Source organism: Ruditapes philippinarum, unplaced genomic scaffold (assembly GCF_026571515.1).
Source record: "Ruditapes philippinarum isolate M1 unplaced genomic scaffold, ASM2657151v2 ctg1745_1_1_1_1, whole genome shotgun sequence".
Taxonomy (NCBI): domain Eukaryota; kingdom Metazoa; phylum Mollusca; class Bivalvia; order Venerida; family Veneridae; genus Ruditapes; species Ruditapes philippinarum.
The window spans coordinates 1-107,500 of record NW_026863729.1 but is presented as its reverse complement, the minus strand read 5'-3'; the positions used below and the strand labels follow the sequence as shown (position 1 = coordinate 107,500).

At 32.6% G+C, this 107,500-nt stretch overlaps 5 protein-coding genes and 3 long non-coding RNA genes across 8 annotated transcripts in view; 2 read left to right on the top strand and 6 right to left on the bottom strand.

Moving 5' to 3' along the window:
- The window catches only part of LOC132723157 (galactosylceramide sulfotransferase-like), a 7,008-nt gene extending 3,744 nt beyond the window's left edge, over positions 1-3,264 (top strand). Inside the window, exon 2 of the mRNA XM_060707829.1 lies at positions 1-3,264. This exon is cut by the window's left edge and continues 338 nt beyond it. Within this exon, the coding sequence (XP_060563812.1) occupies positions 1-959 (959 nt within the window). The 3' untranslated portion in view covers positions 960-3,264.
- A 1,797-nt stretch (positions 3,265-5,061) lies between these two features.
- LOC132723156 (uncharacterized) lies at positions 5,062-10,368 on the bottom strand. The gene is made up of 3 exons (XR_009624708.1): positions 10,313-10,368; positions 6,657-6,751; positions 5,062-5,396 (listed from the first exon to the last, which is right to left on the bottom strand). It is a non-coding gene; the product is annotated as an uncharacterized LOC132723156 (long non-coding RNA).
- Positions 10,369-26,547: 16,179 nt separating this feature from the next.
- On the bottom strand, positions 26,548-28,557 carry LOC132723155 (uncharacterized). Its single transcript, XM_060707828.1, has 2 exons — positions 28,258-28,557; positions 26,548-26,955 (listed from the first exon to the last, which is right to left on the bottom strand). Exons 1-2 carry the CDS (start codon positions 28,362-28,364, stop codon positions 26,610-26,612), a joined length of 453 nt encoding a protein of 150 aa, XP_060563811.1. The 5' UTR covers positions 28,365-28,557; the 3' UTR covers positions 26,548-26,609.
- Positions 28,558-32,608: 4,051 nt separating this feature from the next.
- LOC132723153 (cytochrome P450 1B1-like) lies at positions 32,609-65,496 on the bottom strand. Its single transcript, XM_060707827.1, has 9 exons — positions 65,195-65,496; positions 59,013-59,204; positions 57,325-57,490; positions 45,336-45,744; positions 44,316-44,370; positions 42,019-42,174; positions 40,815-40,980; positions 38,166-38,265; positions 32,609-33,898 (listed from the first exon to the last, which is right to left on the bottom strand). The coding sequence occupies exons 2-9, from the start codon at positions 59,193-59,195 to the stop codon at positions 33,592-33,594; spliced, it is 1,542 nt and encodes a 513-aa protein (XP_060563810.1). The 5' UTR covers positions 59,196-59,204; positions 65,195-65,496; the 3' UTR covers positions 32,609-33,591.
- On the bottom strand, positions 61,621-63,356 carry LOC132723149 (uncharacterized). The gene is made up of 2 exons (XM_060707825.1): positions 62,713-63,356; positions 61,621-62,383 (listed from the first exon to the last, which is right to left on the bottom strand). The coding sequence occupies exon 2, from the start codon at positions 62,378-62,380 to the stop codon at positions 61,736-61,738; it is 645 nt and encodes a 214-aa protein (XP_060563808.1). The 5' UTR covers positions 62,381-62,383; positions 62,713-63,356; the 3' UTR covers positions 61,621-61,735.
- Positions 65,497-70,502: 5,006 nt separating the features above from the next.
- LOC132723152 (DBH-like monooxygenase protein 2) lies at positions 70,503-85,047 on the bottom strand. Its single transcript, XM_060707826.1, has 11 exons — positions 84,891-85,047; positions 82,909-83,104; positions 81,548-81,680; positions 80,752-80,856; positions 76,839-77,033; positions 76,160-76,326; positions 75,082-75,325; positions 74,025-74,121; positions 73,073-73,239; positions 72,556-72,625; positions 70,503-71,729 (listed from the first exon to the last, which is right to left on the bottom strand). Exons 1-11 carry the CDS (start codon positions 84,902-84,904, stop codon positions 71,384-71,386), a joined length of 1,734 nt encoding a protein of 577 aa, XP_060563809.1. The 5' UTR covers positions 84,905-85,047; the 3' UTR covers positions 70,503-71,383.
- Positions 85,048-87,020: 1,973 nt separating this feature from the next.
- Positions 87,021-92,489, bottom strand: LOC132723151 (uncharacterized). The gene is made up of 2 exons (XR_009624707.1): positions 92,295-92,489; positions 87,021-87,422 (listed from the first exon to the last, which is right to left on the bottom strand). It is a non-coding gene; the product is annotated as an uncharacterized LOC132723151 (long non-coding RNA).
- Positions 89,462-91,805, top strand: LOC132723148 (uncharacterized). Its single transcript, XR_009624705.1, has 3 exons — positions 89,462-90,009; positions 90,439-90,513; positions 91,076-91,805. It is a non-coding gene; the product is annotated as an uncharacterized LOC132723148 (long non-coding RNA).
- Positions 92,490-107,500: the final 15,011 nt, after the last annotated feature.

Sequence of the window (107,500 nt, the reverse complement as noted above, 5' to 3'; positions counted from 1 at the left end):
TTGGGTTCCTAAAGGTTCACAAGGCAGCGAGTTCAACCATGCAAAACATTTTCTTCCGATTTGGACTGAAGCGGAACTTGACGTTTGTTTTTACTTCACATCCTAATTACTTTTCCAGAATACCTGAGCGACACTTACCGCTTGTGAAACCAAGACATAGGAAAAGTTATGATATTATATGTACTCATGGTGTTTTTAACTATAATGTTTACTCTTCCCTCCTACCTACTGATACTGTATATATAGCTACTGTTCGGGACCCATTAGCAGTGTTTATTTCTGCTGTAAATTACTATACACAGCCTACTCAGCAAATCCAGTACATAGCGAAAATCCGCGGGCATAGGTTACAGAAACTTATTCAAAATCCGGAACTATATGATAGGCAATTCTTCTCGTACACGAAAAACGTAATGGCGCGAGATTTTGGATTTCCGAAAACAAACGACGAGGGACGAGTAAACGCGAAGTTAAAAGAATTAGGTCAAACTTTCAAACTGGTATTGCTTGTGGAATACATTGAGGAGTCACTTATACTTATGAAGCGGTATTTGAGTTGGAACTTAAAGGATATTTTATTTCTATCTAATAACGTGTATGGCAAAGGGCAAACAATTGAAGACCTTACAACAAACGACATTGCAAAATTCAAAACACGAAATAAGCTTGATTACAAAGTATATGATTATTTTTACGAAAAATTCTGGGATCAGTTTAACAAAGAAAGTAATGAAATTAAGTCCGAAGTTTCTCATTTTAAAAACGTTTTGATTGATTTGAATAAATATTGCATTGATCCGACACAGAAAGGCAGTACCGATAATGTCTTACAAGTTGAGCAATCGAAATGGAACGATCAGTTCAGTATAAGCTTTGAGGATTGTACATATATGAAAAAAGATGAATTAGAATTTATTACTCAGTTACGGCAGAAGCAAGGGAGTGAACTCCGTGGTTAATTTCTTATGTTGGAGGTAATCGAAGGAAGGTTTGTTTTGGTTGTAGGTTTATGTGCAAGAGATAAACCGAAATCGGCCAGATAAAGGAGTTCTCATTTAACTCAATAGTTATTTCATAAGGAATGGGAGTAAACTATGGTGTTAATGATAATTGATTAGGCAAGGGAGAGAACTTATAAATATATTAATGCAAGGGAGTACACTCTAAAATAATAACATATAAGACAAGAGAGAGAAATATAAAAAAAATAGTTGTTACACCATGGAGTTAAATATTTTATATATCTGTGGTTACACAAGGCAGTAAATTACGAAAGAATTGCTTACTTAGCAAGAGAGTGAACTCTGAAAGAAAGAAGTACTTATTTCCAAGGGAGTGAACACCAATGTTAATGATTTTCTGAGGAAGGATGTGAACTGCGATGTAAATGAATGATATTATCTATAAGGCAAGGTATTAAACTCTGAAGGATATAATTACTTTATTAGACAAGGGAGTGAACTCCAAGGTAAATGATTATATAATCGGAAAGAGAATGAACTCCGGCGTTAATGCAAATAAGTAGAATACGAAGGTAATGATTATTTATAAGGCAAGAATGTGAATTCCAATTTATAACAATTACTTATATGATATACTAGTACACAACGATATCTTGAACTACTCATGAGCATAGCTTTCATATGTCAAACATATTGAAATGCAAAGCTTGTATCATTCCCTCTCCACACTTGTTTTGGTTTTATAATGGTTTCATAAGATTTATAGAATGTCGGTGAAAAGTCAAATCAATTTGTACAGCAACAATCTACCAATTAGCTTAAATCGAATCTTTATTCCATCCCGGCAGGTCCGGCAAACTTCTTAAATTTCCGTAAAATGTCTTCAGGTAACATTGATGAATGTAATTTTTTGTAAATTTTTTAATTTATGACGTCGCTTGAACAAAGGACGGAAAGTCCCGAAATATGTCGATTTTGTCGGCATGTTCCAAATAAAGGGCAGCATGTTAAGAATTTTAATGTCTAGCGCAGCGCAGAATTGTGTCAAATTTAATAGGATATATGCTGACTTAATAAACGTGATTGTATGATATGATGATATATTCATTGACAGGTTTGTGCAACTTTAAATGTGCAAAGTTTTTATTTTTTAGATGTAGTGTTTCGGGGTTAATGTTTACTGCATTGTTTTTGTTAAAGAAATGTAAATGAATAATATTCATATGTATATTTGTAGTAGGAATACATATATTATTATTAAGTTATGTGAATATTAGACTAGCGTAGAAATTATATTTAGAAGTTTATATCTGTTAAAATATGTGCCAAATGTTTTTAGCAACGAATATATTCTTCCTGATTCAGGAACAATTATAAAATATTCGTATTATGTAAAATGGTAAGCATTTTTGTAAAGTGTACAATGACATTTAGTTTATCACCAATTATTATGTATTATTAACTGTGTTGTTGTGTTAAGCAATTTTTGTCCTAGTTGAGTTAGACATGATGTTATTTGTAGTTGTCTAAACTTACTTGTTACGATGCTAACACCGTTTATGTACAGCCATAACACAATGAGTTGAACATGCACGAATGGAAATATTTTGCAAACAATAACTACATGTTATATAAGTTTTCAAGGTCAAAATCCTAGACATGTACTCGTATAGTTGCACACATTAGATATGAATTTCTAATTTATATAAACACGTTGTTGAATTTCATTTAATAATGAATATTAAAGATTTTTTTGTGATAAACATTTTAATGCTAACTTTAATGTTAATGTGAAATTCATAATGACCATTGTTGCGACCTACGATATTTTAACTAACAAATTTTGAATTCTCACATTATTTTTTCAGATTTTAACGAATATTTACCTAGGATATTTTCGTAAAGATATTTAATAGATTACAATGACCGGAAACAAATGCTTTCTTTGTGAATTAAGTCAAACCAATCTTCATAGTTAAGTTTTGTGATCGTCATGTTGCATTGTAACATTTTTATGTACACGGCTGCTATAGCATAAATATGCTTTTACAAGAGTGCAATAAGTAGTTAATATATGTGTTGTATTGTTCAAACTATTTTACATGCATTAAATTAAAGCCAGTATTATATTTAACCATATGTATTATATCATTTAACAATGTTTATGTTAAAAGATATTTTAAAATTTTGTTTCAAAATTATACAACGCATTTATAAAACAGTATTCACTCTACCATGTTCTCTATTGGATTCTATGATGTGTTTTTCTTTAATAAAGTATTCATTTTTATCTGTATGCAAATTATCTGTTTTTACCCATCATTGAGATTTGCTGATTAAGCTATAATAAGCGAGGTACTTCCGTGCAGTTTTAGATCACGGAAATCGCCGATGTTAAACGGAATAATACTAAATGTTATTAAACGTGTTATAAATTGAAAAAAAAACAAATGTGTTTCTAAAGACACTTGACTTAAATTGACTGATGGTTTACATCACATTACGTGATCCTATGAATTGTTTATTGTTGCACTTTCTTTGACATTTAGATGACATTTAATAGAGCTGTGAAAATTTCTCTAAACATTTTGTGACATTACCACGAAAAAAGCTGCTTGCTTACACTTTACAAAATTCATTTGAAACGGGTTTTTCTCATATAAAACAACGGAGTTTTCTCATGTCCTTAACATATTCTATGAACGTAGATTCAAACAATTTGAAGTTTTCATTATCTATATTCAAAGTCTTCAAAAAACCAAACACACATTTTTGACATTGATAGACTGTTGGTTTCGTGTCGTTCTATCAATAATATTCCTAACCATTTGCTATGCATACATATATAGTAAGTATACAGTATGCGCTGAACTTTCGAAATATGTAAATTTTAGTACATTTGTAACTATATTAATGATTGCATTTTCACCAGCGGAACCACAATGTTAGCATTGAACCAGAAAATTGTGGAATTTTATTCATCAAAACTTATATGCGACTAATTATACGTTTTCTTTTAGTTGTAAAATTTTTGTCAAAATTTTATCAGATTACTTTTCCACAAAGCTGGAAAAACTTTGCTTTTAGATCTAATAAAGAAAGGAGTTTTGATAATTTAAATTTTTTGGATATTCAAACAATTATAAGTTATATTACCCAGTTTAAAATTATCTGATAGATAACTCGAGTCGTTGTACTTCTCCTCCAAATCCTTCTCGAGGCGTGCACGTCGCGAAAAACTACACGACAGGTCAAGGTCAAGTCATCCTATGTACCAGGGATGATTGGTTGACGTGTCAAGATCGGAGGCATGAAATAGACGTACCCAACATGGCTTTTAGAGCGGACCGGTTTGGACGGTCATGTATCCCGGAAATATGGTTAATTCTGGCGCCGAGCATAAATAAAACAAAAGCAACAAAGAGGTTACACTGCAATAAACCATTTAATCATCATAGTTTTCAATATAAAATGTATGATTTTGCACATTTTTTTCAAATAAAATTGATCGATAAAAATTGCAGCAGAAAAAAAGTAACTTACAATAGAAGCAACATTTCGAAGCGAAAAAATCTTTAATTGCGGCTCGCTTTTCTAATTATAATATTTCTTTTTGTTTTTCCAATCAGATTTATTTATTGTTTCTTTGGCGACCTCTACGATAACGATGTGAAACGTATTGTAAGGGGAAGTAACGCCTGACATGTTTTAATAGATTTTTCCTCTTTTTGTTATTATGATGTCAATCTTGCAGTTTTTATCATTTTATGCTATATGTTATCAGTAATTGAAATAAATTATACATGCAATGTTGCTGATTGAATAATGAGTAAGTTGAAGTATCTAAGATCTACGTAAGTCGATGTTTAACATGCATAAAGTGATATGGAGAAGAAGAAGCGATCATTTTAGATACATTGAATATTTTCCATGCAAGGCCTCAATCTGACCCCTTCTCACCTCCTTAACTTAATTGTTTAAACAATGAATTCAAATTTAATTCATAAACCAACAAAACAATCTGGAAATACCTATAAGGGCAAACTTGTTATGAGGCGAACTAATTTTAATTTATTTAATAAAAATAATTATTTCGATAAACCTTTTTTATTTTATTTGTCTTCCCATATCGAAGGTGTTCGTTGAGAAAAATAATTAATGTGTTTTTCTTTTAGGTGTAAAGTCTTTCAAGAAAATATTTCCGATTATATTGTTTTGATGATAGTTTTCGCAGAGATTTGCGTCACTTTTACAGGGTTGTTTCTATGCTGTATCATTTAAACATTTTTAAATAGAAAGATTTAACATTCTAGAGTGCTATGTTCATTGTATATTGTCAAATTATTAAAGCTGATTTTTGTTCCTGTCTTCTTATTCCTACCATCTATTTACTTCATCGTATATATCAAAGTGATAAAACCCCATCACAACGGCCTGAAAAACAGACGAATATCAAAGTTATTCTAACAGTAAAATATAGTGTCATATTAATTGATTGCTTAAGTGGTTGTTTTAACACATATAGAATTACTTATTTTGTATAGTTACTATGTCATAAATGTCCAATTGATAATCAGAAAGAAATTGATAAAATAAAATAAAAAACCCATTGACAGCCCTCGGTACTGGTGACATATACATTTTTGCACGCTTTACAGTGTTTAACTGTAAGATATCCAATGATTCTATTGTGATAAACCTCTAGTGAAATTTATAAAATATATTTTCACTGTAGCCGGACTACATCTGAATGCGTATGAAAAAAGAAATCATATTAATGTAAATTAATGGAATAACAGGCAAAATGAAATGTCGTAATAACTAAATTTTTCTTCTTTAGAAAAAGAAAGTCGATGTCATCATACATCTTCTTAAATTGTAACAAAATCAGAGAAATTTTACGGAACTATATTTTAAAATTGATGATGTGACGTCATGATGCTTTGACGTCATAAAGGATAATGCGCGACGTTATACGGCAAAATCAGTAAAACATACAAAAATCACTTAAAAAGTAATCTTGTAAGTTATTTTCACAGAATTAATAAAGACTAATTAATATTATTTAATATCTTTTCTTTGTTTTAAGTGGCAGCCATCTTGAATTATTATATTTCTTGTTAGTTTAACTTTAAAACAGGGCTTGCTACTATTTAGGTTTATAAGTTAAACAGCACAGAATCATTAAGGTTATTTTTTATACTTTCAGTTATAACAATTTAAGAACTTTCAAGTGTAAATAAAAACTTAGTTCATCACAAATTTGGCTGATTTAAATGTATTCAACATTTGTGCTTTTTTCCCCTTTGCATTCAAAGGGTAGTGTCATCCTGACAATTAGATTTATCACATTAAAAAGTACTCCTGAGCAAACTTAAAACATCAAAAAGTACATTTTTAGTAATAAGTAATTAAATTCTATTTATAGAAAACAAAAAGCTTTTAATATTTAACACCACAACAATTGTGCCAAGTGGGATAGAGGCCTACTTCTATTTTTACAAACACCTATAAATGTATATTTTTCACCACTACAACATACATATATGCAAAACAAACAAATATCCCCCATATAATAACGAAAATACGTGTCTCGAATGTGCATTGGTTGCAATCACTTTACATGATTCGATTTAAATCCCTATCCGGCTTTTGAGTATTCAAGTAAAGAAAGAAACGACATATAAAACTTACAAAGGCTATCTCCAATACTGCATATATGCCGCTAAACATAGGTATACCTTTTGTCCTCGAGATCAGTCTAGGGGTTGAAATAATCTTCAACACGGCTATAAGATTAAAGATCCACTATTACACAATATGTTTTATTAATGGAGAACTGAACATTTAAACATAGAATATGAAAAGTTGAAAGCAATTTACAATGGTATTCGAATTTATTGATATCTAGAAATGTGTCCATAGGACACGTGTGCCCCCACACTCCACTGGTTTGTCAATCATATGACTCTAGGTCAAATATATTTTAGGCTACATGTGCCACAAGTTGAACACTAAAGTATCTTTTACTAAGTAAAGGGCAAGAACTTTACAAATACTGAATAAATCCACAAGCGAACACCAAAGTGCATAAGTACACATGCTGACCAACATTCTTGTAAAATTTCAGGCCTGCATGTCAAATACTTTGAGCTATGCATGAACTAGTTGAAAATTGCAAATTTATACTAAGTCAATGGCAATAACTCTAACAAAACTGAAAAGATTCACATGCAAAATCCCAGGTGCATAGTTTTACAGTGATGTTGATCATTATTCCTGCAAAGTTGATTGATTCTAACTCAAGTTCTCTAGGAACAAATAACACAACATAATGAAACGGATTTACTAAGTCAAGGGCAATAACTCTACAAATACTTGATAAATCCACAAGCGAAATCCGAGGTGCACAACTACATTTGCTGACCAACATTTCTATTAAGTTTCATGACTCAAGGTTAAATACATTTTGAGGTATGCACAACACAAATTGAAAATTGTAAATTTTCACTTAGTCAAGGGCAATAACGATGACAAAACATATTAATTCACAAGAGAAACAGCAGATGCCAAACTTTACATGCTGATCAACATTCCTGTAAAGTTTCAGGACCCTATGTCAAATAAGATTTGTGCTACATGCGACATAATTAGAAAATTGCAAATTTTTACCCTGTCAAGGACAAAAACTCTTAATACTAAATAAATCTTAACAAAATTACCCAGGTGAACAAACTAGAACTGCCACTGTCATAGCGTGAATACCCCCGCATACCACTTTGTCAGAATCAGCAGTGGCAATTTAGAGCTCAAGGACAACCACCCTGCCAAATCTGAGGTTACTAAGCCAGTGCATTGCTAAGATATGTATTATCCATGCTTCAGATGTGAAAATTTTAAAATCAAGATTTAGTCAAGGCCTCTGTGACCTTGACCTTTGACCCAGTGACCTCAAAATCAATAGGGGTCATTAAGTAATCATGACTAACCTCCATGCCAAATATGAAGACTGCTGTCAAAGGAATCTCAAGTTATTTGGCGGATAAGCTTTTATTAGTCAAGGCCCCTGTGACCTTGACTTTTGACCCAGTGACCTCAAAATCAATAGGAGTCATCTACTAGTCATGACTAACCTACATGCCAAATTTGAAGACTGTGGGTCAAAGGAATCTCAAGTTTTTGGGCGGACAAGGTTTTTTAGTCAAGGCCTCTGTGACCTTGACCTTTAATCCAGTGACCTCAAAATCAATAGGGGTCATCTACTTATCATGACTAACCTCCATGCTAAATATGAAGACTGTGAGCCAAAGGAATCTCAAGTTATTGGACGGACAAACTTTTTAAAGTCAAGGTCCCTGTGACCTTGACCTTTGACCCAGTAACCCCAAAATCAATAGGTGTCATCTACTAATCATGACTAACCTCCATGCCAAATATGAAGACTGTGGGCCAAAGGAATCTCAAGTTATTGGGCGGACAAGGAAAAACCGACGGACAGCCGGACGGACGGACGTCCGGACGGACAAGCTGATTCCAGTATACCCCCCTTACAACTTCGTTGTGCGGGGGTATAAAAACATTCCTGTAAAGTTTCATGACCCTATGTAAAATACTTTTTGAGCTACGTGCGACACAAGTTGAAAATTGCATTTTTTTATTAAGTAAAGGACAATAACTCTGACAAAACACACTTTATCCACGAGCGAAACCAGGTGCACAACTCCACATGCTGATCAACATTTCTGTAATGATTTATGACTCTAGGGCAAATACCTGTTGAGTTACGTGCGACACAAGTTGAAATTTGTAAAATTTTACTAAGTCGAGAGCAATAACTCTAAAAATACTTAATATATCCACACCTTAATACCCAGGTGCACAACTTCAGATGCTGAGCAACAATCCTGTAAGGTTTCATGACACTAAGTCAAATACTTTTTTGAGTTACGTGCGACAAAAAAAAGAACGGACGGACAAGGGTAAATCTAAATGCCCCACCCCCTTAAGTGGGGGCACAAAAAGTAAGGACAAGATAGCCACACTAGTATAGTTACATTATTTCATATGGCGACTTTCTAACTGGCGGTGGATGAGCAATTTGTATTGCGAAGTAGACTGTTTGCATTAACAATCACATATTTACTAGACGTGCCAATTTCACTCACAGTTTTATCTGTTTTTTATTAACCAGGTTTTCCGAAGGAAAAAAACTGGTTATTAGATTGAGGTATGTCGGCGGGCGGATGGGCGGACGGGCGGACGGGCGTAAACAATTTCTTCTGTGCGCAACTCCTCCTACATTTTTCAACGGATTTTGACCAAACTTTCACAGAAGCTTTGTCATCAAGTGACCTGGCGCATATTGTCGGGGTTTTGTGATTGGATAATATTTGACCTAATTATGGCCCTTTGTTTTTTTTCCTTATATAGAATATATAGTGAATAATTTCTTCTGTGCCCAACTGTTCCTTCATTTCTCAATGGATTTTGACCAAACTATCACAGAGGCTTTGTACTCAAGTGCCCTGGCGCATATTGTTGGGGTTTTGTGATTGGATAATATTTGACCTAATTATGGCCCTTTGTTTTTTTTTTCCCAATATAGGATATATAGTGAACAATTTTCTGTGCGCAACTCCTCCTACATTTCTCAAAGGAATTTGACCAAACTTTCACAGAGGCTTTGTCATCAAGTGCCTTGGGGCATATTGTCAGGGTTTTGTGATTGTATAATATTTGACCTAATTATGGCCCTTTGTTTTTTTTCCTTATACAGATTATATAGTGAACAATTTTTACCATGCGCAACTTCCCCTACATTTCTCAACAGATTTTGACCAAACTTTCACAGAAGCTTTGCTATCAAGTGCCCTGGCGCACATTATCGGGGTTTTGTGATTGGGTAATATTTGACCTAATTATGGCCCTTTGTTTTTTTCCTTATACAGAATATATAGTGAAAAAATCTTCTGTGCTGAACTCCTACATTTCTCAACGGATTTTGTTCAAACTTTCACAGTAGCTTTGTCATCCAATGCCCTGGCGCATATTGTCGGGGTTTTGTGATTGAAATTTTTTTTTATTTATTTATGGCCCTTTGTTTTTTTTCCTTATACAGAATATAATTATAGTGAACACTTCCTCTGTGGCAATTCTTCCTACATTATTCATGTTTTACATTGCACATAGTTACATTGTGTGTTGCTTGTATTTGTATTTCCAATACAATATATTTATCTACAATGGTGATAATTTGAAAACCTGGTTTCATGGCATTGCCATGTTTCTTGTATTGATTTAATCGAGGGTAGTTAATAATTGATAAAATGAATAAAAATTAACTGGCTTACCTCCAAAGAAGTTTAATCCTATTGCGACAGAGGTGTTTTGATCCCTTTGATGCCTGATCCCTTTGATGCCTGGTTTCAGAGTCTAGCAGGTTTATTACGAGGGCAGCTCCAAAATCACTTAATAATATGCTGAATACAGTAAATACCATATGCTCAATACGTTCATCTGGGTTCAAATCTGATCAATATAGAAATGTAGGTAGTTATATGACTATGTTCAAGGTATCAAAGTAAGTCGCCCATCTCCCCGATAGAACTCAGAACAAAAATCTAGTTATTTGTAATACCCAATGAGACTTTTTATTATTATTTTTACAAGTTGTATCATCATACAATGCAAAAAAAAAAACCACACAAAAAAAGAAATAAAAAACAAAACAAAACAAAACGTAATTATTTTCAGCGTATCTTCAGTAATATCTTCATCGTTTGAACTCGGGTGTACTCTGGCTTTCCATACTGTCGATTTAAAACAAATGAGATTTAGCGAGAGTCGCTATAACAGCAATATAATAGCGTCGTCTTCTTTTTAAAAGACGAAGATATTACTGAAGAGACACTCAAAATAATTACGTCGTTGTTGATAGTATCGTCGCTGTTTTCTTGTACATGCGAAGTTATTATATATAGTTTCGTCAACATTATATGAAAACGTCGTCGATCGGTGTTAATAAAATCGACGAAGATATTTTCTTTTGTATTGATATAGGGAAAATAATAACACCTGCGGGGTGTACTCTGGCTTTCCATAATAATAGTAATAGAAAATATAGTTTTGTCGTTTTAACGCCAATTTTAAGACAGAAGTTGTTAACAATGGTGTCGGATGTTAAAAATAAAAGCGTCGCTGAACTTAAATGGCAAGATCGTCAGTGAGAAAATGACCGAAGTTAATAATGAAAGCGGCCCCTAACTTTACAAATAAGATGGTTGTTTTTTTACGGAATTTGTTAAATATTTAAATCGAAGACTTATAACAACGTCGTCTAATTTCCAGACAACAAAGTTATTTCTGAATAGACGCTGAAAATAGTTACCCCGTAATTTGTTGATAATATTGTCGCTGTTTTCCTGCACATGCAAAGTTGTTTTTAATAGCGTCTTCAACGTAAAATATAAAATCGTCGGCGATGTTAATAAAATCGAAGTTCATATTTTTCTATGTATTTATATAAGGAAAATAATAACGCCGACAGGGTTGTAACGTTACCCTGGCTTTCCATAGTGCATGTATTGGTATACGATTTAATTAACTCTGATACGTTGTCAATACAAAAGTCTCCAAACTATGGTACAATGAATAATATTTGATTTCATGGAGTTAAGTAAGTGCTTACAGGTTTTTATTACTAAAACTAGACTGGAATGTTCCTGGCGTTAAGCTATTTAACACATTTGTTTAAAGAATTCAATGCCATGCATAACTCTTGCAGACTTTGCACTGACAGGAACATCTTTAAAAATGTTCTTCTCTGAAGTTTCTACAAATTAATTTCCAGTAAAAAATGTAAAACCGTCCTTAAAACCACAAAGGCTAAAGCTCTGGTATTTAGGAAGACACATTGTCTTGTAAGCCTCTACAAATTTTGTTATAGCCACGGAATTTCAATTAGCCCCGCCCCAGGGATCATGAATTTTCATTAAAATGTATATAGTAAAAACTAAAAAATTCTTGCTTCAACACATAAAGGTTAATCCTAAGATGTTTGGCATGAAACATTTTAAAATAAAATTCTACCAAGTTTGTTTGTCTGAATTGGTCCAACCTGATTTTCCTTATATGTGCATAAATTAAACAATATCACAATTTCTTAAACCAAAGATAATACTTAGGCACAAAACATTGTCTAATACACTGTTTGAGCGTTAAACATCATATAATTGCTCATTCTCTTTTTCGTATGTCATTAATATAAACATTTGTTCATTATTTTTCGTGTCACTAGATAAATTTAAATAGAGAATTTTAAAAGAGTTATGATCGCTATTGTATTAACGTTAAGTTTGTAATTTTTTTTTATTATAGATAGTGTAAAATGCACAAATCTTAATAAAGTATCGGTTCTGTTCTTTTTCTTAGATTGTTCAAATAAAAGCCCTAGGGGTCTATAAATTGACCCCGATGCAGGGTTCATGGATTTTCATTTTTACGTATAATAATTCCTTATATTAAACATATATTAAGTAAAAACTTAAAATTCGACTCCTTGGAAACCATAAGGGTTAAAATTAAGACATTGTGGAATAATATCAAGTTTTTTTTTAAATAATAGTCCTGGCAGTCTATATATACTGACCCTATCCCCGGGGGCATGGATTTTCCGTAAAACAAAACGACTAAAGCTTAGATATTTGGTTTGAAACATAAGCTAATGGCATTGAACCAAGTTTGTACCAATTATAACCATTTGGTTTAAATTGGCTTCATTCCGTGGGTTCAGGGATTTTCCTTTTTATATTTAAATATGCAGCAAAAACTTTTAAAAATCATTATCTCGAAAACATAAAAGCTAATTCAGACATTGTGCCTGAAACATTGTGAAATGGCCATCTACATTTTGTTTTCATTTATACCTTTAGGGTATAAAGATAGTTGGTTTGCTCTCTAGAGTTAGTAAAAATTATCTTATCTGAACCATGCACATTAACAAGGAACTGGTTTTTCACTACACGGTTTTTTTTCCAAATTAAAACCATTTGGTTAAAAGTTTAACTCCTGTGAAACCAAATGTCTAGACCAAAGATATTAAACATTAAACATTATGAAGTAAACCTCAACCAAGTTGATTAAACTAAAGCTCTTAGGTAATTAACGGCGCATGAATTAACTATTTACTTTCAGTTCCAATGACCGACTTCCATTGCAACAACTGACGTTCAATAGCAACTAGTGACTTCTAAAGTAATTATTGAATTTCCATAGAAACTAGTGACTTTACTCGGCTACAATTGACTTTTTTCATAGTAACAAGTGATTTCCAAGGCAGGCATTGACTTTAATAGCAACCATTGACTTCCAACGCAATTATTGACTTTCCGTAGCAAGCAATATAACTCCCATAACCAGCATTGTCTTAGCTTAGGGAAATTGACTTTCTATAACAACCGGTGACCCAAAAGCAAGAATTGACTTATGATAGATAGCAATCATATACTTTCCGTAGCATCCACTGACTTTTCAGTCATTCAATGACTTCCATGGCGACCATTGAGATAAGTCAGAAACCAGCGATTGTCAAAGAAACCAGTGACCTCTAAAGCAATCATTGATATTGTATTGTAGCCACAACCACTAACTTTTATAGCAATAAGTGACTTAAATATCAATCTTTGACTTCCTTAGCAACTACTGAATATAACAGCACAAGGTGACTTCCTAAGAAATCAGTGAATTCTATTCGAAGCAACCTTTGCATCTCCTAAGCAACAACTGACTTCCATAGAAACCCTTGATTTTCCTTTCAAGGCATTTACTTCCATAGCAAACATTAACTTTCCTAAGTAACCAGTATGTTGATTTTAAGAGCAACCATTGACTTTATTTAATAATCAGTATTTTGTTTTGAAAGGTTTATGACTTGACTTTCAAAAGCATGAATTGACTTCTATAGCAAACATTGACTTTATTAAATAACAACTGACTTCAATAACAACCCTGACTTTCAAAAGGCAACAGTGGCTGCCATATAATCACTGTTTTCAATTGTAACTATTGGCTTTCAATAGCATCCAGTGACTTCTATAACATCTATCGACTTTCGAAAGCACCAATTAATATCATAGCAACCATTGACTTTCCATAACAGAAAGTCATTTCCATAGCAAACATTAACTTTACATAGCAAGTATTGACTTTCCATAGCAACCAGTGACTTTTACAGCAAACATTGACTTTTAATTGTAATCAGTGATTTTCATACCAACAGAAGAATCTGTGATATAAATATATTGTCAAGCAGTTTCCTGACTGTACACAGACAGCATAAATTGTCACATTTATTAATTCTGTTTTATGTTTAAATGTATAAATATTTATTTCTATATCTCTAAGACTTACCTAATTCTTCATCTAAAACCTCCAGTATGCAAATAAGTTTGCAAAATATCCCACAGCCACACTTTAGCATTATGATAATTTCTCTTATTCTGTGGTCCATATCTGACCAAAGTTACTCTTAAACTATTTACAAGTGTCTTTAAATAAAAGTCTTATTTCGAAACTACCCAAGTGCCGTTAATTTATTGGTTAACGCTAATGGTGCACCGAAATAAAAAGGAAAATCAGATCTTCATATGTATATGTCATGGTTTAACAAATGATTATTGATTATAAACGATTAAAATAGATCATTGACATAAAACTGGAAACCAGGTTTGGGCTTCAATATAGAATATTTAAAATGTACCCGTATGTTTATTAACAACTCCGCACATTTTATAACAGTGTATTAAGTATAACATTGATGTTAAATTTCCCTCTTTTAGCTTAAATTTCCCTCAGAACAAGGATGGTCATTAAGGAATGAAAATATCATTTTTACAAGAGACAAACTGAAAGAAAGTGTTCCATTTAAACAATTGACACTTACACTATATATATTATAATCTTATTTCTAAAGAAAAAAATTTACTCATGTATTAAACCTTAATTATTCGTGTTCATTCTTGAATACAAAATACTACAAACATATAACTGGAATAAATAAAAAAATTGTATTGAAATCATCATAATATTATCAAAAAGTAACTAATAAAAAACAATAACAAATAACAATGTAAGTTGTTTATCTATTTATCATTGTTTGTGGAATGTACGATTAACACATATTTTGTATTATTAATTTCTAAGATATATTTTAATATATATAAATATACATGTATATCAACTGCAGTAACTCGACTCGTGTTCATTGCAAAATTCATTATTCAATGGTAAAACCAATACGACTTAAAGAAAATCATCTGTCTGATAAACTTACAAATACAATATATAAGTTTAAAAACTTCAAATCAATAATGTATGTATACATGTTTTATCGGAATGTAAAATGTGTTATCTTAAACGAAACTTGGGTAAATTACATTTCTTCCTTGGTTTTATTTTTAAAAATACGAACATGATTGTGTTGAATAGAACTTTAATTTTTCAAAAATGACACAATTATCAACATTTTTCATCAACATTTATCGACATTTTAAGGTATTTCATCCATTCATAGATAGAACTATTTTTAGCTTGGACATAAACTTCGGGTATTCCCCTTTAAAGCTACACGCACGCAGATGAGCTAAAATATTTCAAGAAATTCATTTTTTTAGAAAAATGTATTAAGATTTTAAGAAAATTTAAAAGATTCAATATGTAGTTAGTTATTTACATGTTATGCGAGATTAATGACTGATTTTGCAGTACCAATCACTTTAATTGTGCTGCGTTACTAACGCAGTAATAGGTATTGAGAATATTTTGACCTCTTTTTGGTAATTTACGTGAATTGTAATTAAGTGCCGTTTGAAATGTGTAAAGTACTTTCTTTGCTCACTTCACAGTATTTTACTTTTAAATGCGCTCTCAACATGTTTCATGGAACTTAGCATGAATCTTGAGGCATGCTGCTTTAAAAGGCGTATCAGATACAAGATTTCAAAAATGCTAATTTGGATGTTTTATCGGCACTACGATTAATTATGCAATTTGTTATCACAACTATGCACATGTATATATTACAGTTTTGACTTTATTTGTATCTGAACATGAACGATTCTGCAACATAGCTTTAGGTATGAAAACTATGAAATATTTATATACAAAAACGGGTGGATTATAATAAATGGTGATGAAAATGAAATTTAAAAAAAACAAAAACAATAACGTATAGTGTGCATTAAAAGCATGATATTCATAAATATGAAATATAAATTAAGCTCATTACAATAATTTAAAATTAAACATTGATTTTATATACAAAATATAAATCAAACAAATAAATAATACAGAATTTAAAAATCACGCTGACATTCTTTGTATATTTCACGTCACACCTGTATTGTTCTATCATGATCTTTTATAAATCGGACAGACTGCTAAAAAATCCTTCAAATGAAAAAAGTGAGCTGTTTTCCGGCCAGGTGCAGAAATATGACCCATCATGACTTGATCCAAAACCATCTGGATAGAGATGCCAAACCCCTCCTGGTGCCCCTCGCACCTTTACTGATTTGCCTCCATTTTTTGTACTCATTTTCCTTGGATTTATACCGGATGACACATATACGGGAATTTCTCCACATTTACCTAGTCTGTAAAGTTGTTGAAACACCCATAACCGTCTGTTATCCGTGGTGAACCACTCGGAATTATGTTGTGCTACGCTAATCTTCGGAAAGCTTGACAGTTGACACCTGAAAAATAAGACGTTTCTTTGAAGACATTATATGATGCAGTAAGTTTTTATTCCTGAAGTACGTTTTGGTATGATTTAGAATGAAAAAAATATATATAACATAATAATAATAATAATAATAAAAATAGAATCGTAACATATGCAATGTATAAGGTTGATTACATGCAGCATGGTAACAGCTTCTGGCATAGGGGAGCCACGTGGACTCTTCAGTGCAATAGTTTAATTGCAGGTCACAGTAAAAAAATTTCTTAACCCTCCCGGAATGTAAGTGTGGTAAAGTCAGTAACCTTTACCACTAGTATTGATGCACACGAGCCCTCGTCTGACATGATTATATACTTTTGGCTGTATTAACTTAATTTTCATCTTTATATCCCTAAATTTGATACCGGACAATTCCATGACCTGAATCTGAACGAGTCTTTTTAAGAAATTTAGCTGGGAAAGAGTGGAAGAAAAAACTTAATTTATCTTAAATCACGGACTTTAATTAATTGGGCTTAAATTCACAAATATATCATGCCAGTACGTATTTTCGTCACGAGTGACAGAACTATTTTTCGTGTGTATGCTTATTGTCCTGATTGTAAAGAGGCACTTGGCAGAGGACATTGCTTTTCTTATAATCATGAATTATAAGTGTCAAGGGCAGACAATCCAGACTTTGAACATTTTTCGGTTTAACTTACAGATTTTCACTTACGTCAAAGACATCGAATTACAATCTATTTTGAAAATATGATTTTACTTTGTAGTTAATTTACCTTCCCGTGCATAAGTCGTCAAGGGTATCACCTATATTACGTCCGTTTGAAAACCTATTTCTTATCGAATCCTGTGAGAAATTTATTTCTGACGGTTTTAAAAGCATTGTTATATTATTATTCAAAACATACACAGTAAACTTAAAGTTCCATTATACGTTTTAAATCCCTTGTTAGTTTAGATTTATTAAAAAAATTAAAACGGAAAATTTACATGTATAACACTGGACTTTGAGCTCAGCTGGTATAATTTGATTATGTCATTTTCGGAAAATATATACATCATTTACATATTTAGAAATACATATATAAAGGTAAATAAATAGAATTCTGTAGTTTCCAGTTACGCACGCGTATGTAAACCTGTACGTGTACCATATCTTTATAGTTACAATATCAATATACAAAATGAAGAGAGAATTAGGAATATAAAAAAATAAAAATGCAATGAGGAAAAAATATATAGAAATGTGTAACCCATTTAGCATTATTATTTATTAACCGCGAATTTCTGTACAGATATATCTTATCCAGTTTATCTTTTGCACCAGTCAATTGTACCCAGACCCATCACCCGTCCCCCATCCTCCCCCCTCCCCACGTACTGGGTCATTACGGTGGTTTGTCTTAGCGCCAAAATAACTGGGGATATGTCCAAATAAAAGGGCGGCGGAGTTATTTGACAGATACTATCTAACAACAACATATGTTGTATCACAGTTTGGGGACCTTTCTGTTGAAAAAGTGTCAGAGTTGAATCGTATACATATACATGCACAGTGCGGTAACTGGAGTGCAGGTATCAGTTACCCGCACTCCAGATCATGCCCGTTGATTGGCTCATTTTTGCTGGGGTTTACATATTGTGACGGCAGAGAAAGGGAAAGCGACAGAAATATCATATTCAGATGCTCGTTCATTGGTAACTTTTTCCCGGGGTTTAAAATCGTGACAACAGGGAACGTGTTTTTATGTTTGACTATGATACAAAAGAGAAAGAACACCAAAACACTCGGCAATCTGATTTATACTCGGGGGCTACGCCCCCTCGAACAAATCAGATAGCCTTGTGTTTCGGTGCTCTTTCTATTACTTATTATATATTATTTCAATTCATGTTCATGATATATTTTTCAATATTTAAGGGCGAATTTTGTTTCTGCGCGTTCATTAAATAAAATTTCATTCGACTAACAACGGGACATTAGAAAGGGATATAAATTTTCCTTTGAGACAAGGCTTGAACTTGTTGATCCCGTAGTTGTTATCAAAATATACTAATATTCAAAAGATACTGTCATATGGACAATTCTGATAAAAAAAAAGAATTTCGGGCATCGTGCCTTATTGTGATAATGGTACAATAGTGAAATCTTTTAAGGGAGGTTACTCGTACCAAATCAGAAATGTACATGTAAGAGTACTCTCCCGCTTTTTTTTGTATGTCTCTTGTAAGCGTATTTTTACGAAATGGAACTCAAAACTGCAGCTTGATGCTTTTTGCAAAATGTGCCAATAAATTCAACATTTAATCCAAATATGAAGATAAAGTTCAACAAAAAAGGGCGCATTTAATGAACGCATCCCCCAACAAAACCCAAAGTTTTATGAACAATCTTAATGAGGATAATCAGATGAAGAGAAATGATTTGAAAATGTGAGCACCAGTTTTTATCCTTACATTGAAACAACAAAAGTAATGATCATGAATTTAACATTCTTTTTCAATGTTCTTAAAAAGCATTTAACTAATAATGGAAATATAGCGCTAAAGAAACATAAAAAAATCGACATCCTAGTGCCATCCTGACCCTAAACCGATGCAGCAGCCGCAAGGGTTCTACAAATTGTGCGAATGCGGATAACATCTGACCCAATCTGATGAGAACCCTTTTATGGCTGCAGTAAATATGTGTTGCACAGATACTAAACAAGAGGGCCATGATGGCCCTAGATCGCTCACCTGACCCATCAAACTCATCCAAACAATTACCTAGACAAGCATTCTGACCAAGTCTCATGACAGGTTAGTCAAAAATGTGACCTCTACAGTGTTAACAAGGATTATCCATATTTGAGCAGTGTGACCTAGTTTTTTTACCCAGGTGACCCATATTCAAACTTGACCTAGAAATCATCAAAACAAACTATCAGACCAATTTCCAGGATACTTGGATCAAAACAGTAGCAACTAGAGTGTTAAGAGGATTTTTCTATTTTTAGCTCCGGTGACCTAGTTTCTCATGCGATTTCGAACTCATCCGAGCAATTACCTAGACAAGCATCCTGACCAAGTTTGATGATAATTGAGTCGAAAATGTGACCACTATCTAGAATGTTAACAAGGTTTTTCCATATTTGGGCGGTGTGACCTAGTTTTTCATCCAAGATGACCCATGTTCGAACTTGACTTAGAAATCATCAAAACAAACTTTCAGACCAACTTACAGGATATTTGGATCACAACAGTAGCCACTAGAGTGTTAACAATATTTTTCTATTTTTAGCTCCTGTGACCTAGTTTTTCATCCGAGATGACCCGTGTTCGACTTAATCCCAGCAATGAACTAGACAAGTTTCCTGACCAAGTTTGATGACAATTAAGTCAAAATTGTGACCACTAGAGTGTTAACAAGGTTTTTCTATTTTTAGCTCCTATGACCTAGTTTTTCATTCAAGATGACCCATGTTCGAACTCATCCGAGCAAGTACCTAGACAAGCATCCTGATCAAGTTTGATGACACTTGTCTCAAAAATGTGACCGCTAGAGTGTTACCAAGATTTTTCTATTTTTAGCTCTTGTGACCTAGTTTTTCATCCGAGATGACCCATGTTCGAACTCATCTTAGCTATCACCTAGACAAGCATCCTGATCAAGTTTGATGATGATTGAGGCAAAAATGTGACCGCTGGAGTGTTAACAAGGTTTTTCTATTTTTAGCTCCGGTGACCTAGTTTTTCAGCAAGGATGACCCATGTTCGAACTCATCCGAGCTATGACCTAGACAAGTATCTTGACCAAGTTTGATGATGATTGAAGCAAAAATGTGACCGCTAGAGTGTTAACAAGGTTTTTCTATTTTTAGCTCCGGTGACCTACTTTTTCATCCGAGATGACCCATGTTCGAACTCATCCGAGCTATGACCTAACCAAGTTTGATGATGATTGAGACAAAAATGTGACCGCTAGAGTGTTAACATGGTTTTTCTATTTTAAGCTCTTGTGACCTAGTTTTTTCCTTCCAGATGACCCATACTCAAACTCATCCAAGCTATCAACTAGATAAGCATCCTGACTAAGTTTGATGACAATTTAGGCAAAAGTGTGACCGCTGGAGTGTTAACAAGGTTTTTCAATTTTTAGCTCCGGTGACCTAGTTTTTCATCCGAGATGACCCATGTTCGAACTCATCCGAGCTATCAACTAGATAAGCATCCTGACCAAGTTTGATGATGATTGAGGCAAAAATGTGACCGCTGGAGTGTTAACAACTAAATGTGAAAGGACGACGGACGAAGGACAATCATCAATCCCAAAAGCTCACCCTGAGCATGCTCAGGTGAGCTAAAAAGTCATGCTTGAACATGTGATCTTTATCTTGTATGGCTGCAACAAAATTTATATGCACATTATCTCAATGTAGTTAACATATTGTCTGCGTAAACTTTAAAGTAAAATGCTGTAAGCGAGATTGACGATATATGGAGCACAGATAAAAAAATATACTAAGACTAATTAAGCAATAACAAGTTGCCACGTGGCTTCAACTGTTTTGAAGGCATCGGACACTGAATAATAAAAATGTTAAAAAAAAATAGTCAACCGCCCAGAAGAGGTCGTCACATCCAAGTGGAGTCCACGGTCGACTTGTTCTCATTTCTAAAGTCAAAAACATTGGAGAAAGAATATTATAGTAAAGAATGCTACATTGCTCTAAAGAAAATGTCGCAAACGTTGCGAATTTTTGCAAGTTAAACATGTTCGATTCATTAGATATTTTGTAATTTCATAACCTTTTATAGCAAAAGTTAAATTGAACTACTTCTCATTTGAGTATGCTCCTGACCTTGTTTAAGTAATAAGAAAACTCCTTAAAATGTATAATTTCATTGTAAACTCCTATCTATTTTTCCCGCCGCACGCTGTATATGCTTTTCTTGATTATTTTCCCGTCTTTTATTAGTATATAAGCTTAGATGATTTACATACAGGCAGAAATTATTTAGGTTCTAAGTGTGTCTTCTTGAATTAAAATTTAAGTGATATATTTTGGATATTTAAAATTATTTAGTTTCTGTGGTTATATTTAAAGATAAAAAAGAGTTCTATATAAGTATAGTTTAAATTGATGTTTGTTAATAAATCATAAAAGTTAGGTATCATATTAAACTGTAAAACGTTGCTTGTCTTTAGTTTTATTATGCTCCCCGAAAAATTTCGGGGGAGCATATAGTCGGCGCCTTGTCCGTCAGTCCGTCCGTCCGTCCGTGCGTTGGTCCGGACATCTGTCCGTCCGTTGTCTTGTCCGGAGCATAACTTGTAAACCCTTGGAAATAATTTGTTTAAACTTCCTGGTAGAGGGCATTGAGGGGGGGGGGGGTGTATTGTCAAAGAACCATAACTCTATTTTGCCCGGTTTTTGAATTATCTCCCCTTATAGAAAAATCTTGTCCGGGACATAACTCTAAAACTATAAGAGATATCAACATGAAACTTTGTAGGTGAATAGATATCGATGGGTAGATGTGCAGTGCATGAGAACAATAACTCTTTTTGTCCTAATTTTGGAGTTATTGCCCTTTGTTAATTTTAACACTTTGAACTTTGTCCGGAACATAACTCTAAAACTATTAGAGATATCAAGATGAAACATTGTAGGTAGATAAATCTCATTGAGTAGAAGTGCAGTGCAAAAGAACCATTACTCTGTTAAGCCTCATTTTTTAATTATCTCCCCTTTTAGAAAAATCTTGTCCAGGACATAGCTGTAAAACTATAAGAGATATCAACATGAAACTTTGTAGGTAGATATATCTCAATGGATAGATGTGCAGTGCACAAAAATCATAACTCTGCCGTGCCTAATTCTGGAGTTATTGCCCTTTGTTTATTTTTTACTTTTTGAAGTTGTCCGGGACATAACTCGGAAACCATAAGAGATATCAACAAGAAACTTTGTATGTCGATAGATCACATTGATTAGAAGTGCAGTGTAAAGAACAGTAATTCTGCCTTGCCAAATTTTGGAATTATTGCACTTTGAACTTTTTCCATGGACATAACTCTAAAACTACAAGAGGTGTACTTTCCTGTGTCCAAAACCTATTCGGGGAGCATCACCCGGCTCAAACTGGGCTCTTGTTTTCTTATATTACTAAGTAATTATTATGACAAATAGTTATAACAAATAGTTAGTAGTAAAAAGCTTAATACAAAAGGTGAAATAAATCCAAACACTGTTTCAGTGTGGTATCAAAATTCAGTCTAGGAAACAGAAGTTAAGAGAAAAAGAAATTCTACCACATTGCATTTGGCGCCGAACCCGGGAGGGTTGTTGTGTAATGATGTGAACTGTTAATTAATAAACAGTTTTAAAACGTAGATTGCTGGTTGCTAGCTATGCAAAGTTAAATAAAGTAGCTCTCGCGTATTTGTGAAGTGTTATGATTTTTTCCCGCATTTATATGTTAAAAGTGATGTGTTTTAATGCAATGTAAAGTGTCAGGAGCAAAGTGTAAAAAATGTGTTAAAAACGGGAATTGTGTTGTGCTTTCATGGATTATATAAAACATTAAAAGAAAAAGAAAGTCTACCACAGAAACATCATTTTTTTTTAACAAAACATAATTTGAATTTCATATCTGACCATGACTGTCAAGGACATTTACATTCATTTATCAAGGTCATACTTCAATTTTTAGAAATGTCGGTGTTGTAATCAGTGTTATTTTGTCCCAGTATGAATCAATGTTTACCATTATTATAACTAATAATTAATAACAAAGTTATGACAATTTAAGCTAAATTCAAGCTAAATTCAATATTAAAACCTGGTGGCCAAGGTCATTCAAATGTCAAGGTCATTTACGACATAAAAAATATGTCGGTTTTGTCCGAAGTATTCGTTTGTCAGAGAATGAATCAAATCCATTTTAGTTTGTTTTAACTGTATTGTGTAGGGGGAAAACGCGCCATTCTCTTGTTGTAAATACACAATGTTCAGTACCATATACTCACACATTGAAGGGGGAATTACTATAACAAGTGTAATAATTTACGATTACATTTTATGAGAATTTACCTCCCTTTACATCAGCTTGAGAGAACAAGGAAGTTCGTCACGTGATTTTAAACTACTATAATAATGATAACATCTTTATAAATTTCTTTTACAAGAAACAAAACAAAACAAAAACAAAAAACTTAAAGAAAAGTTGTGTTTTGTAAAGTTTTTTTTTTAGACCGAGACTTGTCATCATATTGTTTAAACATGAATAAATTTTCTAAACTGTTATCATTTGCCATTATATATCTAATCTTATAAACGATATAGATGAATAAATACATGTCAGTGGTTTTGTAAGAGAATACACACACAAAAGTAGAGATGTTGGTAAACAAAATTACAAAAATATTCGGTATACATCCGGTTAAAAAAAAAGAAAATGGATCGTGTATGAAATTGTAGGCATGTCATTATTTTATGTATCTCTGAGTGTTATGTAATGGATTTGCCGATCTTGGATTCTAGATTAGTCCTTTTGACAATTAAGGGATTTCAAAATCAAAATACAAAAATTGGATTACCAACAGTATAAAGCCTGGTCAGACAGCACGGTCGTGCAAGCTAACCTGGCTCTGTACTGGTGACAAGGGCTGAACACTTCCGGTTTCAGAAGGTTAAGGATTAGTAATAAATGGGATTTGTATTTAAACCAAGACACAATAAAGAGCAAAGATTCCAAAAAGATTAAAATCTTATGGCCTTGACTTTCTAAGCAATCGCAATTTTCCGGTCCTTTCCGTGAATCTTCGGATAAGTAATAAAATATATGAATAATAGCTGAGGACGTTTAAATTGCTTTCTAAGTTTCAGTTGTAAACCGAATCCGGATTTTAAAAAATACATATACATTCAAACATTTCTTACAATAGATAAGGTTTCAGAGATATTCTGCAGGTTTAAATATATCATATATAACCAGTACCGTTGGCCTAGTGGTTAAGGCATCCACCTTCAGGGAGCGTCAATTGAAGATTGTGTTCGTGGCCAAGTTTCAAACCCTTCTGTTTTAAGTGCCTCAGCTGATAAATGTAAGAAATTCAAAGTTTATATTACAAGGCTTTTGCACCTCAATGGAGTTCCTTTTAATATTCTGTAAAATTGTTGTCTATATTAAACTTATAATTAAACTAATCCCGTCTGACTGATATGTGTAATCTAAAATATTTTCTAATCGGAGACTAAAGTCTATCTGTTTTTCCGTACGCGTATTAGGAACGGATGTACTGTCCTTTATGTTGATCTTTACATAGATAACTCATTGTGAATCTACTGTACATTCAGTAATGAACACGCCGAGCCTGACCTCAATATAACATTCAACATGCCTATCGATGAGCCAACTGTTTGTTGTTGTTGTTTTTTAAAATTTGACTTAATGGGATAAATCTATATCTTATGAAATAATTTCATAAAATCTATCAACACTAAAATTATATTTGTTTCATTATCAAGTGGTTGATTCCCGAAAAATTTGTAACAGAATGTCTCTGTTATTTAAGACACATGCATATTGTACGCAAACAGAATAAAATGTTCCGGAAAAATATCATTTGTTATTTCAAGTAGGTTTTTTTTCCGTTTAGTAATGATTTTGTACATGCGTCATTCGCTTTTATGGCAATTATTTAGAATGTTTACTTCATGCAAGCATTTTGGTTTAAAACTCAAACAATATTTTTGCAGCAGATATATATTATTAGTTATAAAGATTGTTGACAGGTTATATAGACCTATATAAACGGCTATTTGTAAATATAACCCGAGCCGCTAGGCGAGGGTTATATTGCAAAAAGCCGTTTATATACGGCCATATAACCTGTCAACAATCTTTATAACGAATTTATAATACAGCAAGTATCATTCTTAGAGAAAAAAGTAACATTTCTTCATGAATCGACAACAGCCGTCTATATATAACTATATAAATGTCAAATTATCCAATGAAAAGCGACGTTACAAACGTGCAGTATTATAAATAGCTTTATACACTTTAAGAAAAATACACGAGGAGAGAAATTTACAAATACAAAATGTATATACAAAATTCATGCAATTTGCATACAAATACTTGAATTTGTATTTTAATGACGATATATTATAATGCCTCCTACAGATTATTTTTTGGATATTTCAGATTATTCATGAGGATTGTAAATGTCTTCCACTAGCTTAATTACTTTATTTGCTAGTTTGACAATGCCTTTTCTAATTAAAGCACGTCTGATACTAAATTGTCATAAAAGTAAGCATGGATCTGGAGATGTAATGCTTAAAAGCTGGATAATAAATTTTAAAGTTTTTTTCCATAAAATACGTATCAGATAAAACGTCTTTTTATTCCAAAAAACACCTCATTTGGATGTTTCAAAGATATTACAATAGATTATTTGTTGGGCATTTATGCACTATATGATGATGATATGAATGTCAAATTTTAGAGAAAACTAATTTTAAAATATATATCTATCTTTTAGAAAATCAGAAGTTTTGACGTCAATATTGTTTGTTCATTAACATTTTTTTTATCATAGCTTTACGTCTGAAATGAAATATTTGTTGTTGTTTTTTAAAACGTATGGAATTTGTCTCTGTTAAAAATGGTTATAAAAAAGAAATGTAAAAGATGTATTTTGCATTGAAAAGCGTTGCATGAAATATAAATTCCGTAAATTAAAAGACAGTAAAATAAAAAAAAATCAAACAGATTTTATGTACAAAATATAAACCTAACAAGTAATAATACAGTGAATATGTTTGTTCTTAATTTTTTTGCCAAAGTCACGTCGACATTCTTTGTTTTAAAAAAATCAGGTGTTTCAACTTTGATTTTTTTTCATTTTATTTACTCTTCATCATTCTGATGAGGTTCAAAATTTTCTCTAACTCAGGAGATGTGTAGTCTTCCGGCCAGGTGCAGAAATATGATCCATCGCGACTTGCACCAAAGCCGTCAGGGTAAAGATGCCAAATCCCTCCTGGATCACCTCGTACAGTAATTGAGCTTCCTCCATTTGTTGTCGTCATTTTCGCCGGATCAATATCAGATACAACTTCAACGGGAATTTTTCCACATTTTCCGAGTCTGTACAAATGGCGAAACACCCACAAACGCCTGTTATCCATGGTGAACCACTCGAAATTATAATCTGCTACGTAAATTTTCGGAAAGCTCGAAAGAAGGCACCTGGAAAAATGCAACACTTTATTGTTTCACATTAATTCGATAATACTTCTCAACATAAATTCAGATAGACAATGAAAACTTGAAATAGTAAGAGTCTGATTGAGTTAAATAAACGCTGCTATTTTAGAGACAACTGAAGTGTTATATTTTTAAAAAAATACCAAAAAATGACCAATATAATGTTTACGTATTTTCACAAGATGCGTGCACAGTAATTTACTTAAAAAGTAGTCTATGCTAGCTCTATCAGTAACAAGCGATCTATCAGTGCTTCCAGCGCAGTGCTTCCAGCGCTTTGATTTTATTTATAGGCTAAATAATTATGTACTCGTATTATCGGTCAATAGTAACGTACTAAAAACGTCGTAGACAAATGGAATAACAGGAGCTTTAAAGTTCTAGTAAAGGCTCGTCAGCCATTTTGGTTCCTGTAATTGCAAGTTGCCAAGAATTACACGAATTTCATATATGGTTCAATACTACTCAGAGCATCCGGTAAGTTTTTAGGGGGTCGTTGGTTCAATCCTGATGCCATGTGTTATTTCTCCGTGACAAATGATCTAGAACATTGTATCTAATGTACATAATATGAGCCGCGTCGCGACAAAACCAACATAATGGGTTTGCGACCAGCATGGATCCAGACCAGCCTGCGCGTCCGCGCAGTCTGATCAGGATCCATGCTGTTCGCTATCAGTTTCTCTACTTGCTATAGGGTTTGTAAGCGAATAGCATGGATCCTGATCAGACTTCGCGGATGCGCAGGCTGGTCTGGATCTATGCTGGTCGCAAACCCATTATGTTGGTTTTGTCATGACGCGGCTCATGTCTCTCATCGCTGATTCATCAATGAATTATTAGCCGGACACTTGCAGAGAATTCGAAATTGCTAATTATTGGTCAGTTATCAGGCGTAAATAATCTACCATCAAATCAATAATACAATCAATACGGGACTTTGGTTCCGAAAGACTTTTTATTCATTTTATCTGAAGTAGCAGGGCTTCGAACTCCTTGCCTTGCAGTTAGTGCAGACTAGCACTTGGCACTTGCCAGCACAACTGTTAGTCTGGTCCCCTGCCTCGACACTTAATGACGTACTCTTAAGAGCAGGTAATTCCGACTGACACGACATACAGAATTAAAGGTAGGCGCTAAAATGTTTTAAATGTGGGATATACATAAATTATATACACGCACTTGGCTGTAACGAGAAGTAATTCACATAATTCTAGATCATATGATTTGTTATGAGATTATATATTTATTATATAATTATGAAATTATTTTTAGCTTATATACCTTCCCGTGCATAAGTCGTCGAGAGTTTCCCCTATTAAATCTCCTTTGTAAAATGTATTTCGTATCGAATCCTGTGAAAAATTGATTTGTGAAGGTATTAAAAGCATCGCTAATCGCTATTTTTATATGTATATCAAACGCCGTTAACTTATAATTCCGTGTGACGATTTCTCGTTTTATTCCAAGTTCTATTATAGACTTAAAATAGCAGATTTGTAAGTAACGTAGTCTTAACTGTTCCTCGAAGTTGTATGATAGGTTTTAATTTTACAATTTTCAGAAAATATGTACGTCATATATATATTTAGTAAAACATATATAAACGGAAATAAATTGAAAGCTGTAGTTTCCAATTACGCACGCGCATGTAAACATTATGTATAGTTATAATGTATAGTTATAATATAAATATACAAATGAAAGTAGCAATCTAAAAATGAATATGCAAGAATTGTTTTGATTTGTAGAAAAAAATATAATATAATCTAAGCACGAACTTTAATTTCGATATAGCTCACCCAGTTTATTTTCTGCACCAATCCATTATAGCCTTTTCCATTGATCCCCTCCACACCCCACCAAAAAAATCCCCACCGGGTCAATGCGGTGGTTTGTCTTAGCGCAAAATAAATAAATATTAAGTTATTCCATGAGATTGAATTTTCTTCGACTAACAGGAAAATCGGACGAGTGTTTCATCCGTGTGTTTAAAACTTTTCGTTAGGACTAGGCTTACTTGCTGATTTCAGCATATAACGTATTGATATTCAAAAGAAATTCTGCCAAAATAACATTTCAGTAAAAAAAAAATTAAATATTCTAAGGGAGGTAACGCGTACTAAATTTAAACAAAAAATATACATGTACAAGTAAGAATATTCTCCCTTTTTGGTCTTTTACTGAGAACATACAAGAAACATTTATATATGTTCCTAATATAACTAATCACTTAAAATCATTAAACCAGAGACTTTCAATACAGTTTTTTATTTGTTTGGGTCGTCAGACCAAACAAGTAATGGTAGCGAAATTTCAGAGTCTAATGTTGTTAATTGCAAATGCCGAAAGTAGTCCACTTTTTTGAAGCGGTTACTTCCCTTTTGTATGTACACTAAAGCCGAAAAATTCAGGGGAGATCACTGCGTAAAGATGGTCAAAGACAGGCGCATCAATTTTCAAGCAAAGTAATTCCCGAATGGTCGAAGATTTCTAATATTGTTTTATTGTATTTTCTGATCGAAAATAACTAAATACAAAGCGGACATTCAATCTCTGACACAGAAGTTTACGACAAACCTAACAACAAGTAGTTCTCAAAACAGCTTAAAACTAGCGATTTAAAAGAAAGAAATATTCTATTTTGTTACAAGTATCCAACAAATTACAACGCATTTAAAGTTAAGCAATAGCGTTGGCTTATAGAATGTCAATAAATGCACAATCACAAATTACGCGGATGAATATGATTTTATCAATGAAAATACTATTTTTAGCCATGTCGATTACCGAATACTACACAAACCGAGTAGTGGAATATATAGATTCTACATGCCGGACTGTTTGGGCGAGAGGATTTTCGCTAAAATATTTACTTCAATTTTAAACAACAGGTTTACCCTGAACAAAATACCTCGAAATTAATAAGGATTACAAACCCGAACTGCAATGGAAGTTCTAAATTTAGAATGACTTGATATTATTCAGACATTCTGTGTATAACTTCTCCGTGGTACAGTGGTAACGCGTTCGCTTCGTGAGTGAGAGGTCATGAGTTCGAATCCCAGTCGAGGAAACTTTTTTTTGTTGTTGTTAAATTCTTTTTTTTTAATTGTTTTTGTGAAGGAAGTAGCCATGATATACAAGGATAAAGTGTGGCTGTCGTAAAAAAGAACATAAATGATTTTTTGATGCAACTCTAGTTATGCAGAATTCCGTATGTATCAAACTCTGGTGCCTTACAAAAGGAATTATAATACATAAAAATAAACTTATACAGGAAAATGCATACAGATATACAGAACGATTTAGATTGCAAAGATCAGAAAATACCACAGAACTTGCAGCCCTTTGATTCTTTATAAATATACATGCTTATAGTAAGCTCCAGGATTATTTACATCTGTGTTAAACAACAGTTAAAGTCGTTACAAGCCCTAATTTCGAATAAAATGGTTTTCTTCAGGCCGTTGACATATAAATTCACCGTGGCTGAAGAGTTTTCGGGCTCGCTTAGGAAGGGAGAGGTCTGGAGTTCAAATCCCAGTAAAGATAACTAATTTTTTAAATTGTTAAAGTCAAATAAACATTGGATTGAATATTAGTGTTGCAATTAGTCTTATAGCCAATTTACTACAATTAAAACGCTGGAAAGCATTGGTGGCACTAAACATATAATCTCACAACCTGCACCTTTCTTACATTCTGAGACCCAAACAAATTCAGCGCCTTCTGTGCTTTGATTTTTACCTGGGACTTAAAGGCCCATTATGCCTAAAAATGCTACACATGCTTAACATTTCTAAAGAATTAAAATATTGATTTCTGAAGCATTATGTGCCTTTAACGTATTTTCTTCTTAAATCTGTTTATTTGACTTCAGTCCCTCAATTACAAACCTAAAAAGAGAGAGAAGGTTCGGTTGTTTGACCATCAAGTATTTCAAAATTTCGTCTTCTTGTGTGAAATTTCAATGACGATTATCTTAGCTCTTTGCATTGAAAATATTACTATGTTAATCTATATAAACTAAGTGACCCCTAGGGGGTTAGGGTAAATCTTTATCCAAAGGGCATGGTTTTGTATAACTTTTGTAGAGGATCACAACGTGATGTGTCATGCAAAATATCTTAAGTCTGGGCAGTGTACATGTACGTTCATATTTTTAAGACATTTTTTACTAAACAAGCCTATGTATAGTTAGCGACTCCAACGGAGGGGGGGGGGGTGGGGGTTAGGCAAGACAAGAAAACCTAGAAGTCCACTAGGCAATGTGACATGCCAAATATATTAGTTCTAGGCATTGTAGTTTCACAAAACAAGAGGGCAATGATGGCCTTGGATTGCTCACCTGAGGTACACTGTTAGAAAATCACAATTTCTGTAAAAGAGTCGCATTGGGTTCATCTTTTTTTACCCAAATCATTTTTTTTAATTTGTCTACTACTCAATGCTTCATGACAAATATGTAAGCTCTAGGCATAGCAGATTCTGAGAAGATTTTTAAAGACATTTTAACTATGGAAGTCTATTATATAAACAAAATGACCCCCATGGTGGGACCAATTTTAATCTAAGTGTCAAGATTTATGAAACTTTTAACAATATTTTATGTCAAATATCTATACACTGAGCATTGCAGTTTCATGAAGGAGTTCATTGTTTTTCCCCTATATTAGCCTATGTAAACTAAGTGACCCCTAGGGTGCGGCTCTTTTCTTACCCCTGGGGCATGATTTATATAACTTTTGTTAAGAAAAGGTGATGCTACATGCCAAATATCTAAGCTAGTTTCTGAGAAGAGGTTTTAAAATTACATTTTTAAGGTCATTTGAAGCTCCTGTGCCTATGAAAACAGACTGGAACCATTTTTGTAACTTGAGTAGGGGGTCATCTTTAATCATTCTTGTGAAGTTTGGTCAAAATCTATCAAGTGGTTTTGATGGTACAGATTAACAAATAGACTAAGATCAAAATGCTATCAGTGTAATTGACAATGATTGTGGTGTACAGAGTAACAAATAGACTAAGACCAAAATGCTATCAGTGTAATTGACAATGATTGTGGCGTACAGAGTAACAAATATACTAAGACCAAAATGCTATCAGTGTAATTGACAATGATTGTGGTGTACAGAGTAACAAATAGACTAAGACCAAAATGCTATCAGTGTAATTGGCAATGATTGTGGTGTTCAGTTGAACAACTGCTGTGTGGCTGTTACAGTACTGAAGTTGCCAGGAACTCATTAAGTACAACAACAACAAAATAAAAACAAAGAATCCAGTAAAATGTTTTCAACTAATTTTTATATAAACAAACAACATTCAATAAAATATAAAACATCGTTCAATAAAGTGTAGAAAACAACAACAACAACAATAAGAGATCAGTGTAGTTAGTGCATTTCAAACCTTTTTTTCACAGTGAATCTTTTTAAAAAGTTCAAGCAATTTGAAACTTATTTTTTGTTATTTATGTTACTTAAACAAAACAATCGATAAAAACCTATATAACTTCAGTATATCATATATTGCATTATCAGTTACATAATAACTATTTTGATAAAAGCTGAAACAACCACAAAATGGCATTTGTGAAAAAATACTATGCCACAACATTATACAACACTACAAAGTAGGAACAGACATTTATATTTTTTTTTATAGAATTGCACATTGCCATAATACAGTAGTGTCTAGTAAATTTGGGTGTCAATGTCATATTATAGCATGTCTAATGAAAGACAATATGCAGGTGGGTCTAATGTTCAGATACAAAGGCCATAATAAATAGACTGATTCAGAAGACTTCACATTTCCAAGAAAGTAGTAAATTTAGCCAAAATGTAGAATATGTACATTTATTTAATTAATATTACCCATGAAATATGGTGATATATCAGCCAAATAAATATCATATTTGTGAAAAGCAAAAATGACAAATAAATATGAAAGTGGGCAGAGCCAAAACTACCAAGACCTAGCAGACTGATATATATTTGTAAAACTGTGCAGTGAAAACAAGAAACTATAACAGAGCCTTGTTTACTGCAAATATGTTAATACAACAGTGCACAAAAGGGAGATAATTCAGTATTAAATGATGCTTACAATATGCATTGGCTAATTAATTCATAGTCCCTGGGATCTTTGGTTGTTTCTGTAAAATGCCATACATGCATTTATCCAATCTCATAAAGTCAAACCCTTTGACTTAAATCTTCAATTTGTGATCCATGTACTTGTGAAATTTAAGCCCTTGCAAAAATTTCTGATTTAACTGTGATTTTCATAATTTGGTGTAATTAAAATGTTGAGTCACAATGAGTGAGACAAAAAACAGGATTGGAGCACCACAATAAATACGGTATTCGGGTATATACCGGACAAGGCGCTTGAATGGTAAAATACTAAAATCTTGCCTTTTTACCCAACGGAATGAACTTGAAAAGATCTAATTCATCTTTACACAACAATTTAGGTATGATAATGAATGAAAAATGTAAAAATCGGCGAAAAAAACCCTGATATTTGTCTATTTTGTGATCATGATTTCTGCAAGCATCTAGAGGTACTGCTCCAATCCTATATTGAGTTAAATCCAGTCACAATTGCTTATATTTCTTCCCCATTTATAAAACAAACCACTGTTTCTGCTTGTGTCTCTATATCTTCCGTATCCATGGTAATGGGATCTCTCGGTTCCATAATCACTCGGAAAGACTTCGGTTTTAGCACAAACCCGTTAAACTCTCCATCAAGGTCTGCTGTATTCGTATGTTTGAAGCTGAGTTGATGAAGAAGATGGGTGGCAAAGATAAATAACATGATGTCAACTAAACTTTCACCCGGACATGAACGGAGTCCATCACCAAACGGTAAATAGTGGTCAGGAATATGTAAGGCACCGTCCTTCAGAAACCTTAAAACATCAAAGAAAGAATTATGTGTTCTTATATGCTTTAGAAACCTTCATAAATCAAAAAAAGAATTATATGTACTTATATGCTTTAGAAACCTTCATAAATCAAAGAAAGAATTATATGTACTTATATGCTTTAGAAACCTTCATAAATCAAAGAAAGAATTATGTGTACTTATATGCTTTAGAAACCTTCATAAATCAAAAAAAGAATTATGTGTACTTATATGCTTTAGAAACCTTCATAAATCAAAGAAAGAATTATGTGTACTTATATGCTTTAGAAACCTTCATAAATCAAAGAAAGAATTATGTGTACTTAAATGCTTTAGAAACCTTCATAAATCAAAGAAAGAATTATGTGTACTTATATGCTTTAGAAACCTTCGTATATCAAAGAAAAAATTATGTGTACTTATATGCTTTAGAAACCTTCATATATCAAAGAAAGAATTATGTGTACTTATATGCTTTAGAAACCTTCATAAATCAAAGAAAGAATTATGTGTACTTATATGCTTTAGAAACCTTCATAAATCAAAGAAAGAATTATGTGTACTTAAATGCTTTAGAAACCTTCATAAATCAAAGAAAGAATTATGTGTACTTATATGCTTTAGAAACCTTCGTATATCAAAGAAAAAATTATGTGTACTTATATGCTTTAGAAACCTTCATATATCAAAGAAAGAATTATGTGTACTTATAATTATGTACTGAGTTACAAATGAATGGGTTTTCAGGGCTCTCAATTCATAAATATTTTGGTACCAAAACCCTCCCTTCAAAAAGTATATATTTTCCCGGGTTTGCCTAAAATACGAAAGTGAGATTTTTGACGAAAGTGAGCAAAAGTGACTTTTAGAATTTGAATTGTACCGTTTTAATAGAATTTTACAGTAAAATTGCTATTTGCAGACGTATATTATTAGCAACTGATTATATATATTATAATAGATAACCATAATCATGATTTAATCGCCATTTATTTGCCTAATTGCTATATACAGGTAAATCAGCGATCTTCATTTCGCTTGCATAGAAAAATACGAAAGTGACTTGTAAAGTATTGGATATAGAGTTTAAATTGAAAATGTACTAAATTTGCAGTTTATAGACAAGTATTATAAGAAATTAATATTATCAGAATTTAATAATTTGATATTCAACACTATATTTCAATTTAACACTATATTTGCTATTTTAGAAGTCACTTTCGTATTTTCTATGTGAGCAAACGGAAGATTGCTGAACTTAGAATATAGAAATTATGTAAAAAAAAAAAAAGGTATAAATCATCATAATGATTATTTTGAGAATAAATAATATTAATTTCTGATAATATACGCCTGAGAAATGCAATATTAGTATAACTAACTTTCAATTCAACGCTTTATTTCATATTTCACAAGTCACTTTCGTATTTTCAATGTGAGCGAAAGGAAGATCTCAGAAACTTGTGTATAGAAATTATGCAAAAAAATGTGATTAATCGTCATAAAATGATTATTTTTGAAAATAAATATTATATATTTCTGATGATATACGTCTACAAACTGCAATTTAAGGTATTAATTTCAATTTAAACTCTAAAATTTAATATTTTACAAGTCACTTTCGTATTTTTCAAAGTGAGCAAAAGGAAGATCTTAGAACTTGTGTATATAGAAATTATGCAAATGAATGGCGACTAAATCGTCATAGTGATTATTTTTTAAAAGAAATATTATTAGTTGCTAATAATTTACGTCTACAAACAGAAAAATCACTGTTTACAAAATTCTATTAAAATGGTCCAATTCAAATTTTAAAAGTCACTTTCGCTCACTTTCGTCAAAAATCTCACTTTCGTATTTTAGGCATACCGTATTTTCCCTGCACCTATCATATTGAGATGACTTTTTGCAGACTAAAATATATAATAAAACATTAAATAATGTCAATCTTGCATGTACAAACAGCAAAAATTGCCTGCAATTCCCCCTTTCAGAAAACAATGTGAAAATTCCCTGTCTTACAGGTACTGCTTCCCCTTTGACAGAGATAAATAGTCCAGTATTCTATAAATAGAAATTTTGGTGTCATAAAAATGCCTCTTAAATTACTACAACAAAAGGGTCATGAAGGCCTTGACATCGCTCAACTGTATAAAGCCCTGGGCCAAGGCCAATTTTAAACCAGGGCTTTTATTTGAACAAACTTCTTGGTAGACACCCATTAGAAGATGTTTCATGATAAATATCTAAGCTCTAGCTCTTTGGGGTTGTTATAAGAAGATTTCTTTCTTAAGTTTTTACTTTATACATATATGGAAAAACAATAGCCCCCACCCCTCAGAGGGGCCAACAAACTTGGTAGACACTTGCTAGAAGATATTTCATGCTAAGTATCTAAACTCTAGCTCTTTGGGTTTTTTATCAGAATTTTTAAAAGTTTTTACTATAAACAATAAGGAAAATAAGTGACTCCCAGGGTGGGGCCAAAATTTAACCCAAAGGCCCTTATTTGAACAAACTTGGTAAAAAAAAAAAAAAAAAAAAATATTATTATTATGAGAATTTTTGTATCATATGTGCAGATCCATATTATATGTGTAATTTATTGTATATTGCTGTATTTATATTTTTATGAAAGATTCTGTATTTATTTGACAAAGTTTTTATTCCCGCGTAAACATCTGTTCTGTTTAGCGTATACTTAAACGGACGTTGCGTCATTTGTCATTTGTTATGTTATAAACGTCAATTTTTTCTGAAGAAGACTAAACGTCGAAAGCTTAAGGAAAGCGTTTGTTTGTATTGAACTGATTATATAAACAAACTTGGTAGACACCCATGAGAAGATGTTTCATGCTAAATATCATAGCTCTAGCTCTAGGGTTTTTAAAAGAAGAATTTTAAAGTTTTTACTATATACATAAAGGGAAAAGCAATGACCCCCTTGGGGCTGTGCCAATTATTACCCCAGAGTTTTTATTTGAACAAACTTGGTAGACACCCTCTAGAAGATGTTTCATGCTTAATATCTAAGCTCTAACTATCTTGTTTTTTTAAAAAGAAGATTTTTAAGTTTTTACTTTATACAAATAAGGAAAATCAATGACCCCCTGTGGAGGAGCCAATTTTTACCCCAGGGCTTTTATTTGAACAAACTTGATAGAGACCCACTAGAGGATGTTTCATGCTTAATATCTAAGCTCTAGCTATTTGGGTTTTTTTAAAAGAAGATTTTTTTTCAGTTTTTAATATATACAAATAAGGAAAATCATTGACCCCCGGGGCAGGGCCACTGACTAGACGATATTTTATGCCAAATATTTAAGCTCAAGCTCTTTCGGTTTTCTAAAAAAAGATATTTTACATTTTTTATTTCGGTTACCATGGCAACCAGAGTTCTGCCCGGAATTAAATTCTTTGAACAATTTTTAAAGTTGACTACCATTTTAAGGAACATTCCTGTGAAGTTTCGATGAAATTGGCTTTGCGATTTATGAGGAGATGGCGTTTAAAGTAAAAGTTTAAGGCCGGACGAAAAGCGATCACAAAAGCTCACCATGTCACTTTGTGACAGGTGAGCTAAAAAATAGATATTGGAAAATCATTTATTTTTTGCCAAGAATTAAGCAATCAGACAGAAATTGAAAAAGACAAATGTAATTCTTAATAGCCAAAAATAGTATTAAGACAATTTGATTGAAAGTTAATTTTAGCCATCATTTTTAAAATTGAAAAGCAATAATCATCTATAATAGAATTAACAAAATTGGGAAAAAAGTTATTTATAGCTAGAACTGTCATTGATTCAGTGCAAAGCATATTGACGATACATCAATATCAGATGACAAATATTGGCGATACACCTATATATTGATAAATACCCCTAATTTTTTTGCATATAATTAACTGTCATACCTGTTTAAATGATTTTAGTTAAATACATGTTCTGTTTGTACAATTACATGACATTGTATGTTGTGTCTTGTTTATAAATGTCCTTTACATGATTTTTTTTTTCTTACTATTTTTTGTCATCACTGCTGAGAAATGTAACAACAGCTTTAGTTAGTGTTAGACATGGCCTGGTTCTTTTGTATATATTCTGAGTGAATTTTCATAATTCATATACTTAAATAAGTAATCAAAATTATTGATTTTTTCATATGTGTATCGATTATTGATCTACAGAAAAATATCCACGATATATCAATATCGTCTCTATTGTTGACAGCTCTATTTATAGTTTTATTATACACAAGAAAAAAGTTTACCTGTCTGGATCAAATTTCATCGGATGTTTCCAGTGTTTGGGATCATGATGAAGGCTCCAAAGATTAAACAGCATGATAGTGTCCTTGGGAATCTGATATCCTAGTTGTGAAATAAAAATCAATATACACTTTATCACATTAGCAAATTGAAGTGCCACTAATAGGTGATTTATTAGTTTAGTTTAAACATATTTATTCAAGCTTGTTTTAGAAACAAGATCTTGCAACTTATATTAAATATTAATATTATTAATAATTCAGGTCCTTTTCATGGAACCAACCATTACTGGTGTCATATGAAATAACATGGTCGTGAATCTTAGTAGGGCTCAATGAACCCATGATTCCTGGGTTGAGAGCCAGACACCTTAACCACTAGGCCATTGCTTCTTTTTATTGTATGATTGTATGATTTATTGTACATAGGAGGGTTAAGAGCTAAAAATTTTGGCAAAAAAAGTGGTCCAATGCCACAAGTGTAGGTTAATAATGAAGTGAACAAGAGCCATGTCAACATGGCCATTCCCCGCCGAATGGGTATGCTCATTGGAAGAATGTATATGTAGTAGAGCAGAATAATTCAATTTTAAGAGGTCTTTTGGTAATGAAAACTAATGGCTGAAGTGATTACAGATTTGAAACCTACGTGAATACTGATGGCTGAAAATAACAAAGGGCAATAACTGAAAAATAATGCAGGGTAGGTTATCATTCTTGTGTGCTGCACCCCTCCTCAGTAAAATCTATCCACCTATGACATTTCATGTTGACATCTCAAACACTTTTGAGTTATGCTCCACTCAGGTGAAAAATTAGGTATGAAAAATAACAAAGGGCAAAAACTCAAAAATTATTAAAGGTAGAGTTATCATTCTTGTGCACTGCACACCTCCTGAGTGCGATCAATGCACCTATGAAATTTCATGTTGATATCTCAAAGGCCTTTTGAGTTATGCTCTGGACAAAAATTAATTTTGAAAAAATAACAAAGGGCAATAACTTAAAAATTATGCAGGGAAGAGTTATCATTCTTGTGCACTGCACTCCCTCTTAATGAGATCCATCTACATATAAAGTTTCAAGTTGATATCTCAGATATTTTTTTTAGATAAGCTCCGGACAAAATGGTATGAAGAAAAAAACAAAGGGCAATAACTCAAAAATTGTATAGGGAAGAGTTTTCATTCTTGTGCACAGCATTCCTCCTCAATAAGATCTATCAACCTATGACATTTCATGATGACATCTCAAACACTTTCGAGTTATGCTCAACTCAGGTAAAAAATTAGGTATGAAAAATAATAATGGGCAATAACTCAAAAATTATGAAAGGTAGAGTTATCATTCTTGTGCACTGCACACCTCCTGAGTGCGATCTATGCACCTATGAAGTTTCATGTTGATATCTCAAAGGCCTTTTGAGTTATGCTCTGGACAAAATTAATTTTCAAAAATAACAAAGGGCAATAACTCAAAAAGTATGCAGGGTAGAGTTATCATTCTTGTGCACTGCACTCCTCCTCAATAAGATTCATCCACCTATGAAGTTTCAAGTTGATACCTCAAATATTTTTTTAGATAAGCTCCGGACAAAATAGTATGAAAGAGAACAAAGGGCAATAACTCAAAGATTATATAGCGAAGAGTTATCATTCTTTCATTCTTTGGCACAGCATTCCTCCTCAATAAGATCTATTCACCTATGATATTTCATGTTGATATCTCAAACACTTTCTGAGTTATGCTCCACTCAGGTAAAAAATTAAGTATGAAAAATAACAAAGGGCAATAACTCAAAAATTATGAAAGGTAGAGTTATCATTCTTGTGCTCTGCACACCTCCTGAGTGAGATCTATGCACCTATGAAGTTTCATGTTGATATCTCAAAGGCCTTTTGAGTTATGCTCTGGACAAAAATTAATTTTGAAAAATAACGAAGGACAATAACTCAAAAATTATGCAGGGAAAAGTTATCATTCTTGTGCACTGCACTCCTCCTCAATGAGGTCTATCCACCTATGAAGTTTCAAGTTGATATCTCAAATACTTTTTGAGATATGCTCTGGACAAAAATGTCGGACGGAAGGACGGACGGATGGACGGACGGAGACTATTTCTATATCCCCCGCCGCCTTTTCGGCGGGGGATAATAACACAATTGCGTGATTTCGATTCTATTGATTGCACTGAAGCAACAGTTGGAAAATCCCAGTATATGACAGTGATGCTGACCAGTGTAGCACAGCATGATCTAATGGAATTTTACCATAAGATCCTATAGAAGAGTTCATTCAGAAATACGATATGGTTACAAAAGGTTTTACCTTTTTCTTTTCCTTTTTAAAGGGGAAATGTGAGGAGGGTTAATCTGGTCATGTTAATGCCATGTGATACTGGTTAAGGAATAACTAAGCCGCTATGCAGTGAATTATGTCAGAAGCACAGGTGGGCTGAGGGGGTTCAAACCACCAATCTTCCATAAACTATAAGGATAGATATGTTGCATAACAGAATCAAAAGGCCCTTAAAATATACGCACATGGTGAGGGGCAAGTGATTTCTAGGTAATGACCGAATTTTGAAAAAGAAATCAATGGTTGCTACACTTATAAAAATAATGATAAACAATTATGCAAAATTAAACAAACCCATGAATGAAGTATTTTCTGTGGTGGAATGCGGATACATAAATGGCATCACAGTGGCAAGCCTCTGTGTTTCCATGATCACAGCACATGTATAGGGTAGGTACGGTTGATCTAACAGATACGGCAGCCGATTTTTACCAACTACCGACATCAACTCATCATATACCTGTTAAAATATATAACATCAGAACAGAACAGAAACGTTATTACTTGGTTTAAGCATAAAAAGCTCATCACCATATTAAATATACAAATACAACATAGAATACATAAATGACACATGACATGAATATATATAATTACAAAATAATGGTTTAAAATAATCCTTTACCAGTTAAAAATGAATCCGGGTCAGCTCGGCCCTAAAATGTACTCGGCCCCCGAGTCAGCTTGGCCCTATACCAACTAGGCACGGGTCAACTCGGCCCACTTTTCAATTATTAATATTAAGGTTTGTGTTATCACTATTTATTGTATTATTGTAATTATTTATAAATATAAATATAATACACGGATTGACAGTAACGAATTTTTTTTATGATAATCTTAATTTTAAGTTTTTGACAATTACAAACAAATTAAATAAACGTCAATTTTTCTGAAGAAGACTAAACGTCGAAAGCTTAAGAAAAGCGTTTGTTTTTATTGAACTGATTATATATTAAAACAAATTAAATGAAATTGGTAAAAGACGTTAAAGGACTCCTATTGTCACAGGCTTTTATTATCAATCAATTATCAATTAGGTGATAATTATGATTGAATCATTCATTCAAATTTGATTAGTGGCCACCTGCATTTAATTAGCCGCTTATGATATTACATACCTAGGAAAAAATTTATTTTTAGCCTACTTGACCTTGACCTTAATCAAATTGACCTCCAAATTTCCATCCATGGAACTGGTACCAACACAACAAATATTTAAGATTTCAGTCAATAAGGGACCTCTGTTGCCAATGATTATTTGTATTGTTGGGTATTAAGTAAAGCCAACACTGAATAAACAATATAGAAACTTCCCAGCATAACAGATGGAGGAACACTTCAAGTGCCCCTCCATGTATCATTTCGATCACCTAACCAAACTTTAATGAATCTCTGACATAAATAAATATAATGATATATATAAAACTCATATCAGGTATTAGATACAGTTTCATTACAATGCAAAAATATAACATATAAAGAAAAAAAATCTGACTTTTCCTTGAACGTCTGGTATCTCTGATATATATAAGACCAACCACTGTAGTGTAGCCGCTACTTGTCTGTATCCAGACCCACACAGTTCAACAAATAACGCATCCAGTTCATCTTGATCCAGCTGACCCATATCATCATATCTCTCCAACATTACCTACAAAAAAACAACAGGTCTGTCATTTCAGGAAAAATTTAAAATTTATTGATATATCTAGAGCCAAAAAGTGATGATATATTGATACTAACTGGTTACTTACATCATGTCTATATACATGTACTTATAAATGAAATATTGATAATTAAATATCATTGAAATAAAATGCGTATTTTCATTTTCCGTAATTTCACATTTTTATTTCCAATTTATTTTACAATTTGTATATGAAAATTTTGGAGAGATTTTTATTAGGAATTTTTATTTAAGTCTTTTTCTATCAATACAAAATTTATCTTAATCAAGTGGTATGAAAATTAATATTTCATGAGTGGCAGTAGCCACAATTGATATATGATAATTTTCATATCAAAAGGTGGGAAAAAAATCCTGTATTTATAGAAAAAACCTGATTTTTCTGTTTAAATTATATACATTTTTCTCTTTTTTTTATATTACAATTTGGAAGTCCTCCCCTTAAATGTTAAGTATTTCATTAGTTTAGTAATCATTCACACTAGCTCCAGGCTATATTATTTACCCAATTTTCATGATATTGGGAGGTCTAACACATTTTACACAAATGTATGTACAATTATTTCTATTTTACTGTTACCATGGAAATATGACATTGTCTCAATGTCTCTATTTACAAGGCCTGAGATAATTGGACTTAATTTAGCAGTAATTTCTATCACATGTGTATGTCAAAATAACCTCCCTGATGAATAATTGATGACTTACATCATGCCCATTATTTACTTGACATTATAGAATACTATATGTGACATAATGCCTAACTAAAGTTATTACTAAATAGTAAACATTATTTTACATACAGTTCAACAGTTGTCAACCTTAGCTTTACTTTTTTTTTTACTTTTTTATTTATTAATCTATGAATTTCATTTTTTTAAATTAAGAAAATGTATACATACATACAATTTTTGGTTTAGGAAATTATACTTTAATCATGATTGGACAGATTTCTAAGAGATATCACTTTAAAGCATATATCATAAAAGATTATCCAATATTATTTTAAGCACATTATGCCTTAGAAATCCACATTTTTAAATTTCTTTAGAAATGCCAAAACATGATTCTTATAATGTTTAAATCATGGATTTTAGGGCATGTTAGATGTTTTGCAACTGAACATGTTGTTATGTGTCGTAAAGGTAGCAAAAATGTTAACGAAGTAGTATTTGGACTTCAACACAAAATACTAATTCACTATACATGTAATTATACCACAGATTTATTGTAATATAAATCTGTGATTATTCTAATTGGCAACAGAGCTAAAATACTAAAGATAGTTGTTCAGGTATATAGCAAATGAGTATATTTTTAGAAACTGTAACAAGATACCCAAAATAAACAGTTTTTGAGAAGTGAAAATGATATAATTTTTTTCAGGCATAATGGGCTTTTAATTAAAAGCTTAACCATAAAGTAAAGTTTGAAGTTTATTTATTGTTCACAATTGTCAGCTTCCTGCAACTGATCAGAACTGGTGTCAAGTCTGGACCTGTAGTCATGACACAATTAGAGCTCAAACCCACAACCTCTGGGTTGAGAGGCACACACCTTGATTGTCTTCAAGGTTACTGTTACCCTTATAAACCCATACTAAATGCATTTTTTTTCAAGGGCCATAAATGAGCCAAATAAAAGATAAAACTTAACTGGAAAACCCAATGTTATGCACAAGTACTTGAGGTACAATGCATTGATCAATCTTGTAAAGTTTCACTCAAATTGCATTAGTTGAAGAAGAGAAGTAGTTTGCACAAGACTTTAAAAACAAAAATCATTAAAGGGCCATAACTCTGAGAAAAATGTGATTGGGAGAACTAGACTCAGTGCTGATCATTCCTGTAAAATTTAGATGAAATTGCACCAGTAGTTTTTAAGTAGTCCAGACAGACACACCACATAGAAGTACTGAGTGTAATCTCTACTCTGTATTAGACGACACCAAAAATTAAGCTCCAAACAGTATACAGCCAGTGATCAGACAGCATGGTTGTGTAGACTTTCCTGGCTCTATCCTGGTGGCAAACTTTAGGTTCCAGCAGGTTAAGGTTAAATGCTTAAAGTTTTTTATAAGATTTAATAAGATTTAATATACATACCAGGCCATGATCTATGACATCACTGACTATCTCTGGGTTGAAGCAATCTTTATGTCTATAAATAGAAATGATGAAATAATCTTTGGCCATATAGATTCTGAATAATTATTTTTAAACAATTATGGTTTCTATGAATAGGAACAGAATTTACAATTTTTTGGCATATAGATAGAAATTGAAAGAAATATTTTTACAATCAGATATTTAAACAATCTTTGGGCTTATATATAGAAAGAAATTGGAACAATCCATGTTTAAAATAGTAACTGAAACAAACTTGGTGCCTTAGAACAGCACGCATACAAATTCATGCTAATTTTCATGAAAATTTGAAAATGTATATTGTGAAGTAACCAAAAGGAAGCAATTAATACATTTTCAATGCCACTTACAACCAACATAAATTACTAAAAAGTGGTCAAAATATGCATAAATAGCCCTTACTGTTACGCTGAGTATGTCAGTAACGCAATAGAATTATAGTTGTAAATACTGAAAATTCTGTCATTAATTGCACAGAACATGTAAAATATTACTTGAATCTTTTTACATATCCTAAAATTTTAGTACATTTTTATCAAGTTTGATTTTATTGAAATATTTTGACTCATCTGGAGGCAAGCAGCTTTAATACCATACAATAAAATTAATGCTACCATATGAGGACTTTCATTCTTGTTTGTTTCATTTTGGTTCGGTTTTAAGTCGCACCAACAGAGTATAGGTCATATGGTGACTTTCTAGCTTTAATGGTGGAGGAAGACCTCAGGTGCCCCACTTTGCATAATTTAAGGCACAAATGGGCTGAATAGAACCATCAACATTCTGTAACCTAGCTGGATGGCTGACTCATAGTCATATGAAAGACGCTGTCACTGTTCAAATGTACCACAGGGAGAGGCAAGTGGTTTGAAGTCAATGACCTTAACCACTTGGCCAAGGACTTCCCAACTTTGATTCTAACAGTATTAAATGCCTACATTAATGATTATGATAATAAATGTCTGTATTAGTCATTACCTGTTAACAATATCTCTCTGGTACTCAAAATGTAGTCTAGTCCTTTCTATAAGTTCTAACGTGTTTTTCTGCCTTAGACTTTGAAACACGGCACCATTCAAATTTGACCAATTCTTAAACATTTCTTCAGCCCTCAAACTAAAAGTTCGCCAAATTTCTTGAAAATTTTCATCATTTGATGAATACATTTTGCCGTTGACAACAAATAATAGAATTCTAAGCATTGTAGACTCTAAAATCGGGTATAGGTCACATGTCCCTTTGTGGGCAAGTAGCTGAACAGTTACTGTACGGGCCTCTCTGCTTATTGCGCCCTCGATAAGTTCTGAGCAACACAGCTTGTCAAGACTATGAAGTACAAAGTCCTTCTTTATTTTATACTTCATGTTTAACTCTGAAAAAATGATACCTGCAAAAGAAATAAATTTCTTAATTCTTTCCTAGTGGCACTGACACTGTAAAAATGAGATGACAATTTTCCAACAATGAGCTATTTAAATGAACATTACCCAGGGGGCAGACTACAAATCATGTTATTCCCTTATATCATCAGCCTGTGCATTTTAATATTACAATGTGGCCATACCACGTGACTTTTCGGGTACGGAACACGCCGATTTTTCCCCCGATTCAGGTATGTTTTTATTCACAACTTATTTATTACTCAACCGATTTTGATCAGATAAGGCGCAGAGTACCCGTAATTATATCAGCTATCCACGGTATATCAAAATTCTGAAAACCCCTGAATGGTTTTTGAGAACATTCGAGTACAGTTTTCTTTTCATAGCCTGGGCCGAGGGGAACGGTACACACTCATTTGTCATAACAAGCAATTTCTAGCAAGTCATATGTTTTTTGACACTATTTCATAGAAAAATACATGTTAAATCTGATATATTTACTATGTCCAATGTATCGAGTGAATGTAGTGATGTTTTAGCACATTTTCATAAAGTTATGTTGAAATGATACGGAACACACTGTTATTTCAAAAGATACGGTACACACACAATTTCTGTCTTTGTAATAATTCTAAAATAAAATATATCAAAATTTAATTTAAATTATAATGTGAGTGATTTTTTTCATAGTTATACATTTTATTAATTTAAACGAGAACCCAGGGACCTGTTTTGCAATGTATCATAATGCTTCCCAAACCAAAATCGCAAGCTAACATTGCAAGCTTGTCACAAGCTTGCTGCAAGCTTATGTTGCAAGCTTGCTACTGGCTAGTAATTGGAACCTTGCGGCAAGCTTGCGATCAGTTATTTAAAAAAAATCTGACTGCAAACTAGTTAATATTTAAGCTTGCGCAAGCTTAATCGCAAGCTTGCGCATGCTTATTAGCAAGCTTGCGCAAGCTTATTTGCAAGCTTGCGCAGGTTTATCCGCAAGCCTGCACAGGCTAAGGCGCAAGCTTGTGCATGTATAACTACAAGCTTAATGTATAAGCTTGCGCAAGCTTGCAAAAACTGTAAACCCTATTTGGAAAGGGAGCTGCTACGTATACGAACAGTCTCTGAATCCTATGTAACATGCAAAAAAAAAAAAAGGCATTAATTACCATGATAAACTTATTTAATCATAAATTGTAAAAAGAAGCTGATGTAAAATGTTTTATTTGCTACACTAATGTTTTCTTCCAATTAAAAAAAAAAATAGCAAAGAATAAAAACATACATCAATCATTACAAAGTACATGTAAGTAAATTTAATACATATCCTTTAGTCCAAATACAGACTAGAACACCCTACATTCACTATAACACAAACAGTTTTTTTCTAGCTGCAGGTTTTGGTAGGTTCTTGTTTTCTTAGAATCCAACAATTTGTTTTAAGCAATTATTTTGCTCCTAGTCTGTCAGTGACAAACTATTCAATCTTAAATTTGTTTTAAATGTTTCTGATTACTTAAATTACTATTTCTTTTATCGATGTCCATTTTTAGTCCTCTGCCTGTGTTTCCTAGAACTTCTTATGGTTGTGCTCACCTTTAAAGATAAAATTCATAATTAATTAAACACAGATGAGGTAATGAATTATGTTTTATTGCATATATGCAGTTATATTTCATATCTTTTAATAACATCAAATCTAATGTTTCAACAGTATTAACTATTAAATATTAACTATGCTTATGCATTTTCAAAAAATACTAAAGCAATGCAGTATATCTTATTTCAATATGCACAAATGTTTAAGAATTTCTCTGTATAAGAAGTAAATTTGTGACAATATTTATTACCCAGTATGTATTTTTTCAAGAAAAGATGTGGAATAGAAAAGTATTGAGATTTAAAAATATACCTTTTCAGGATTAATACTGCACATCATTATTAAACACTGCCGGTAATTCTCACAGTCAGCACTTATGTCCCAGCCTGCAAATTATGTATGTATAATGTAAAATATGATTTTAGATTATTCCATTGAAAACACAACACATACATGTAAAATAACAAATGATTATGATGACCCTGTTCAGCTGTACAAAACTACTGATTGTACCATTTGTGTCCTATTTAATCAAATTTATTTAATTTTTTTAATTTGCAGGAAATGAAAAAGATCTACTAACATGCCATTTAAAGAATATACACAATCATTATAAAGAAATCATTGAATAATTTATATTTTACAGATTATACATGTATAGATTAAAAACAATTATCAGAAAAATAAATGCATGAAGTTGAAAATATAAAAACAACCTTGATCTCTTGTTACAAATGTTGATAGTTTGATATATAACCTGTTTCTGCATTAATGTAACTTAAGGTTTATAAATACCTGATTCTGTTGTATATCTTCTTGTCCCAGGTGATTCTGATTGTTATCATACCAATACTAAACACTTTAAAATCTTAAACAAAACAATATCTCCAAAACTGCTAAATATCTGTAATGATATTGAGTTATTTTATATTCATATGACCTTTAACCTTAATACTCATTTCTGTAAATTTCCACTGACCACGTTGTGCCTGTAGAATGTTATATCTTGGGGAATTTCCCGCCAATGCATTAGTCCAGATAATAAAACTGACTAGAACACACTTGTGTCTCTTCTCTTATTATATTCACATTTGTGAATCGCATTGACCAACTTTAATAGTATATAAGATATTCAAAGAATATTACATGGTGTCAGAATTTATAGTTGGAATTATAAGATAACAAAATATGGAATTAACAGGACTTTCTGTGCCAGTTATAAACTGGGAAGCGTCAAATCTTCCTGAACAATGGATTAAATTCCAAAGGCATGTGGAACTGATGTTTACAGGGCCGCTCAAGAACAAAACTAAGAAAGAAAAAATATCATATTTGTTGATCTGGGTCGGTGACAAGGGCAGGGACATTCACGCTACATGGGAACCCTTCACTGGCGATGATGCTGAAAATCTTCAGAGTTATTATGATAAGTTCAAGGCACATGTGCAGCCGTCCTTGAACCCGATATTTGCGAGGTACAAGTTTAACAATGAAGTGCAAGGCACTGACAGTATTGATGCCTTCATCACAAGACTAAGACTAAGTGCAGCAGATTGCAGCTTTAAAGACAAGGACGAAATGATCAGAGACAGAATTGTTTTTGGGACAAATTCTGGAAAAGTACGAGAGAAGTTGATAAACAAAGGCGAGGGATTAACACTCGAAAATGCTATTCAAATCGCACAAGCACACGAATATGCACAGAAACAACTTCAATCAATGGCAGCAGCTAATGATGTACACCTGGTTAAGCAGCACAAATCAAAACATAAAGGATACAAGAACCAACCATTTCAACAACCTAAACAACAACAACAACAAAGACATTATCATAACACTCACAAACAAGATGGAAGAAAACCACTGTACTGTCAACGATGTGGACAGAACACTCATAGACCAGGGTCAAAATGTCCAGCTGAACATTCAACGTGTTACGCATGTGGAAAGCAAAATCATTTTGCAAGCGTTTGCAGATCTAGAAATAAAAACGTTGACAATGTGAAGTATTCTGAATACAATTATAGTGACAACGTTCAATCGGAAAATCAGGATTATTACGTTGATATGGTAAAATTTTCATCTTCTACTCCTGATCGTGCCTTTGTACCAATTAATGTCGGTCCTTCCCATATTCCTGTTAAATTTAAGATAGATACTGGGAGTGCGGTAGATATTCTACCATTGAGCCATTATGAGAAATTAAAGATAAAACAACCTCTTGAAATCGCAGAAAATAGATTAACATCGTACACAGGCAACATGTTACCTGTATGCGGTATAATAAATCTGCAATTGCGCTACAACAACAAGACTAGCGAGTCATTATGTTATGTTGTTGATAGTCCGACAGTCCCGCTGCTAAGTTTACAATCGTCTGTAAACTTAGGCCTGATAAAGCTCACCTATTCAATAGACAGGTCAAATACAGAATTAGATAAACAAAGGGTCATGTCAGAGTATGGGAACTTATTCCAAGGTGTAGGGGTTATTCCAGGTGAATGTACACTTCACATTAAGAGTGATGCTGTTCCTGTAATAAACGCACCTAGGCGAGTGCCGGAAGCTTTAAGGGACAGGCTTCACGAAGAACTCCAGCGCATGGAGAATGATGGAATAATAACTAAGGTCACTGAACCCACGGACTGGGTAAACTCCCTAGTCATTGTAGAAAAACCAAAGACAGGTAAACTCAGAGTTTGCCTTGATCCAAAAGCTTTAAATGAGGCTATAAGGCGACCTCACTACCCAATGCGTACTATTGACGACGTTACATCAAGACTGACTGATGCAAAATACTTCAGCATTCTTGACATTACACACGCATACTGGAGCATCAAACTTGATGAACAGTCTTCATTATTAACAACCTTCAGCACGGTATTCGGCAGATACCGTTGGTTAAGACTCCCATATGGCATATCTGCATCGAGTGACATATTCATGCAGAAAGTAGATGAAATTTTTGAAGGATTGCAGGGTCTAACAGCCATAGTAGATGACATTTTGATATATGGGAAGACACGTGAAGAACATGACGCAAACTTGCGTAACGCCCTTGAAAGAGCACATTCCAAGGGAGTAAAGTTCAATCCGGAAAAATGTATAATCGGGGTAAATGAAGTCCCATTCTTTGGTCACCTTATAACATCAACAGGGTTAAAGCCAGATCCTAGTAAAATAGAGGCAATTATGAACCTCAAAATACCAGAAAATAGACAGCAACTTGAAAATGTTCTTGGTATGGCAAATTATCTGCAAAAAATTCTCTCCAAACCTAGCAGAGGTCACAAGCCCCATGAGATCCCTACTAAAGAAAGATGTAGAATTTGTTTGGGATTTTTCCCAGACAGAAGCATTTACGAAAATGAAAAACATAATCACAAGTACCCCTGTTCTTGCATACTTTGACCCAAAACAGAGTGTAACTCTTGAATCTGACTCTTCGATGCGTGGGGTCGGCTCAGCCATCATCCAAAATGGCCGCCCAGTTGCCTTTGCTTCTAGGACATTGACAGAGACTGAATCTAATTATGCTAACATAGAAAGAGAGATGTTAGCAATACTGTTTGGTTGCACGCGCTTCCATCAGTATGTATACGGTAGACATGTAATTGTACACTGCGACAACAAACCTATTAGCTCAATCATGTTGAAAAGTTTGTCTGCATGTCCACCGAGACTTCAAAGAATGCGGTTACAGTTATCAAAATATGACCTTGACGTACGCCACGTTCCTGGAAAACAAGTACCAATCAGTGACTTACTTACTAGACAACCGCTTCCAGAGACATTACAATTAGAGGGTCTCGACTTACATGTATATACAGTGTTGAAAGGGTTACGCATAACCGATAACAGACTGGAATCAATCAGGCATGAAACTCAAAATGACACGAGCATGCAGATTCTGAAGAGAACTATTATTGACGGATGGCCAGTTTCACGTGCAGACTGTAAACAAGAAATAATTGAGTTCTGGAACCACAGGGACGAATTGTCGTCTGTAAATGACCTTATATTCAGAGGGCAGAGAATCGTCATACCTATCTCTGCAAGAAAACAGGTGATTGAATCAGTGCACCAAGGTCACATGGGTGTAGAAAAATGTTTACAAAGGGCTAAAGATGTAATGTTTTGGCCTGGTATGACAAAAGAAATCACAAATCATGTTTTAAAATGTGCTTTATGTCAAAAGTACAGGTATTCCAACGCAAAAGAACCATTAACTCCCCACGACGTGCCGGACCGACCTTGGCAAAACATTGCCGCTGATCTCTTCTCCTTTGACAGTAAGGACTACTTGCTGACTGTCGACTACTATAGTAGATACTTTGAGGTAGATGCTCTACCTAACACACAAAGCATTACTATAATTAGAAAGCTAAAAGTTCACTTAGCAAGGTATGGCATTTGTGACAAACTTGTCACTGATAATGGGCCACAATTCTCTTCTGAAATATTTTCAGATTTTGCAAAAGATTGGGGGTTTTCCCACATAACATCCAGCCCACTCCACCCTAACAGTAATGGATTGGCCGAAAAAACAGTGTCGATTATTAAACGGATATTCAGGAAAGCTCAGGAGAGTAACCGAGATCCTTATCTCGCGATACTTGAGTACAGAAACACCCCTCTCGAATGTGGCTTCTCCCCAAATCAATTACTAATGGGTAGAAGAACTAAATCTATTCTACCTACCACAAATTCTCAGTTACAACCCAAAACAGTAAATTGTAAACAGGTACGCGAAAAGATGCAAAAAATAAAGCAGAAACAAAAAAGTTGCTATGATAAAACATCAAAGCAACTACCCCTTCTTACACTTAATGAGTATGTCCGCATCAAGGTCAACAAAACATGGGAACCAGCAAAAGTGATAAAAATTCACAATGACCGATCCTACTCTGTAATAACTCATGCAGGTGGCATTTACCGCAGAAATAGGCGAATGCTTAATAAAACTGAAGAAACTTTCCCAGAAATTCAGGAATTTTCCCCCAACATTTTGGCTAATAACCCTCAATTCACTCCCTCAATTAATGGAAAAATTTCAGAATCACATGATGATGACCACTCATTGACCTCCAATAAGCCCAGCCCAATTGACCACTATTATCACACACGATCAGGCAGGGAAGTGAAATTGAACAAACGATATTATAATGAGAACATGGTGAACAATTGAAAAAAAAAAAAAAAAATACTGAGTGTTTACCAATAAGAAAACATCACAAACAAAAAATAAACTATAAAGAAAAAAAATATATAAATGTGGAATATATATGGAATAAACACATACTTTGTTTGATAAACATATATTTGTTTATATAAACTGATTACTTAATTGATATTTAAACATGTGTTATTCTAACGTTATTTAAATTGAACCATATTCCTTTATGATTTATTAACATGTGGATACCATGCAGCTATGTATTTAAAAAGAGGGAAATGTAATGATATTGAGTTATTTTATATTCATATGACCTTTAACCTTAATACTCATTTCTGTAAATTTCCACTGACCACGTTGTGCCTGTAGAATGTTATATCTTGGGAGATTTCCCGCCAATGCATCAGTCCAGATAATAAAACTGACTAGAACACACTTGTGTCTTTTCTCTTATTATATTCACATTTGTGAATCGCATGGACCAACTTTAATAGTATATAAGATATACAAAGAATATTACATCCACTTTGCTGACCCAGAAATCTTAGAATTCAAATTTTACAACAGTTACTGTAAAACTGGACAGGTCTATCATTATGTAAAGCAGGGTTAATCTACTCATCATTTTAACTTTCATTCTTTATTTGAGCGTAAAAGAAAATATCAAATAGCTAATAGATATATAGATTTTAAAAATCATTACAAATTCTTGTACAAAAAGATTGCAATGTCCTTCTAGACACATTGTGCATATGAAATTTATAATGTTATCTCTCCCCAAAATAATCACATGGAACAGTCTGATCTGTCGGAATGACCAGGGAGTAAATTAGTCATGCCCAGATGGTGGGAAAATGCTGGTCAATGAATTTTATCAAGGCTCTGATCTGTGTAGCGTAAAATCTCAGTGGATGTTACGAGTATTTATTTTCCTAAATAAAAGCAATATATATATTGATTAATTTAATATAGAATATATATGAGATTATTTCATGCACTGTTTTTGTTTTGTTAATTTATTTATTTATTGTTATCCATGGACAGAGATACCCTTTTCCAACTACATGAAATGTATAAAGAGTCAAATTTCAATCATTTACAATAACTTACATTAAAATAAATGATGATTTTATATTTTCTTCGTAAATTTACAATATTGAGCTGAATATATAAAATCAGATTTCTTGTTATTTTTACAAGTTTTTTCCAGCATACTTAGAGAAAGTTTAACACATTTCCAACATCAAAAAAATCTAAGTTCCACTTTCCATGCTATATGGAAGTAAAGTCCATGGTTTTCCAGTCTTTTACCACAATTGTCCAGCCAATTTCCAGCCTATTCCAGCAATGCTGGAAATGGCTGGACAAAAAAAGTCCATCTAGCATGGAAAAAATACCGCATTCTCCATGAATGTCCATGGAATTCCATGCTTTTCCATAGTTTTCCAGCCTCTCTTCCAGGCTTACCCTGGAAAATCTACACCTGGTGAGGCGAGAAAAATAGTTTCTTAAAACTCTGTATATTACCGACTTACAGTTAGCCCTCGCCCATTCAAATCGAGTACATTATATGAATAGGCGGAGTCCATTAAATCGGCTCATTTAACATATTAATTTAATACATGAAGTTGAGTTACAGCATTGTATGGTAAATATTTTGGCAAAATTTTAACAAAATAGGGTGATTTCATTGGCAGGCAAACTTTAGCGTGGTAATCTAGTTTAAACTAGTTAATTATCACTGAAACTATCATTTTTGGAATTTTTTTTTTAATGTGTACACTTTTGACAAAAATTTTCTAAGTGTTTCCATTACTTTAACAAAAAAATTCTAAGTGTAGATTTGTACAAAATTTTTCTAAGTGTCTACTAATTGCAAGCTTGCGGCATTGCAAGCTTACATCAAATGTTCGCAAGCTTGCATGAATTTTAAACAAGCTTGCAATATATTTCAACAGTCATCGCAAGCTTGCGCAAGCTTGTTGCAAGCATGCAGCAACCTTGTATTTAAGCGGTAAGCTTGTGACAAGCTTGCGGCAAGCTTGTCGCAGGCATGCATTTTGGTTTGGGTTACTTTTAATGTTTATATGTATTTGTGCACTATATTTCAAGAGATCACGCTTAACATTTACAACCTCCATGTAATTGTCCTATTTAAAATCACCTAGGGTATGTTAAACACTTCGATCTTCACAGAATCAGGTAGTTGGGCTCTATAGAAAGAAAATGTTGTTATAAAATGCTATGTTTATTGTTGTTTATTGTTGTTTTTTATTTATTTTAGTTTAAGTGAAGTGATATATGTCTTTTTGCTTCATCCTAAAAAAATAAAACAAGGTCATGACCTAAATCGCTGAAAAGTATCATTACTTGATAACAATTTATATATATTTATATTTTGTTAATAATAAGCAAGTCATTAGGTACAATTTTGCAATATCATGGTAATGTTTAATTAAATCAAATCACAGAAGGCGCTGAATATGTTTGGGTCTCAGAATGTCAGAAAGGTGAAGGCTGTGAGATTGTAAACCATTTGTTTTTGTATAGTGCCACCAATGTTGTTTCAAGTGTCATAACTAGTAAATTGGCTATAAGGCTTATTGCATCACTGACATGTAATATATTGTTTATTTGGCTTAAACAATTAAAAACAAAGACAAAAAAACATGAGTTGCCTTAACTTGGATTTGAACTCAGGACATCTCTCTTCCTAAACGAGCGTGTAACCCCTCGACCACGGGGAAGTTATAAGAAAACAGCCTGAAGAAAACCATATCATTCTAAATTAGGGTTTGTAACCCTTATTAATTTTGTTTGACACTGATGTAAATAATCATGGAGCTTAATATTACATGTATATCTGTAAAGAATTACACAATATTTGAAATCTTTGACCAATCGGGAACTACTTTTTCTTCTCCCGAGAAGGCTTGAAAATTAATGCGCCCGTCATTTGACAATCTTAACACAGTGATCCCCCCTTATTTTTTCAGCGTAAGAGTACATATAAAGGTAAGTAACCGCTTCCAGGGGTTCGGACTACTTTCTTATTTTGCAAATAAGCATATCAGAGCCTGAAATTTCGCTACCATTATTTGTTTGGTCTGACGACCCAAACAAATAAAAATGTAGTCGCCATTGCTTAAATTTTTAATGTTTAAAGGCATGAAGCTTTAAAAATAACTTTTAATTCATGTAATTAGGTCAGTTTTGGTTTGGTTTCACGGCTCATAAAACTGACATTATCATGTGGCGACTTTCGAGTTTTACAAGTGCCCCTTTGGGTATAAATAAAGGAACGAACGGGCACCTGAGTAAAACGACCGACATTCTGTACTGTAGTAAGAAAACTTTCTCACATAAAAAATCGAAACATCGAAGTCACTTGTGGTCTCGTACCTACTTCATGTAGTATATAAAACAGAATGCAGCCTCCAAAATCCATAGCATTTGATTGACAAAATGGGTATTATTAAAATATCATTTTATTTTTAACACAAACACGCAAGCACACATATCCATGAACTCGAGTGTTAAATGCATCTTAAAATGAAAGTCCAAGATAGGCATAATTTTACCAAATTTCCTAACATGTATATCCTTACATGTATATGTAGTTCAAGGTTTCTTGTATAAACTACGTTACGTTATATAACAGGCCTTGTTCCCATATGGGTTCTTCAAATTATCAAATTATTAATTCTGATTGCACGTAAAACTGCGAAATATTTGTCCATATGTAGATAATTTGATAATTTAGATACATGCAGTTAGTTTGGGACCCTGGCAGATGAGTCTTATTTCCAACTTACTCCTTTTTTGAATAATCCTGTTTACATCAAACTGTAGGCATAATGATACTTTGCAAAACAGGTCCCAGGGTTCTCGTTTAAATTAATATAATGTATAACTATGAAAAAATCACTCACATTATAATTTAAATTAATTTTTTTTATATATTTTATTTTAGAATTGTTTCAAAGACAGAAATTGTGTGTGTACCGTATCTTTTGAAAAAACAGTGTGTTCCGTATCATTTCAACATAACTTTATGAAAATATGCTAAAACATCACTACATTCACTCGATACATTGGACATAGTAAATATATCAGATTTAACATGTATTTTGCTATGAAATAGTGTCAAAAAACATATGACTTGCTGGAAATCACCTGTTATGCCAAATGAGTGTGTACCGTTCCCCTCGGCCTAGGCTATGAAAAGAAAACTGTACTCAAATGTTCTCAAAAACCATTCGGGGGTTTTCAGAATTTTGATATACCGTGGATAACTGATATAATTCCGGGTACTCTGCGCCTTATCTGATCAAAATCAGTTGAGTAATAAATAAGTTATGAATAAAAAACATACCTGAATCGGGTGAAAAATCGGCGTGTTCCGTACCCGAAAAGTCACGTGGTATGGCCACATTGTATTACAGGCTGCTGTAATATCATAATGCACAAGCTGTAGATACCACTGTTGAACCACTGTCCAAACAGACCTTTAACATTTCACAGTTAATGAAATTAAAAAGTACCATAGTCAGTTGCTTATAAATCAGGATTACCTGATCAGATGTAAAGAGCTTCAATTTAATATCATAACCATGAATTTTTTTTTTTAAATTAAAAACATGTTTTTTTCACAAAAATTGATTACATGGTACATAAACTAATTCTGTAACAATTCAAGATATTATCGAATAAAAATTATTGCATGATATTTTGTTAAACAAATCTACATCTTAGAGTGAGATATATTCCATATTGACAATAGATTAGGAAAAAATATAATTTATATCTCACCTCCATCATGACAACCGTTAAAGAGAGTGGGTGGTAGAAAGTCTCTTGGGCGACCCCCAAATGATGGTGATTTTTTTAACAGCCCTTCTTCAATTCCTTCCAATGAACAAACGATTACAGCTGGCTTCTTGCCAATTTGTATACTGTATATGTCTCCATATTTCTCCTTTAAAGAAACATAATGTAATGATTATCATATATTATCATATATTATCATATATTATCATATATTATCATATATTATCATTATATTATCTTATATTATCTTATAATATCTTGTAATGACAGGTTTTTTTTTCCAGGATTTTGGGAACATGACCAATACCCATGGAATTGGGAATTTCAGCGATGTTTTGTTAAAAATTTGGAAAAAATGCAAAACTTAAATATTGCAGTGATAAAAGGAAAGCAAAGAATCTCTGTCTAGGATGGCATCTTCAAACATTTAAGCACCTTAACAGTAAAGAAGACCTTATTTTCAAAGATTTTAGAATTTGTTATTCAATATTTTTATTTTGTTACTTTCAATTGGGATTTTTTTTTCTGAGGATAGGGAAAATAATATACTATTTCCAATTAGGAATATGACCGAATATCGGCTATAAAATAAGCCAAAAAAAAATCTCATAATGATATTCAATATAAATTACTATAACAATCATTCAATGAGTACCTCCACTGTGTATAACTGATGACACAAAAATGCTATTGTAACATTTCACATTGTGTGTGTACAGAGAATAAGTGAGACTTGAAAACATCTACCTAATGATATATTATGTTTCGAACCAAGTGGTAAATCCAAAATGACAAGTCTTTTCAGTCCAATTTAAAGGACCATTATGCCCTAAAAATGCTTAATTTTCTATTTCTAAAAAGCTTTCTTATTTTAGGGTATTTTTATAGTTTGTAAAACTAACTATTAGCCAATAAACAGTACCATCTTTTTCTTTTGTTGCTTTTTTGGCAATTAGGACAGTTAAAAAGAACTTTAGTATTTTGTATGGAATCCAAAATACTACTTTGTTTACATTTTGATTCATGTTTAATATGAAAAAGAAGTTAATATTTATTTGTTTCTGAGGCATCATGTGCCTTTAAGAAAGTGTATACATGATGTACCATGAATCAAGGCAATTTCCAACACATTGAAACTTTTTTCCCTATCAATAACTAAGTTATAACAGTATAAAAATAGGAGTTTATTTACAAATAATGGCATGATGGTGCTTAAATGCCAACATTCAAAACGACCCAAGACCCATTTGTGATAGATCGGAAAGCAACACCAGAATTGTGTACCACTCTCTCAGGTACCCATTCACACCTAGGTAAAGTAAATTTCTGGTTATTAGCAGAAAGACTGTTTCCTTGGTTACGTATGAGCTCCTTTTTCCTGAAACAGGGTCCTTGCTCTTGCTCTTTGACCACTGAGCATGCTTGCATCATATTCCTATCACTGGATTACAAATGTAGAATGATTTATAAATTGTCACAGTTTAGACTGTTCATTATTTTGGGGAGAAAATGTGTAAGTGACCAGATAGCTCATTTGGTAGTCCCACAGAATGGCCTTTTGATGGTCTCGGGTTCAGGGCACAGTCAGGCTGCACATTTTTCTCACCCTGTGACATAAACATGCCTATTTAATATTATTCCATTATATAGAAATGAATGATTAATTATACCTTTAATCTTGTCAACCGTATGTGTGCATTGGTTTGTAGAAACTGGTTACTCCCAATAAATGGATAGCAAATAGGGCCATCAGGAAAGTCCTTCACGCGGCTCTTTAAAAGATACACAATGCTCAGAACTAATACCAGCAGAAGGAGAAATATCTTGTCTGGTTCTATACTCCATTCTGTCATTATTGCAACCTACAAAATATAATATGACTAATTTGTGTCACAACAGAATGATGGTAGTTAAAAAAAAAAAGGTGTTGATATTTTGTTATGCATATTTCTTGTACATGTTATCATATTAAAAGCATTTGATTGTGTCCTGTTAAAGGTAAATACATCCAGATGAGCCAAAATATTTCAAGAAAATTAAACTTTATTGAGAGAAAAATCACTGAACTAAAATTTTAAGATCAGATTGTGTCCTGTTGAAAGCTACATGCCTCGAGATGAGCCAAAATATTTCAAGACAATCAAACATGTACTAAGATTTAAAGAAAATTTAAAAAAAGATTTAAGATTAAAGTAATAATAATCTACATGTTATTTAGGATTAAGAACTGATTATGCAGTATTTATCACCATATTTCTACAGCTTTATTTATATAGTTAGGGCTTTATTTGCTTATTTTGACCTATTTTATTATTTACATGAGTTGCAAGTGTTTCAATATGTAATTTCTTTGTTTATTTCACAATATTTCAAGTTTAAATACATTTTTTTAATTTTCATGAAAATTAGTATGAATCTCGATGCTAGCTGCTTTCAGGGGAAATGTGGGAAGGGTAGATTAAGTCATGTAGAGGCCATGTTTTACTTGAGATGGAATGACTTAGTAATTTTCATGAAAATTACCATGAATCTGGAGGCATGCTGCTTTAAAACTGTACAAAAATTAGCATGAATCTGGAGGCATGCTGCTTTAAAACTGTACAAAAATTAGCATGAATCTGGAGGCATGCTGCTTTAAATCTGTACAAAAATTAGCATGAATCTGGAGGCATGCTGCTTTAAAACTGTACAAAAATTAGCATGAATCTGGAGGCATGCTGCTTTAAATCTGTACAAAAATTAGCATGAATCTGGAGGCATGCTGCTTTAAAACTGAACATTGAATCAGCCAATATTATCTGAGACAAAAATTAGGCTGATCAAACTCCGAAAAAACTCCATAAAGGGTTAAACTATCCGCAACAGAAACAAAACTACTGTAACAAGTACCTATAACATTTGAACGATGATGTGAAAAAAATTGCAAAAAATCGCACGTACCATTTTTTTGAAAAATGACATTGATTTAAGGCCCCAAATCCCGATTTTTGAGAGAAATAATAATGTAAAAAAGGCCTTTTATAACGCCTATATGCCTATAGTATTACTGTTAAAGGCTTTAATTCTTCACTGTTTGTTTGAACTCGTTAATAAAATGTATGATTGGCCTACTGTGGGTATTTTTCATGCTGTCTAAGCATTTGTTTACTTTTTGACGGGGTAAATAATGTACCCCACCCACTATTTCATACAAATGTTGATACAGCAACTTAATGGAAAATATACCTTATACTTTGCATTTGCATTCAATGTGACCAAATAAACAATAAAATATCATCATCTTTATCAATGTAATTATTTTTTTTTTTTCATTCCTATATCTTAACGATGTTAACATGTACAATATTTATATGTGAATGTCGAATAGTTCAAATGGCAATAACAATTGACATATATGAAATTTCTGGTGGGGTTTTGTCCATTCTATAAAATTTTGAGTGGTGGGGTTTTAACTGGTGGGGTTTTGTCCGTCTTCCGCGCAAAATATTGGAATATATTATTATATTCATATACCAAACTTTACATACATTATTATAATAATGTCATACACACATTATTAAAATTAGAATAAAATAAACAATTTTAATCCATTTAAATGTAATGTAGATCCAATTACAGACAATCTATGAATTACATTTATATATTATATTATACAAAACAAAACATATTAAACACCAGAACATATAACATTATGACAAAGTATTCAATTAATTATTGGTTTTGGTTAATAATAAAAAAAATATGTGTTCAAGAGCAAAGTCTGAATCATATATGAATTATACTAAACATGCATTGTTTATTTCCAATTATGATGTCAACCACACATATGAATTATACTAAACATGCATTGTTTATTGCCAATTATGATGTCAACCACACATATGAATTATACTAAACATGCATTGTTTATTGCAAATTATGATGTCTACCACATATATGAATTATACTAAACATGCATTGTTAATTGCTAATTATGATGTCTACCACATATATGAATTATACTAAACATGCATTGTTTATTGTCAATTATGATGTCTACAACGTATATGAATTATACTAAACAGGCATTGTTTATTGTCAATTATGATGTCTACAATGTTAGTGAGTTTATCTTTTGAATTTCAAAGTGTGTATTATGTTGTATATCTTTGATCATTGGCAACCCCCAAGTTCAAAAAGTTTATACTGTCTATGAACTTTGTAAAGGCATCCACGGTTTTTGTCATCATAATCTTGTCGGCTTTCCCTTTTTTTTAGATATTATTGATATACAATCTCCAAAATGATATAAAAGCTTCTTTTTCATATGAGGAATAGAGTATGCACAATCACCACAAAGGTTTTCCATCATTGTGGTAAGTTCACCAATGGTAAGAATAACTCCCTCATTGTCCTAAATATATTTAGTTACGCTTATAAATGATTCCATAACGTCAACTGGGGTTCTCTTAGGACTTATCTTTTGTTTCTTAAATGGACTAGTACCATCTAATTGTTCTCCTGAAAAACGTTTAGGTATTCCTTTACCAGTTCGAAAATTGGAGCTACATGCTTGGTGATAGATAGCATCTGCTGCTGGTAAATCTATCACATGGGAAATTCTACCAAATACCTGCTGGGCCAAGTTGTCATAATTTCTCTTTTTGATATCATTGTCAATTGTCACCTGAAATTCTAATTCTGTGACTGGGTACACATCGTCATTACGACTTCGTTTTCTTTGATTTGCACTAACTTTAATTAATTTTGCAGGAGAACCACAAAACAGACAATTAGTTTTAAAATCAAATTTGTAATTTGACCTGGTATAAGGTTGCAATTCTGCTGGGGATTTATTGTCAGTAATTTCTTTAAGAGTTCTTGGATGTGTGTAATTTCTTCTACAATCTTTATGGATATAGTCTCCAGGAATTACTCTCCATTCAGCCTGGTTTTTCTCAGCATATGCATTAATTGTTACACAGCCTTTTTCACGCAGTTTAGCAGAGATACTCTTGTCGTCTGGATCAAGCTCTTCCTTGCAAATTGGACAATCCATCTTCTGTTTAATAATGAAAATATCAGGGTTAAGTGAAATAATTACACTTTAAAATAAATTAATAAATAAATAAATATGTGTGATTTCCATGTGCATCCTATATTTTAACTGTTAAATATGTTATTATGTTAAATATTACTAATATAATAACATGTACAAAACAATGTATATAGTTGATACTGAAATTTGAATTTGAATCGAAAATCAAAGTTATTTGATTCATCAGTATTTTTAAAAGATTTATCAAACCAGATCATTCTATTGTTTCATATCGATTTTACCATAAATATAATTTGGCATAATTTTGAAACAAATTAGCATGTTAAAATTACCTTCCACTTAATTTATGACATCCAAATTAATCATGTACCTATCACTCTTTTAGGCTCAATGTGCTTTCATAAAGATTGTGTGTTACTGTATCCTGAAAATTTATGAAAATAATCAAGGTTTGCGCTAAAACTCTTATTTTTCCTTTTATAAATTCTCAAATTTAAAGTATAAAATCAATATATATTTTTCAAGAACAAATATATGATACTGAGTATTTATAAAAACAAAACTTACTCACCTTAGCTTATATTATTTTCACAAAATATTGAACTCTTTCTATAAATGCTGTCTATATAAGTTTTTAAGCCAAGATTTCCAAGTCTATGATAGGGCAACAGTCATGTGAGGGCTTTAAATGGCGAAGCCTGCGACATGTCTGTAAAAGAATTAAAATATTGTTATTTTATTATGTAAACTTGTTGATCATATTTGACATAATTTGTAATAATTACAGTGTTACTATATATGTAATTTAAAAGGTATATGTTTGTAACTATAGTAAAATGAAGCGTATGAATAAACTAAATTTCATATTCAACACACAGAGTTAAATAATATATCTACTGTCTACGTACTATTCATTATATTCCATTTATAGTTGACTCTTGCATATCAACATCTTTTCAGAACAAAAGGAAGCACTACAGAGATTCAGTCAATGTAACGGTATATCTGTAAATTAAAATGAAAGTTCAAAATGTATATTCAATTTTGTTGTTCACGCTAAAATGCGAAAAAACTGCAGCAAGATTAGTCAATTGTTGAAAATGTTGATGAAGTTTAGTGAAAAATCACTATCACTGTTAAATGCGAAAAAAATGTGTTATAATTTTTCTTTATTTAAACGTACTTTTGACCCGTATCCGCTTCCGTAGTTAAACAAAATAACGAACGTTTGCTTACCGGAACAATATTTTTTTTGCCAATAAATCACTCTTTGCGTGATAATTCTTAGTTTGTACAAAAAACAAAGTTAATATAAGCATAACAGAGATAGACATACACCAGAAACCTTAAATATCTGCCTACAGCCCCGTGAGACATAACCAAGGTCATCTACATGCTTTGAGTTCTAAATGTTTGGAAAAAAATAATTTAAAAGAAGATTATATGAAATGCATGTTCTGCATTATATTATCTTTTCAAGACCATCAATAATTTACCTTTTTCTGTCTCCAAAGGCAAAACATCTGTGAAAACGTCGACTGTTTACACTTTCGAATTCCTCGCGCGTGCGAACTTCTGCTTGGAGAGCAACAAAGGGAGATAACAAAAATGGCGTACGGTATACGGTTGTGGCCATTAGAATTTTTTTTAGAAATGCTGTTTTAAAAAGTCAATAATTTCAAAACCGTAAAACGCTGAGCACGCGATTTTTTTATTAAATAGAGAAATACAGAATCCCTAAAGAAAGCCCAACACGACAAAATTGAAAATGTTGCAGGCTCGGTTTGATTGAGCCTGTTCATGGACGGTACTGGAAAGTGCAAGCCACCGCCCACGCCCCCCAGCACCGGCCCAAGCAGAATTCAACATTTAAACATGAAATAGTAAAAGTTTGAATTTAGAAACATCCGCAGATGTGTTCATACGGCGGTTATCATAGAACCTTCAATGTGACACTTCCATGCCATTCCATGAAAAGCGGCGTATGGTCCCCAAGTAATAAAAAGCGTGTGCCCTAAACTAGAAAACAATGGGCAAAACTAAATAAAATGGAATTTTGAAAGGGGATCAGAGGTTATGAAGCCTGCGTATCACAGATAAGACGTCAAAAGACAAATTTAAAAAGCAGGCAACATATCCTAAGGGTGATTCAACATTATTCAAGTAGGAATATTGGAACCACCAATATAGAAAATGCCGAAAAGTTGAAACTAAAAATACCACAAGCACAACAATAATGTCGGGCTGAACGATCTTCAACTCTTATCTATACATGTTCTTTCGTGGAGCGTACTTTTTGTTTCTGTTGCTTATAGTTTAACCTTTTTATTTACTTTGATTAGACTAAATGTAAAATGTGCAGAATATTCAAATAATAAATAGGTAATGTACATGTACGGGTGTATACAGTTTTATTATAACTAAGAAATTTGAATATTAATTTAAATGGGGTTAATTATTGTTTATAAAATGTAAACTCCACTTATCTAATGAGAAAAATGCCTAGTATGACAAAATGAGTATTTATAAGTTTTAGGCATTGATGCGGTAATCTGAAAAATAAAATCCCATTTCACAGTTGTCTCGATTTAGTATTTAACCTGCATTGCAGAGGGTAAACATTTAGTGGTGTTCTCACTATTGATTGTAGCGGTTTCCGTTCAGCTACTTGATTTTCTCGGTGAAATTGACAATTTCAAAGAGAAAACTGAGAATTAATTACTGTATAGTACAAAATTGATAATAATGTCCTTCACTACATGTATAATCTTACTTATGAAACAAAAGAGAAATGGTATATTAAACGAAAATTACCTTTGACAGGTACTCGCTGCTGCGGCTGCTGCTGATGATATAAACAATACCACTAAACACGGTATTGAACCGTATACTTGGCCCCGCCCATTAATTATTATAGTCTCCGCCCCAATAATGAAAGGTTTACGGATAAATGAATGAAATATCTTGGGTTGCTCTACAACATTACTTTCACCTAGAATAAATCGATACAATAAAAACGTTTAGCTTTAAAGTCTTAATGATTTTGAATGACGGCGAGCGACAAAATGAAAGTTATAGTACCGTACCACAAAAAGTACGGGATGGAATGAATAACGTTATGTGCAGTTGCATCGCTACATGTATATTAAATCACGGATTTATGTAATAATTATATAAATCCGTGTTTAAATCTACTATTTTATTCCATTTGTTTATTACGGACTTATCTTTATAAAAAGCACATTTTACCACTCTCATGTAAATATTGTATGATAACTGTACACACCGCTATATTTTATATATTTAAAAGTCAAACCATATCTTAATATGGTTGATAAAAATTAAGTTCAGTCCACTTAAAGCTAAGTACGTACTACATTCCTTGTGAAACATAAAACTATATACTTTTCAACACGTGACAGTTATATATACTTAGTTTTACTTGAAAGAGGAAGATCATGAATATGATATTTCTATATGAGCTATGTTGAAAAAAGTGGGATTCGAAACCAGGACCTTCATTTTTTTAATATTAATAATGACAAATTAAAGATCTAGATTATCAAAAGTATTTATATATAAAAATTCTATGCATGCATGTATCAATGTGCATTATCATTATAATCATTCACGTGAATTATTTAAAACATCATTTATTTAAGTTTATTATCATAATTACTTTGCCGAATATTATCTTTTCATAAAAAGAGAATATTATACCTGCGGTGCATAGAAACCCGGAAAACACCGGTTTTTCTATGCATCCTTATACAGTCCTGTCCATGACCCCATACGTCCAGAGTTTTCTTTAATATAAAACGTTATCCCACCGTAAAAAACGTTTGTGATTTCCTACTTTTTCATTAAAGAATTCCACATTTACAAGATATTTGTTAAATTTGATATTATATGTCACAGAATATTTTGTGTATTCCCACCACAACACCTTGGAAAAAAAAGAACAAAAGCAGCCACTATTGATATTGAGGTACATGTAATTAGATCAAGGATCAAGGTCTCAGTGAAACCTTATGAAGGTCAGCAACTTGAGAAGTATTAAGCCTAAGTTTGTGAAACACTGTATTGACATTACACAAGACAAGCAGACGACCCCAATTGATATAAGGTCATTGTCATAACTCAAGGTCATAGTGATACTTTGTAGGATCAGGCATTTAAGAAGTATTAATAAGCTTAAAACATAAACTTGATTGGGATTGGACATTCCCAATGGCCAGTAGATAATTATTTACTCTTACTGAGTTTTGAGGTCATTAGATCAAAGGTCAAGGTCAAAGTGACAACTTGTCTAATCTTCCGTAATACGTTTATGAAACTAATCACATATATATATAGATACGCATTTATGTTAATTATGCAACTATGGCAGGCAAATGAAATGGGGACATGAGTATCCTATGAACACATCGTCGCCTTATTCTAAAAATGTCCTAACTCCATTTTTACCAAAAATGAGATAACTGCACATTTATTTTAGTATTAGTTTGTTCTATCTCCAAAACAAAACATGTAAAGATTTACGTCATACTTTTGTAGATATAGCGTCTCTATTTTGTTCTATGTCCAATGGAAAGCTTTGCTGTTAGCCTTTTTTCGTCGTATCTCCAACACATGTAACACTTTTAGGCTAATCTTTCGTGCCAGCCAATCAAGTTGAAAAATATATGTCATGTGACCTGAAGGGGCCTGACAATATAATTGTTCTAACTCCAGTGATAACAACAACAATCGTATCTAAATCAGCCAGCTAACTAGGAAAGTAACAGTTAAAAAATGATTTCTGAAAGAATGTAAGTAATATATTTTAGCTTTTATACGTTTTATAAGTGAACTTATATTTTGCATTAGTATTTGTTTCATCTCGTATTTATGACTCTTTTATATATATTTTCTCAAAGTTTGACAATCACATAATTTCGGATAACCATATTCGGATATTCGTATGAACTATTTGGAACTATTTGGAGTATCGACCATTGTTGTTGTTTAATTGTTAATGCTATTATTTTGTCCATTTCAGGTCAGACTTACTTATATTATCAGACGTTGTCCTTAAAGAAATGGTGTCTTCTTAGAACTTGTGACTGCAGTTAGTAGAACTTCCACAAAACTATGGAATTTTTATATCAACAACATCAAGTCTGTGGGGAAATTTTGACTTGCCATCAGTTTAGGATAAATCATTGTTTCAAGTCTTAAAATATTCACAAAAGATTTAGATATTTAACATTCCAATAGGATCGGAATACCACTGTCTTGTCTAAACATAGATTTTAAGTTTGCATGCGAGCGGGTCATCAATGATTATATTTATTAGATAATAGCAGAATTCTTAAAGCACAATACGGCATGATCTAAAATGTTGCCGGCTCGGTTTGATTTAGCCTGTTCATGGACGATATTATTAGAATGTCCAGTTAAAATCTACGTTGTGCGACAAACACCAAAATGTGAGATCGCAAAATTCACTGGATGTAAAATCTTGAAAACGACGATTTTGCAATCTTGAAAGATTGTTAAGAACTTGAGCAGATATTTTTTCATACGCTGATATTAAACCACAAACAATACTTGAGACTTTGAGAGGCGGTATAAATGCATGTGGTGTTGACTTTAATTGTGTGAATTAAAAAAAGTGTTCTTGGTAATATAATTTGGATATGTATTCATTTAATCACAATATTAGAGATGGTTACAATGATTTCATTTTTCATAATGGTACAAAATATGTCAGTTTGTTTTAGCAAGTTCATTGATTAAAAATTTTATGAAATGTTTGTTTTTCTTTTTTTTATGGCACACTTTTATATTGTCATTATCGAGAAAGGCCCAAGTTGGAGATCACGTCAACGAATTTACACTTTGACATAATAATTTACAAAGATAAAGTGATTCAGTGTCAGCGGTTCAACCACTCTGGCTGAAAATGTTCTTTAGAATATAAAAATCTACTAATATCCTATAGTAAAATTATTACTCTTAAAAAATGCTAACTCAAAAAGTATTTACAATTTTAGCCTTACTTTGTCATATCTCCGCAAACTCATTTTTAGAGTATTTTTTTTTATCTAAAAATAAACATTTTTGGTCTATCTCCAAATATTTTTATTTTATTTTTTCAATTAGTGCAAATTATAAAGGTATATAACAAAGTGCTTTCATCACATGTTGACATAAATAATACCAATCCAGAAGTCCACACTGTTAGGAGTTATTAAATAAAAGTTACAAAGTCTTGAACCTTTAACCCCTTTTTCCCAAAAAAGAGGAAATTGTAGATACACCATTTTTAGAATAGGGCGACGACATACATGTATATATAGTTTTAAGTACTTTTATAAATTTTAAGTTTTCATTTGCCTGACATTTTACAATGTCCTTTTTGGGTGGTCCTAATTAACAAATTTTGAGAAAAAGTATATGCATGTTCAGTCATATAACGATGATATATATTTACCCATAAATTATTAAATAAATATTGCTGTCGTTTTCCTTACACGCGTAAAGGCACTTATAAAAGCCAGTTCGCAAATATATCGCGTATATAACGTTAGTTATACATATTACGCAACTTATGTAAAATTTGTAACATTTGACAATTTTTAGCACAAAGATTACGAGAAAAACGCGCGAATCTAATAGATTTCGCAAGTGGCCTAGACACATAGTATATACATGTATAATAAGTAGCACGAGCACGTGCGTGTTATCGCAAGACTGTATAGGCTCGCAAGAAAGGGTACAGTCACTGCAGTGTTTACATACTAGCTGTGACACACTTTTAATTGATTTAAAGTGAAAAAAAATCACTTTCAAGAGTGTGGTTACAACAATAATTACAACATACAGACTCTTTAAAAAATATATTTCATGCCATGCTGGAAGTTTAAAAACGTTTTCCTATGTGGCTGGGAATTGTTCAGTGAACGTTGCTTTCTCTCTAGCTCTTATCATATTTTTTTCTTTCATATTTTGAGGCTTCGGCGCCTGGTGGTTTGATGACGTCATAAAAATATATGGACGATGAGCAAAATAGTTGATTTTGAAAAAAACTGCTTTTATGAGTAGAAAAATATACTACTTTGCATATTTGATAAAGCTAAACATTCAGAAAATGTGGGGGTCTTTCTGTTTTGCCGGGTACTAAAAGGTGTTCCTGGTTCTATTGAGTAGCTTTCGAGTGTCGTTTATACTTCAAATAACGAACGACAATGTAGCAAATTATGTACACTTAGTCTAAAAATCACACAAATAACAATTATAATAATAATAATAATAATAATAATAATAATAATAATTATAATAATAATAACAACAACAATAATAATAATGATGATAATAATAATAATAATAATAATAATAATAATATAATAATAATAATAATAATAATAATAATAATATTAATAATAATAACAACAACAATAATAATAATGATGATAATAATAATAATAATAATAATAATAATAATAATAATAATAATAATAATAATAATAATAATAATAATAATGATGATGATGATGATGATGATGATGATGATGATGATGATGATAAAAAATAATAATAATGATAATAATGATAATAATAATTATGATAATGATAATAATTCAGATCAGTAATCAGTAACTTTTATAGACATTGACAAATATCTGGTTAGTTAACTGGTTAGTTATCCGCTTTAGGTGTTTCGCCTGCCGAGACATGACCAAAACCAGGTGGTAATAAAATATTTCTTTATTTTACATCGCTAGTAGTTTCAAGCTGTTTTGAGAACTACTTTGTGTTGAATGTTTCGTTGATAAGCGCTGTTGCAGATATTGAATGTCAGCATTGTATTTCCTGATCTGTGATCAGAAAATACAAAAAAAAAAAAAACAAAAACAAAAACTATATTATAAAATGAACAAACACAGTCATGTACTAACTACCGTCCAGGATATTTTGTAATGTTTTCACTTGAACTCAAACGACGCAATATATCCTATGAAGATAAATGCATTCCGTATAAGATGTGTGCACTTTAACTAAGCTTCATGAGCTAAGACCAACCTAATTTGCTATAATACATATAACGTTATGATTTAAAATGATTACGACAACAACGTTAAGGGTTACAAGAATAGTTTATTACAAAAGAAAATAGCTAAGCATGATTTTTATGTGCAAAGTTTGGTCTATAACACGCAACAGTACACTAACTTTTGCTCAACAATTGTAATCATAGCCCACTAGCGGTAACTGATTCTACCTATACGATCAGTGCAGACCAAGATCAGCAAGCACGTCTGCGCCGACTAATTATGATCCCAGTACTGTCGGCTTTTCCGTAGGTACATATTCTAAATCTTCCACCAAACCTTAATATGACGAATGGTTTTGCCAAGATTAAAAGATGAATGCGTTCAATGATATGTTAATTGGGGAATGGGGTTAAATAATATGCAAGTCATGGATGCAAACTTAATTTAGCTTTCTTGGATAACTCAGTCAGTTTATAGTATGAAGATAAAAAACTACAATGACATTTCACGTCACGTGGTTTACACGTGGTATCGTGGTTAACACGTGGTATGGGAACTGTTACGTAAGAATACATATACTAACCAATCTTACCGCATAACAAAATTAGCAATTGAATTTTGACATATTTGACCTTATCTAATTGTGAAGAGGTGGCACTGATTAATAAATCAACATATTGTATTTTCCGGCCCATAACATTCGGCAAACTTAATCATTTAAATTTGATTTTACACTTCATTCTTTCATGTTAAATATAAACAATTATATTATTGATTTATAATTATCACATATGACGACATTTTTTCTACTCGGGCACTATATATTATTAATAGAAAACCGTTGATTTTATTCACAAACTGCGCCACTGTTGTCAGAGGTTAACCTACCAGAAGAACTCTATTTACCGCGTAACAGTTCCCACCCTGTGGTTTAAAAACTCAAACAGTGTCTCTGAATATGATGCTACATTATAGATTTCAAAATTGTGAAAATGCACATGAAGGCGGACAATGCGATGTTATTTCTGGAAGCCCCGCCCACCACAGGGGGATCGTCATCGGACCATTTTCTGCACTCCTCCCATGCGAGTTCCGCGTTGCACGAGTCTAGCCGGTAAAAGTAGTCCATGATCGCAAGTTTGGTTCCAGGGTCTTCAGCATTCATTGAGGTCTTTATATTCTTGAGATGAACCCCCTGAAAACATGGCTCTTTGAAAATCTCACGGACAACGTCGATGCACCCTTCCTTACAATGTCCCGGCTCACAATGTGTCAACAGTAAGACGTTTCTTCTCATAGTGTCTGGGTGTCTAAAATAATACATGCTATTTTGTATAATAAACGCATCGTCTTATTTTCCTGGTTACTAAAATGGTCCGGAGCATTTTTAAATTTACCAAAATGACTTTAAGCTACTCTCCTTAATTCTTATACTTTTCTTTATCTCAATAGGACGATTATTTTATGTCGAATATCAAGTTACGAGAAGCCTCGTCTTTTCGAATCGAGAACAATAACTTTGGTTTTATCTGTATTCTTTTTTTAAAGTTTAAAAGTTTTGCAAAATGAATAGAAGAGCGTTTAAACATTTCTGAAAATCTTGAGGGTTTCGCACCAAAGAAATTGTATGGTCTGCTAAGAGGAGGGCGGTGCTAGGGTCGTTAGAGTTTCCATGTTATCATCGGATGCGTAGTCAAGTACCCAGCTAAAAGATAATTTAGATATAGCCCTGGACATTTCCAGACCAAGAACATGGAAGAATATCTCCATTTTTGTTCTATTTCAGCAAAAATTGAGCAAAATCTGTTTTTTGCCTCTCAGGTACTCAAACAAGTACATTTTTCATATGGACTTGTCAAGGTTCCATTTTTACAACGTTACGTGGATATCGAGATGAAAAACGGAAGTTGGTCAGCCAACAGTGTAGAGACTGGTCATACTATATGGATGTGCAGTCCGGCTCGGCTCTATACTAGAGGCAAAGGCTCATCATTTTCGGACATATCAAGTTAAAGCATGCATATAAATGATATGATTATATTAAAAGTGACATAAGATGATACTTATGGATGATAATTCAGCCCAGAAATGAAACAAACATGATAATCACGTGGTAAAGCCTGGCGAAATACTTACGACTGGTTCCCTAAAGATTCATAATCGCAATCGTCTGCGCATTGGTCGATATCCCCGTATGAAATGCAATCTGCAAAAGATAGTCAATGTCATATGAAATGAAAATCTAGCTTAGAATAAAAATGGCGTTTGTTTTGACCTCATTCCGTAGCAATCAGTAGCTTTTCTTTCCAATTTAAAGGACGGACTTTTTGTGTAAATGAGAAATTATATTTCCACCTCTTTAAAGAAAACTTCTATAATATGATATATTTATAAATTCGTTAAAAAGAGCATTATAATAGCTTTTTAACTAAAATACTTTATCACGTCTGAAAAAAGAACAATTGTAACATGTATGGCACACAAACCCTGTCAATGAAAGGGTAGCTCACTAACGAGAGTGGATTCGGGATACTTTCCTATATGTTATAATTCACCATTTATTGTAATGCTCATTATGAGTATTTTGACGTTTCTACCGACGTCGTTACACAAACTCCTGAAAAAAGGTTAAGAAAACAAAAATGGTTTTTACCCTCTCCCTGCTCCCAGTTTTTCGCCGGGTAATACATTATGAAGGTGAAACACATCTCTTCAGAAGTAGCCTCCCCGTAGCGAGTTGTCTCCCCTCTCGATGAGGAATCAAAATGACATTTTACCTCGAGGCTATAACCTGGTTCCATCACCAATGGGTCCTCGAAACTAAAAATGTAGAGAATGAAATATACATTGTATTGTTAACCTCTTGCCTCGGAAAACAAGACGAAAAAAAAAGGACCCCGAAAGAACGCCCAAAACGGCAAAATTGAAAATGTTGCAAGCTGGGTTTGATTGAGTCTGTCCTTGGAAAATAGTGGAAAGTGCAAGCTACCGTCCACGCCCCCATCCTCCCAGTACCGGTCAATGAAAAATTCAACGTTCACGTCTAAGTTATAAATTTTTTTCGTTGATGAAAAAACGATCCAAAGAGATTTTTGACACAAATGTTTAAGAGTTATTTCACACACATAATATACTAATACATGTACTATTATACCTTACGCTACGCTATACTAGTATCACTAAATACCTGTACACTAATATTATACCTTACGCTACCTAATTATATACTATCACTAAACACCTATATACCAATATTATACACCCTGCGCTTCATAAGCGTAAAATAATTCATCACGAGATCGACGAACGCTAGATTTGCGCATTAAATGATTTTATTTACCTTGCAAACTATTGCAAAGTTTAAATAAATTGATGAAAAAGTTGTCATTCTGCTTATTTGTCGATATGAAAACTATATAACATCAAGCAGTTTTTTGTTGTTGTTTTTTGTTGTTGTTGTTGTTGTTGTTTTGTTCTTTTTTTGTTGTTTTGTTTTAATCAATTCAGTACTAGATCAAAATGATTATTTATAAAAACAAAACACATAAGTAAATTAGAAAATTATGAACATTAAAGAAGTAAAAAAGAAATATCTAATTACTAACACGACAAACTTTGGTGAATTATAGTCGTAAGTTTCCTCATGCGAGATAGTAGTTACTTTCCCGTCTCCAGACACCATGTTTGAAGTTGCCGCAGCACCTATAAACAGGAAATATCTCAATAATCTTACCATCAAGAAAAATAATAACTCAAGATGTATGTTATGAATTTATAGGCGGACTAACTATTTTGTACAAAGGGAGACCTCCAAATTCGTGCAATGATAACGTCAAAGAGCATACATAATTATCATGTTAAAGCCTATTGAATAAGGAGGGGCGGTGCTGAAGCGGTCTGGATCGCCTGCCCCCGACTGCCAACAAGACGGGAACCAGGCTTTATGAGATGTAACGGGAACAAATTTCTTAAAGTATGCCTCTGGTTTGTGTCAAATTGAAAACTTGAGATATAATTAAAATACAATAAAAGTAAAATTACCGCCACTAATTAAGACAGACAAAACTGCGTTAAATTCCTGAAGTAATTATAAGTAAATTTTTATGGAAAAGATTATGTTCTAAAACTTGTGACTTGCACATCCATAATTCGTTTACAGCATGATAAGCAATCTAAAGTACTAAACCGTAAAATATCGAAACTTATCGTTTAATATTTATTCTGCAGATTGTCATGGATTACCAGCTGAACGATGTTTAAATGGATAAGGTGTCCGACTCTTATCACAGGGATCTTAGCTCGAGCCCCACTAGTGTCCTATTTCATCATAATTATTATACCGGTAATTGGACATGAAAGTTATTACTACAAGTTACAAAAATTGGTCCAATTAAACTTAAGTGTTCTAAATTATTCTACAGTAAAACCCTTCTATTAAGAACACAAACGGAACTGGATAAAAGTGCTCTTAATTGCGTGATGGTCTCAGTTGTGGATATTATTATCATAGCTTATATATTTTATGACATAAAGAACACAAAATTTCAGTTTTTGATTTTAAATTGGCCTTTTAATAGCGGATGGTCTGAATTCAATGGTGGTCTTAAGTAGGGTTTTTACTTCAATTCCATGCATACGATGATTAAAGTTTTGTAGATTTACCTAGCCCATGCATATGATTCATAGCTCCGACGATATTGATATTGCCCGACATAAGCTTTTCCGTGCATTTAGAGCTGCACGTCCCCTCCTCGGTGTGGCGGGCCGTGTATGGCGGTATATTCATGTCCATTTGTCCAATCAAAAACATACCAGCATCGTTAGACCTTAAATTTGGTGTGAGGTAAAGTGATATTCCTGAGCTGTCAACGAATGTGCTCTTCTCCTCTACGTTATTCCAGTGTAGCTGAAATAAAGAAAAACATACACTCAAGAATGCTTTCGGCTTAGCGGGTATTACTTCCCTTTATTATAAGGACACACACCAATCTCATCTTCTCGGCCCTTTCCGTCACACTTTGGATTATGAATAATAGCAGAGGAGTTCCGATTGGACACACGCTTTAAAATAAGATGTCTTCCTCTACAACATTTTTACGTACGGGCTGAAACAAGAGCTTTCTGTAAGTCAGGTGGGCACCACTTCAAGCTTTAAGGTTGAAATGTGTGTCTTTGTTGGAAGTCGTAAAGTAGACTTTAAGTCTTTAGTAATACAGGACACAATTGTACCAAAATCAATAGCAGTGATCGCTGTCCGTTTGATATAGGTTCTTAACTTAATAACGTTTTGTACAATTAATAGTTTTTGTGCAATGGTCCTTTACAGAAAGCTGAACCAGCATGATGTTCTAATTCTAAACGGAGTAACAAATGTGCAACAAATACGAGTATTAACTAATCAAGACGTTCTGTAACTAATGCGCTTCCGTAGAAATGCCCTGAACAAAATTAAATGTAATTTTGGCCTTTCGTTGACAACTGTCTAAAATTTTATAAAAGTCGAATGAGACTCATACATGATTAACAATATCTTCATATCTACCAGCCAATAGCCATAAATGCTTAAAGGAACCGCAATGTTCTTTAGTTCCCCAGGCCCTTGGCTACAAACGTAGAAACAACATAGGGATGCTCTACATTTAACAGTTCTCACCCAAGATTTCTATTGTATTTATGGACAATAATGATCTTTGACGATTCAGCCATTGACCCCAGCCACTGATTACTCTATGATTTATACCTCTAAAACAACCGTCTTGAAGCCATTTTTGCCAAGCCTAAAGCCTGCATTCTCTTGGTAACAGAAACCAGTTGTTCCGACAGTCCAGATTCCTATCAGGTTCTCACAGCCTTCGATTCTACTCATGAAACATTCCGTGGGTGACCGTTGCTTTTCTTCGATATTTGCTGAAAGAAAAACAATGTATAGTGAAACCTTTTCATGTAGTATTTCAGGTCAGATCATCTGTCAGTGATGCGATGCTTAGCTGGGCTTCTTAGGCTGTGTTTGTGCTCGTTCGTGTGTGTGAGCTGTGTGTGTGTGTTGTGTGCGCGAGCGCGCGCGTGTGTGTGTGTAGCCTGGGGAGACAGTGGGAGTATCATATGGTGTATTGAAAACGCGAAATATGTTGATAAAGGGAATATTAGACTTTCAAGTTATAAGATTATTGAGTAGGAAGAAATACAGCAATGATCCTTGCTCTGCAGATCAGTATTTTTTACATGGAGATTTTTATCCGAATTCTTATTTTAAGTCGTACACAGCTTCGTTGGTAAACACAGCAATAAAATTACTGACAATGTGGCTTATTACTATCATTTCATGTGGCAATTTGTTATACCACTTAGTGGCACTTATCCATAATATGTGATAAAAGTACATGTAATATACCACTTTAAATGAAGATCACGTGACTTACCATCGTCCCTGCATCCGTAAATCACCACGTGATGTAAAAGTTCCAAGGTGTCAACGTAGCCTTTCGTAGCGACCAGATGGTAGTCCATTTCCATATTGACCCCAACATCCTTCAGGTCAATTGCTTGACACATATAAGTTGTCTCTTTTGCGGGAACTGGGGAACTTGAGAGTAGTACATCGACAGAGAAACTATCTGAAAAAGAATATATAAAGAACTCTATGGAGGGCGTTCGTTGCCAAAAGTCCAGACATGTAAAGTGTTCCTTTTTAAAATGACTTTTGAAAATGCAAACTTGTATGCCTACCATTTTTTATTGTACCCGTGCATAGCACATGATATGTCTCTTAATTCAATCTTTTAATTGAAGGTTCCCGCCTTTATATAACAAGTTTACATAGATTGTAACAACTGACCTAACATCTAAAACGACAACAAATTTACAAGTTCGTATCTTCCATTGCATGCAATACATATGCATGTTTGCACACTTATAGATATGAAATTATATAAATGAAATGTAAATCTTAAATACAGAAAATAGAGTTTAAGAAAACGTGTTACCAGTTGTAGAACTACAAGAGTACGTTAACACAGTAACATGTTTAAAATGACAAAAGTAGATTCACAAAGTTAAACGATTTTAAGTCAAGCATAACGCCCCGCCCCTCTCGGAGTATTTACGAACTTCTATTGCGGACAGGTATAAAACGGCGCCTCTCCCATATTTCTAAATAAAACCGAAGGACAACATACGGCATTTTTCATATCATATATTTGTTTCATTTGTTACAAAAGTTTTGTCACTAGCAACATCAATTGAAAATTGCTGGTTTTACCATTTATGATGAAGATAACTTATGCATAAACTTATTATTTAACATCGTGTTTTCCTGAGAAACATCGGCGATTTGAAAATTTTTAGGGCAAACAATGACCAACTTCAAGGGAGCAATTTTATTGATAATCTAAAGACCATCCAATACTTTTATTGGTATCATTGAAAAATGTATTGGCACAAATTTCATTTTCAACAAAAACTATGCAAGTATTTGCAAAAGTAGGATTTAAAAGCGGCCACCGAGATTTCCTTTCCGAAATCAAGAAAAAACTTACCCGTAGCACATATTTACAATCTTTAATATGGTATTTTCAGTATAAATAAAAACATTTTGCACTTGTTCATTATCCCTCATGTACAGACTCAATCAAACCGAGTCTGCATTTCTTATGTAATTTTGTTGTGATTTATGCTTCCGAGGGATCACTTTGTTTCAAGATTTTTATACTTCACAACAGCAGGTGTCAAGTGCCGTGTAGCAGCTGTAAAAAGTTGCCCCGTACTCAACTTCAGTGTTGTTATATTTTTCATGTCCTTCGGGATCATTGATGCCAGCGCTATTAAGTGTTGAGAATAGAGTACCGCTCAAGTCGGTGCCAGGGGGCATGAGGGAAGTTGCACTTGTTCATTTTCCCTCATGTACAGACTCAATAAAACCGAGTCTGCAATTCCTTTGAATTCCTAATCAGTTACAAATTATTTATCATTTAGTGAATAACCTGTCCGTGCTCTGTCTTTGCCCTGTCCTGTTTTTGTTTGGGGTCCGCCTGGGCTCCTTGCCACTGGTTCTTGTTGCTGGGTCATATGGGGGTTGCGTTCATTGAACGCCGCCTTTCCTTGTTAATCTTGTTTATCATATTTTATGTAATTTTGTTGTGATTAATGCTTCCGAGGGATCACTTTGTTTCCAGATTTTTAATATACTTGTCCAAAGCTTATGGTCTTTACTTTCATTCAATATTCATTTTCTTTTTTGAATAAAGTATCTAAAGGAAGCGACGTGATTTTAAGAGAGAAAAAATAAACAACGATAAGTTCGAAACAAAATTTTAAATACGTAATTAATTTTCATTTTTAAGGCATCACTAGAAAGTTCATGAAGGATTCTTTTACTTGTGTCTAAATTTATCAAAACTGACCAAGAAATAAAAAAGTAAGTAGGGGGCGCCATGTTTCTCTTACTGAATTTCAGCGTGTGTTTCTGTTTTCTTATTTGGGGACCATATGCCGTTTTTCATGGAATAGCACGTACGTGTCACATTGAAGGTTCCATGATAATCGCCATATTAACACATATGCGGAAGTTTCAAAATTGTACAAGTTCATATTAAATGTGAATTTTGCTTGAGACGATGCTAGGGGGCGTGGACGGTAAAATATGAAAAACAAGATCAACAAGGAAAGGCGGCGTTCAATGAACGCAACCCCCATATGACCCAGCAACAAGAACCAACGGCAAGGAGCCCAGGCGGACCCCAAACATAAAAAGGACAGGGCAACTTGCACTTTCCATTACCGTACATGAACAGGCTCAATCAAACCGAGCCTGCAACATTCTCAATTTTGTCGTTTTGAGCGTTCTTTAGGGATTCTTATTTTCTCTATTTTACAGAAAGTAACATGATAAACTTTAAAACGAAAAAATTAATTCATTTTGATTTAATTCAGTTTTATTTTAGGCATTATATAATTATATATTATAAATCGTATGAAGCACACTTTTATTTAAATCCAAAATTATCAAAATTGATTACGAAATAAAAAAGTTTGGTGGGAACGCCGTGTTTTTCTTACCATTTCGAGTGTTATTTTCAGAGGAAAAAATGATAAATTTTGAGCAAAAATTTCAATACATCTATTTAATTTATTTTTGAAGCACTAATACAAAGATTATGGAGTAATCTTTCATTTGATACAAAAAATATTTGACTTTTTATAGAAATAAAAAAGTTAGAATGGACGCCGTGTTTTCCTTCACATTATTGAGAAATAGGAGAGAGGCGACGGGTATTATACCTGTCCGTGCATTTCGTAATAGAAGATCGTAAGTACTCAGAGAGGGGCGGGCGTCATGCATGACTTAAAATCGTTTAACTTTGTGAATTTACTTTTGTCATTTTAAACGTGTTACTGTGTAAACGTACTGTTGTAGTTCTACGACTGGAAACACGTTTTATTAAATTCTATTTTCTGTATTCGAGTTTTACATTTCATTTGTATTTTTCAGGTACGGATAGATATCTACAAGTGTGCAAACATGCTTATGTATTATATGCTTATGTATTATATGCAATTGGAAGATACGAACTTGTAGATTTGTTGTTGTTCTCCATGTAATGTCAGTTGTTGAGATTAACATGTAAACTTGTTATTTAAAAGCGGGTGCCTTCAATTAAAAGATTGGATTAAGAGGCATATCATTTGTTGTGCAGTAATACAATAAAAAATGCTAGACATACACGTTCGCATTTTCAAAAGTAGTTTTCAAAAGGAACACATTACATGACTGGAATTTTGGCAACGATCGCCCTCCATAGAACTCGAGAAATACTTTTTTTAAAATGTCACTGTTCAACAGAACAGGGAACACAAACAGTGAAGTTTGTAGAATTTTGGTTAAGAAAAAACGATTAAACTTTTTAGCGTACGTGAACTTTCCAGATTTATTATTGGACGATCAATAAAAAGCAAATAGTATATAAAGATAACAATATATGATTAAAAAGTGAGGATTTAACTCATTATGTACAGTGTTGGAGCAGTACCTCTAAACGGATGCAGAAATCATGATTACAAAGAAGAGAAATATCGCATTTTTCGCCATTTCTTACAGTTTTTATTCATTTCCTATATAAATCAGAGTAAAAAGATGAACAAGATGTTTTAAAGTGCATATCGACTGGTAAAATTGCGAAATTTTAGCATTAAATAATTTGAGCGCCTTGTCCGGTATATACCGGAATACGGAATTTAATGTGGTGCTCCGACACTAATTTTTTTAAAAGTCATACTCGTTTCAAATTACACTTCATATGTCAACGAGGAGCGTGTGGAAGTTAAAGATGCTCTTACCAGCGTCATTGTCGATCCCATCGCATTTAAAGTCCATATCCGAGCACGTTTCTAGGAAGGTGTTTTTACCCTTGCATTGTTCACTCCCGACAGGCTCACAGATACCTGCCGACGAATAAGAAATCATATTTTTAAAAAAACATTATATTCACATAAAAACGATTTGATTATAGGACTACTCGGAACACATCGGGCGACTTCAATAATACGGAATATTGTCCGAGAAAGCCAAATTATTACAATTGTTATTGGACAGGAAGGAGTTATTGCCCAAGAATCATCTGCATCAACAGACAGTGAGATTCACAGATACCAGAGTTTGAAAATGATATAATTTGTTGGTATCTTAACACAACATACTTAAGGTTCACAGATACACAATGGTAGATTCAAGGTTCACAGGTACACAATTGTAAATTCAAGGTTCACAGATACACAATCGTAGATTTAAGGTTGACATATACAAAATGGTAGATTAAGGTTGACATAATTATAAACAGTGGTAGATTCAAGGTTCACAGATACACAGTGGTAGATTTAAGGTTTACAGATATACAATGGTAGAATCAAGGTTCACAGGTACACAATGGTAGATTTAAGGTTCACAGATATACAATGGAAGATTTAAGGTTCACAGATATACAATGGAAGATTTAAGGTTCACAGGTACACACTGGTAGGTTGAAGGTTCACAGATACACAGTGGTAGATTTAATTTTCACAGATACAAATCGTAGATTTAAGGTTCATAGAAACACAATGGCGCCCTGGGTATATTGTTTCCATTATATATTACCTGGATGGGAAATATCAGAACCTCTTTGAGGAACTGAGCCTTCTTTCCAAACACAGCTTGGATCCCCTAGCTCCTCCCCATTGGTTCTGCCATCGCCATCCGAATCTTTCCTACATAATGTGTCTGTCCATGTCTGCAAAATATTCTTCAAACAATTATCAGCAGCATTTTACAAATTGATTTATTAGATTATTTAAGAATTGATTTATTAGATAATTTATGTTTTTTGTTTGTTTGTTTGTTTGTTTCATTTTACAGTATTTCAGTCATATAGGCGGGTAGTTTCCTAACCATTGTTCCTGAAGAGTTACACCAGTACTAGACTACCTTCCTTCGCGCTTAACTACCAAAGAATCTCCCGGGGATCGAACCCATGCCAATTAGAAGTCATCGTCTCTAACCCCTCGACCACGGAGGCGGTTTAGGCGATAACCAAAACGATACACTAATTCGCATATGCGGTCCAAGTCGTTGGCTATTATGCTTCGCATATTATCCGAAGTAAACGGGAAAAGCCGATGTTTAACGATGGCAATTCGCACATCCGGTCCTTGAAATTAGCATATTTGCGATCTCGAAATTTGAACATGTAATTTAAGATATCATGTTATTCATCTCACGACATCAGTAATGTTAAGTAAAATAATATGACTTGAAAGTAAATAATATAGCGACGAATATAAGAAATTATTTCACAATCCGGCAAAAAAAAATGAATAATTACATGTATTTAATTTATAGGCACATTATGCCTAAGACTTTAATAAACAAATCCTTCTTTAGATAGTATAAACGTAAGTTACTAATGTTTAAATGATGGTTTTCAAGCATGTTAGAGGCTTATTACCTGAAAAAAGTAGTGCCGAATGTGAACTTATTTGTAATAAAAATAGCAAAATGTAAACAAAGTAATATTTTGACTTCCATATAAAATACTAAATCACTTGAACTTATGATTTTCCAGAATGCTACAGAAGCAAAATATGATTCCGTTAATTGGTAAATGAGTAACTTTTTTGAAACAATAATGAGACACCAACTATAGAAAGTGAATGGATATAATTAAATAAGTAATTTAATTTCTTTACATAATCAAAGCACTAGAGTACTAGCAGAGCACCCGTTACTATGACTACGAGTATGAACAGATGTTAAAATATATACTTTGTCAAAAAAACAACAACAAAAAAAAAGAAAAAAAAAAAACGAAACAAGTTTTTTGGGATAACATGCCATTGCATTGGTGTCTTGCAATAAGGAGACTCATGTCACGCGGCATATGTATTATAACTAGAACCGAAACAATCCTCTAAAAGAGAAACAAAAAGTAAATAAAATAAAGATTAAAAATTAAAACTTACGTAACCTTGACCTGCAAAATCTAGTCCAAAAGGATTCCTTTTTCCTCCGCCGCCTATGGCTTCATGACCAACACCTAGCCAGTTTCCATCGGGGTTGCATGGATTTGTGACGTTGAAACCATTTGGAATTCTTTCTCGAAAATTTGGGTAGCTGTGTACTTGATACAGCACGCATATCGCGGCAAAAAGCCTCAGTCTGTAAGTGTACATTTTTGAATGGTTTTATACATGTACCATACCCTGATGGTCATCTAGTGATGGTTAAAGACGGAACACCATTTAAGCCATCACTTAGGAATGATTATGATATTCTGAAACATCTTTAACGTGTAACAAAATCAAATAAAACATTAAAATACCGTCATTACAGAGAGGGTATTGAATGAACCTAGGTTTTTTAATGGATTTATTGAGGTTATTTACGGAATTTATTGCAAGATTTGATAAACATTTATACGAATTTCGATTATTTTCTTATCTCGATGCCAAAATGAGAATATATTATAAAAAGAGAATCGTCATTTTGTTTCATTACCGCGCCTATACTGTGACATTAACATCTAGCACGACTTTACGTTATTTAGAAATGTTTAACGCATATGACGTCATGTCAAAACATCGTTTTAAGGCACAGGTATGTCGTAAAAAGCATTTAAACTGCCTTTTTATTACCGCCGTAACGTCACATTTTCATAATCATTATATCGTAATGGGGCGTATTTATTTAAAGTCTGGATTACCCGCCCTTTTCTCTCCGTACTAAATTTTATAGTGCGACTGGAACCAGACTAATTTATTTACCGCAGTTTCGAAATTTTAGAATTTTCATCGTCGTACAAATCAGAATGATGTTTCTGGTAAACATTCATATGTGATGGCCCTGAGGGTATTCCGTAAATTCGTTACACCAATAAATTTATTGTGTAAATCATGCTGATACAGTATCGGTATTTATAACTTAAAGTATAAATATTTGACCTATATTGGATAACTTAAGATGAATAGATTGAACCAGTTATTATTGAAGTATGTTTTGAATAAAACTCTTAACCCTGAGTATCCTCTCCAAATCTTTACCCATATTTTTATTTATAATAGTAATCATCAACATCATGTCAAAACACGAAAGGAGTGAATATTTTATTTGGAATAACATGGATATCACATGTTAACAAAATATAACTGTCCCTAACAAAATATTTCATTGGTATTATATAAGTGTAGCCAATCAATTATTGCTGGTAGAGTTTTTTTTAAGAAACCTGCAACTGATCGCCTGATTTCAGACAACTCAAATTGAGCTTTTCTTTTCTTTCGATTTATTTACTACGCATTTCTATTACTATTTTACGACACCGTTGTGTTGTTATTAACGGTACAGCAGTTGCCCCTTTGCAGAGAATAACCTTGTTCTATATGTCTGGCGTAAAGCCAAGACCTCGATTCTCAATGTTACACTGAATGACCATTAGTATAGATCGTGTTGGAGCGGGGGATTGGACCTGCGGCTCAGGGTTACAGTGCGTAACCACTGGCCGACAAATCAGCCCCCTACCCCAAATAGTAGTATACGATTCGTAGACTTATGCCCTCATTTCTCATGACAGAAGCAATTTTTATCAACGTTGTATCAATTGATAGGGTTGTTTTTCCTTTTCAAAACAATGAAAATTCAAATTGTTAATAACGCAACTTGCATTGAAGACTGACTGCAATTTTAAAAAAACTTAATACAGACACAGCCTTTTTTAATCAACATAATTGGCAATAATTGTTATTAGAAATAATCTATCGGAAATAACCTTTTTAATAAGTATCTACATGTTACATATTTTTCTTATATCTATATGTAATTATTGAACAATCGATTGCCAACTATAGCTTGATATTGCTGATATAGGTAGAGAACTGTTTATTAAATTGTTTATGTTATAATTTAAGATTTAAATCTTCATTAATAATAGTGCCGTAACATAACTTACCTTAAATCAACCATCTTTCCTTTTCTTTAGTAAAATTCCTTACAGACGCTTAACGAAAAATAAATTCCGTCTGTTTTGAAATAGCTATAATGTCTCAATTATACCTAAAGTCTCGGGTGGATGCACATGTAAAAAAAAATATCCAAATTTAAACAGGGTAAATTCTAGTTCATGAACGTTTGTCGTTGAACTACTTATTCAGTAGTGCGTGAATATTTATGTGTCATCTTTTCAGACAAAAAATAGTATTTCAAAATTACTGAAATGTGACACCTTTCATTAAATAAAGGCAGGGGTATGTACGTTTGAAAATTTAACAAAAAGTACATTGATGTTATACGAATGAAAGTTGTATACAATTTCCTGTTAGATACGATAGTTTACTTTTAAGCGGTGCGCTTTATTGAAGGTAAATCACGAAGAACTAAATAAGTGGTTACACCATTCAAAACCTGGTACATAAATAAAATGATTGAATCTGAATAGAAAAATCCAAGTTGAAAATATAGCACAACACGATTTTTTATGTAAAATCTGTTTTGAAAATTGTATTTTGTAAATTAATATTTATTTATACTGATCAAATTTATAACTGAAGAAATGTTTTTCCCGGGCCCCAGCAATAAGAATGTCCCTATTTATTCTCCCCGTCCAAATGATCAGTATGTGTCGAGAAACAATCCCATACTGACCTTAAAAATCACTTTTGTGTGTGAGCGCATGCAGCTGTTTAAATTAACAACGATTCATGATTTCATACCTTATTTGATGGCTCCTTTTTATCGGATAAAAAAGGTTGAAAAAGATGATTGAAATCAGGATAAATAAGCCGTTTTTTAGATGAGAAACGGTTGCCAGATTTTACTGAATATTTCTACATTATCATTTTATAACTCTGTTATTTTTTCAAGTTCAATAGGTGATTTTAATTTAGTTATAAATCGTACAAATGCCTGGATAGACCTCAACAAATGATTTTCTTATAAATTTCAGGATGGCCACCCATGATTTATTTTCTTATGAATTCATGGATGGACGTTCGCGACTGATTTTCTTATCAATTCATGGATGGACGTCCAGGACTGATTTTCTTATCAATTCATGGTTGGACGTCCGTGATCGATTTTAGCATGACATAAACAATTAGATAATTATAATTTATGGATGGACGCCCTAAAATGGTTTAATTACAAATTAGTTGATGAACGTTCATAGTGATTTCTAACCAATTCATTTGGGAAGTGAAAAACTGGATTAAAAATTTGTTGATAAACGTCCAAATCTTATTATTCTGATAAATTTATGGGTAGATGTCCACATACGATTTCTGTGTAAGTTAATGATGGGACGTCCACAAATTACTTTCCTTGAGAATAATGGATATAAATCAACAATTGTTGTTCTGTTAAAATAATGGGTGGACGTCTATTACCGATTTTATAATAAATTCATAGGTTGTCTTCAACAGAATAAAGGACCGGCGTCCACAACAAATGAGATTTTTTAATTTCAAAGAGTTCAACATATTTTCTGCAAACCATGGATGGACATCTACCATTGATTTTCTTACATTCATCGATTGAGGTCTAATATTTATTTTCTCATATTCACAGATTGACGTCTACAATTCATTCCTTTTATTCATAGATGGGCATCTACAATTGATTTTCTTTTATTCATAGATGGACGTTTACAATTTATTTCCTTATATTAATGGATGGGCGTCTGCAATTGATTTTCTTATATTCACGGATTAACGTCTACAATTTCTTTTCTTATATTCATAGATGGACGTCTACAATTGATTTTCTTATATTCATTGTTGAACGTTTCTAAAAGAAACTTCTACAATTTTTGTTCTTTTGGACTCCCACAACCATATTTTCTATGAAATTCAATGGCGAACATCAAAAATTATTATTTTTATAAAGTTTTGAATGATACCAAATGATTTAAGAATAGAGTTAGGGAAACATCATGTTTTCTATCGTAATGTATTATAAGTTGTCACCGATTTTCTAAAGAACTGCTTGATAGATGTCCACAACTATTGCCTAAAAAGTCTGTTAGATGGACGTTTACAAATGTATTTTCTTCTTTCAAAGAAAGTCAATAAACAATAACATCAAGTAAGAAAAAGCAATCTATTGAACACTTCATTTTTAAAATAATGTGTCAGTAGATTTCTTTATAGTATCTTTATCACTATTTTCTTTTATTTCTGATGGTCTCTAAAAATTAAGCTTGTAAAAATTATTTGGCTAATCAGTCTCATAATATTGATATGTATTAAGACAGTCAAACACGCAAATAAAAACTAATTTTAAGACATGACTTGTATAGACAGTATTTTGTGCGGATTTTTCTGAAGTGGTCTTTAACACAGGGTTGACTATATTGTAATAAAAGATAGAGACATTTGAATTAGCAGGTCGGTGCTACAAAGTCAACGTCAGCTTCTGCATCATACTTTTTGCGCAGGTTACATAACGACATCTGCAGTATCGTCTGATTTCCGTTACCGTCAGGTACCTGTAACAAAATAACAAGAAAATGGTACAAAAGTTAAATGGTACAGTAGTTAAATAGTACAGTGCTTAAATTGTAATGCACTTAAATTATGATGTAGTTAAATTATACAGTAGTTAGATAGTACAGCAGTTGAATGGTACAAAAGTGAAATTGTACAGTAGATAAATGGTACAGTAGTTAAATGGTACAGTAGTTAAATGGTACAGTGGTTAAATAGTACAGTAGTTTAATGGTACAGTAGTTAAATAGTACAGTAGTTTAATGGTAAAGTAGTTACATTGTACAGTAGTTAAATGGTACAGATGTCAGATGGAACAGTAGTAAAAAGTACAGTAGCAAATTGGGTAGTGTTTCAATTGAAATGTAGTTAAATTGTAATGTACATGTAGTTGAATTATACTGTATTTAAAAAGTACAGTAGTTAAATGGTACATTTGTAAATTGAACTGTACTTAAATTGTAATGCTCTTGAATTATAATGTAGTTAGATAATACTGTAGTTAAATAGCACAATAGTTGAATGGTACAAAAGTTAAATTGTAAGTAGTTAAATGATACTGTATTTAAATGGTACTGTAGTAAAATAGTAAGTAGTTAAATGATACAGTAGTTAAATGCTCGTTAACTTGTGGTAAATAGTCAAATGATACAGCACTTAAATGGTGCAGTAGTTAATTAGTTTAATGAAGAAATAGTTAATAGATGCGGTACCTGTACGAAATTTTGGCACGGATTCTGGGCGGAATTGGCACGAAATTGGCACGGAATCAGTGATTTCTGGGCGGACCAGGGACGGAAACGCAAAATCCGTGCCATTCTGTCTCACAAGAAAAATATTTTGTTCACTTTTCTGGGCAGAAAACTAGAAAAATTCCGGCTGGAATTTTATTTTGAGCAGAATTTATACTTAAACATTTCATCTTGGACAGAATTTTCAACTTTGAATTTTTTTTTTGGGGGGGGGGGGGGGGTAGGAATAGTCTTCACTATGGGCGGAATTCTATACTTAAACATTTTTCTTGAACAGAATTTCACATATAAGATGTCCAAATCATAATTGTACTCTTGTTTTTGCACTTGCAGACATTGAAATTTTACCTACTGTACTTATTTTTTTTGCTGAACCAATAATTACAGGTGTATTTTTAGAATTAATATATTTTTATTTTTTTAGACATTAAAATAGGCCTTCTTTTTAGATAAAAAATGTGGCATTAACAATATATTGTCAGACTAATTTATATTGTTTGTTCTGAAAAACAACTGTAATAATCTTAGTGTAGAATTTGAAAACATTCACCTCCAAAATGCTTAAGTTTATAATATAAAGATTTTTCATACAGCTTGTATTATAATACGTTTACTGTATTATGAATTTTTAAATATGATTTTAGGACATCATCTAAAAGTAACATTAAAATAAGAATGCTTTTTAAAGTTGAATATACTATAGAATATAGGGCAGTCACATCGGGACAAGATTATGAGTGTGCTTGCCAATTTAAATTCTAAGAATTCATGATTTTGTTTTAAAAAAAATAAACAAAACAAAACAGTGCATGAAATAATCTCATATATTATGCCCTTATATAAAATTGATCAACCAATATGCCCAATAATTGCTTTTATTTACCATAGGTAAATAAATACTACAATGTATATTCACTGAGATTATATTCACCCAGATTTTACACTACACAGATCAGAGCTCTGATAAAACTCTACTGACCAGCAGTTTCCCATCATCTATGCATGACTGGTCATTCCAACAGATCAGGCTGTTCCATGTAATTATTTTGGGGAGAGATAACATTATGAATTGCATATGTAGAATTTGTCTAGGACATATTGCAATTTTTTTGTACAAAAATTTGTAATTGTTTTTTAAAATTTATATATATATATATATGTAATAGATATACCATTGCTGCGTTGACGATTTTTCGGTTTGCGTAAATTATACCATAGTCACATGACCTTTCTTATGCCTTAACCTCACGAGACGAAGTCGAGTGAGGTTGCATAAGAAAGGTCACGTGATTATGGTATAATTTATGCAAACCCAGAAATCGTCAACGCACCAATGGTGTATCTGTTTTAACCTATAGCTCCGCACAGAAACACTTACTCATTAGATCTTCAAAACTGAAAATTATACCATAGTCTGGGTATGGTATAATTTACGGTTATTGGAAATTATACTTGGTAGATTTTTACATAAGAAGCGCTGAAGAGCTATAGGTTAATTTACGGTTATTGGAAATTATACTTGGAAGAATTTACATAAGAAGCGCTGAAGAGCTATAGGTTAACTATTTGTTATTTGATTTTTCTTTTACATTCAATGAATGAAAGTTAAGATGATGAGTAAATTAACCCTGTTTAACATAATGATGGACCGGTCCATTATACAGTAAACTGTTGTGAATTTTGAATTCTAAGATATCTGGGTATGCAAAAAGAGTGCAAATTACAGAGGATGTACTTGATATTTTAACAATTTTGGGGTAAAGTTTTGTTTAAGATCTCAAAGTGTTAAAGTAATTGGTATGATAACATGGGACAAGGAGATGTATAACATAATCAGGTAATTATTAACTTTTAGTTACATTAATTTAATATGACGACTATCAATACTAAGTAGCCTTGAACTAAAATTTGTAACAAGAGGTCATTGTTGTTTTAGTATTTTCAACTTCATACATTTGTTTTTTTTCTGATAATTGTTTTAAATCTTTAATACATGTATTATTTGCAAGTTAAAAATTATTCAATGATTTTTTTGTTAATATAATGATTGTGTAGATCTATATTGTATAAATAGCATGTAAGTATATCTTTTTCATTTCCTGGAAATTAAACAAATTAAATAAATTTAATTAAAAAGGACTAAATGGTACAATCAGTAGTTTTGTACAGTTGAACAGGGTCATCATAATCATTTATTATTTTACATGTATGTGTTGTCTTTCCTATGGAACAATCTAAAATTACATTTTACACTCATAATTTGCAGGCTGCTCAGGGACTTAAGTGCTGACTGTGAGATGCCAGGGGTTTAATAATGATGTGCAGTATTAATCCTGAAAAGGTATATTTTTAAATCTCTATACTTAACTATTCAACATCTTTCCTTGAAAAATACATAACCAGTAATAAATAGTGTCACAAATAAAGCAGTCAGTTAATTCTTATACAGAGCAATTCTTAAACACTTGTACACTTGAATAACTGATTCTGTGTTGCTTTACTATTTTTGAATATGCTTTATAAGCATAGTTAATATTTAATACTGTTGAAACATAAAATTTGATATTATTAAAAAATATAAAATATAACTGCATATAATTATGCAATAAAACATAATTGAGCCGTGTCATGACAAAACCAACATAATGGGTTTGCGACCAGCATGGATCCAGACCAGTCTGCGCCTCAGCACATTCTGATCAGGATACATGCTGTTCACTATCAGTTTCTCTACTTGTAATAGGGATTGTAAGCGAACAGCATGGATCCTGATGAAACCGCGCGGATGCGCAGGCTGGTCTGGATCCATGCTGGTCGCAAACCCATTATGTTGGTTTTGTCATGACACGGCTCAATTCATTACAAAATATTTGTTTAATTAATTATGAATTTTATTATTAAAGGTTAGCACAACCACAAGAAGTTCTAGGAAACACAGGCAGTGGACTTAAAACAGACATGGATTAAAGAAATAGTAATTTAAATAATCAGAAACATTTGAAACAAATTTATGATTGAAACACTTCCAGCAAAATAATTGCAAAAAAAGTGTTGGATTCTAAGATTCCAAAACCTGCAGCTAGAAAAAAACTGTTTGTGTTATAGTGAATGTAGGGTATTCTATTCTGTATTTGGACTAAAGGATATGATATTTTTTTTTATTAAATTTTGTGAAAGAAAATTTAATGTGATGCATTATTGATAATTTTATCCCAAAATATGTGATCATGTTAAACTCATAAAATTCCGCCCCCTGAATTCTGTCCCAGAATTCCGCCCAGAATCTTGTTTGACAATTCCGCTCCGAAATTCCGCCCCAAGGTTCCGCCACAAGATTCCGCTTCAAATTCCGCCTTAAGATTCCGCTTCAAAATTCCGCCCCAACTCATTTGCATATTTCGTCCTAATTCCGCCCAGAATCCGTTCCATTTCCGCCTGGAATCCGGCCGGAATCCGTGCCAAAAGCAAATGGTTTAACACTTGTATATTCGGGGGAGAATTTAAATTTCTGGGCGGAATCTGCCTTTGAATTCCGCCCCATTTCCGTGCAGAAAATTTCGTACAGGTAGTTGAATGATACAATAGTATAACAGTACAGTTACTGTAGTTAAATGGTAATAATATAAAACGTAAACTCTGGTCGGGATATTTCTCCAGTTAGAGCGTCATGGTAAAATGAAGCTGTGAGTATATTTATTACAGCGTGTTTGGCTATATTATATGATCTAACGTCAGAAAACAGTAACACGTTATTATAATGTGGAGTCAAGTTATTATTACAAATATGTTAAGTCAAAATATTATTTTGTTGAGTCAAGTTATTATCATGTTGAGACAAGTTATCATTTTGTTTGGTTAAGTTATTATTTTGTTGATCAGCAAACGAATCATCTGCTGAACTAATATACAGAGCGGATAAAAATAACAAACAAGTATAATCAGCCTTTTTTAAAGTAAGTGGACAGGGGAAGGGGTAGGAAAGAGTAAGTTTGTCCATACCAGCATCGTTTATCTTTCAAAATCTTAAAAAAATACAAAATCAAATGTAGAATCGACAGGTAAGTAAACATTGTATTACAAACCCGTCACTATAGCACATAAAAATATGATTGTTTACTTTACCTTAATATTGTTTATGCTCAATACATTGATCCTGTATCTCCTTTTATTTTGAACAATTTGACTGCCGTTCGTTACTTGTATAAGAATAGCTGACATCACGGATTTATATTACAATATATTAATATAATGTAATATTAATCCGTGCTATAATATACTAAATGACCTCGTTATTACAATATTAATAAAGCTGCTATATTTTTCTCTCGCTCTAAAAGCTGTCTTATTTTCCTCCCTGGTTTAAAAACGGTCGTACACATTAAAGCGGGTTAATTTTAAAGCTGTAGTATATGTTAAAGCTGTTACATTTCCCACCCGAAATTTAAAGCTTTTGTCTCTTTAGTTTATTTACTGTCACATTACTATTGCTCATATTCCCCATTCTATGGCTGATTGTGGCACCTTTACATACCCGGTGTAGACGACCCGATACATGGAATATGTCACTGGAAAGACAATTTGTATTGTATTTGATAGATGGCTTTAAACTAAAGCTGTTCTATTAACCTTCCTAGTAAAACTGCAATTATGTTTACCTCTCGAGTAACGGTGTTTTTATTTAAACTGTATATGTATAACTTTTCAAATCGAAAAACTCAAAACAGTTCTAAAGACTGCAACACTAACCATAATCGTTGTATGCTGCACAATACTTTTCAGTGTCTGTTGCAGGAAAACAGCTGCATGCATCTCTTAGTGCGACACACGACGAAATAAGTATGAATACTGCCAAACAACACTTCATTTTTCACCTAGAAAAGGAACTAGTAGAGTTAATTTCCGCGAAAATATTTATATATTTATTCATATGTAGATTGTATTTTATTTACTAACTTATTTCCCCTAGTTTACCGAGAGCCTGCAATAGAACCTCTATCACAAAGGCTAATGGTGTACCACTATGAGTAACTAAACTGTCATATTATCGTTATACACTTGTAGGTCTGTTTTCAACATTACCTTTTTAAACTAGACTGTATAGAAAACGTCCATCCTTAATAGTACAATTTAATCAAGCATCTGATACATTTAATTGCTAATCAGATAATTTTGTATACTTCTTTTTTTTCGTCATTATGCACAGTTTAAAACAATTTTACAAAATAAATTTTGATATGCTTAAATAAGTACATATACTGCATTTTTTCTTTAAATCAAATAAAATATACTTTCTCTTCTGTTTCTGCTCTATTGTTAAATTGACAAAATATCGGTAACTATCTATAAATATCAATATTACTATCACATTATCACATTACATCTGTAGTGATCATATTCTGTTGTTAAACTGACAAAGTTTCGAAAGCAATTATCAATATTTACTATCACTTTATCACATTAAATCTGTAGTGACCACTATATCACAATACAATATCACATTACATCCGTAGTGAACATGCTTTATTGTTAAATTGACAAAGTATCGGTAACTATCTATAGATATAAATATTACTATCACATTATCACATTACATCTGTAGTGAACATGTTCAATTTTTAAATTGACAAATTATCAGCAATTTTCTATAGATATTAATGTTACTATCAAATTATCACATTTAATATGTAGTGATCATTATACTTGAAGGTCCACATGCCTTTGAAATAGTATCATTCTTATTCCTCAAAAACTTTCTACTTTGTTACAGTTTCCAAAATAATAGGCATTTGCAATATAGATGAACGGTCATTTGCTTCCTTTATTTCTGTTGACAATTAATATTATTATAGTAAATTAGTGTTTTGTGTTGAAATCAAAATTCTACTTTGTTTACATTTTGTTACCTTACCGACATATTACTGCACTTTCAGCGCTACTTTTTTCAGTTATTAAACATCTTACATGCTCTAAAACAACTATTAAAACATGATTTAACACATGTTTGACATTTCTAAAACATTTGGTTTATTTGTATTCCTGAGGCATACCTTTAAAGTATGTGTAATTATGTTATTATTGATCTTGAATGTTAACTTATTACAGTAGAACTTCTATGAGTCGAACTTCGATTAGTCGATTTTCTCGATGTGTCGAAGTAAAATGAAAGTCCCGATTTTTTCTCTTATATATTCCATATAAAAACCTATTTATGAGTCGAGATTTTATGTGTCGAATTTTTCGATGTGTCGAAGTTTTTTCGTGGTCCGTATAGAATAAATCTAGTACAATTTACCACAAATAAGTCGAAGTCCTTCGATTATTTTGACACCTTCGATCTCGAGACATTTTTCACACCTTTTCTTGCCGCGAAGACGATTTCCGATCAACTTAAGTGACACGTGTTAATTACACAGCCGAGTGTTCAAACAACCTTTGAATGCGTTTAAATGTGTGAAAAAATGCTTTAATCGTTACTAATTTAATTGCCGTAGCGGTATTTGAAAGTACATGTAAACAGTAAGAACAATCTTACTTCCGTGACCTGGTGTCGCGTGATAATTACACGCAAAATATTTACTATAAGCTGGTTAAGTTATTGCCCTTTCAAATTGATACGCCTTTTGTAACTTCATTGTATACGTCAACAGGTAGTTCAAATCATTAGCCGTGAAAAAGCAATTTACATGTCATATTTATCATTGCATAAAGTAAAATATCAGATTAATAAATGAAAGAAAACATGAAATAGGTTAGGTTATATACATGTATATGTATCTTATAATTAGGGCTAGTCACAGATTGAAATTTTGTCATGAAATTCAGAACGATTCATGAGTCGAAGTCCCGATGTGTCGAAGTTTTTACGCAAGTCCCTCCAACTTCGACTTACCGAAGTTCTACTGTATTTCTAATTCATTAGATATATAAAATTGTTGTAACATATTGTAACGCCATGTGAATGATTCATGATTAATCCTCATCATATGAGAGTTTAAGGTAACATATAGTATCTTATCCTTAAGAAATGGTAATATTTTTTCTATAAATTGTAACACGCCTGGTAAATGATAGAGCTACCTCTTTTGGAGGTATACGGTAAATCGCTCTATCGCTACTTCCGAGCTAGTGCATGTCGCTAAAATCAAATGTCAAGTGTTTTCATTTTTTTATATATTTTGTATATTCTACACCAAATATCAAAGTTCGGAGAATGCTATGCGATGTAAATTTTATTAAAATTTTCAGAAAACGTAAAGTTTTTATACTTATGTTAGAAATGTAGTTGTGGTGGCATTTCCCAGTTAGAGAATTCAGCGTTGAAATAGGTCGTTTCATCATGAAACAGATTATTTTTCCTTCAATTTTCATATAAATAGCAATTCAGATTAAAAACAAATATGTTTCAAGTAGATATAAGGTCTAAAAATGAAATAAGATTGAAATCAGATAAAAAAAACATTTGTTATTAAAGCAAATATAGGATATTTGTTCTTGGAGACATCTCTGTCTTGAAGGAGGTAGTTATGTCGTACAAAGTGTCTGATTGTTTGTTTATAATTTATTGATAACATTTATCACGGCACAAAAATAAATAAAAACAATATTATACTAATGTGATCACTGTACATGTATATCATGGCGTCATTTGCATAATAAAACAATAACATTTGCGGCGTTCAAATTGTAACCGACTCAATTTGTTTTTCACTGTAAACAACTTTGTGATAAGCATCATACTGTATTGCCCATATTCGTGTGTATAAAAAGAAGTATTGAACCTTTATGTTAATTTCTTTATTTCAGTCTCAACTTACGTACATAAAATTGCATATAAAACGTAAAACATAAACATAAAATACATTAAAAGCCATTCTAAAAGAATTACAAGAGACTATTTATTTTACCTCTAAGGGAGACAAGTCCACAGACCATATCAGAGCAGTTTACTCTTTTATGCACTGAGGAGTTACCCCCTTAGCTACACACATTTCACATAATCATTATCATTAATTAAAAGGTTGTTGTAATTTAAAAACATGACCTCAATATATTCTGACTATTGCATGTTTTTCCTACAGAAGGTTACATTGTGGTACAATGAATAAAATGATACCAAAATGCTTAAATGCAAATGGTAAGAAGAGAAATTGACCGTTATACGTTATACTCAACCTTGGAAAGTATGTCATTTATTACACTTGATACTTTACAATCACAAAACATTACTAACTTCAGTATATCAACGATTTGTTTTCTTTAATATAATTTACATGATGATCTGTTTTATCCATACAATATATTGGCTTAGTCAATGGATGTTTTATACAGAGGCAACATATATTTGTCCAATATGTAATAAATATGGCCATTAAAACTTATATAGTCAATCAATTACATTTATAAAACCATATCCTGCCAAATAAAATTTACTAAGACTGTTTTATTATAAATTTTTATACTGTCCAATTAAATTTATTTAGGACTATATAAACAACAAAACAATATATACTTTTTGAAGAATTGATATTGATGTGAGACCACAGTCTTAGTGAGGCTAAAATATTTATCTTTAAACCCACACTCCAGCAAACACATTTACCTATTATTCTTTTATATACAATGTACATATTTTAAATTAAGATAAAAACATATAAAAAGACACATCAGAAAAAGAAAAAAGAAAGCGATTTGTATGTTCTTATTTGTAAAGGAAAATTACCCTCCTCTTAAGTATCTCAAAGCAGGTTTTGGCAATATACCGTACACAACTCGTATTTGAGAATATAAAAGTGAACTTCTCCAAAGTTGTCATTGTGTGAAATTGTGGGTTTTTGACACTCACTTTTTCAGATAGATCTACACAAATATCTTCATACATAAAACATTCCATTACAGCATGAAATTCACTTTCTACCTTGTCATTACAAACAGGACATCGTCTTTCATTTACTGGTAGGCGTTCGTATATACCTGTCTCTATTCTTATTGGTGCAGTTCCTCATCTGAACTTAACAAAAGCGGACCTTTGGCAACGCAGAAGTATGATTTTTGCAATATTCCTTAGGTCCAAAAGTTGTCTTAAACTGCCTATATGTGCGCAGTTTGTTGCCACTGACCACGCTTCTACTTTTTTTCAGATGTAACATTAACATTCCACTTTGCAATAAAAATTTCCATTGTTCTAGATTGAACCTTTTCTAATATAGCTTTTTTTGATACCATATTATCAATACATGTTTTACAAAATTCTGTACATTCAAGATCATTATAAATTTGTTTTGTTCTGAAACACCAGTTTTTACATCTTGTACTACCAACTGAATTAGCATACATAAAAACTTTGTAGTTTGTTCTGGACCTAGGCATCATACAAAAATAAGAAACACTTATCATCTGTCTACTGAAAGTTAGGTGCCAGCCCATATCGCCTATCAGGGCTGCTGACGGAGAGAAACGGGATGTCCCTAGGAAAGACACATAGCACGGTGTTGAAATGAGTCAATACAGGAAAACGATTTGTTTCCCCATATAGCTGCTCCATATGCTACCACAGATCAAACCAACGAGTCAAATAACTTAGTAAGGATATTGTAAGGCATCCCCCTAGAGATCCTTTTAAGTACACATCTTATATCTTTTATTACATTTCTAATCATTTTTGCCAAGTTACATTAAGAACTGAACTTAAAAATACATGTTAAAAATCTGAAAATTGCAGTGACGATATTTTAAACTAAACTGTTACCCTGAGTTCGTGTTATAGGTTTTCCCTCCTTTGAATTCGGAACATTCGATCGTGAGATGAAGGGATTATTACTAAATTCTTTTTCCAGTATCATTTAAATCTACATATATATATAGATTATATATGTATATTCAGAACTCGTCCGGACCAGAAGAAAAGGTTTCCGGATCAGAATTCTTTTTACAAATTTGTACATGTGAAGGACAGAATAGTTAAAAAAAAACACGGAAATTTCATTTTCAACTCCGCACAGTCAAGGTCATTCGGAGACCTTCTACCTTTACACTTGAGGAAAACCTATAATACTCTTTTAAATTATACGGCAAAATTAAACTATTCGTGGAGAATAATGTTCGTGGTTTTCGTGGCTAGGCCAATCCGAGAATTTAAGATTGAACGAAATCCATTTCGTCTGCTTTAAGATAATTTTGCATTACACTACACAATTTGCGTCAATCATTTTTGTGTGTGCAAAAGTATACAAATCACGAATTTAAGAACCGAAGAAAATTTTTCTGTGACAACAGCATAAAATATCACAACCACGATAATCCGTGAATTTACTGTACTATATGATCTAGCAGTACATCCTGTATGTTTTGTTAAATAAAAAATTCAATGCATATAGGGGTACTGAAAATCACAGCGATTTAAACCATCGGTGCTTTGCAAAGTCTCAAATCATGTGAGAATCAATACGGGGGTGGGGAAGAGGTTTCAATTTACATTTTTTACTGAAAATCTCTAGTAAAAACCACTATCACCACCAACAACACCACCACCAACAACAAAGTGAAAACAAAAACAAACAAAAATAAAAATAAAAAAATCACAAGAAACTGAAAATCTGCACAAATTCTACTCATGATTTCTCCGGAAACTAGTAAAATGCCAAACCCTCTCTGTAATAAACATTATCCCTGGTCGTAATTTTGCGACCAGTTCTCGAAACAAAATAGGGGAAAAAAGGAAAAATTAACGTTTCTGTCAAATTTGTTTTTGTTTGTATTAAATATTGTCATCTAAATGCGATTCTATTTTTATTCAAGGAATAATTATACCTACTTGTGCGGCACAGCACCATTTTCCCGCTTGCCTTTAATAAAAAGAAGCACAACGTTGTTTTACTAGATGACATTAAAGAGACATTAAGCCTGAAATGTATTTTTTTTTCCTCTGAAGGTCAGCAACTTGAAATATTAAGCCTAAGTTTGTGAAACTTTGTATTGACATTGCACGAGACAACCAGACGACCCCAATTGGAAGAGATTCCTCCGCCCACTGATTCACGTGACCCGGTCATTCAGAACCTTAGACAAAACACGGTAACGACGTTCACAGGAAACTATTATGCCACTATTTAAAGTGACTAATGAATTTACCTTATATAAATTGGTATATATAAAATTTTAATGCTTTTCTTTGATAGTTCAATGTATTATGGTATTTAAAAAAGTAACAAATAACTGCATTCATGCATTAATTATGAATTAAATGTTTTGCTATTTCTCGTTGACTTTAAGGAAGATGTTTCTGACAAAATATCATTTAAGTTGACAAATTCAAAGATAGTTAAAATTGAAGGAGCGGAACATATAAATAGTAAAATTATATCAATAACACAGTAACATTTACAAATGTTTTAGGGTTTTTGTGCGACATCACTTATATAATGTATAATGCATGTGTGCAAACATTGTTAAAATTGAATGAGAAAATTTAGTATGATATATGACTATATGTATATTTGAACATTAGATATGTTTCGTGATAAAACGCAATATAACTTAAAAATAAGTTTCGCATACACCAGACGGCGAGACCTCGGCTGTAAATTAAAACCGTGATCAGGTATGATGTTATTGAAGCAGATGTATCTAAACATTTAATTTTAATTCATTGAGCTTTCATAGCAATAATAAGGTAGGATAATTTCACAGAAAACATTCATTGCATATTCTCTCATTTTATTTGCAAGTACTTTTTTCTTCTGCAGCATTTTATTGACACTATGTTAAGAACGAGCAAAAATGTCATATCAGACCTTATAATATATTATGTGATTATAAATAGACATAATTGTAATAAAGGAAGGAATAGAGTATTTTTTTAACTTTTCCCTTGTTGAATGCATTGTGGTATAGCCAGGCTTCATAACTTCTGATCCCCATTCAAAATTCCATTTATTTATTTCCACCCATTGTTTTCTCGTTTAGGGCAAACGCACTTTTTACTTGGGGACCATATGCCGCTTTTCATGGCATGAAAAGAACGTGTCTCATCTGCGGATGTTTCAAAATTCCAAATTTTACCAGGTCATGTTAAATGTTGAATACTGCTTAAACCTGTGCTATGTGGCGTGGACGGTTACTTGCGCATTCCATTACCGTCCATTACCGTCCATAAACAGGTTCAATCAAACCGAACCTGCAACATTTTCAATTTTGTCGTTTTGTACTTTCTTTTGGGATTCTTTACTGGCTTATCTGTAAGACCCCTGCCAGCTTGATTGGCAGGCGGCGTAATTTCAAATGATTTAAGGTCATTGTCATAAGTCAAGGTCACAGTGATACTTTGTAGAAAAGTTCTGTCCGATCAGGAATTTAAGAAGGAGTAAGCTTCGAATATAAACTTGATTTGGGTGGGAAATTCCCAATGGCCAGTAGACAATTATTTACTATTATGGATTTTATAGGTCATTAGATCAAAGGTCAAGGTCAAAGTGACAACTTGTCTTATCTTCAGTCACACGTTTATGAAACTAATCACTTATAACTAGATATGCATAAGTATAATAATTATACAAGTTTTCATTTGCCTTACGTTCGTCCCCTTTTTTGGGTAGTCCAAATTAACGAATTTTGAGAAATGTATTTGCATTTTCATTCACATAACGATGATATATATATTTAGTCATAAAATATTAAATAAGTATTGCTGCCGTTTTCCTAGCACGCGTATAGAAAAAATAAAATTTATTTATAAATCCCAGTTTGCATATATACAAAACAGAACGTATATATACATAGTTATACATATACAACTTTTAAAAATTTGTTACCAATAGCAATTTTGTAGCGAAAAACGTGCGCATCTATTGTCCCAGGGTGATTTTGTCCAACAATATTAACCTGGCACTTAATTAAATTTCGGAAAGGTCATATGAATAAAACATTGACCATTACCTATCGAATATATCATTGTATTTGCTCATTCACTCGTCAGTGAGGTGTGTTGTATTGGTAAAGATGTCTAACTACCGATCTGAAGGTCTCTAGTTCGAATCCTAACCAATTCGATGTTATGATTTTTTTTAAAAATTTAATTGCAAGAATTAATTTGTAATCGTTTTACTACACCTGGTTTTAGAATACTTTTTAAAGGGTATTTTATGCACAATAAGATTTATATCTTTTATTTCATTACAGTATCTTTCAACGATTCTTTGTATGACATAATGCAATCGTATATACTTAAGCACATACATGCTTTAAAGGCAGTTATTAAAAATTCTACATAGATAGTACACACAATAAAAAGGTTATCAATAGTTAAAGAGAATGTCAATTACAAAATTAAAATAAAAAATATAACGCTGAAATAAGATTCGAACCTTTTAGTCTACGTCTACATTCTTCAAGTGAAAACTCTTTCTACACCATTTTAACAATTGGATATTTACATTCATACGGAGTATACCGATTACAGGGCCGAATGATACAGAATATACCGATTACAGGGCCAAATGATACGGAATATACCGATAACAGGGTCAAATGATACGGAATATACCGATTACAGGGTCAAATGCAAGAGTGGCAGGTCGATGTTGTTGTACAATACACACTGAACTGTGAAGGCCAGCAAGAAAGGGCCGGTACAGTCACTACAGTATATACTGTGAAACACTTTTAATTGATTTGAAGATTTAAAAAATAGGGGAATTCGATGGTGAGGTGATGATTACATATAATGTGGATAAATATTTGCAATACTTATTTTACATATTCTTCGATTTTTGAAAATTGGTTTAGAAGCATAATTATATACATATATAACATTTCATTAAGTGTGGTTATAACATTAATTACAACATACGGAATCTTAAAAAATATATTTAATTTAAAAATTATCCTGTGTGGCTGGAAATTGTTCAGTGAAAGTCGCTTTCTCTCTTTTATCAATTTTTTTCTTTCATATTTTGAGAAGCTTGCAGTGCAGCTGCGGCGCCTGGTTTGTCTTCTTTCGGTTTGATGACGTCATTAAAATATATGCACGATGCGTTAAATAGTTGATTTTAAAGAAACTGCTTTTATGTGTAGAAAAATATACTACTTTGCATATTTTATAAAGCAAAAAAAAAAAAAAAAACAAACAAAAAAAAAAAAAAAAAAAAAAAAAACAAACAAAAAAAATGTGAGTTTTTTTAGTATTGCCGTGTACTTAAAAGTGTTCGGGTTCTATTAAGTAGGTTTCGAGAGAGTGTCGTATATACTTCAACTATGTAGCAAATTATGTACACTTAGTCTAAAAATCACCCAAGTAATAATAATTATAATAATAATGATGATGATAATAATAATAATAATAATAATGATGAAGATGATGAAGATGATGATAATGATGATAATGATGATAATGAAATAGGTATTAATTTCTCTCGTTTGATAATATTATTGCCTGCTAAGCTCAATTAGAAACCTATAATTGCGATCACCGGCTCAATCCTTGGTCGAGACGAAATTTTGCCATGACAATTGATTCTGGACTTTAATGGTAATTTATCTTGCATGGCAGATCAGAAGTCAGTAACTTTTAAAGAAATTGGCAAATATCTGGTTAGTTAACTGGTTTGTTATCCGCTTAGGTGTTTCGCCTGCCGAGACATGACAAAAACCAGGTGTTAATAAAATATTTTACATCGCTAGTAGTTTTAAGCTGTTTTTAGAACTATTTTGTGTTGTATCTTTCGCTATTAAGCGCTGTTCCAGATATTGAATGTCAGCATTGTATTTCCTGATCTGTGATCAGAAAATACAAAATAAACTATATTTTAAAATGATCAAACACACTTATTAACTATCGTCCAGGATATTTTGTAGTGTTGCAACTTGAACTCAAACGACGCAATATCCTATGATGATAAATGCATTCCGTAATATATGTGTGCACTTTAACTAAGCAAAGACCAACCTAATTTGCTGTACTACATATATCGTTGTGATTTAAATTGATTACGTTAAAAGACAACAACGTTAAAAGGAACAAGAATAGTTTATTACAAAAGAAAATAGCTAAGCATGATTTTTATGTGCAAGGTTCGGTTTATAACACTTAACAGTACACTAACTTTTGCTCAACAATTGTAATCATAGCCTACTAGCGGTAACTGATTCTACCTATGCGATCAGTGCAGACCAAGATCAGCAAGCACGTCTGCGCCGACTAATGATGATCCCAGTACTGTCCGCTTTTTCCGTAAGTACATACTTTAAATCTTCCACCAAACCTAAACATGGCGAATGATTTTGCCAAGATTAAAAGATATAAATGCGTTTATTGAAATGTTAAGTGGGGAATGGGGGTAAATGATAGATGAATAATTACAGCAAGCCATGGATGCAAACTTTAGCTTTCTTGGAAAACTAAGTCTGTTTATAGTAAGCAGATTTAAGCTACAATGACATTTCACGTAACGTCGTCACGTGGTTTAAACGTGGTGTACGTGGTTTGCACGTTGCATGGGAACTGTTACGTAAGAATATATATACAAGCAAATCTTACCGCATAACAAAATTAGCAATTGAAATTAAAATTGATTTTGATATATTTGACCTTATTTGTGAAGAACTGGCACTGATTAATAAATCAACATATAGTATTTCCGGCGCAAATCACATAAAATTCGGGCAAACTTAAATTATTTAAATTTGGAATATATACTTCATTCTTTCTTTTGAGATATTACTTATTATGTTATTGATTTATAATTATCACATATGACATTTTTCTACTCGGACACCATATATTGTTAATAGAAAACTGTTGTTTTTTTCACAACTGCGCCACTGTCGTAAGAGAACAAGAGCGATCAGTAATCACATGTGTCGCCTCATGATGGCCAATTTTATGTTGGGAAAAATTTTGTGACAGACGGACAGACAGACTGACAGTGCACAACTGGACTTGGTACTGATCATTCCTGTAAAGTTTGGATAAAATTGCACCAGTAGTTTATGAGGAGTAGTCCGGACAAGCTTTTGTGTATCTGGCAACACACAGAAAAAAACACCTTTTTATCAAAGGGCCATAACTCGGCCAAAAATCATTCAACCGGAAAACCCGTGCAATATGCGCAAGGATTTGAGCTACAGATCAATCTTTTAAAGTTTCATTGACTTTGCATTTGTGGTATAAGAAAGGTAGTCCGGACAAACTTTAAAAATAAAAATTATTAAAGGGCCATAACTCTGACAAAAATCAATGAACCGAAAAATTCTGACAATATTTACAACTAGACTTGGTACTGATCATTCCTGTAAAGTTTGGATGACATTGCACCAGTAGTTTTTGAGGAATAGTCCGGACAAGCTTTTGTAAATCTGGCAACACACAGAACAAAACACCTTTTTATCAAAGGGTCAGAACTCAGCCAAAAATCATTCAATCGGAAAACCCGTGCAATATGCGCAAGGATTTGAGCTACAAATTAATCCTATAAAGTTTCATTGAAATTGCCTAAGTGGTATAAGAGAAGTAGTCCGGGCAAACTTTAAAAATAAAAATTATTAAAGGGCCAAAACTCTCACAAAAATTTTTGAACCGAAAAATGCTGACAATATGCACAACTAAACTTGGTACTGATCATTCCTGTAAAGTTTGGATGAAATTGCACCAGTAGGAGTATGAGGAGTAACGGACAGACGGACAGACGGACAGACAGACGGACAGACGGAGAGAGTTTTCAAAAAAGCTTTACAAGCTTCCTACTCAATACTTAAATTTTATTTTATGTAATTTATAATGTAAATGTGTGGATTTTCATTAAAAATATTGTTTAAACTAAAACTAGACGGACAGACAGACGACGGAGAAGTGATCCCTATATGTCGCCACTACTCCGTAGAGGCGAGACAAAAACCATGGCAGATTAACCTACCAGAAAACTCTATATACCGCATAACAGTTCCCACCTTGTGGTTTAAAGAAAACAATCTATTATCTCAAACTGTGTCTTTGAATATGATGCTACATTATAGATTTCAAAATTGTGAAAATGTATATTAAGGCGGACAATGCGATGCTATTTCTGGAAGCCCCGCCCACCACAGGCAGATCGTCATCGGGCCATTTTCTGCACTTCTCCCATGCGAGTTCCGTGTTGCACGAGTCTAGCCGGTAAAAGTAGTCCATGATAACGAGTTTTGTTCCAGGGTCGTCAGTATTCATTGAGTTCTTTAAATTCCTAAGATGAAACCCATGAAAACATGGCTCTTCGAAAATCTCACGAACGACGTCGATACACCCTTCCTTACAATGTCCCGGCTCACAGTGTGTATACAGCGCGGCGTTTCTTCTTATGGTGTCTGGGTGTCTAAAATGATATATGCTTTTTGTGTAAACAATGCATTTCATTATTTTGCAGGGTTCTAAAATAGTCCGGAGCATTCTTAAATTTACCAAACTAACTTTAAACTACTTTCCAAAATACTTTTTTTCTGTTATCTAAAATGGACGATTACGTTTTGTCGAATGTCGAGTTACGAGTAACCTCGTCTTTTCCGAATTTGGTTTTATTTTTTATATATTTTTAAAGTATACACTCTTTGCAAACTTCGCAAAATTAATAGAAAACCCTTTTAAACATTTCTGAAAGTCTTAAGGGATTCGCGCCAAAATAATGGTATGTATAGGTTAAAGGTTATATACAGAGTTTTAAGAAATAAATTTTCGAGCTAACGAAGTAAGCGAGAAAATTAGTTTCATAAAACTCTGTATATAACCAATAACCGACTTACAATTAGCCCCCGCCTAGATTCAAATTGAGTGCATTATGTAATTGGCGGAGTCCATTAAATCAGCTCATTTAACATATAAATCTAATACGTATAGTTGATTACAGCAAATATTTCGGCATTTAAACAAACAGAGGGATTTTATTGGCATACAACCTTTAGCGAACTATGCAAGAGGGTATGTTGTAGTGCTAACTCCCTTGAGATCTAAAAATGACACCACCGTGCCACATAACAACACATGACAATTAAGTAGCGCATAAAATTTGACCCTTATAATGCCAGCTTTATCATAAAAGCAAGGAAATTACTGTATACTTTTATGGAGAAAGTTGAATAAAGTTAAGAAAAAAATAATTTTTTGTCGCATCCTCAAATGTACATACATGTATGTATTTGTAAAGCAGTTATAAAATTGCTATGTCGCTATGGAAAGTGTATGCAAAACAAACAACTTTTAAATAAAATTGATATAGGAACACCGACTATTTTTTCTGAATTAATTTTAAATTTTATTATTAATTTATTATTTATTACAATATGATATGGCTGCATGTGCAATATTTATAATGTAAACTATCTTTTTTTTTGCTGCAGGATATTATGTATTTTTATCACGTTGGCAATATTAATGTCAGAAACACTGCCATTTATTGTGAAAGATTTGTGATGGTCATATAAAAAAATTCAGGTGTACAATGACTGATGTATCAATCAGTTTGTGTATGGATTTTGTTTTTAAGTTCTTGACTGTGGATTTATTGTAAATGTATATTAAAAGATGACAGGTAATGTTTTTTAATCGTTCTCTCCGATTTCCCTACCATTCCTCCATAAAAAAACGTCAAAATCCCAAAGTTTTAAACACAACACCTTTTCTATCATCATAGCCATAAAGCAGCTACTTTATGCACGTGTTTAATGTTTTAAAATACGTGAAGCGTTACAAAATAATAAGCATGTATGCGCTTAATGTAAATAGGCGGAGTCCATTAAATATATACAGTTGAGTTACAGCAATGTATGCATTTAAACAAAATAGAGCGATTTCTTTGTCAGACAAACTTTGGCGAAATGTAACGTCTGCTAAAAGAAGGTTTTGACCGTTAAAAGTGCGCAACCAAGTACCCATTCGTATTAAATAAGCTAAAATTATTTAGATACAGGGACAATAAAAATGGGGACAATATTAAAATTTCCGGCGAATAAGAATATGACAAAATATTAACTCTGACGTCATCATGACGTTCAACGATGGTCAAATTAAAAATAGTTCTGTTATTTTTCTCCATCTTTGTTCTATTCTAGCGAAAAGTAAGCAAAATCTGATTTATACTTCTCAGCTATGTCTCTGTTCCGAGTTCATTTTTCTTGTTACAGCGGACTGTTCCATTTATTTACGATTAACATTTATTAAAACATGGCGAAAAATATCGGATTTACAATATTTACGGAAATATTATGTTGTAAAAGCTCTCTGAGGCTTTGTATTTTGCTACGAGCAGCGGCGGCGGAAAATTGATATCAATTTTCCTACGTTGTGATATATACCTGTTCGTTTTTATTCA

Excerpts from the sequence above, each read along its gene's own strand:
- LOC132723153 (XM_060707827.1), bottom strand. The coding sequence starts at position 59,195 with ATGACAGAATGGAGTATAGAACCAGACAAGATATTTCTCCTTCTGCTG. Across the intron at positions 44,371-45,335 it reads CAGAGAGATATTGTTAACAG|ACATAAAGATTGCTTCAACC; the intron begins GTAATGACTAAT and ends TTCTATTTATAG. Across the intron at positions 40,981-42,018 it reads TACCAGACGTTCAAGGAAAA|GTATATGATGAGTTGATGTC; the intron begins GTCAGATTTTTT and ends ATATTTTAACAG.
- LOC132723149 (XM_060707825.1), bottom strand. The coding sequence starts at position 62,380 with ATGGATTGTCCAATTTGCAAGGAAGAGCTTGATCCAGACGACAAGAGT.
- LOC132723152 (XM_060707826.1), bottom strand. Across the intron at positions 77,034-80,751 it reads TGGGATCGACAATGACGCTG|ATAGTTTCTCTGTCGATGTA; the intron begins GTAAGAGCATCT and ends ATTCTTTTTCAG. Across the intron at positions 75,326-76,159 it reads TCAAGACGGTTGTTTTAGAG|CTACACTGGAATAACGTAGA; the intron begins GTATAAATCATA and ends TCTTTATTTCAG.
- LOC132723155 (XM_060707828.1), bottom strand. The coding sequence starts at position 28,364 with ATGCTTTTAATACCTTCACAAATCAATTTTTCACAGGATTCGATACGA. Across the intron at positions 26,956-28,257 it reads GACGACTTATGCACGGGAAG|GTGCCTTCTTTCGAGCTTTC; the intron begins GTATATAAGCTA and ends GCATTTTTCCAG.